Here is a 144,179-nt window from a genome sequence, read left to right on the forward strand (position 1 = left end):
GGGCAAAAATGGTAAAGATGGGAGTTGATACTAACAAATAATTTTCCAAAGAATAAATAATATCTGTTTGGTAGACTATGGTCTATTATTAGTCAAATCATAATGAAATTCAAGTCATATGTCATATTCTGGTCAATAGGTGACAATAATGACACAAAACATTGATGACATGACATCACTTAAGTCATGAATTCAGCCATGGCACGTCCCATTTGATTGAGTGAAAAAAAGTTCTCCTCCCGTTCCATGTGGAAGTGGTACGTTTATGGCTTCTTAAGTTTACAAGAAATAAATCTGAGGCTAACTGGTTAGCTTGATCGCTATAGTGGCCGTCGAAAAAGACATAATATTCCATTGATTATCTTGGAAATTAGTGTATCGACGTTGGGTCTGGAACTGATTAACCGCTATAAACGAGGGACGACTATATATGACAAAGCTGAGATGCAGTTTTTTTTTCTAATAAATATTTTACTTCTTTGCATATCCACGTGTTGCTATTTAAAATGTGGCCCTGCCCCCTGCTTTAACCATTATTATTATTATTATTATTATTATTATTATTATTATTATTATTATTATTATTATTATTATTATTATTATTATTATTATTATTATTATTATTATTATTATTAATATTACCATTATTATTATTGAAGGATGTAGTTTCTTTTAGCTTGCGTCTCTGGTTCTATGGTTATCATCATGTTTTTGCCATGGTAGCTTCCTGGTGTCGGGTATCACAAAAATGTTCTTTTGTCCATGAGATATTGCAATTCGGTCACCTGCCTCGTGATGTTCGCCAATGGAGAAAGGAAGGAGTGGAGGTCAACGTCGGGGCGACACGGAGATCCTGAGACGCGGCTCTCTGGGAAAATATTGGCAAGCAGGTCAGCGGAGACTCATCCAGCCCTAATCCGATTTTCCCGTTCCGATAATGGAGGCCCGGCTAAATAAAAAAAGATCCAGGCAAATTTGTGCAAATGAAAAAGGATTCCTCCTGACTTAATGGCTGCCTCTAATGAGCAATAATCTGTCTAAGAGCTTCTCTCTGGCACGCACACACACACACGCACACATGCACACATGCACACACACACACACACACACACACACACACAAGCTCACTGCGGTAGTGCGTATAAGAATAATGTATGCGATTTTAGTACATCATAGTACTATAATATTACAATAGCAGTATATTAGCACAAATGATCATATTTGTGGTAGAATGCCACTTTAAGGGCAGCATGTCGGCCATTTTTGTGGAATGTGATAAACCTGTTCTCCAATTAATGGCCCTAAAAAGCATTTTTTTAAGGTAACAATGTTAAGAAAATTTAAATGCTTGCCCAATTTTACTTTTACAGCATTGTCGGCCATATTTGTGGAATTTGAGGAACCTGAATTGAGCTGAAAGACATTTGCTAAGGTTTGCTAATCTAAGGTAGCGATATTCACAAAATTACTGCTCGGTTTTGTTGGTTTTTTTTGTGGCCAAATCCAGCGTTTTCAGTGCAAGCATGTCGGCCATATTTGAGGAGTGTGATCCTGAATGTGACATATTAGATTTACTTTGAAAATATCAACATTTTAAGGAAACTAATATGTCTTCATATAGCACAAATGATCATATTTGTGGTAGAATGCCACTTTAAGGGCAGCATGTCGGCCATTTTTGTGGAATGTCATGAACCTGTTCTCCAACAAATGGCCCTAAAAAACAATTTTTTTTAAAGGTAAGAATGTTAAGAAAATTTAAATGCTTGCCCAATTTTACTTTTACAGCATGTCGGCCATATTTGTGGAATTTGAGGAACCTGAATTGTTAAAATATGTGTTTTTTTTTAAGGTAGCGATATTGACAAAATTACTTGCTCGGTTTTGTGTTGTTTTTTTTTGTGGCCAAATCCAATGTTTTCAGTGCAAGCATGTCGGCCATATTTGAGGACATTTTAAGGAACCTAATATGTCTTCATATAGCACAAATGATCATATTTGTGGTAGAATGCCACTTTAAGAGCAGCATGTCGGCCAACTGACTATTTCTTTAAGGTATGGCCCCATTTTGCTTTTTTGTGGCAGAATAAATCCTTTTTAGTGCAGCTAAGTCGGCCATCTTTGAAGAGTGGGATACAAAAGTACTCAATAGAAAAGTGTCATATTCCGTAGACTTGGAAAAAGTATGTATTTTGAGAGAAACAACATGCATTTATGATCATATCCCATATTTGTAGTTAAATGCCATTTTCACAGCAGCGTGTCGGCCATATTTGTGGAAGGCGATTCAAAATTCTCAGTATAAAAGTGACATATTTGATGCTAAAGGACACCGGAAGTACTGATGCTGAGATAGTGATGGTGAATATGATATTATGTTATGATGATAAAGTCATCATTCACACAGCATCATCATCATCATCATCATCATCATCATCATAGAGACGAGAAGAACCTCCCTCGCTCTTCAATTCCATCTGCATTCATGCGGCGTGGCCGAGGTCCTGGCGGAAGTGAAGCGTCAGGGTGTCGGCGGTGTGAAGGCAGCGAATCGCCCGCCCCATCCCGACCCCCCCCCCCCACTCCTGAGCAACAGCAGCACTGCCACCGGCCCTGCTGGCCCCAGAGACCCTGGACTAATTCAATTGCTTCCTCTGATTAGATTATCCTTGCAGCAGCTTGCTGCCAATCTGAAGTATGGCTGCCTTCTATCCTACTTAACCCCTCTGGCCCCCACCCGCTGCTGCACACGCACACGCACACACACACACACACACACACACACACACACGCTCCATGCAGAGTGGCCAATATATTCAGCAGCCATCAAAGTTGGCCACTTTAGCTATTTTTCTTTTGCATTGTCTGTGTTGCTAAAAGCCACCATCTTTCAGCAGCAGGTGATGTTCGGCCATCTTTGTTGCTATGCTAACCATGCTAACCTTCACGTGAGGCAGCGGCTTAGAAATAATCGCATAATCACATTCAGAGTTCTGTCTTTGTCCGTACTGTAAACCAGGAGGTGTTCAAAGTGCGGCCTGCGGTGTCATTTTGGACCAGTAGCTTGTTTTTTTACCGTCCCTGGGAATATTACAAAGATATCTTTTATTAGCATTATTAGCATTTAGCATTTATTAGCATTAGTATGTATTGTGAGCTTCCATTAGAAGAATTTTAGCCACAAAATCTACTTTGAGTATCAATCAACCTCTCAACATGGACATGGTTGACTTCTTTTTACACTTGCATGACAACAAATCCTGTTATGCTACTTTCAAGTTCATAAAAACTTTTTTTCATGTGTGTAGTATTGAAGTAGAAATATTTGCGTGACTTTAAACATACTCTCACGTTTGCTACGTTTCAGGTTCATCCGCTCACAAGAACAAAAACACTGGAGTAGTAGCAGTAGTACGAATTGGAGTAGAATTGTAGTAAAAAGTAGTACAAGCTGTCAAAGTGGTAGTAAAAATAGGACAAGTAGTAGTAGAAGGTAGTAGAAGTAGTGTAAAAGGTAGGAGAATGGAGTAGAAGGTAGTAGAAGTAGTGTAAATGGTAGGAGAATGGAGTAGAAGGTAGTAGAAGTGGTAGGAGAATGGAGTAGAAGGTAGTAGAAGTAGTATAAGTGGTAGGAGAATGGAGTAGAAAGTAGCAGAAGTAGTACAAGTGGTAGGAGAATGCATTAGAAGGTAGTAGAAGTAGTACAAGTGGTAGGAGAATGGAGTAGAAGGTAGTAGAAGTAGTATAAGTGGTAGGAGAATGGAGTAGAAGGTAGTAGAGGTAGTATAAGTGGTAGCAGCATGCAGTAGAAGGTAGTAGAAGTAGTACAAGTGGTAGGAGAATGGAGTAGAAGGTAGTAGAAGTAGTACAAGTGGTAGGAGCATGCATTAGAAGGTAGTAGAAGTAGTACAAGTGGTAGGAGAATGGAGTAGAAGGTAGTAGAAGTAGTATAAGTGGTAGGAGAATGGAGTAGAAGGTAGTAGAAGTAGTATAAGTGGTAGCAGCATGCAGTAGAAGGTAGTAGAAGTAGTACAAGTGGTAGGAGAATGGAGTAGAAGGTAGTAGAAGTAGTACAAGTGGTAGGAGCATGCATTAGAAGGTAGTAGAAGTAGTACAAGTGGTAGGAGAATGGAGTAGAAGGTAGTAGTCGTAGTATAAGTGGTAGGAGAATGGAGTAGAAGGTAGTAGAAGTAGTATAAGTGGTAGCAGCATGCAGTAGAAGGTAGTAGAAGTAGTACAAGTGGTAGGAGAATGGAGTAGAAGGTAGTAGAAGTAGTACAAGTGGTAGGAGCATGCATTAGAAAGTAGTAGAAGTAGTACAAGTGGTAAGAGAATGGAGTAGAAGGTAGTAGTCGTAGTATAAGTGGTAGGAGAATGGAGTAGAAGGTAGTAGAAGTAGTATAAGTGGTAGCAGCATGCAGTAGAATGTAGTAGAAGTAGTACAAGTGGTAGGAGAACAGAGTAGAAGATAGTAGAAGTAGTACAAGTGATAGGAGAACGGAGTAGAAGGTAGTAGAAGTAGTACAAGTGGTAGGAGAACGGAGTAGAAGGTAGTAGAAGTAGTACAAGTGGTAGGAGAACGGAGTAGAAGGTAGTAGAAGTAGTACAAGTGGTATGAGCATGCATTAGAAGGTAGTAGAAGTAGTACAAGTGGTAGGAGAATGGAGTAGAAGGTAGTAGAAGTAGTACAAGTGGTAGGAGCATGCATTAAAAGGTAGTAGAAGTAGTACAAGTGGTAGGAGAACAGAGTAGAAGATAGTAGAAGTAGTACAAGTGATAGGAGAACGGAGTAGAAGGTAGTAGAAGTAGTATAAGTGGTAGGAGAATGGAGTAGAAGGTAGTAGAAGTAGTACAAGTGGTAGGAGAATGGAGTAGAAGGTAGTAGAAGTAGTAGAAGTGGTAGGAGCATGCATTAGAAGGTAGTAGAAGTAGTATAAATGGTAGGAGAATGGAGTAGAAGGTACTAGAAGTGGTAGCAGCATGCGGTAGAAGGTAGTAGAAGTAGTACAAGTGGTAGGAGAATGGAGTAGAAGATAGTAATAGTAGGAGTATAAGTGGTAGGAGAATGCAGTAGAAGGTAGTAGTAGTAGTACAAGTGGTAGGAGAATGGAGTAGAAGATAGTAATAGTAGGAGTATAAGTGGTAGGAGAATGCAGTAAAAGGTAGTAGTAGTAGTACAAGTGGTAGGAGAATGGAGTAGAAGGTAGTAGAAGTAGTAGTACAAGTGGTAGGATAATGGAGTAGAAGGTAGTAGTAGTATAAGTGGTAGGATAGTGGAGTAGCAGTAGCAGAGTTGGTAGTAAAAACTAGTAGTAGTAGAAAAAGTGGTAGAAGAAGTAGCAGACATTTGGACATCCCAAAGCCTTGGAGATGTTGCTACCTGTGGAATGGACGTGTGGAGGTCCGCCTGCCTGCTTGCTTTCGTCAGATGGGGAGGCCAAGGAGGTGAAGGAGGTGAAGGAGGTGGAGGTTCCTCACGCATGCGCCTCCCCGCTGTGGCCTCCACCCTTGAGTCCAGTGCGGCTCTCCTAGAGTCACTTTTCATAATTATTGAATTAGATTCCTGGCAGCCATTAAAGCGAGACATTCTCTTCTTAACCACCTGCTACCGCCCCCCCCCCCATCTCATTTGACGCCATCAATCTTTCGGCGTTACCGAAGCCCCTAAAAGCTTTCTGACTGCTTCATAATGGGGGACAGCGCGGGGTCAGGGGGTGCTACAGGACTCAGTATTGGGCCGGTGGCCAGTGGGGGCAAGGGGGCTGCTGGTGTTAGGGGCAGGGCGGGGGGGGTCACTGTGTTACATGGTTCTTAGTTGACCAGAATGCCTTTTACCAACTCACATTATTCATCAAGATTAAAGATTAATACGTCAATCATCTTCACCGAACTGTCATGTAAAGTATGGTCCAATCAAAGATCCTCAGGTTTCCTTGGGGCATTGAATGGATCACAACTGGTCTGGTTGCCTTTAAAAGACATTTTGCCGTCCCCCAAACTGGGTGGATGCCAGGATGGGGAACCGCCACCAGGAAATGTGGGCCCCTTTGGAAAATACAGTAATTTGGGACCCTGGATGGCTGTTGTCCCCACATCTCTATTTTTTGGGGCCCAAATTCCCCCGCCCCCATCCTGCCCCAGCAGACATCGGGAGTACCAAGAGAGCATTATTGAGAAAAGCCTTCCGATATGAATGTTATTGCTGGTATCTGCTGGAATCATCCACCCAGCTTGGGGGGCCCCCAGTGCCCTGATCACTACTGGCACCAATGTTGCCTTCACAGTCCAAGTTTTCTCGAGCTCTTTCTTTGGCTCTTATATTTCTCTAGCTTATCGTCTTCCTTCTTCTCGATGTTGCCACCCCCCCCCCCACCCCCACTGTGACATTCGAGTGTTTACCCACCACCACTAGTTCAGACTGCTTGGGCATCCTTACCTGGAGGCCCCACCGGGTCTTTGCTTGTCTCTGGACCATGGTTAGTTCTCCATGCTGGTTTCCAGTCCAGCTTAATGGTTTAGTTCTGGTTCGATTTATGGGTGGTACATGCCATGCGGTGACTCGTCTTTACATGCCGGCCCATCTGGCCCCTCCTCCCTTCTCCGGATTGGGCCTCTCAAAGGATTTGAAGATCCTACTGCAAAAACAATCGTCAAAGATCCTCTATGTAGAAGGTGTGCTCCTCTGTTCTACATTCAGTCATTCATTTTCTACCGCTTATCCTCACGAGGGTCGCGTGGGGGGTGCTGGAGCCTATCCCAGCTGTCTTCGGGCGAGAGGCGGGGTACACCCTAAAGACAAAAAATAGGAATATTGGATAATTTTTGCTGAGTCACAGAAATGAAATATCAGATCACCATGACAACACTTATTTTGGTCCTCAGCTGTCAGCATGATTACTAAACAATAATAAACATAACTTAACGCCTGTCCAAAATTAGCATTATTACTCATAAAAGGACATTTGAGCGTCATTAGATGAAATTATTAGATGAAATTATTAATAATAACAACCAAGAGTTATTTCTTTCTTATAAGCAAAGAGTAGAGATGGAGTGTGTGTCCTTGCTGCTCATTACCTAATGCTACTCGTATTTGTCATCATGACAGTTGGCTCACTCTGCAGAAAAGTAACGCACCCGCACACACACACACACACACACACACACACACACGCACACGCACGGTTCAGTAAGTAAACAGGCTGTCACGGGTGCAGATGTGCTGCAGAAGCAACATGATGCCAACCAAAGTGCTGCATGGACACACAGTGTGACCTTGCACACACACACACACACACACACACACACACACACACAGCATATGAGTAATGAACAACCTTAAATAACACCTCCAACTTTTGCCCATCTTCTCTCTGCTGGCTGTTTAAATTCACATCCCCCTTTAACGTCTTCTGTAATGTGATTAGAGGCCAGCTAATGGCTCTCCTTCTGCTCCGCCCAGACGCTCTGGCCCAGACCCCAGGATACACACACACACACACACACACACACACACACACATACACACACACTGCAGAGAAGCAGCAACATCTGCAAAGTGAGGAGGAGGAGGAGGAGGGAAAAGATCAGAGGGAGAACAGTGTTTGTGTGCATGTGGGGAGACGGGGAAAAGGGGGGTGCGGGGTGCGGGGGGGGGGGGGTCAGTGGACCGCCAGCCAACCCCTCCCTGCCTCTCTGCTCGGAGTAAATCTATAGGGAGGGAAGGCAGAGACAGGTGCATTTCTCCACAAATCGAGTTAGCCGAGACATGCCACATCCAATTGGGCTAAATTGATGTGAGAGTTTGTGATGTCTGCCGCGGGTTTTACAGCAAAGGTCAGCGTGACGAGACAATGACATCAATCTGCTCCACGTGGCCGCAAACACCCCGCCCTCCGCCACGCCGCCCCCGATTCTCATGCAAACCTGCAAGGAAGCAAGGAAGGAAGGAAAATAAGGAAGGACGGTTTTGCTTTTTTTCTATGTAATGTGATGTAAGACTTCCCTGAACAATGTTCTTATACAAAAACACCAGTGCAATTCAACCTGTGGCCCATGAGCTGCCTGAGTGACGTGTAATCATTCCTGGGAAGACACAACATTGTTGCATTCGCTAAAAACATTCTTTGACTATTTACTATAGGATGCTAAATCAGTTGCGGGTCCAACTTCCATCATAAAAAAATCCAAATATAAATGGTCATCAAACGACTTACTTACTCACGGTGCAACAAAATTAAAACAACGCAAGCGAACGCATCACATTCATCAACTGCTTCTGCTACGTCGGTAATAAACATCAGCTGAGCAGTAAACATAACACGTGCTGTATGTTGGACTGTTATTCACAAGTGCCGCAGAGCATGCTGGGTAGTCCAGCGGCAATAATGTGAGCTATGAACAATGAAGAGTGTTGTTAACATCCCTCCTTTTTTTTTACTTCCCTGATGACCTCCTCAACGTATTCTGCAATCAAGCAAAAATGTTGGGAGTACCACAAGCTACCCAGCATGCCTTGCGGCAGGACTAATCGGGTGTAATGTTTACATGGGTATTTTTCATAGTTGTTTATATGTATGCACACATGGTGCAGTCGTCGTGGGTCACTGTGTTGACGTGTTGTGTTGTTTGGATCTGACTATTTCCTGAACAACTCAACAAGTCAATGAGTCTCCTAAGGGAGGCCCCACCTTGTGATGGACTTTTTCCATAGTCAAAAGTTCCAATGGGTACCAATTAGGGATGTCCGATATTGGCTTTTTTGCCGGAAACCGATGAGCCAATATTGTCCAAATCCCGATTTCAGATACCGATATGAGCCGATACCGATATGTGTAACATCAGATTTCATGATGGGGAAATAATATGATACCAATATCAACTGATATCGCATTTCTATGCCGATACTAGGCTGATAATTATGGGTACCAATTAGGGATGTCCGATATTGGCTTTTTTGCCGGAAACCGATGAGCCAATATTGTCCAACTCCTGATTTTCAGATACCGATATGAGCCGATACCGATATGTGTAACATCAGTTTTCATGATGGGGAAATAATATGATACAGATATCAACCAATATCACATTTCTATGCCGATACCAGGCTGATAATTATGGGTACCAATTAGGGATGTCCGATATTGGCTTTTTTGCCGGAAACCGATGAGCCAATATTGTTCAACTCCTGATTTTCAGATACCGATATGAGCCGATACCGATATGGCATTTCTATGCCGATACCAGGCCGATAATTATGGGTACCAATTAGGGATGTCCGATATTTTTTGCCGGAAACCGATGAGCCAATATTGTCCAAATCCCGATTTCAGATACCGATATGAGCCGATACCAATATGAGCCGATACCGATATGAGCCAATACCGATACCGATATGTGTAACATCAGTTTTCATGATTGGGAAATAATATGATACCGATATCAACCGATATCACATTTCTATGCCGATACCAGGCCGATAATTATGGGTACCAATTAGGGATGTCCGATATTGGCTTTTTTACCGGAAACCGATGAGCCAATATTGTCCAACTCCTGATTTTCAGATACCGATATGAGCCGATACCGATATGTGTAACATCAGTTTTCATGATGGGGAAATGATATGATACCGATATGGCATTTCTATGCCGATACCAGGTCGATAATTATGGGTACCAATTAGGGATGTCCGATATTTTTTGCCGGAAACCGATGAGCCAATATTGTCCAAATCCCGATTTCAAATACCGATATGAGCCGATACCAATATGAGCCGATACCGATATGTGTAACATCAGTTTTCATGATTGGGAAATAATATGATACCGATATCAACCGATATCACATTTCTATGCTGATACCAGGCCGATAATTATGGGTACCAATTAGGGATGTCCGATATTGGCTTTTTTGCCGGAAACCGATGAGCCAATATTGTCCAACTCCTGATTTTCAGATACCGATATGAGCCGATACCGATATGTGTAACATCAGTTTTCATGATGGGGAAATGATATGATACAGATATGGCATTTCTATGCCGATACCAGGCCGATAATTATGGGTACCAATTAGGGATGTCCGATATTTTTTGCCGGAAACCGATGAGCCAATATTGTCCAAATCCCGATTTCAGATACCGATATGAGCCGATACCGATATGAGCCGATACCGATATGTGTAACATCAGTTTTCATGATTGGGAAATAATATGATACCGATATCAACCGATATCACATTTCTATGCCGATAATTATGGGTACCAATTAGGGATGTCCGATATTGGCTTTTTTGCCGGAAACCGATGAGCCAATATCGTCCAACTCCTGATTTTCAGATACCGATATGAGCCGATACCGATATGTGTAACATCAGTTTTCATGATGGGGAAATAATATGATACAGATATCAACCAATATCACATTTCTATGCCGATACCAGGCTGATAATTATGGGTACCAATTAGGGATGTCCGATATTGGCTTTTTTGCCGGAAACCGATGAGCCAATATTGTCCAACTCCTGATTTTCAGATACCGATATGAGCCGATACCGATATGTGTAACATCAGTTTTCATGATGGGGAAATAATATGATACAGATATCAACCAATATCACATTTCTATGCCGATACCAGGCTGATAATTATGGGTACCAATTAGGGATGTCCGATATTGGCTTTTTTGCCGAAAACCGATGAGCCAATATTGTCCAACTCCTGATTTTCAGATACCGATATGAGCCGATACCGATATGGCATTTCTATGCCGATACCAGGCCGATAATTATGGGTACCAATTAGGGATGTCCGATATTTTTTGCCGGAAACCGATGAGCCAATATTGTCCAAATCCCGATTTCAGATACCGATATGAGCCGATACCGATATGTGTAACATCAGTTTTCATGATTGGGAAATAATATGATACCGATATCAACCGATATCACATTTCTATGCCGATACCAGGCCGATAATTATGGGTACCAATTAGGGATGTCCGATATTTTTTGCCGGAAGCCGATGAGCCAATATTGTCCAAATCCCGATTTCAGATACCGATATGAGCCGATACCGATACTGATATGTGTAACATCAGTTTTCATGATTGGGAAATAATATGATACCGATATCAACCGATATCACATTTCTATGCCGATACCAGGCCAATAATTATGGGTACCAATTAGGGATGTCCGATATTGGCTTTTTGCCGGAAACCGATGAGCCAATATTGTCCAACTCCTGATTTTCAGATACCGATATGAGCCGATACCGATATGTGTAACATCAGTTTTCATGATGGGGAAATGATATGATACCGATATGGCATTTCTATGCCGATACCAGGCCGATAATTATGGGTACCAATTAGGGATGTCCGATATTTTTTGCCGGAAACCGATGAGCCAATATTGTCCAAATCCCGATTTCAGATACCGATATGAGCCGATACCGATATGTGTAACATCAGTTTTCATGATGGGGAAATAATATGAAACCGATACCAGGCCGATAATTATGGGCACCAATGTAACAGATGGTAACCATGGCCTTTTGGTACCCTTCTGTTGGAAAGAACCATATTCCCCTCAACAGCTACTTTTCCCAAACATCCCACCGCCGTCCTCCCTTCCTCCCGTGCGGCAGCTCGACGTGACAAATCGCTGCATCCGCACTCTTTGCCAAGCACGACCAACGCGCTCCTCATCATCGCCGGCTGCAAATTTGATCAGAAGACACAGAGGAGCCGCAGCACCCCTCCCGCCTCCCCACGCCGCCAAATGATGAATTGGCACATTAGGATTCATGTTTATGCATCACACGCCTTCCTGGTCCTGGTGTGGAGCTCCACTCGGAATCCTTGTCATCAGCTCCAGCAAACATCCTGCTGTTGTTTGATGACCACAAGTCCGACTTGAACTTTTCTAACTTGAAAGTCAGCCTTGGCTCGGCTGGGCCCGGTCCAGATGGAAGCGGCGGAATGAAAGCCAACAGCCTCCGGGCGATGTGGAGTATCGGCGAGGAGCAATAACGTTAATGTGATCAGCCAAGATGGCTCTCAGGATGGAGGTAGCGTCCTGAAATCAGGCGAGGTGACAGCGTGATGAAGTTTCTATTGGATTTCGGGGAGAGGAGAAGCAAAGAAGCAGCAGCACTCGCACGCTTGGATATGAAATTGATAGGCAATATGTGTTCATAAGAAATATTACATTGCTGGGGATCCTAAGATTGGATGTGGGAGCCAAAAATGGCTGGAAAAGCCTCAAATTGATGTCATTTGAGAACTTTATTGTCTCCGTACTGCCATGTTTTCATTTTTCCACATGACACACAATCATTGGCTCCATTTGTGGCAAATGGAAGCTAATTGGGACACGCCTGATCCCATTCAGGAATAAATTACGACTTGGATCGAGAGTCATGGCTTCCTCTTTGGTTTGAATGGAACTTGAATGCATCACACAGCAGTGTGTTGCAGGGGTGTCCAAAGTAAAGCCCAGTGGCCATTTGCCGCCCTTGGTGGTTTTTTATTGGCCCCTCTCATGTTCTAAAATCATGGTTTTTACACACAAAAAAGATAAAAATAGAAAACTCATCAATAATTTTGACAAGAATAAAGTACAATATATTATGAGAAAAAGTTGTCATTTTGCAAAAAATAATAGCATATTTTCAGGAAAATTTTTATTTTAATAATAAATTATTACATTATTTTATTATTTTAAAATATAATAATTGTAATAATTTCAATAATTGTAATAATTACAAAAATTCTAATAATTTCAAAAAATTCAATAAATTCAATAAACTTAATAATTTTAATAAATTCAATAAACTTAATAATTTCAATAATTTCAACAATTTCAATAATTTCAATAATTTCAATAATTTCAATAATTTCAATATTTTTAATATTTTTTATTTTTAATAATTTTAATAATTTTAATAATTTTAATAATTTTAATAATTTTAATAATTTTAATAATTTTAATATTTTTAATATTTTTAATATTTTTAATAATTTTAATAATGTTAATAATTTTAATAATTTTAATAATGTTAATAATTTTAATAATTTTAATTTTAATTAATAATTATTACATTATTTTAAAAAATAAAATAATTTTAGTAGCATCAAGTTGAAATATTAAAAAATATTAAAGAAAAAATATGTATTTTTTTTCTTAATATGAGAAACAAAAAACATTTAAAAAAATGATAAAGGCCAAATATTATGCAGATAAAATCAAAATTTACAAGAAGAAAGCCTGAATGGTAGGAACATTTAAAAAAACCATCAACCATAACAACAGAAATTTTACGAGGATAAAATAACAGCGGAAATGATGAATGAAAACATTAGCTCAATCGTTGATGCGTTGATGCGAGGTTAGCATGTTTTGGCGGTGCACGTCAAGCTTGGCCGGAGGGTTCGGAAAGGGGGAGGAGCCAAACCACGTTGTTTACGCCGCATATTGGACCCTTTACAGATCGCACATCTGTAATTAACTGACCAAAAGCTGTCAAAAAGGTATTTTAAGATGCGTAGTGAAGCCTGATTTTTAACAAAGGCGTACCGGGGGGGTGTCATGTCCATAAGGAGGTGACACAAAATGGAGGGTTTGAGAGCGAAAATTCAAAAAGGCGGCCATGTTTTGGTTGGGGTCACGCTAACGAGAAGTGAAGTGTGTAACTGACGAGCGCCTCGTTAAGGGGTAGGGACTAAATATGAAATCGGGGTGCAGATTTAGCAGGTGTTTGCACGTGGCCGCTTTGCATATGATAATGTACCACATGGGGGGGGGGTCATAAACATCACAATACACTGAATATGAATCAATGACTTTGATGTTTATGATGGATGATATAGAAGGGGCTACTGTAATTGCTTCCTCCTAGAGCCGCCCCCCCCCATGCCCCCGCCTGGTGGGGACATTAAAAAGCGCTCCATCATTCTTGTCGCCTGCCGCTCAGATGACCATTAATCGCTTAATTCCAGTAAAGCTACGCGTGGACAAAAGGCCGCTGTCTGCCGCTTAATGCATGTGTGATTAAGCTTTGAGGCAGACCACACGGCTTTATTAGCCAGCAGGTCCTTGTATGGGGGGGGGGGCCCAAATGCCTTCAGGGGGCCCGGGGCGAGAGGACGAGGGAGGGAGGGGGTGCAGTTAATGACACTGACCCTCACTTCCCCAACAGCTATTCAATTCAACAATAATAACGACTCACACAGCTGATTGATGACGCTCGTGTGGGGGAGGGTGAGGGGGGGCAGTCAAATACGCCTTGACCCCACCGGGGATGAGGCCCAAAAATGATGATGCTTCAAGATGCTTTAGGACACAGCTATTCAACGGGCGGCCTGTGGGCCTAATGTGGCCGAGGAATGACATCAGATTTTTTCCGCTAACATTTTTATAGCAGATTCCTAAAACGCAGCACGGCACTTCCTCTGTCACATAGAGGATCTTTGACTCACGGTCTTGCAGTAACAAGTCATCCTGGCATATAAAGGATCTTTGGCTAGCATCGCTGCAGCAGGTACTTAGCGGCTTCTTGGCAGCGTGTTCTTCAAACAAGTCATACAGAGGTTCGAATATTTACTTAGCTGTGGTCTAGTTCTGGTTTGGTTGTGGTTTAGTTTTGGGTTGGTCCTGATTTGGTCATGGTTTAGTACTGGTTTGGTCCTGATTTTGTGTGGTTTAGTTTAGTCCGGGTTTATTTGTGGTTTAGTTTGGGTTTAACTGTGGTTTAAGTTCTGATTTGATCATGGTTTGATTATGGCTTAGTCGTGGTTTTTTGTGTGTGGTTTAATCCTGGTTTAATTTGTTGTTTAGTTCTGGTTTAGCTGTGGTTTGAGTTCTGATTTGATCATGGTTTAATCCTGGCTTAGGTACTGTTTAGTTCTGGTTTGGTCTTGGTTTATTCCATGGTTTAGTCCTGGATTAGTCACGGTTTAGTCCTTGTTTGGTAGTTGTTCAGTTCTGGCTTCGTTGTGGTTTAGTCCTGGTTTGTTAATGGTTTAGTCCTGGTTTGTTAATGGTTTAGTCCTGGTTTGATCATGGTTTAGTCCTGGTTTGATCATGGTTTAGTTCTGGTTTGATCATGGTTTAGTTGTGTTTTTTTGTGTAGTTTAGTTCTGGTTTAAGTTCTGGTTTGATCACAGTTTAATCCTGGTTTAGTAATTGTTTAGTTCTGGTTTGGTCATGGTTTAGTTCAGGTTTGGTCGTGATTTAGTCCTGATTTGTTTGTGGTTTAGTTTTGATTGAGTTGTCTTTAAAGTTCTGATTTGGTCATAGTTTGATTGTGGTTTAGTACTGGTTTATTTCTGGTTTAGCTCTGTATTAGCTGTGTTTTAAATTCTGATTTGGTCATAGTTTGGTTGTGGAATAGTTCTGGCGTGAACATGTTTTAGTTCTGGTTAGGGCATGATTTAGTCCTGGTTTGTATCTGGTTTAGTTCTAGTTTTGTCGCGTTTTGATCCTGGTTTAGCTGTGTTCTGATTTGGTCGTAGTTTGATTGTGGTTTTGTACTGGTTTATTTCTGGTTTAGTTCTAGTTTTGTCGCGTTTTGATCCTGGTTTAGCTGTGTTCTGATTTGGTCGTAGTTTGATTGTGGTTTTGTACTGGTTTATTTCTGGTTTAGTTCTAGTTTTGTCGCGTTTTGATCCTGGTTTAGCTGTGTTCTGATTTGGTCGTAGTTTGATTGTGGTTTTGTACTGGTTTATTTCTGGTTTAGTTCTAGTTTTGTCGTGTTTTGATCCTGGTTTAGCTGTGTTTTGATTTGGTCGTAGTTTGATTGTGGTTTTGTACTGGTTTATTTCTGGTTTAGTTCTAGTTTTGTTGTGTTTTGGTCCTGGTTTAGCTGTGTTTTGATTTGGTCGTAGTTTGATTGTGGTTTAGTACTGGTTTATTTCTGGTTTAGTTCTAGTTTTGTTGTGTTTTGGTCCTGGTTTAGCTGTGTTTTAAATTCTGATTTGATAGTTTGGTTGTGGTTCAGTACTGGTTTATTTGTGGTTTTGTTCTGGTTTGGCTGCGGTATAGTTCTGGCTTGGATATGATTTAGTTCTGGTTAAGTCTGATTTGGTCCTGGTTTGTTTGTACTTTAGGCCTGTTTTATTTGTGGTTTAGTCCTGGTTTGGCCTGGTTTTACTTTCTCATTCAGTCACGGTTTAGTCCTGTTTTTTTTGTGGTTGAGGAGTGAATGAGTGTCAAAGGGAGGGGTAAAGCGGCCCCTCCCAAAAGAAGCGACGCGTGTTGGCTGAGCCCGATTGAATTGAAGTTTATTTCCAAATCTCATCAAGGCCATCCAGCAGCAGCGTTAAGCAGCGGCGGATGAAACGATGACAAGACCTCCGATAAGAATTTCATTCCGTCTCATTTCAGGGCGCATTTTATGAATCAAATTCTTGAGCACGGCCACCAGATTTAATGATCACATCTTTTGCCAAATCTTATTTGTCCCGCCGGTCGATGGCATTTCTCTGCGTTAATGTGGACTTACAGCTGGGAGTCATTTGGAGATTGATCCTCGCCTGGCTCACGTCCGTGCCAAGACCACGTTCATGTTTCCTAATCTCATCCCCGGCAATCAGATTTTTATGTTAATCCAGCGGCGGGGCTCCTGGTCACTTAGGGAGCACACACCTGATGGATGCCGAACGGCAGCCATCAACATCTGCAAGGATAGAAATAGTAGACTTAGTAACGGGACGGCATTCACAGGATTTATTATTATTATTTTTATTTTTATTATTAGTTCTGTGCTGTTTACTGTCGACACAAAAACAGAGAATCCTCTTCCTTAGTTGGCTAAAATATGAAATTGTGCAATGTTATTGATCATTTAAACATATGATGATGTTTTTAATGATCACAGTATATATAAAAATGGCAAATTAAATGATAAAATGATGATGAATCCTATTTTTTTTATTGAGCAAATCGTGGATACGGATGCGGGGTGTAATATTATATTTCTAATCTGCTGTCTAATTGAGACGTCAAGTTAAAACGTCCCCGAACTGCAGTGAAGGCATCATGGGCTCATTCACGACGACAATGAGATCCTCAGGCGGAGGAGTGACAGGGCGACCCTCCCATCGTCCCTCTTTATCCCCTGCACCATCCTCCATCCGTACGGCCATCCTTGCATCCCCTGCATCCTTCCATCCATCCTCTCCGTCTTCCCTCTGGCTTTTTTCAGAGACGGACGGACGAGGGGGGGTGGGGGGGGGGGGGTGGGAGTGGAGGTCATCCAATCCATCCCAACACAAAGACATTTTGTTTCTGGGTTTTGTGCCTCCTGTCGAGCAGCATTCCTTTATTGCTGAGCAACCAAAGTGCGCCCTAAATGGAGAGGAGGTGCCCGCGCTTTGTGCGACACTTGCCGAACGCATTTAGGAGGCGCGGCGGCATCGTGTTGCTGTGATTTATTGATGTGAAAACATATGCCGGCTATCTTTATTAATAGACACGCATGACACCCACTGCAATCAGGCAAGCCCAGTAACACAAATGGGGGGGCGTCCAGAATATTATGGCTACTTTGAGTCATATTAATAATTTCATCATCATCAAGGTGTACAAAAAGTTATACTTAAGTGAAAAAAACAAATAAATAAGATGAATATCTTATATAATTGGACCCAATTAATGCACTTCAGTGTTTTTTTTAATGTATTAATATACAGGTGCATCAAATATATATATCTATAGTCAATAATATACAGTATATCATCAGTGGCATTTTTTATATTTATATATTTCTATTTCTTTATATATTTTTTTTCCTATGTTTCATATTTTACTTTAAATTCTAAAGGTGTGATTGTGATCTCTATGTGCCCAGTCCAGGGTGTACCCCAGCATACCACGGCATAAAAAAATTGATGGATTTTACAATATTATATTGAATATTTTACAATATTAAATATTTTACAATATTTATTTTTTCATATAAAATGATATTTTTTCATTTGTATTTATTTAAAGGCTACATTTCATTTTATTATATATTATTTCTTATTATTTATTTGTATATCATATTTAAATGCTTGAATCCAGTCACCATTATTATTATTATTATTATTATTATTATTATTATTATTATTATTATTATTGGTGCAAGTGGTGCTCCAAGTGTGCCTAATGTTGTGACCCAGCAGGTGTGTGAAAGTCAAGATGATAAAGGAAAGAAAGAAAGAAAGAAAGAAAGAAAGAAAGAAAGAAAGAGAGAAAGAGGAGGAGGAAGATAAAGGGAAAATAAAAGGAAAGCTTTTAATTGGGTTTGCCTCGGCCAAATATCAGAAAAGGACTTCTGCCTCCTTTGAGCTTTATTAGATTCCCATTCTAGTTCTCGTTCTCGTTCTCATTCTCCGAGATCTTCCTTTGATTCCCCGCCAGACACGTGCAAGGCGCGCCATTTGGCTCTTTGGCTTTAATGGAATTAAACATTTGTTGTTAACTTCTGACCGGACACCAGCTTGGGTGCATAAGAAAAGAAAGAATAACGACTTCTGCCCCCCCCCCCCATTCCTCCTCTAACGCTACAAATACATTAAAACACGCCCACATTTAATTATAAAGATCATTATATTATATTTAGTTGTTACCAATAAATGCAAAAATGAGATGAGTATTTATGAAATCGAATTATTTGTTTTTAATATCATTTGTATCTCATACTGGCTTTAAAAACATCAAATATTAGCCTCACTATCCTCATCTTTCCTTGCAACTCATAAAAAAACAACAACAAAGGCCTCTTCTAATAAAATTGCAAACATTTTGTTTTTTTTTACACAAATATCCCATAAATAAATGTGCTAAATTCAATTTATGTTCTTATTTTTTGTTTCTTGCCAATCCTGGGGGAGAAAGTACAGACTTGAATTGGAAAATAAACGAATTGAATTGAATTAAAATAAAAAAGGAGGGGGGGGGGGCAAGTGTGTGATCACCTTATTAGAACAAACCGAATTAAACACTCAGCCAATATTGTCAATCTTATAAGAGGTCCACTTCCATAGTTTCATTAGAAAGATTACAATTTGTTTACGGGTGTAAATAAAAGGAATGGTGAATGCAATAAAGACAATTACAAAGCAATTTGGCTCCTTTCCGGAAGTTGATGGACACGCAAAAACATGAGGGCATTCTAATAATCATCATGACTATTTTTAACAGCTATAAAATGAGTAAATTGAACACGGTTGTAATGGTTGTTATTTATATTATATTTTTATATTGGATATGAATTGATTGTAATGTTTGTGTTTCTTAAAAAATACGGATCATTTAATGGGTTGGAACTTACCCTAAAGGTGAGGAATTATTCCTATTTGTTTCCAGGCAGACTACCAATGAAAATGTATTTTATATGTGTGTGTGTGTGTGTGTGTGTGTGTGTGTGTGACGTGTGTCGCATCCTAACTAACCCGCATCACCAGAAGAAGAAGAAGAAGAAGAAACGGAGAATTAGAAGCAGATGAGTGAGACTATGTTTCCCGTGAAAGCCCGTCAAGGTATAAAGGCCTTAAAAGCTTGGAGGGGGGGTGGGGGGGAGAGAAATTGGATCAGGGAGAATCGTCACCCAACTTTCATTATTTCCAAGTGCTGTGATTGAATTAAAGGGCAAGGCGGCGGTTGCGAGGGAGCGGGGAGGCTGCTGGAGGATGGAGGAGGGATGGATGGATGGATGCGGGATGGATGGATGCTGGTGGGTGGGTGGGTGGGTAGGGTAGCGGCGCGTAATGGCGAGGTATTAAATTGTAATTAGAGATGCAGGGGATCAATGATGGGGAAGGTTGGACAGGCCGGGCCCCCAGTGGCAGCCCAATAGACTGATGACTTATTGTCATGTAAAAAAGGCAGCAGCAATAAGAGCAAACTGCTATTGTCCAAGCGGAAAGAGCCAAGTTTATTATGAGGACTATATGCTCTAGAGACCTCGGGCTAGGCGGCTCTTGGGGGGCTTTTCATAAAACACGGCTCTGTTGCTATAAAGGAGGCCACTTTTGGAGCAGGCGCCGAGCAGTGAACATCTAAACATCCTCCCTCCCCCCCCCATAACACATCCTAAACTTCCATCTCGCATCCTCTGTGCTGGCTTTCCCTACACCCGATAAGCCGATTTTCTTTCCAAAAAAAGGGGGATTTGTGTCTTATTTTTTTTTTCGTCGGGAAGTTGCAGCTTTCGACCTCCACCTTTGCGTCTCCCAAATGTATAAAATGGAGTATTCTTACCTCAACTCCTCCGCCTACGAGTCATGTATGGCCGGGATGGACACATCGAGCTTGGCTTCGGCCTACGCGGACTTCAGCTCCTGCAGCCAGGCCAGCGGCTTCCAGTACAACCCGATCCGGACCACGTTCGGCGCCACCTCCGGATGCCCGTCTCTGACGCCGGGATCCTGCAGCCTGGGAACCCTGCGAGACCACCAGAGCAGCCCGTACGCGGCAGGTAAGGACGAGAAGCGGATGTCGTTGTTGGGAGTTGTTTAGTATTTACGCGGAACAGATTTGCTTACACAAATGAAAGAATTTATCGCGTTAGGAGCGATCGTCTAATTCGGTTACCGGGGAGGGGGGCAACACACCCCAAAAACCTCCAACAGAATTATCTTAAGCCGCCGTAATGTATTTACTGTGCGATGAGACAATAATTAGATAAGCAAAGAGCAAAAGTCATTATTGGTGCCAAATTGGAGTTCCATGCACGCAGCGACGCCGCGGATCACGCGCCGAGGACACATTTATGACAAGTTCGCTCCGACTTGAGCTGCAATTAGTTTAACGTTCCAATTAAGCTCAATATAAAGCAAAATATGAGTCGGGTTCCACCCCAGCCAACGGGACGTGTATCTCCTCCGCAGTGCCCTACAAGCTGTTCACCGACCACGGAGGACTGAACGAGAAGAGGAAGCAGAGGCGCATCAGGACCACCTTCACCAGCGCGCAGCTCAAGGAGCTGGAGAGGGTCTTTGCCGAGACGCACTACCCGGACATCTACACCCGGGAGGAGCTGGCACTCAAGATAGACCTGACTGAAGCCAGAGTTCAGGTAAGATTGATGGAAAGGAGGTTTTTGCTCTAATTACGCACCTTTTACGCATCGGTTACGCACTGGCTTGACCAAAGAATTTGGCACAAATTGGCAATTTTCAGCCATAATTACAGGTGGAAAATTAATCGTGCGTTATTTGGATGGTGATTAATGTCAACTAACTGTCTCTTTGGATTTCCTAGGTCTGGTTCCAGAACCGACGGGCCAAGTTCCGCAAACAGGAGCGAGCAGCCGCAGCTGCAGCAGCCGCGGCCAAGTCCTCCACGGGCAAGAAATCCGACCCCAGAGATGAAGACAGCAAAGACGTCAAATCCACAGACCCGGACAGCACCGGAGGACCCGGTCCGAACCCCGTACCCACCTCCAACTGCGGGGGTCCCAGCCCCACAGGGGTGCAGGTGGTCAACAGCAGCGGGAACGGACAGGTGGACCAAGGGAAGAGCTCCGTGTCCTCCGGCATGGGGGTGACGGCGCCCAGCCAAGGCTGGGCCACCGCCCCGGGGACCATCACCTCCATCCCGGACTCTCTGGGCGGGCCGTTCGCCAGCGTGCTGTCGTCCTTGCAAAGACAGAACGGAGCCAAAGCTTCGTTAGTAAAAGGCGGCATGTTCTAAAAAACACACACACACACACACACCAGGACAGTGAAATGATTGACAGATGGACTATGAAAGTGTTTTTTTCTGTTATGGCCTCTGCTGTACAAATCAATGATTGTCTCGTCCTTTTCTTTGTACTGCATCAGCTGCAGTTTTACTACAAAACTCCAGCATGTGACCAATGAATACTTGTCTCTGAACGCAAGCAGGACTTTATTATAGTTTCTTTAAATTGTCCATGTATTAAAAAAAAAACGGCACAAGGTACCCCTTTTCCCTTTCATGGACGTTTGTGTCTTTCTACTGCAGTTTTCGTGGCTCCAGTCGTGTAGTGTGAATACTTAGTAGTAATACATACTCGCCTTGTATAGTCTTCATTTTTTTTTGGATGTTGGGACTAGTTTTTTTTTTTTGTCTGACAGGAGGAAATGATGCAAGTGTCCATTTGCATGTTGTCTTTTTTCGATTCTTCCATTGTGTGAGTTTTTTGTCCTGGGTCTGAAACTTATTTATATGTCGGTACTGAATGCTTATATTTAAGAAGGGGGTATTTCTACATGTGCACATAGTTTTCCAGGTGTACCATTCAGATGGTTGTTGATGATAAAAAAAAAGAATTATAGTGCAAATGGGCTTTGTCGTTTGTTACGAGGATACGCTTCAATAGTCTAAATGATGCATTCAGGGTCACGTTTGACATTAAACTGCGATGCACTTGAAATAAACACAGCCTACAATACAAATATAATACTTCATGATGCAAGTTTTACCTTCAGTTTGATGCTGGACATGAAAAGGAAGAAGGATCTCCTGCAAAAATGACACATATATCTGCAGGATCACAGCAATGGTTTGCATTTCTTATCAATATTTATCATTTTCCCGCCAATACGAGGCCACGTGCTTCAAAAAATAAATGCTTACTTTTCCTCATTTAAGTGGAAATCCTGGTTCACACGTGAATAAAAATGTATAAAGCCAACTATAAATATATATATTGATATATCTGCTGGTAACATGTAATTATGTTGCAATTGCAACAAATACATAAAAAAAACTTACATGCACTACAACATATATATATTTATATATATGCATAGATTACATATTGATATAGTTTGTAATTATATAAAAACACACTTACCTGCACACACATTGATATAAAAAACACACGTACCTGCACAAATATTGATATAATAAACACTTATCTGTACACATATTGATATAAAAAACACATGCACACATACTGATATAAACAACACACTTACTTGCACAAATATTGACATAATAAACCTGCAAATATTGATATAATAAACACACTTACCTGCACAAATATTGATGTAACACACTTATCTGTACACATATTGATATAAAAAACAGATGCACAAATATTGATAAACAACACACTTACCTGCACAAATATTGATATAATAAACACACTTACCTGCACAAATATTGACATAATAACACACTTATCTGTACACATATTGATATAAAAACAGATGCACACATATTGATAAACACACTTACCTGCACAAATATTGACATAATAAACACACTTATCTGTACACATATTGATATAAAAACACATGCACACATATTGATAAACAACACACTTACCTGCACAAATATTGATATAAAAAACACACTTACCTGCACAATCTACCGTAATAACATCCTGTGTGTGTAATTCTGCCTTCATAATCGCCATAACATATATCAACATATATAACATATATAACATATAATCGCCATATAGTGTATGTATCGCGTCCACAGTGTGTATAAACCAAGAAAGACAAGGTGTGAGTTTGTAATGTTTTTATTTATAAACATCCAGTCCTGTTTTAAATGCACTGCCACGTGAAATGAATAAAATACATCTACATGTCGTATAGTTCAGTTGAGTATTGCAATAAAATTGCACATGAGACGCCGAGGCCGCCTCACAGGTCCACGGTTGAGTCTGCAGCTAAGAAGCAGCCTCCAAAAAGAAAAAGAGGAGAAGCAGAGGAACACCGGAAGAGGAAAGCTTGGCTCTATTGGGACCATGAAGGGCTATTGCTTTTTTTTTTTTTTTTTTTTTTTTAATTTTTTTTGGTTTGATTTGTGTACACGTCCACAACACTCTGGCCTAAAAAAAAAAAAAAAAAACGAAGCAACTCGTTAGAAATGTTGCACAACTGCTGCTGGTACGCGTTTGATATATGATCTCTGCTAATATCGATCAATGAGCCCTCATATAGGAAAGAACATAGAGATGGAATATGATCATAAAATATGGTGGAGTGAATATTATACCACAAATCAATCACTGCAAATCACTGAGGCATGAAGGGACACTTTTGCTCCCTTTCCTCCGTGCAACAACGTGAAATAACGCAACGTTCGTTGTCGTCCGTTTGGTTCCTAAGGCACATTACAGTTTTCCCAACCTCGCCTGTCCACTTATTGCCCTCATGACTCCACATTCATACTATTCCCTTCTTCCCACATTGAAAGGCATTTTTGTCAACAATGGGATCAGGGAATAACGTACATGTTAAGAAGAGAATGCCGGCCTATGCAGGACGTGTACAATCTGATGTGTGACATTCATAGTATTGCACTTTGCAATGGGTCATTTGCATAATCATATCCGTGAATTTGATGTCATTTCAAGGGTGTAAGTAAAATCAAATAAAGCCGTGATGCGGTGCACTTCCTGTCTACGGGAAATAGATTGTGCTTGGTAAAAATAATGAATATTATTCTTATGAATGTGGACTGTGTGTGAGCGACACACAAAGAAATCTATGGATACGTGATGAGGCGGAGGACGGGGCTTTGCAGGACATCGGGCTTCAAATCCCCCCGGCTTGGAGGAGGGGGGCAGGGCCTCTTGTGGCGGTGGCGGCGGCGGCGGCGGTGGAGGCGTCACAAGGTGGTGGGCTGTCCAGCCGCTTGAAAGGCAAACCAGAGAGCCGCAGCCGTTCAACAAGCATCAACACCGCAAAATGAAAATGATGGTGATGACTCCGTCGGGTTCGCAAGTCTCGGAAGTCGGTTTCGGTCTTAGTCATCGTTTTAGAGTTGTCCTATGATTCAGTATTCCTTGAAACTTTTTGCCACGCTTTTGTTTTGGTCGCAATATTTTCCATTCGTACCATGTGTCCTGTCCTCATCAAAGAAGATGCTACATTTTGTCATTCCAAGGCATATTCAGGCTTAGCAACATATATTTATGTTATATTTAATGTAGATTAAATGCTTGTTTATGGCGGTTCCAGACCCGATTATGGTAAGCACAGTCCCGCCAAGCAGGATCTTTGATTTATGATGGAATATTTTGGTAGTTAGAGCATTCAAAACCTGTTTAAAACTTAATAAAATATATATTAGAGCCCTCTAGTCATGAAATAGCACCCCTATAGTCACCTTGACACTCCAATTACCCAATATAATAGACATAATAAGAGAAAATAAGACATGACCTAGACCAGGGGTGGGCAAACTTTTTGACTCGCGGGCCGCATTGATATGACAAAATTTACGGGGGGGGGAGACTATATATTTTACACGTAACAGTCCACCTGGTATTATTGTATCTGTAAAATTGTTATGCAATCTGCTATTATTATTTATATTTTATATTTAAATATTTCAAAAATATATTATAATAATTACAATAAAATTAAAATAATAATTATTATATTATTATGTAAAATATGCAAATATAACAATAATATTATATATAATTAATATAATAATTAGCATTAATATAATAACCATAATAGTTCTAATAATAATTATAATAATCTAATAATCTAATAATAATAATAATAATTATTATTATTATTATGTGCTTGTGTCCCTTTTTTCAGGAGCACTTTGTAAACCATGTCAAAAAACGAAATTGATAAAACCATCAAAAGGTTGGCTCAGGCCATGATGCCAGGTTGTATGTTGAGTGTAAATGAAATACTTTGGAAAGATTGGGCGGGCCGTATTCAAACACTTGCCGGGCCGGATGAGGCCCCCGGGCCGTAGTTTGCCCACCCCTGACCTAGACTCACTTTAGTATTGTTGAGTTATTTAAACTTCCTGTTCTGTAAAGCACTACAATTAGAGTCGATATGCTGAATGGAAGGTGATGTGAAATGCAGCATCAAGACGGTCACTTACAGCGGGAGCGGATGTAGCAATGGTGGCAGTTGAGGAGGCCGTTTCTGATCCGGACGTCCGTGCCCGTGGACGTGTCTCCTAATTGTCCCTTACACACACCGCACTGATGAAGGACACACACACACACACATAAAGAAAGGACATATTTACATGCATGTATTAGCATGGAAGAGTGCAAATTTCCATGCCAAAAAAAGGCTTCCTCACGCACCTTAAAGCAGTCAATGTGGAAGTAGAGGCTGAGGGTCTCGATGATCATGGCCGCCCCCTTCCCTAAAGGCTGACTACAGCTGGAGCACAGCTTCTTCCCGCTGACGGACCTACAGGACATATAAACCATCAAAGTGATGTACTACAGTATCTGTTGGATGGAAAATGGCGGTGACGGGGTAAAAAAAAATGACTGGGATGAGGGTGAACGTCTTGGGGTTGGTACCTGTTGGATGGAGGCATTGTGTCGCCAGGCGGGGGACATGCGGCCGGGGACTTTGATGAGCCGTGACCCACGTTATTACCAGTGGGGACACTCCTGGAAAATGGATAGCACCATGCGACGTGATGACCATCACACACACAATCACAATGGGTGAGACTGTATAATGGCGTCAAATGTAAAACAACATAAACAGCATGTTTTACTGCAGAATGTGACGTCATGACAAAGCATGGTAGAGATACTGCTTTATGGAGAGGGGAAAAAAAAACAGCGACCCTTAGGCGCTACCTGCTGGTTAGACGAGGTAACCGAAGAATGGCTGCTTATGAGGTTGTTTATCATGAAGGCTTTTACTGTGGTTGCTGGCATTAAGCTGCACACAGTTGCCATGGCAACGCTTCACCCTCATCAATATCTGACATGATTACTGTTCTGGGTGGGAGCGGCCATGACAGTAAACAATAGACAGAAGGAAAACATGGACTGGAAGTACATACTATACAACTCAACACATTCCCATTCCCATTCCCATTCCCATTCCCATTTACCTGCGTTCTCCTGCAGGCCTGTTGGTGTCTACCGCCGAGCTTTTGGGTATTTGGGGAACTTTCTGACCATTCTGTAGACAGCTGCTGTGACTCTCTGAGCTGAAGATGTCAGACATAATCATAATTATCATATTTATTCCATATAAAACAGCTATTATCTACAACCGTGTTAGAATCTTCCATTATATGTTTACAGTAAAGTCTCGTTATATCGATATTGTCGGGAGTCGGAAAAAATATCGATATAACCGGACTGTCGATATATCCGATCCTGCGCCGAACTGCATTAAAAGTGGGCAATAATGCACTCGACATTGTTCTATACCAGGGGTGGGCAAACTACGGCCCGGGGGCCACATCCGGCCCGCCAAGTGTTTGAATACGGCCCGCCCAATCTTTCCAAAGTATTTCATTTAAACTCAACATACAACCTGGCATCATGGACTGAGCCAACCTTTTGATGGTTTTATCAATTTCGTTTTTTGAGATGGTCTGTTGTTTACAAAGTGTTCCTGAAAAAAGGGACACAAGCACATAATAATAATAATAATAGTTATTATTATTATTAGATTATTATTAGAACCATTATTATTAGTATAATTATTATATTAATGCAAATTATTATATTAATTATATATAATATTATTGTTATATTTGCTTATTTTACATAATAATAATATAATAATCATTATTTTAATTTTATTGTAATTATTATAATATTTTATTATTTTTCAAATATTTAAATATAAATATAAAATAATAAATAATAATAGCAGATTGCATGACAATTTTACAGATACAATAATACCAGGTGGACTGTTACGTGTAAAATATATAGTCTGCCCCCCCCCCCCGTAAATTTTGTCATATCAATGCGGCCCGCATTATTGCAAGCGATAAAAAGATATCTGAATACAACACAATTAAATACATGTATTTGTACGCTTGTGTCTTCGTTGGAATAGGTGTGTATGCTATGTCAGTTGGTTCTTCTGTTGCAGGCATGTGTTTGGCCAGCTATGCGGGGCGGGTTGAGCATGACCTGTGAACCAGGAAGTGCGGGAATCTGTGTGTGTGCTGCGCTCTGGTGGTGGAAGTGTGAAAAATAAAGTTGACTGGAAGCAGCCGTTCGCCGTGTTCTTTTTTGGTATTGAAATCCTTAAGCAAAGATTGATTTAAGCTGCTTTTGTATCGATATAAGCAGACCAAATTGGCTGGCGGGAGATGAAAAGGGCATCGTAGTAACCGGATTATCATAATAACCGGGTATCGTACTAACGGAACTAATTATATCATAAAAGACTAGAAATTTGCCGGGAAATGAAAATAGTATCGTAATAAGCAGTACTTCGATATAACCGATATCGATATAACGAGACTTTACTGTATTGCGGTCAATCGGTTCCTGACAAGACTGCAATTTCACAAACCTTCTGCCTGTCTTGAAACTGTCATCGGCGGTGCTGATGTCACTCGTCCTGTCGTTCTCCCGCCGTCGCCATTCGCCGCTCTCTGCGCTTCCCTTCTGTGTCAGCCAATCAGCATCATTCGGTCGTTTATTTATTTAAAGCTGACAGTCTGGATTGAAAGTTCATAAGAAGGAGTAGTTCACCGAATGCAGTCGCTCCTGCTTGCGTTCCCAGTCTGCCAGGGAACGCACAATGGTGTCCTGGGGTTCCTGGGAGTCTGGCGAGAGCTCGGTGCGGCCGGGCGAGGGAGTCAGAGGAGCGACCGTCTCTTCCAATATCCGACGCTCCTGTCGGAACGCCAGGATAACAACACCGTTACCATGTTGCTACTTTTTATTATTTGCCTAAATGAAGCTTTTATAAAAGTATAAAATATTTAGGCATTAAGAATACACATTCAAAGACATTGTGATGATATGTATTCTGCACTAATCACTGGGTATCAGTAACGTTAGTATAATGTTTGGTATGACACACAAGCACCAGACTTGATCACCGGAACAACATCATTTTGAATGACCTTACAATAATCCCAATGGCATACAGTTGCGGTCATAACCCATGGCCAACTAAAACTCAACGCTGACGTCACTTCCAGTCTGCCCCTGACTCAACTCCCCTAAGACTGGAACGCATTTACAGCAACATACATAAGCAGTCTTATTTATTAAATGTCCAAAATTGCTTATTTAATCGACTATATTGGGGAATAGGAGTGTAAATCTGACTATAGGGGTGTTATTTCATGCCTAGAGCGCTGTAATGTTATACTTCAATTAAAAAATATTCCATTCATAAATAATAATAACCTACTTCAGGAAATTCACCTATCACAGTTGGGTCTGGAACCAATGAACCAATGAATGAATGAGGGATTACTGGATCACATGTTTTATTACTACAGTAGTACTAACAATACTAGTACACCCACCTCCTCGTGGTACCTCCTCTCCTCCTCCGCCACCTCTCTTTGAGCTTTCTCCCACTCCTCCTTCAGTTTCGCCTGCTCCCGCTGGTACTTCTCCTGTTGCCACGGAAACACAAACACAAATAGTCACTGAACAGGAAAACTAAAGAAAATAATTCAACTAATAAATAAATGTCTTTAACCAAAATTCTATGATGCTGAAAATGCAAAAGGTACTCGGGTGAAATGTAAAGAAAAAGACGAAGGCAGCAAGCAAAAGCTGAACATGCAAACACATTTCCATTTTTAAACAAAGACCACAATGCTCAGAGGGTTAATGTCATATTTATCATACTTATTATTGTGTACTGTGATGCTTCTAATAATTTGCTGTACGGTCATCTCTCTTAACTATAAAAACTGAGCACAATAGTCTTGGTCAGGAGTTGCACAGGAAGCATGACGTTGCACATTCAGAGAGAGGAGACACGAACTATAGCGGGGCAAATCACGACAACGATGCGCCACACATCCGTCCATCCCGGCACATCATCAATGATGGCGGTCCTGCGACAGAGAGGAGGAAGCTGTTCTCACTGCCGACGTGAGATGCGCCTCCCTGCTGGCTGAGGAGGACAGAGATAGATAAGGGGATCTGGGAGGCAGCAAACAGCAGCATCACCCACAGGGTTATTCTGCACAATGCCGCCCTCTGGTGGTCATAGCGAGGAATGGACTTATGTTAAGCTGAATCAAGCTTTGGCAGCAGCAATGGTTAGTCATTTTTTTTAATTGTCACTGTTTTATTTATTTATTTTAAAAAATCAAATTTTTTTTACGTTTTTAAAGTCATAAATCTGATTATTTTTACTTTTAAATGGAAGCAGTTGCATTATTAAATAAAATAAAAATTTAAATTAAAAAATTAAAGTTTGAATCAAAATTTGGGAGTTAAACAATTTCCAATTTCATTTTTTTAAATGTTCATGGTTTAAAACTCCACACAGAGATGCCCAAGTGGGGAATCAAACCAAGCAATTATAATGTAATAATGTTGAGAATAGTTAAGTGCGTGTTTTCTTGTGTTGAAACTAAGATGTAAATGGAAAATGGCAAAAAAAAACAAACTTATCCTTAACTGGGTGGGGGGGTCGCCTTTGCGGTGCTGGTGGTGTGGGGGGGCGGCTTTTCTCCTTAAGGGGAAGCGTCATGCGCCATGCTCTGCCTTACTTAAACTATCCGTGTACCTGCAGCATACGCTCCTGCTCTTGCTGCCACCTTTCCTGACGCTTACGCTCCTCGTCCGGGTCCCAGGACCAGCGGTCAGCCCGCCGGGCCTGAGGTGACACCGGGATTGACACCTGATAGGATTCCCGACACATGCACAGATGCCATGCACACACACACACACACGCCATCCAACCAGGAAGCCAAAAGACAAACAGACACATCCAGCACAGGAAAACGGAGGGAAGAGAGGAGACTGAGATAGTTGGTCTACCACAACAGCACTACTCCAATGCTAGCCAATCCACTCCTACTAAAAAGAAGACAGAAGGGGAGATGTGAGCAACAATCATAAAGGGAGGGGGCGGGATCACAGACGCTTTCTGCTGCGTCCTCATCAGGCCTCGGGGATGACAAGCCGGATGAGAAGCAGGGAAAAAGCATCTTCATACACTTTGGAAGTGAAGGTAAAATTGCACTCACGTTGCTGCTGAGGTCCTTCTCCCCTTTTTCTGTCGAGTATAAGAACATAAGACGTTAGATACACCGTAACGCGAACAAGAACCTTCACTCTTACCTGCAAAGAACTCCCAGCGTAAATTTGGGTTGCTGCTTGTCAAAGGAGACTGGAGAGTGTTTGTAAATCCTATAAGGAAATAATATTCCATTTACTCCAAGTAAATCCTAGAAGAAGGTAACAGCAGCTAATGTAGTATTACTGGCCTGCTGTTGTACTCGGAGCAGATAAAGATGCTACTTCCTCTTTCTTCAGGTGGCTCCTCTCCAGGTGACTGTGCATGCTCGTCTGCAGGTATGACAGCGTTATTGGTAGGATACGAACAGTGGATCACCACATATTCACGATTCAGTGTTCAATAACCCTCAAATTTAGGCTTTTGGAAATCAAAACTGCACGGTGGTCTAGTGGTTAGCTCGCAGACCTCACAACTAGGAGACCCGAGTTCAATCCCACCCTCGGCGATCTCTGTGTGGAGTTTGCATGTTCTCCCCGTGCAAGCGTGGGTTTTCTTCTGGTATTCCGGTTTCCTCCCACATTCCAAAAACATGCTAGGTTAATTAGCGACTCCAAATCGTCCATAGGTATGAATATGAGTGTGAATGGTTGTTTGTCTATATGTGCCCTGTGATTGGCTGGCCACCAGTCCAGGGTGTACCCCGCATCTTGCCCGAAGACAGCTGGGATAGGCTCCAGCACCCCTGTGACCCTCGTGAGGAAAAGCGGTAGAAAATGAATGAATGTTTTTAAAACGGCGGTCGAGTGGTTAGCGCGCAGACCTTACATCTAGGAGACCAGGGTTCAATTCCACCCTCGGCGATCTCTGTGTGGAGTTTGCATGTTCTCCCCGTGCAAGCGTGGGTTTTCTTCTGGTACTCCGGTTTCCTCCCACATTCCAAAAACATGCTAGGTTAATTAGCGACTCCAAATTGTCCATAGGTATGAATGTGAGTGTGAATGGTTGTTTGTCTATATGTGCCCTGTGATTGGCTGGCCACCAGTCCAGCGTGTACCCCGTCTCTCGCCTGAAGACAGCTGGGATAGGCTCCAGCACCCCCGACCCTCGTGAGGATAAGTGGTAGAAAATGAATGAATGAATAAATCACCCCATAGTGCTTTCAATCACCATAATTGGGCCGTTATTTTGTAGAAAATCGATTCTGTTTACCCAAAATCCGGCTTCAGCGAGATGAGTTTGGTGGTATCAAACTTCCCTCGGTTGTGCGCCACCACGGGAAACTCGTGCATGACAAGTTTTGTACTCAGCTGCAACGTTGTTTTCGAACTTTAACTAAAAATATACACTCCTTGCTACACTCTGATGTTGCATTCACGTGGGCTCTTTCCGGCAGTGTGTTGGAATTGACTGCTGGTTTTCCACATGGTATGGGATGGTGCTGCAGTAGGCAATGCTCACCTGTGAGCTTGTTGACTGCGTGCCAACACCCGATTGGTCGCCGATAGAGATGCTTTGACACGATGGCACCGCTTCCTGTTTGGCCTCTGCACAAATGTTTAGGGTGTTACGGCAGAAATGTCACACTAAGTCGTATAAGCAGTTTAGATCTTAGATATAAGATTATAATAGCAGCCTGTGATTTAGACCTGCAGGTGTTTGATGGCGTTCTTCCTCCCACTTTTCCTCCACTGGGGCAGCTGCTGACTGGCTTCCACTTTTCCCAAAGCTTCCCTCCGGCTTCTGCAATTCCTACAAGGGCAGAGAAGCGCATGTAAATTATTAAATGTTGCAGGAAAATCAATAAATCATTCAAGTTTAGCTTCTGCTGCAGTGGTGAAGGGGCTCTTGAAGGAACATTACATAGAGAATCTACAATTAGACTGTGCGGGTAGACTTAATGGTATGGTCCGTTCATGCATTTGACCAACATGGCAAAGTTTCAACAATGAAATGATAATTAAATATTATAAATATTAGATTAGAATTATGACGTCATATGGATGGATCCAACAACATTATGAGTAGCTCTCCAATGTACTGTGCGGGGGGTGAGCAAATCAAGCGTCCCTTCTTTTCTTCATCCCGCCTGTGATGCTAACGGCCTGTTGTAACTTCCCCAAGTTCACTTGTAAACAAATGTTCACTTTTCCAGAGACATTTTGTGTGCTAGTTGGAGCAAAAATGCTCGGAGCGTGTGCCTGAATACAGTACACCTAGCTGGGCCGTGCCAAGTGGCTCCCCTGCTCTACACTCCGGTTCCCGACCTCCGTAGCGGCACACCGGCTGCTTGAAGCATGCGCCCGAATGTAGCGCACATGGCTGGGCCACAGCAGTTGGTTCCCTCCGCTCCATGATATTTGATTAGGATAAATCAACAAGCACAGTTGGTCAAATCCAAATTTGCGTCCTTCTTACGTCCAGTTGTACACAAACTACAAATAAATCTAATTATCGGTATGATATCGAAAGTTATGGATATCACTTTGAAAAAAGTCCATCTCTAATATCTATTTACCGTTGGCAGTGAAGTGGGTCGGCTCGGCGGCCTCGAGTGCCGAGTGACCTTGTCATACTGGACGTCCCGAAGAGAGACGTCAGCGTCGGACGACGACTTGGCACTGGCATGTGTGGACGCTGGGCTCCCAGTGGAGGCGCTGCTGCTGCCGTGGGCGGGCGAGGGAGCATCGCAGGTCTTGGGCTTGTCTGTTTTCAGGGAGGACGGTAGGAAGACCGGAGAGGATTCCCTTCCTGGGCTCTCGGGCGTAATGGGAGCATCGGGATCCCCTTCCGTGTTGCCGTTGACCCGGAGCAAACCATCAGGCTGCATAGGAAGAAGACGTTGAGACAAGCCCATGCTAGGCTGTACACTAATCTCTTTTGTGGCTTCACTTTTTTTTTTTTTTTTTACTATGGCCTATTATTAGTAACAAATATGCAAATTAGATCAAATTGTTTGCATGGTTTGCCAAAATTAAGCATAAATATGGCTTAAATGTAAAAAAACACAGATATAAGACATTCAGAAGATGCATTCAAAGACAATGTAGTATTTTATACTGGTCACTAGGTGTCAGTGTTGTTATATTGATGAGACAACAGCCACTGCAGGAAGTACTTCATAGATCAGACAGTCAAAAAGTGAACAAATGTTAACATGCGAGTCTATAATTTGTCTTATGTTCTGTTTTTTTATGTCTACAGGGCTCTAATGATGTAATTAGAAGGTTTAATTAGAAGGTTTTACTTTTCTTGTTAAATTCTATTTTTAGAATATTCAGTAGCTGGTGTAGGTCCAGTAGGTGGTGCTAATATGCCAAAACGTACTGGCCTTTGGTTCACACCCAAACACAAAGTTGAGTGGAAATCGGCGAGGGGTTTTGTGCATGAAAAAAAAAAAAAAAAGACCACAAGTGAGCAACACTTGGTGACGGAGGCAAGGAAACACTAGCTTGAACAGGCAATCAACAAATAGACTAACTTCTGCTACCTTGGTGGAGGTAATAAGAAATACAACTAAAACCCACTCATGACCTAATTTGTGCTGATTACAGGCCACGCCTCCCAGTGTGCCGTCGGCTATTCATGGCGCCCTCAGCACCAAGCGGGCCCCGGTGACAAAGCCGCACTAATATATGTGTGAGGAGCTCCTGGGGAGCGCTAACTTAAGACACGCCGGCGGAGCAGCATGAATGGCGCTTCTCAGTGGGCGCCCTCTGTACCTTCCACCTTCTCATGCGTCTCCGAACAGCCTGTGTGGGCCCTCTTTGTGCGCAAGGGAGCCCACTCCATGTGGAGAGGGTCCTTCTCCTCGGCTTCTTAAGTCAATAGGGAACACAAGGCTCCATTCAAAGCTGGACTCGGCTCGGACTCCTGACAAGACATTCCAGGGAAGCACTGGGCTCCTTTTAGCCTGGTAGCCTCGCTTCCGAGCTCGGAGAAACATCTCTTTCATGTACGCTTCCATTTTTTTCCACAGGGAAAGCTCACAGAGAAGCGTTTGCTCCTCACCGTGGATGTGGAGTGGAATCTGATGTCAAGGAATGAGGAACTGAGGGTCTTGATATGACTCACCTTGCTGGACCAGGGTTCCGGCGTGGAGGGCCAGGACTGGAAGTAAGGCTTGGGGCTCAGCAAAGGCACTGGCTTGGGCGGCAGCGCCCGATTGGACGGTGGCTCAGATGAGCGTGCGCGGATCTGCGGCCGGTGGGGCGTGTCTCTGGGGAACTCGTCAACCCGCGCCTCTAGCATAGACATGAACCTAGGGGCCGGGGCGGACTGCTGCCTCAGATACTTCATAGGGCCGTTGGGGTCCGTGTCCGAGGGGGTGGTCGGTGACGGCGAGAGGGAGATGGGTAAGCAAGGGATGGACGGGTCAGCGGAAATGCTGCGGTCCAGGAGCTTGGGCAGTTGCAGGCGCTCCAGCACGGCCTCGCTGATGGAGAAGCGCTGGGCGTAGCGCTGCAGGATGAAGGACGCCTCCTCTGGGGTTCTGGCTCTCCTGTAAGCTGCCCGCAGCTCCTCCTCACGACGTTCCCTGCGAGGAAGAGGAGTTGCTCTGTTGCTTTTTTTTTCGAGTTGGAAAACGACAGTACTCTTATGTCCCAGACACAAATATTCTCTGGCAAGTTTGACCTACTTGTCTTCTACAATCTCTCTGTAGGTCTTGATGCTTCTCCTCCTGTGGGAGATGCAGGTGTCTCCGGACATGAGCTGCTCCATCAGCTTCCTCTCCTCCTCCTTTTTGATCAGGTCCTGGGAGATGCTCCGCCTCCGACTTTTCCAGCGGGCCAGGTCCTACCAACAGAATGTTGTGCATGTTGAAAAATGCCAACTACTATTAAGTACCATGGAGAGTCCCACTACTACCATTATGTACCATGGAGGGTCCCCACTACTACTACTACTATTATGTACCATGGAGGGTCCCCACTACTACTATTATGTACCATGGAGGGTCCCCACTACTACTACTACTATTATGTACCATGGAGGGTCCCCACTACTACTACTACTATTATGTACCATGGAGGGTCCCCACTACTACCATTATGTACCATGGAGGGTCCCCGCTACAAGGGTCCCCACTACTACGATCATGTACCATGGAGGGTCCCCACTACTGCTACTACTACTACTACTACTATGTACCATGGAGGGTCCCCACTACTACTACTACTATGTACCATGGAGGGTCCCCATTACTGCTATTATGTACCATGGAGGGTCCGAACTACTACTGCTATTATGTACCATGGAGGGTCCCCACTACTACTACTACTAATAAGTACCATGGAGGGTCCCCACTACTACTACTACTATTATGTACCATGGAGGGTCCCCACTACTACTACTATTATGTACCATGGAGGGTCCCCGCTACTACGACTATTATGTACCATGGTGGGTCCCCGCTACTACGACTATTATGTACCATGGTGGGTCCCCGCTACTACGACTATTATGTACCATGGAGGGTCCCCGCTACTACGACTATTATGTACCATGGAGGGTCCCCGCTACTACGACTCTTATGTACCATGGTGGGTCCCCACTACTAATACTACTATGTACCATGGAGGGTCCCCACTACTACTACTATTATGTACCATGGAGGGTCCCCACCAACCGCCACAAGCTGTGAATGAATGAATGAATACATGAAGGAAAGGATAACCAATGAGCCGATGATACCCACGTCTTGCCAGTGACTGTCCTCTTCCTTCATCCTGTTGTACTGATTATGCATCAGCTCGTGGCGTGCTTGACTGTGCGGCTGCAGGACGGCGTCCTCCTCGGCACGCATGTCAATCATGCTCACACTCCTGCAGGGCACAGCGGGAGGGGAGGGAGAGACACAGACAAAAAAAAAATCAATGAAGTGCTTTTCATGACATATTTATCCTAGATTAGTTTTCTCCAAAGGAAGCACGACTACTTGTTTATGTTCCTAGTCAGGAGACACAAGGTAGTACCGTAGTGGTACAACGCCATTATTCATTCATTTATTTATTCAGTCTACAATAAGGGAAACTAAACAAACTACACAATATACGATATGCAGTAGCCTTAATTCAGGGGTGTCCAAAGTGCAGTCCGGGGTCCGGCCCATTTGAGGCCCGCAGCGCATTCTAAAAATATCATTCAATGAGAAATTACATTTAAAAATCAGTAATTTTACAGGAATTAAAGTCCAAATATTTAGACAAATTAAATGTTGTAATGTAACAAGGCAAAGTTGTAACAACATCGTAGCATTACGATGAAAAATGATTTCATTTTAGTGGCATATAGTTGAAATATTAAAGAAAATATGCTATATAAAAAGTCATAATAGTATGACAAACAAAACAAAATTAAGTATTATTATGGGGAAAATTAGATTGGAGAAAAGTTATAATATGAGAAAATGAAAGGATATTACAGAATATTATTTACAAAATTATTTTAGAGGAAAGTGAAGTATTCATAAAACAAAAAAGGGCAAAAATGGGACAACAAAAAGGCCAAGAGGTAAGTTGATACTAATTATAGGCTTTTCCACCTGTATCACACAGCTGAGATGCAGTTTTTTCTTGAAGTACAGTATATACTGTAGAAGTACTGTGCATACGCACCCTTCCAATTGTCAGTACTTGGCCTTCAGTGTTTGGACACCCCTGCTTTTGTGACGTACCGAGTACCTCTGACACAGATCCATGAAGTCTTTCTACAAAGTTTGTTTCATGTGGTAACATCTGTTTCATTATTGTCGCTGGGAGTACTTCTGGCTTCCCAGCATGCTTTGCGGCACTATTTGAGTAAAACGTTGCTAAAGTTAGGAGTTTAGAGTTAAGATAGAAATGTATTCTCCTCCAATGCTTGTAGTAGGAGCCCTGTGACTGAATACTTGATGCACCCAGACCCCCAAATTAGATTGAATGAGCACCCCTGGAATTAATATTTTGGAATGATCCTTTTCCACTTCATAGGAAATATGGAAATACATAGCACTTGAAAAAAAAAAATTCAAATGTCCCATCCTTGCCAAAACCACAGTACTGCACTGATATAATCACACGTTTCTACTCGGGAAGCCGACAAGGACACTACTTGGGTGCATTATTTTCATAAAAGAGCTGGCAGATGTTCCCACATGGTAAGCGGATGACATTCGGTGCACTGCAGCACAGGCCCTGCAGCAGTGGCGATGGGACGACTTACTGCGGGTCACCTGACACACTGTCAGGACGCGGCGAGCATGGAGAGACACACACACACAATCACAAAGACATGAACACAAGCACTAAGGCACGTTACTGTGGATTATTGCGAGTGGCCACGGTACACGGTGGTACTCGGTGGTACACTGGTGGTACACTGGTGGTACACAGTGGTATTAGATGAGGATGATGATGCATGCCAGATTTAAGGCTTTTTTGATGATGCTTGGAATAATCACAAGAGGGCAGCCTTATCCACACCCAGCCACAGCAGACAAGATGTTTTCACTGCAGCGCCCCCCCCCCCCCCCCATCCCCACCAACCAGAATGATAAATCTCAGCAGAAAGATTATTATTATTTGAATTTCCGACGACATGTAACGGTATAACGTGCGTCTCCAATTATGCTCTTCAGTCTCTTTCATGAGGCTGCCTCCAAAGGGTGTGAGATAAAGAGTGGCCTGCAGTCGATCGCCACAAGAGAGAAGCTAAATTTAGAGAGGGAGGGGGGCGGGGGGGGGGGCTCGCTGAAGCAAGACCAGATAGAAGTGGAAGATGACTATTTGAAGAAAGACTGCGCTCTGTGATTAAGTGCGGGGCCCGTTCACGTTGACATCGTTCCAGATGCATGCATGAGTGTGACAGGTGACGCACTCGTGTGACACTCGTGGGAAAGTGGCGTCCTCAAAACTGCCTGCCAGTCTCTCAATGGGGTCGTAGAAACAGATTTAGCATCAACAAGTGTGCGTTAGTACGCTTGTGCGACACCACAAGAGAAAATGAGATGTTCTTGTAAAAAGTGGAAAAGGACTGCAGTGGTAAAGCCAACATAAGGTTGCGTTCAGGTGCTGAATGAAATAAGAAAAGATACATGCAGATGGATCCGGGTGCTTCCTTGAGCAACGTGCTTGCAAGACCCGGTTAGGGGGGGGCGCCTCACGTTGCTGGAAAATCTCGATCCGAGAAAGCCTCGTTGTGAGCACTCCCTTTCCGTCGGCCAGTGATGGCAGCAGACACAGGAAGAAGGGGGCATGGGAAGCCGATGCCTCCGGTCGGGGTCAGGGGTGTGCCCGTGATTAAACGAGTGACGGCATCTCCCGTTGGCGAGGCGGCCTCCTCAGGAAGACTGCGGCCGCATGTGTCGACGGGACTTGTTGCCCGGTGAGAGAGTTCCTCCGAGCACGAGCGAGATGAAGAACTGCGGAGAGCAGAGCAAACTTAAACACCTCCGGAGGTGTTGTTTGTCGGACGGCGATGAACCTCTAACACGATTGCCGAGGAGGCAGAAAGTGTGCAGCTGTCAGATCACGGTCAGCGAAGGAAGCGGTGCTCATTTCCTGACATCCTGAGGGAGGGTCCCGTGTCCTCGTTCCTGAACTCTATCCGAGACAAGGTCTGACTTGTGCTGGTCCATGCCTGTTTTTGCTAGGATTACTTGCCACAGCCAAGGGAGGCTATGTTTACGGTCAATGCTGTTTGCCTGCGGTAGCAGGATTATGGAAAAAGGGCCCAAGATGAATGGCGTGGGGGCCCGGGACAAGAATCCACTGCATTGTGGTGCAAATTCAAATAAAAAGGTGTGGAATCTATAAAGTGGGTTAGCGGTTTCCTCCATGATAAACTGATAAATAACACAACATTTAACCTGCAAGACATGCTGGGTAACGTCTGGTTGAGGGAGTGTACGTGTGGGCTTCCCAGCATGCCTTAGTATAGGTGTAAGTGTCTAGTCTAAGTTACATGATGTGTTTCACATGGCTTTTTTATTGGCCCGTGGCTAGGATGGTGCACATTGGGGCATATTTAAAATCATAATTTAACAGGAAAAAGTTACATTATTATGGGAATAAAGTCAAAATATTATGAGGGAAAATAATGATAAAAATAGTATATTATATAATATAAATAATGAAAAATTCAACTATATTAATTAATAATTAAATAATATATTATTATAATAATTCGACAGTCTTATTAATAATAATAATTAAACATAAGTTTAAAATATATAATAATATAAAATAATAATATAAATATATAATAATTTTATAATAATAAAATATATATAAAAATAAATTAAAAAAAATAAGTAAACTTGAATAACAGTACAAAAAAAGTCTAAATCCGGACATGATCCAAGAATCCACTGTATACAAGTCACATGCAGATTATTATGATTATTATTATCATCATTATGTATTATATTTAAATAAAAATATTATATTATATAATATAAATAATGAAAAATTCAATTATATTAATTAATAATTAAATAATATATTATTATAATAATTGGACAGTCTTATTCATAATAATAATTAAAAATAAGTTAAAATATATAATAATATAAATATATAATAATTTTATAATAATAAAATATATATAAAAATAAGTAAATTTGAATAACAGTACAAAAAAAGCCAAATTCCGGACATGATCCAAGAATCCACTGTAGACAAGTCACATGCAGATTATTATGATTATTATTATTATCATTATATATTATATTTAAATAAAAATATTATATTATATAATATAAATAATTAAAAATTCAATTATATTAATTAATAATTACATAATATATTATTATAATAATTGGACAGTCTTATTAATAATAATACTTAAAAATAAGTTAAAAATATAGAATAATATAAATATATAATAATTTTATAATAATAAAATATATATAAAAATAAGTAAATTTGAATAACAGTACAAAAAAAGTCTAAATCCGGACATGATCCAAGAATCCGCTGTATACAAGTCACATGCAGATTATTATCATTATTATTATCACAATTATATATTATATTTATATAACAACATTTATATTTATTTATATATATATATATAATATATTATATATTAGAGTGCTTTTTCAATCTCCAAGCACATGTATCTCAAGGGAAGGTAATCAATTAATCAATTTGGCCATAAAGTACATGTACGCTTTAAAATATGCTAATAGACAAATTCCCTGCCAAAACATTTCTCGTCCTGGAAAGGCTTTAGTATGAAACAAAGAAATGAAATGTCGTGCAACATGCCCGAGGGTGAATATTTCACAAGATGCACGTACCGCAGAGGCCTTTCTCCTCCTACTGGCGAAGTGGCCGTACTCCAGCTCTTACGATCGCCCTCCTCCGTGTCGCTCTTCTTCTTCCGCAGAGGCAGCGGCAGATACCCGCTCTGGTTGCACTTGTTGGGCAGGTACTGGTTGAAGGGCATGGCGGTCCGCAGCTCGCTCACGGAGGTCCGCCGGGCCAGCATGTCATCCTTGTGGATGTCGGGGGTCTTCCTGTGGGGTGGGCCGTCCGACTCGGAGTCGCTGCCGCGGCCTGTTGGGTGCAGGAGAGATGTGAGTTGCCTTCTAAGAGAAGACATCAAATTGCGTAATCATAGTCCGCCATGTTGCAGCAGACCTCCGTATCTGGGATTCCCCTCATGCATTCCAATATAGACAAGTGAAGGAAAGCATAATTATAGTGGCGGGTGACTTTGTTTTGCACACTAAAAATATCTGCAGTGCATGACATCACTTAATAACACACAAAGCCACCCTTTTATCAGCATATAAAATCATCACCGTGTCTGTTTGTTACACACATAAATGACATTATAACATGCATCTCCTCAAAGAATATGATTATGATGCCGTGGTCGCATCCGATGTTTAATATGCGAGTCGACACCTGGATTGGCGGCTGAGTGCTCAAGGACTTTTCCCTGCCCGCAAAATTCTCCCCCCCCTTGAGATGAGGTTACATAATAATCCTCAAGGTAAACACGGAGCAGAGACGTGATGAGGACGTCGTGTTTACCATTCCTGTGGCGTGCGCTCACTGCTGCCTTCCATTTAGCGGGGTATTTAGCGCTGCGTGCCTGAATGCGCTCCAGCGCCAGGTCATAGATACCTTGCTTCAACTGATCCTTCTGCAAGATGTTCAGCACATGTACTGCTTTCCTTTGAATGTACGTGACGTACGGTATAGGAATCTAACACGCAACCACAAATAACCCCGTTTCCAGCAACTCATTGTCCAGTTCAGCTGTTACGGCAACACATGTTTTTTGACTTTATTCTCATACCATTAATTACAACTATATTCATTTTGTTTGCTATGCATGCGCAGGGTGTACCCCGCCTCTCGCCCGAAGACAGCTGGGATAGGCTCCAGCACCCCCTGCAACTCTCGTGAGGATAAGCGGTAGAAAATGAATGAATGACTGAATAATGGCATGTGCTTCCAACATGGATGAGGGGGAGTCCACACATGTTGCCAGGCAATACCGTCTCGCAGCACATATGGGAACACTGAAAGCTTCGGGGGCGTTTTCTTGGGTCAGAACCACAAGGCACCATGATGAAACATCCGTGATGGGATATTATGGATGGTGGTTACTGGATATGAAGAGACCAGCAGGAAAAGGAAAACGGGAATAGATGGCACCGTGGGTAATAATCATTTACTCCAAATTAGCTGACTTCATTTTCTAAAAAAAAAAAAAAAAGTGGTCTTTCCCAAAGAAACAAGTCCCCCCAAACACAAAGCGGGTCGTTTACCAACACTGTATCGACTGTCCATACTTGGCGCGGGCAGAGGCGTGTTGCCGAGATAGAATTTCGTTCCCAGATTGAATTAAACTCTTCTGTCTGTCCTCTAATTGCTGTCGGGGCGAGGTCGGTTTACAGAGCTCGATTGTCCCGAAGCTTTGTCAAAAAAGGTCAGGACAGGGGCAGAACCTGGTCTGAGCGAGGACTCCTGCCCGGGCACCGTCACGCTTGTTGCTGACTCCTGGGTCCGTGTCAACTTTGGACTAAGGTGGGAATGGTGAGGACGCAGGAACACACCCGGATATCCAACATTGTGGATACAGGAGCGATGGCTGCACACCAAAATAGATCTATGAACAGGATCCATGTGGTCTAACACGTACGTACGTTGTCTCCTGACTTTCTGATGCAATCCTTGGCCAGTTGAAGAACACAGCAGACGGCATCAAACCCAGTCAAGTAGCCATATCCTTTTTTTTTTCTGTTTTTCATCATCATCATCGATGTTCAAAAGCATTCCAGGAGTGACTGCTTCCATTCCGAAGCTTTTCCAACCTGGCTCTTCATTTAACATTTGGATTGCATGTGGGCACGCACAACAGAAGGCGTTTGGCAGTGTGTTGGTGCAGTGATGGGGGCACAAGAATGCAGGCACATTCTCTCATCTATCTAGATTATATGATGCAGGGGTGTCCAAAGTGAGTCCCGGGTCCGTTTGTGGCCGACTGTTTTTTTTTTTTTATTAGCCCGCAGCACATTCTAAAAATTCATTCATTCATTTTCTACTGCTTTTTCCTCACGAGGGTCGCGGGGGTGCTGGAGCCTATCCCAGCTGTCTTCGGGCAAGAGGTGGGGTACACCCTGGACTGGTGGCCAGCCAATCACAGGGCACATATAGACAAACAACCATTCACACTCACATTCATACCTATGGACAATTTGGAGTCGCTAATTAACCTAGCATGTTTTTGGAATGTGGGAGGAAACCGGAGTACCCGGAGAAAACCCACGCATGCACGAGGAGGACATGCAAACTCCACACAGAGATGGCAGAGGGTGGAATTGAACCCTGGTCTCCTAGCTGTGAGGTCTGCGTGCTAACCACTTGACCGCCGTTCTAAATATATTAATTAATTCATTTTCTACCGCTTATCCTCACGAGGTGCTGGAGCCTATCCCAGCTGTCTTCGGGCAAGAGGCGGGGTACACCCTGGACTGGTGGCCAGCCAATCACAGGGCACATATAGACAAACAACCATTCACACTCACATTCATACCTATGGACAATTTGGAGTCGCTAATTAACCTAGCCTGTTTTTGGAATGTGGGAGAAAACCGGAGTAAACCCACGCATGCACGGGGAGAACATGCAAACTCCACACAGAGATGGCCGACGGTGGAATTGAACCCTGGTCTCCTAGCTGTGAGGTCTGAGCGCGAACCACTCAACCACCGTGCAGCCCCATTCTAAAAATCTAATAAAAAAAATTATTAACTGCAAAAATGGAAAAGTCAAAATATTAAGAGAAAAAAGTTATAATAATGTCATAATAATATGAGGGAAAAAATCCTTTCATTTTCCATTATGTAGCCTTTGCTGGAAAAAGTTTGGACACCCCTGGTATAGTAAGAATTAGACAGGAACATGGGACTGCTTATGCTAATTTCTCACTTTTCTCACTAATTTCTCACCAAAAGCCAAAGCTGCAAGTTTCTGTTGTCATCACATCTCAGTCGGATTGAACTGTTCCTAAATAAAACAAACAAGTGCTCAACTCAAGTGACTTCATGGCTCTCTCGAGTCCCATCGCTCCTCTCAATCAACACGTGCAGAAAAGAAACACCTGCAGCGCGAACAAAAGGTTCCAAAAAAAGGCAGAAACACTTGAAGTTTGGATGTCAGGGGCCGGGGCGGATTATCCCCCCGCTGATAGAGAGGTGCCAGGGAACGCTGCAACACGCAAGCCTCGACACGACGCACGTCTGATTCTTCTTGTTGACGTTTGTGCTGTACGGTGTGACAATGCAACACCCAGGTAGCACATGAAGATGCAGAAATGAAATAATTCATCCCTCTGTCGGGTGTGAGAGGTGGCTGAGTAGCTTTTTCATCCTTTAAACTATACCACAATAACAATAACTACTACTGAGTGAATGATGAAGTGAAGATCTTAAATCTGCATGGATAAAAAAAAGCCTTTAAAATGATTGAAAAGGCCTTTTAACTGCGACTGGGCGTTGCCTTGCAATAACACACAATGCTCAACACAGGGCCTCACAACAGTAGCAAGGCTGTACAAACACAATGGGCCTCATTTTTCTCTGTGCGCCTATCAAAAAGTGCTTGCTTACTAAAATGACATCAATCAGAGCACAACAGTGCACCTTTATGGAGCTGCATGTGTGTGTGTGTGTGTGTGTGGCGTGCTTCCTACCATCGCTGCTGCCGCGGGCCACCAGGACGTCCGGCGACGGGGTTTGTTGCGAGCGTGAGCCGAAGGAGTCCAGGCTGTCGAAAGAGTCCTCGCGGCCGTGGCGTGGCGGGGAAAGAGAGTCGCTGCGTTCGGAGTCCCAGCAGTCGATGTAGCCGCTGTCCCGGATGCTGCGTTGGGGGCTCTCTGCCACCTCCGCCTCCTTGATGTCAACACACGTCAAGACACCGTCAATCACACTCTAATGTATTCATATCACATGTAAAAAGACTGAAAGGTTTACCTGGCCAAGCATACTTTGAGGAATATTTCTATCTCCTGACATCTATAAACATCCTTCTATTTAAAGCACCTCTGCTCTAACTTTCTCTGCTCCTCATCCACATGCGATCACGCTCCCTAGACTGGCTCCTCCCTCCCACTGTTTATGCTTGAAAAATATCTGAGCTGCTAATGGAAGGTGGGGAAAGGCCTTTCCTGTCTAGCAAAAAAAAAAAAAAAGGCGTCTCGTTTCCTTTTGTTGTGCAACAACAATTCTGTGATTTGTCTTTGACGTGTTGCACGTCCAAGTAGACACAATAACACCTTATTAAAGTTGCTGATACCTTTCGCATCTGTGACAGCAGGCCCTCAAACTCCCTCAGGTCCAACGTGGGCCCGTTGTAGGAGGTGCAGCCGTTGGCAGCCCGACCCAGCCAGTAAATGGTGATTAGAACCTGCACACATGGCGACAAAGGGGGCTGCACATTACTGCCGCAGATGCTCCCTGCTTTGGTGTGTGTTATCATTGCTAAGTAAAGCATCTGCAGTGTTTACAATAAAAGGACGATCCCATTCAGAAACACCAGCGTAATTTCAAATATCACCTGCAGAAAGTTTTGATCCATGAGACACATCTGTGCTTTTATATTGTCACTTTGTTGTTGTCAGCAAACGTGGCCAAAATAGGTCAGTTATGAGAATATCAGCAAATGTAGCCAAAACGTAGCCAAAAGAGTGTCAACAAACAGCCCAAAAAGTATCAGCACACATATTAGAAGAATATCAGCAAATGTAGCCAAAACGTAGCCAAAAGTCAGCAAACCTAGCATGACGAGTATCAACAAATGCAGCTGCAGCTAGAAGAATATCAGCAAATGTAGCTAAAACGTAGCCAAAAGAGTGTCAACAGACATAGCCCAAAAAGTATCAACACATATATTTAGAAGAATATGAGCAAATGTAGCCAAAACGTAGCCAAAAGTCAGCAAACCTAGCATGACGAGTATCAACAAATGCAGCTACAGCTAGAAGAATATCAGCAAATGTAGCTAAAACGTAGCCAAAAGAGTGTCAACAAACATAGCCCAAAAGTATCAACACACATATTTAGAAGAATACCAACAAATGTAGCCAAAACGTAGCCAAAAGTCAGCAAACTTAGCATGACGATTATCAACAAATGTAGCTACAGCTAGAAGAATACCAGCAAATGTAGCTAAAACGTAGCCAAAAGAGTGTCAACAAACATAGCCCAAAAAGTATCAACACACATATTTAGAAGAATATCAGCAAATGTAGCCAAAACATTTGCCAAAAGTCAGCAAACCTAGCATGACGAGTATCAACAAATGCAGCTACAGCTAAAAGAATATCAGCAAATGTAGCCAAAACGTAGCCAAAAGAGTGTCAACAAACATAGCCCAAAAAGTATCAGCACACATATTTAGAAGAATACCAACAAATGTAGCTAAAATGTAGCCAAAAAGTGTCAACAAACATAGCCCAAAAAGTATCAGCACACATATTTAGAAGAATATCAGCAAATGTAGCCAAAAGTCAGCAAACCTAGCATAACGAGTATCAACAAATGCAGCTACAGCTAGAAGAATATCAGCAAATGTAGCTAAAACGTAGCCAAAAGAGTGTCAACAAACATAGCCCAAAAAGTATCAACACATATATTTAGAAGAATATGAGCAAATGTAGCCAAAACGTAGCCAAAAGTCAGCATACCTAGCATGACGAGTATCAACAAATGCAGCTGCAGCTAGAAGAATATCAGCAAATGTAGCTAAAACGTAGCCAAAAGAGTGTCAACAAACATAGCCCAAAAAGTATCAGCATACATATTTAGAAGAATATCAGCAAATGTAGCCAAAAGTCAGCAAACCTAGCATGACGAGTATCAACAAATGCAACTTGAGCTAGAAGAATATTAGCAAATGTAGCTAAAACATAGCCAAAACAGTGTCAGCAAACATAGCCCAAAAAGTATCAGCACACATATTTAGAAGAAAACTGCAGGGTCTTGAGACACATGCTAACTCGCAAACTAAAGAGCTAGCGACCTAAACGGTAGCCTTCAAGTTATTTCCTTTAAACTTAAATAGCCAAAAACTTACCACTTCCACATGGATAGGGAGGATAACTATTAACAGTTATTTAACCTTTAACATGAACATTAATCAAACGCAATCATTTTTTCTGGGTACATGATACCATACAGCATCCGTATCAAACTTGCGCGGGCCGCACTAACATTAAACTTTCATATCAAGGCGGGGGCCTCAAACTAGTGTCCTGCGGGCCACATTTGGCCCACGGGCCGCGTGTTTGAGACCCCTGCTGTAAAGTCTGCCAAAGTACAAAATGAATAAACGGTTTCCTTCCACTATTCCACTAAACAGCCCGATGCCGGATTAAAGGAAGGCCTTTCGCTTTTTGCAACACAAAGCAACCCAAGGTGGCTTCCTCCCGTGTTTACTATGGCTGCCTGCACAAACACGACAAAGGCCCAGACATTATTCGCCCAGGAAAGCTCCCCTCTTCACTGTGACAAGCTCCAAGACCCGAATTGGTTAACACGATTGAGCAAGCCATTCATCATATCCACTGACCGTGTGTGGAAGCAGAACACAATGCACAAAGCAACAGTGACTGAGCTTCCTAGAGTTAAAAATGCAAAATGGATAAAAATCCCGAATGGGCGATGACACAAAGCTGCGGCTTCAGCACTGTCAGCAAAGATGCCGGCTATATTGGACGACCTACGTGTCAACACCTCGCTCCGCTGGGATGGCTTCCATAGCAGAGCCCAGTGTGGATTAATGAGCTTATTTCACTCACGCACACGACAATGAATGCTGACCGCATTCGGAGAAACGGCAACATGCATGACTGACTCATACCAGGAAGCCATCATTATAATACAATACTGATTCATGCACTTACAGTCAAACGGCACTCTTTGTACGGCTCGGTTTTAGTATGATTCAGTTTTCTGCAAAGATTTGAGTCAACATCACGGTCTTTGAACTACATTGTAAACCCGAATGTTCAAAGTACTTCAATAAATTAAGTTATGCATACTCAAAGTTCTTAAAAAAGTTCTAATAACTTAATTATGTCAAGTTCATTTTGAGTACTTTTAACTAATATGTTTTGATTAAATTGAACTATGGCTATATTAAGTCAGATTAACTTAAAAACATAGTTTACATACAACTTAAGACACTGTAAATCCGAATAATTAATTGGTATAAGTATAGTTAACTTAAAATTTTCTTAAAAGTTCTACTTGCCAGTTGCATTATCTGTCTTTTCAGTTTATTTAACTTGTCATTTTTGATGAATATGAACTTTTGCAGATTTGTGTAACCTACTTAAAATAATGAACTCGTAGTTAATTAAAAAGTAATAAAAGTACCTATTAAACATGAATAAATCAAACCAAGAATCAATTCAGAATAAATCCATTGTATCAGATAGATTTGTTTCCTATGGAAAGAATTGAAATGAGAGATGAAGATTAAAGAAAAATGACAATCCACGGCAGAAAGAATGCGAAAAAGAAAGCTATATCTCTTTTCACCAATAAAAATTTTTAAAAAAAAGTATATCTAATATCAACTCCAAATATTAAAGCTCTGTTATACTCAAATGTTTGAGTTTATGAACTCAAAAATTGCCTCACTTTTTTTGAGTTCTACTAACATATTCGGGTTTACAGTGTATAGTGCACGTTTTATCAAGTAGGCTAGCTAAATAACCCCCCACAGGGCCGAAGAAAGTTCCAAGTGCCAGGATGTGTGCGAGGTGTCCAATGACAGATCACATATACACAAACAATCATTCACACTCACATTCATACCTATGGACGATTAGGAGGTGTCCCACATGTTCATGCAAATTCATGTGTAGCACTAAAAGCGGTAAAATCAGCACAGGTCTCCTTGAAATGCATAAGAAGAAGAAAAAAAACATGCAGACATCAGAGCAGCAACTGGAAGTGGGCCAGGAGCTGCGTGGTTTCTGCGGCTTCAGTGCTATTTTGACAGACAAGTAGTATAAACAAACAGGTTGATGTGTATCGTTGTACTGGTTTTGTCTCATCGGTGTCAGCGGGTGTCTCACGCTATTATGACACACACATATACACATACATCCACCCCCGTGAAATCTCTTAATGCCACTGAATCCATATATACTGCAGTAGAACAGCACGTGCTGGCTGAGTGTGGGTGTATTGTGGAGGATCTGCTGCCGGATCGTCCCTGTGCGTATCCCATTGAGCTTGCCATATATACGCCGGTACTGCACATTGGGGGGCGGGGGGGGGGGGGGGGGGGAGTGATTCGAGGAGGATCGAGGAGTCACTTACATTCTTGAGCTTTCGGCTGCAGTCGCCCCCCCTGCGGATAATCACACAAAGAGGGGAAAACAGTGAGAAACTTCACATTCAACGTATTACATAAGAAGAGTTGAAAGTCTGAAAATGCACACCCGCCCACATGGAGCTACAATAAAAGAATTGAAGAAACATCATGTTCTGTTCATCTTCTTGAGTGTGATAACTACCCAAACAGCATCATGGATCCCACCTGCTGTTCCTATGACAGCTCAGTCATAGTACACTGATTATACTGCTTCAAACGTATGCATTTATTTATACTATACGTCTTGGTCCCATAACCAAGCAGAAGCATGATTGCATTACTAGTCGTATACGTTATATTAATATTCAGTGTAACCACAATCCATTCTCCACAAAGACCCCAACACAAGGATGCTTTGTTTGACTAGTTTGTTAGACACATTGTTGGCCGTATGATAACAAAGACAGTGTACAAAAAAAGACATATTTGCTGCAATAAAAACCGAGATTCCACCGTACGGCGAAAGACTGTGCAGGGAGAACAATAAGATCACTAATTTGTCATAATCTGATATAGACACACTCAACAGGGGCCCAAGAAGCACCCAAAAATGGCATAAAATGCCAGATTTTGAGGGCGGTGATTTTTGACAAAAAACGTAAGGGGTTAGTATGTCGTTTTTTTCAGTTTTTTTTCAAGTTGCTTCACTTTGCACTTTTCTGGTAAAAAAAAAAAAAAACGGGAAACCTCACACACACTCAACAGGGACCCCAGAAGCATCCAAAAATGGCATAATTTGCCAGTGTTTGAATTTCTCAATTTTTGAAAAAAAACGTAAGAGGTTAGTATGTCGTTTTTTTCATTCTTTTCAACTTGCTTCAAATGCACTTTTCTGGTCAAAAAAACAGAGGAAACCTCACACACACTCAAAGGGGACCCCAGAAGCACCCAAAAACGGCATAAAATGCCAGTGTTTGAATTTTGTGATTTTTGACAAAAAACGTATTCCTATAGAATGTGCAGGGAGAACAATAAGATCATTAATTTGTCATAATCTGATATAGACACACTCAAAAAGGGCCCCAGAAGCACCCAAAAATGGCATAAAATGCCAGATTTTGAGGGCGGTGATTTTTGCCAAAAAACGTAAGGGGTTAGTATGTCATTTTTTTCAGTTTTTTTCAACTTGCTTCTAATGTATTTTTCTGGTCAAAAAACCAGGGGAAACCTCACACACACTCAACAGGGGCCCAAAAAGCACTCAAAAACGGCATAAAATGCCAGTGTTTGAATTTGGTGATTTTTGACAAAAAACGTAAGGGGTATGTCGTTTTTTTCAGTTTTTTTCAACTTGCTTCAAATGCACTTTTCTGGTCAAAAAAACAGAGGAAACCTCACACACACTCAAAGGGGCCCCCAGAAGCACCCAAAAACGGCATAAAATGCCAGTGTTTGAATTTTGTGATTTTTGACAAAAAACGTACGCCTATAGAATGTGCAGGGAGATCAATAAGATCATTAATTTGTCATAATCTGATATAGAAGCCTCACAGCATCCTGGTTTGATGCTCCATTTCAACAAAGCCCAACCAACAGCAACATTAACAGGGGATCAATCATCTTATTACAGTCCACTGTATCGAATGAGGGTATAGGTGGGGGATGTGGTTTCACGCTCTGGATCCCAATCCTCAATCTGAGAAGTAGACTTTTGTTAGGAATTTTCTTTGATAAATCAGGCAGAGGAAACTTATCACTACAATCTCTACAAACAGCGTCCCTCAGCCAGCAAACACACAAAAACATGGCGTCTTCCGGGCAGGACAACTATTGCATAAGCAGAGGAAATAGCAGCACAACAATGACATCAATGTCCTATTCTCAGGTTTTTGACAAACATCAGGTGATATCAGGTGTTCTAATCTTACACAGCGTGTGATTAAAGCTGAGCTGAAACAAAAAAGCCAGTGTTGACGTTAGTGTACAAAAGGCAGAAGAACTCGTGTCAGTGTCACCAAAGAATTCCATGTCTTGACAGAACAAGTCAGGTCGCTCTTCTGATGGGTTCCTCTTAAAGATCCCGTTGTGAAAGACACCTTGCCGGCGGGCGCGATGACAACACGCATGCACATATGCATCTGCTAACGTTTGGATGAGTTACCAAGCGACGCAGTCAGGAGGAGACACGGTTAAGCGAGCGGCGCGTGCAGACTAAAACTAGCTGTCAGCCATTGTTTTTCCATCCATGGCAGGTTTGCACAATATTCCATTTAAGGGTCGGCAACCTGTGGCTCCGGAGCTCCATGCGGCTCTTTGTTGTGACTTCCTTGGCAATGCTACAATATTTTTTTAACACCCGAGTGTGGAAAATGTACATATTTAAATGCGTCTTTTTAATGCATCCTGACTTATTTGATGTTGTAGATCAAGCACCCGGCACCTGCAACAGACGTCTCCGTCAATTAATTGGAGTTCCCGTACAATTTCCTGGAGGACTTGGCCATGACATAACCCTGTGGATCAGTAATGCAGATCTTTGAGACTCACTTGGCAGTGGGCCGTATGGAGGTATCCTGGAGGTCTCCGGGGTCGAATAGCTGGGAGCCCTTCAGTCCCAACTCCTCACATCCACGCAGAAACACACTCAGGTTGTCCTGCACAGTACACACACAAACCATGGGGATAAAAAGGAGTCAATGTGAGCATGCTCAGTAAGTAAGATACATACTGAAACCCGACACCAGCAGGTTTTGTGAACCTGTCCAATCAGACGACTTCCAAATTCCCATCAAACACTTTGAGCTTTTCCTCCGTCACCTGCTGCCTCTCCAGCGACACCAAGTCTTCTCCGCCTTTCACACCCTGTGTCCACCGTCTCCTCCTCGCTCCCTCAACTTCCTGTCTACGTTTAAATCTTTACAGGTCGCAATCTGAGCCGTGTTCTCCCTCCCGCTCCCAGGTTCTCGCTCTCTTTGTTTCCTGCTTTCTGTCATTCAAAGCCCTCCGCACGCTCTCTCTCTCTCTCTCTCTCTCTCTCTCCATCACGGGGTGTCACCGTTTCCTCTCTCCACCCTCGTTTCTTGCAGACCCAAACACAAATACAATGAGATTATACCGTATTTATTATTTCATTCAAGTATCAAAGTCCAATTTCAATCCTTTAGTAATACTATGTACGCATTAGCTGGTGTATAAATGATCCTGATTGGATGTAAACAAACCCTGCAACATTCTTACGGTGCTTTTATTTGGAGCAAAAAGTGACCGCTTCCGGTACTGGTAAGGCAACACCAGCCACACATTAACACCCGCATCATTTTCATGACAATATACTAGATATTTTCTCTCTTTTCCCTCTATTTTCCCTCTACCAGCTGGCACTGCAAATTTGTAGGCCAGCGCCACAGGAAACTGGGCGTCGACTGCAAAGCCGTGACTGACAGTTGAAAGTGTTTGGAGTGACGATCCCCCCCCCCCATCTGCTCAGTCGATTCATGTGTATTGATCAATTCTTAATTGTTTATGAAGTTTTGTTATGTCCGTTTCCTGTTGGTAATAAAGGTTCCATGACAGCAAGAGTCTGGAGCCTTGGTCGACTGATTTTCTAGAGTTTTCTAGAGTTCTTCTTAATCATCTAAAGGACGACCACGAGCAGAGAAAGGGGTATTTGCCCCGGTATGCTTACACGCCATAAAACGAGCGACTTGTTAGTTGCCAGAGCGCTGAGGTAGCCGTTGTAATTACAAAACAGCCCCAATTCCTCAGAGGCTCATTTTCCCATTAGTCCCAAACAGGAAGAGGAAGGGGGAGTAGTCCGGGTTTTACTATGACGGGCCAGATAGCAGCAGAACTCTTGTTTGTTTGTTTCTCACCTCTCTAATTACAGCCAACTGGAGAAAAAAACAAAAACAAAACCTTATGTAAAGCCACAGGAAGTTCAATATTATAATAAAGTTCTATTATTTCTATTCTTTAAACATGAATCCAACAGGAAGAATGACATATTTCCTTCACGTGTATTCCATTGAATATTGATGTTGTCCCGGCGACAAATTGGAAATGTTAAGTACTGAAATGACGTTTCAGCAAAATGGAGTGTAACAGGATAATTACTTGTTATTGTTGCGGTGGGAACCATGCCTGTGGGGAACGTGGCTGGGTGTTTACCTCACTTCCAAACATGGGAAGGCTCATTGGCGGCTATTAGTGACGCCATGATGGTTGTGCCCAACCCAAATTTGTTTATCTATGGTGTCATGCAATGATCCAAATATCCGGTGCCCGTCATCACTTTCTGTAAATAAAGTTCGGCCATTATTCACCTGCACCTCTATTACATTCTCACCTTACTGAACATTGCTGGATGTTCAATGAAGCCAATCTTGTGACTAGATGTTAACCATGTTAGCGATGTACTCCCCTTTACATGATATGATGGTGTTACAAATGTTGCACTAACATTTTGATCATATACTGCCAGAAAAACTTCCTTCTGCTGGATATCATCTACATGGCTGATAAACAGCTCACCAGGCCAGCGATGGGTGTCGGAAGTCTGTTGATTTTCTTCACCGAGCCGGGTTTAATGGAGCTCAATAACCTGGCAAAAAGCAGGAAAGCTGAATTACAAAAAAAATAATAATAATCACAACATGATTCATTTTACATTGATTTCATGAGGTTCACCTGTGTTGCATCAGCCATAAAAGCTGATAACAGAATTCTGATTTTACCAAAAAGAAGGCCTCAGTTTTGATTGACGGCATCAGAGAACATCTTCCTTCGCAATATCGATTATCGCTCCTTCACTCTATCACGATTTTTCAGAAATTAATTAATTAATGACTAACTGTTTGGTGGTGGACTATGGTCTATTATTAAACAAAACATAAAATACATGATAATAATGATATGCAGTATGGTCAATAGGCAGCCACATTACCTTACATGACATTACCTTAACACTGCATGATTGGCATATCAGATATGAGTGAAAAAAACAGTTCTCCTCCCATCCCATGTGGAAGTGGTAGGTTTGTGGCTTCTTAAGTTTCAAGTAAATAAATAAATAAATGTGAGAGTAACTGGTTAGCTCATACGGTGGTCGAGTGGTTAGCATGTTGGAAGACCTGTGTTGGAATCTGAGTGAAATACACCTAATTATATTAATTATACCTTTTTTAGTGTAAAAAGACCTTTCCAGTATTGAGGCCATTTTGATGAAGTCTAACTGTATGACTGATATGAATGACATGTTATTAATTTATGGAGTCTCCCGTCTCATCTCGTCTCTGCGTTTTCATCGGAGGAAGAGGCCACCCATGGGATACCCTTGTGGTATTTGATACGAGCGGCCCGCTGCATTCCGGCAGTTATTTTGTGATGAAAAGATGTAATTTCCCCATTAGCAAAGTCCTCTTTCCCACAGCATAACTTCAATCCACTTCAATCACAGAAATCCCGCTCTCCGTTCGACTCCCCCAGAATAGCTTTCAACAGCCCGGGCAGGAAGAGCCTAGGTGTGCGTAGACACGACGTGGACAGCAACCGCACTCTTTCTGGAAGTTTTTTCATCGTACTAAAGTCTGTCTATGGTGACTTTGAAATTAAATACAAGCTTCTATAGGAAGTCATCTGTCAAGCAAGTGCCAAACATCTCAATAATTCTTACAAACATAGAGAAACATCATAAACAGTCCAGTCATAAAGAAAAATAAATCAGTACTTACTCGCATAGCAGGATTCCATTCTCCAAACCGCCTCTGAAATTCTTGTCACCAAAGCATCTTCCCGTCACAGCCTACGGGACAGGAAACACAGAGAATGAGTAATTAGTCTATAAATCGACATAAACAACATAAACATCACAACCTTAATTCAGCGCTCTTCAAAATCTTTTCTTGACAATAAATGGCCTGGACGGTGGCACAAAAAAAGCAGCGGACCATCCATCAAGTCCATCTCTGGTTAACAGCGCTAAACGCTAACAAGCTTGGCCTAAGCTGCCATCATCCTGAGCAAATGGCCCCCGGCAAGCTAATTTGTTGTGACAGGGGATTTATCAGGTTTGAGGAAGAGGAGGAGTCGATTCTTTGCATGCATTTGCATCACAAGGAGACACTTGCAAAATTTAATGTAACATTTTTATCTTGCGAGACATTCAATTTGTCACCCCTCCATCAGTTGGAGGGGGGGTCCAATCTGAGAGTTCTACTTTCCAACCGACTGTGAGACCATAAATGTGTCTTGACTGTTGATGGGATGAGCACTACGCTGTGTATTGTGCAGCAGAGCAAAACAATGAATATGAATGGCTAATCCAGGGGTGTCCAAAGTGTGGCCCAAGGTCCATTTTGGGGCATATTCGCAGGGTTTACAGTATGACATGAGTAAAAATAACAAGTATTGTAGCATAAAGTTGAAATATTTCAAGTCATATTATTAGGAAAACGAATAAAACAATAAACAACAAAAAATTAGGTTGCGGAAAAATTAATTTTACGAGAATTAAGCCATTATTACATGAAAAAAATTGACAAGAAGAAAATAACTGAAAACAGCATACATGAAAAAAAAACAACTGTACTTGTAAAAGCATAAAGTCAAAATATTGAGAAAAAAGTCAGATCTCTGAGGAGAAAAAAAGTTGCATTTTTTTGCACTTGTAATATTCTGAAAAAAAATGTCATCTTAGGAGCATAAAGTTGAAATATTGATATATGAGAAACAAACAACACCAAATAAAGTTTACATTTTGGGAAAATTAAGTTGGGGAAAAAAATTATAGCTTTACAAGAATTTACAAAAATTAATCATGAAGAAAGAGTTTTGGAAATTCAAAAATTTAAAAAAATAAAATAATGGCAATAATGGGGAAAAATGAGCCAAAATTGAGATTTATCCTAATAATACGCTTTTTCACCTATATGACAAAGCTGATATGCAGTTGAGAAGTCGGGCAATTTCCGCAGAATCCGTAATAGTTGGCAGCCCTGGAATGCTCACATACTGTACTGGATTTCAATACCAGTACAAAGCAGTTTCTCAACGCCCTGTCCCAAACGAACAACCAATAACTCAAGCTATGAAGGCAGCAGGCGGGTTTCAGGGAAACCTCCAGCGCTTCTCAGTCGAGGCCTGCAGGCCACGGATGTATGACACGCTTTGTTTAAAGAGTTGACAGTTGGTCGTCAAGGACGGAGAACACAAACAAAAGACCCACGTGGATGCTTTTGTAGTGCATTTTTGTTTTAGGCGATGTTGTCTCAAGTAGGTTACGTAACCATCAAGTTCAAAAACACATGTAATCACGGCTCGCGGCCAATAATCTGGTTAATTCAACTTGGCAAGAGAGCGTAATCTGCAGATGCCTTTGGCTCCGACTGCTGGTAGGAAAATAATAGAAAACCATGCTGTTCAACAAATACTCATATGATGACATACTTTAGCTCTGGTCCGTGCTGCCCGAGCGCGGCACATTGCGGGTCTGAGACCGAAAGTTCAAGCTAAGGTCAGCTGTGGTATCTGCTGACAATACATCATGCAGATCTTTTCATGAGCTGCCATGGCTGGCATCACCACAGGGGGCCTCTATTGTGTAGATAGAAATTGTTGCTTCGGCGCCGGGGTGCTTGGATGTTGGGAGGGTGGACTGAGGAGATACAGCAGCAGTTCCGAAATACCACCCACACAGACAAACCCCGATGTCACAACTAACATTTGATTTTGAGCAGCTTGTTCCCGCTGAGATTTGGTCCAAAGTAAAAAAAGTACAAACTTTTAGGGATTGTAAAATGAGAAAGTGAGATACTAGGTTTTGGATCCCAACACGCCAAATTTACTATATATTTTTATATATAAATTTACTATACATATATTACTATATAATTATTTATTTTCTACAATAAAAGCTCTGATAAAACATTCCACTGTTCTCAAATATCTTAATTTTTATTTTTCTGCACAAAATAAGATGAAAAATAAATAAAAAATCAAGAATAAAGAAAATCAATCCGTAATAAATAAATATAATAATAATAATAAAACGGCAAATAATAAAAACTTAAGAAACCACATATAGTCGGTGGGTGGACAAATTATTTTTTTCAAATTAAAATGAACAAAGCATTATTAGAGCCCTGTAGACATGACAAAACACGACTATAGTCACATTTATACTTTTTTTTTTATTTACAACATATTGCGCAACTGCAGGGTCTTGAGACACATGCTAACTCGCAAACTAGAGAGCTAGCGACCTAAACGATAGCTTTCAAGTTAATGTCCTTTAAACTTAAATAGCCAAAAACTTACCACTTCCACACAGATAGGGAGGATAACTATTAACAGTTATTTAACCTTTAACATGAACATTAATCAAACGTAATCATTTTTTCTGGGTACATGATACCATACAGCATCCATATCAAACTTGCGTGGGCCGCACTAACATTAAACTTCCATATCAAGGCGGGGGGCCTCAAACTAGTGTCCTGCGGGCCACATTTGGCCCGCGGGCCACGTGTTTGACACCCCTGTTCGAAAGCCTTCAGCGCCAGATCACCATCCCTAAATCACTACAATCTCTTGCAGCTTCACTCATCATGTGAACCTAATCTGGAAAAACTGGTTCTGGCAGAACTCGGTCCAGAAAATACCAACAATTCACGCATTTCTACGATGAATGGTACAGGCTTAACCAAAGCACTGAATTCTGTCCTGATCAAAGATAAGGAAGAAACGGGTTGTAGATCATAACTCATAAAGACGGATGATGGTACACAATCGTCTAGAAGTTTCAGAGATGGATCAACATCTCCAAAAGGGACGGTAAATTATGCCCCATGTTGTTAAAACTATTGACAGAAGACTTAATAGACTTAAAACTGTATAAGCAAATCCCATAGGAAAAGCCAACATGAGATCATTGGGCATGTGATTGAGTCTTACACAATGTCTTTATACTTTTTACCCACTAACCCACTTGGTCTCAAACTCATGTCACGGACATGAAATATGTCCATCCAAATATTTTCTTCAGCGTGTGATTTCATTGATCAGTTCCTTCCCTCAAACGGCTTTACAGACCGGCTACAAAGAACACCAGCATCGGTTCAGACCTCCATAGATGGAATTTGACAACCATGCTCTAACCTAAGCCTTAAAGGAGAAAACATTTCTTCTTAGCGTCTAATGACTTCAAATGTTAACAGATCACAAGAGTCATCTGGCGTAGGATATCTTACACAACGAGTTTAGTCATCCATCCAACCCACTCAGCAACACACACCAACTTCATTTGGGCAAACAATACCGGAACACTGCATTTGTAGCTTCTTCTTAGAGTTGATAATTCAGGGAATTAATAAATCATATCCACGGATTTACAGAGCAGTGCAGCCAAGATTAAGTCCAAGATTGACCTTGATCTTTTGACTTTCTGGAAAAAAAATGTAGTCAAAATTTAGAACGGGTTAAAATGCAGAAAACAACATTAATAATAGAATTCTACTAATTGTTACACTGACTATAAAATCCTTTGTCCAATCCATTTTCTATGCCGCTTATCCTCACTAGAGTCATGGATATGTTGGAGCCTATCCCAGCTGTCTTTGGGTCGCCAGCCAATCATTTCCACTCCCATTCATACCAATGGACAACTTGGAGTCGCCAATTAAGCTAACATGTTTTTGGATTGTGTGAGGAAACCGGTTTTATATGATTAAATAACAAAAGTTAGTAAACATAAAATACTGATTTTACAATGTAGAATTTATGTTGTTTTACAAAATAACATTTTATTCAGTGCGGTCGCTGCTCCCATGGGTTCTTGCCGGAAGTTATTGATAATAATTACCAGCAGCTGACAGATGAGATATATACGTACGTACCCTCTAATTAAGTTTTGACACACTATTAGGCTGTTTGGCGTGGATCACATTTACCTGCCGTGCCAACGTCTCGCATCAACCACTGTTGCACGGTCACATTGAGAGCAGCATAACATGAATAGCTTTGGCATGTTTCTAAATAGAATTAGTAGCATGCTTAGAACCTTGGGGCCTCTTACTCGATAGCACTCTTTGACCAGCGCATAGAAACAAACCGTGGCATTCAGTGGCTGGATACCGCTCTCGTTTTCCTAAGAGCTTACGCTCTGAATTCCAACACTGGTTCCGTTTTTCTGTCTCCACCAATGCCAAAGTCTTTCTGATTAAGTAAGTCAATTTTCCGCTAAAGTGCCCTAACCCCTGAGCTAAATGTTAGCATTCCACGCAGGCCCTCCCACTCCCACCCAGATTTGATGATGGAACAATGTTTGGGGTGTGGATTAACTCCTCTACGGCCTGTCTAGTTCTGCTCACTTCCTCCCAATTCTCTTCCAAGTCTGACAGTCCTCTATGCCCTACAAAACAGTACTTGGCTTGACTGTTGCATCGGATTAAGTCGAGGAAGGGACCCAGAGACAGAAGTGGTCAAAGGGTTTTAAAAATGGGGTGTAGAATAAGCAGGGATGCAGATTTTAAACCTCCGCCCAAAACCCACTTCAGCGCCGCTTCGGTCTCTGCAACACAAATGACGCCTGTCTCGATATAGCTTAGCGTGGTATGGCATCGCAAATCCCCATCCTACTAACCTACATCGCCTAACACCCATTTTTCATCAAATTAGACTGAGCTAGTCAGTCTAACGGATAGAAATATGTTGTAAAAATGACGGACATGTGAAAATATCCTGGAGTTTTAAGAAGCGCACGCGTGTAAAGCCATTTTTGGGCCATGCGATTTTTGGTGTTCCCCAAATCCTTGCGTTTCTTTTGTTGTTGTTGTTCTGAACGACCATTTCCCGTACTACTTACATATGTGATGACGTACCGAGATGTACTAAGCGTCTAAGTTTGTCTTGCAACCGGAAACAAACCTAAATCCCCGTTTGACATCACCAGGAACGTCTGTGACACGTGAAAATATCCTGGCGTTTTAGGAAGTGCACACGTGTAAAGCTGAGGCCAAAACCGGACGTACCATTTTTGGGCTGTGCGATTTTTGGTGTTCCCCAAATCCTTGCGTTTCTTTTGTTGTTGTTGTTCTGAACGACCATTGCCTGCACTACTTACGTATGTGATGACGTACCGACATGTACTAAGCGTCTTAAGTTAGCGTTGCAACCGGAAACAAACCGAAGTCCCCATTTGACATGACCAGGAACGTCTGTGGCTCGTACTTCATCACGTCACACGCCTTAGGAGTCTGTACTAGCGGCTATGATATAGGCTTAAGGCTCTACTTCTCAAATAGTGGGGCGTGCCCCACTGGTTTCTCAATAGTATTCCAAAACAAAACATTGGAGGTTTAATAGAAAATAACTGAGAACCACTGGCTTATAGGTTAAGGCACAAAAATGGCACAAGAATGATAATCAGGTACCAATTATTCTGGCCATCATTTTTAATCGTACTTAAAGCAAATCTCAGCTGAAAAAAAAAAATTAAATAAAATTAAAATAAAGCAAAGCTCAGCTGCATAATACCCTATCATAAACCGCATACGATTTATCGTGTCAACACCCCACAGCCTCGCTAGAGCAGCAACAAAGACCCTCGGTGTTGACAGCAGCTTAGCTTCATAAGCAGAAGGGCTTTTGCAGGGGCCTCCGCAAGTCTCCGATATCCCGCTTTGTACATTCTCCTGGAGGCCGAGGAGAAACCTCATTTAACAACACCAGTTCCTGATCAGTTCCTGATCATCCATGTTTGTTTACTGTACCAAACAGGTGTCAACAGCCTCATTCATTTACAGTACACGCTGTGTGGCGCCCGAAGGCAACAAAGACCATTCTGAACATACAAAGCCATCGGATTCTCTTCTCCTTTTCGCACGCTCAGACTTGCCCCGCTGCTCTATCGTGGTTCCAAAGATCTGTACTCTAATCAGGAGCTTCAATGACATACTGTGTCAACACTGACGCACAATGGGGGTTAATCTGCCTGTTTATGCTTTCTGCTTCTCTCTTGAAATGCTAATTTCATCACCATCAACAAATACATCACGGAAACGTGAGGTGGAAATGCAGGACTTCTATCCTCACGTGATACCACCGCTGTTTGCCGACACTTTCCCTGACACTAAATCCAACTGTCATTCCTGGGAACGCAAACGTCTGTCAGTCCGTGTTAGCAATGAGCTCCCATTAGGAGAAGGAAGCAGTGCAGCCAGGCCTTCCTTGCCCCCAAATGCACAGAAATCCTGCCATTGTGCCTCTGCCTAGGGGGGCTTTGGGATTTTGGGAGAAAACAATCCAAGGTCCTATATGGTACCGTAGATACAGCATCACATTCCTCAGGAGGTTCAGTAAGGGTCAGTGCTTGTTGCTAATAGTTCCTAATAAAATGGATTAAGTTCAATGCATTTTAAAGGACTGCGATATATGTGTGGCGGTCGACTGAGCTGAAACTGAGAGTTTTTTTTTTAATTTTATCAAGTAATGGCTTTGGCCTTGAATTTGGTACAGCATGGAATCAGTCTGTACCAAACAGGTACATAAAAGATGGAAAACGGCCATCTCTGTTGCTGAAGGGTGTGAATATCTTGTTTAATAGGTCATCATTCATGGATGAAATCAGATGAAATGTACATTTATCCAATCAAAACAATTAATTGAATACCACGATAGTTCATCAATGAGACCATATCTGCTTATAGCCACGCCCATATAAGGAAGTCCGCTCCTCTGTGACATCACACAGGGGCATATTTACCACGCCTTCTAAAACTGAGTGTTTTGAGCCATCAAAAACTTCTTTCAGGGCTCACTTCCAAATGCGCAAACCTCATTATCTGAAACTTTGGCATCGTTCAACACGACAATACAACATTCTAACTCCACCATTTTGTGGAAATAGGCTAAGTAGTTTTTTTTTTTGCGTAATCCTGCTTACTAACCAAACCAAAGAAAATGAAAATGGTAATAATACTATGTATAATAATAATAATAATACAATGAAATCAAGCTGAACAAAGCCGGAAAAGTTTAAAGGTTCTAATGTCTAATATGCGTGAAAGTTCATTAAGTAAGGCTTAGGCTTTGCTTGCGTTACATAAGTTGCTTGGCGGCCATTGGAATAATGAATTATAATAGCATCATAATGCTGGTGGAGCTGCAGAGACTAAGTACATGGAAGTGTGAGGAAAACCTGGGTTTCCGCAACAAGTGTTGCAATGTCGGTAAGAAAAAAAAATAGCACGGACTGAACCATGGAGAATGAAAACTGAAGACATTCCTTTTGTCGAATGCACCATCGTAAGACTTTATAGCGGTCAAGGTCAGAGAGGCGCTGCAATTCGTGTGGCTCGATGGTGTCCGAGTCGGATACAAGCCACCGAGGGGGAGCTGTCATGCACGCCCACCCCAAAAGAGGGAGGTGCAGCTGGCTAGATTAGTCAGGATTAGACTTTATCCCCTGCCACTAGCAAGAGGATGGCGATAACTGCGCTCAAGAGGCCCGCTGCTTTAAACTAAGCTATTCCACTCTAGGTATTATTTGACACTCTCCATCGGAGTGAAGGCGTAAGCAGACGGTCGGAATGGTGCAAACAAGTTAAAAAGGATGCGTGTCACCATTGCTAGGAGACTGACCTACAATCCAGATAATGCAGTTTAATGGTGTGGATTATTCCTACAGTATTGGTAACATATGCTAGTTGGTGGTGGTCTTACGTTTTTGGGTTAAAAATAATTTGGAACACAATATCTGGCTCACATTGTTGCTACAGCCTCCTGAGAGACAGCCATTACCCCACAAAGAAACATGTTTTGGGGTACAAATGTAGTTGCACAGCAAAAACCTGCAGGCTGATAAGATACTTTGCTAGCAGCCGACCTCCATCATCCTCATGCAGACATTAGCTCCCAAAATATAAAAAAAATCGACCACAAACGAATGTCCACTACTGAGGATACAAATGCACATGCTGGCATTCAGGAGGCTACCGCTGGCATTGTGCCCTCCTCCAGTGTGAGCTGCACAAGCTCCCTTGGCAGCCAAAATAGTCCAGCTCCCCGGTGTCCCAGCTCAAAAGTAGGAAACCAGCTCAGCCTGCGTGACCCAATTAGAAACATCCCCTGGAAGGACAGGGTGGGGACATCATCGTCAGTCTCTCTGTCCTAGCTAGCACACATGAAGAGCAACTCCAAATAAAGCAGGTCAAATGCTAATATTTGTAAACTGATGGGCTCTGGATATGCTTTTAGGAAAAAAAAATCTGTTATTTTAATTTTACTCTCACCCCTGCCCTGGTTTTATCCAAGGCTTGCTGGCCGTCACTCAAAAGCTCACAGGCAGGAGGAGCGATCGCATTAATTAATTAATTGACTTAATTAATGCCCCAAATCAGCTGGGATAGGCTCCAGCATACCCCCACGATCCTACTCAGAATCAGCGACATGGAAAATATATGAAGTCATGATACAATGGCACATTTGTAGGTTAAATAAAAGGCAAAAATTATTTTTTTCAGATTAAAATGAACAAAGCATTATTAGAGCCCTGTAGACATGACAAAACACGACTATAGTCACATTTATACTCTTTTTATTTACAACATATTGCGCAACTGCAGGGTCTTGAGACACATGCCAACTCGCAAACTAGAGAGCTAGCGACCTAAACGGTAGCCTTCAAGTTATTTCCTTTAAAGTTAAATAGCCAAAAACTTACCACTTCCACACGGATAGGGAGGATAACTATTAACAGTTATTTAACCTTTAACATGAACATTAATCAAACGTAATCATTTTCGCGGGGGTGCTGGAGCCTATCCCAGCTGTCTTCAGGCGAGAGGCGGGCCAGCCAATCACAGGGCACATATAGACAAACAACCATTCACACTCACATTCATACCTATGGACAATTTGGAGTCGCTAATTAACCTAGCATGTTTTTGGAATGTTGGAGGAAACTGGAGTAACCGGAGAAAACCCGAAGAACATGCAAACTCCACACAGAGATGGCCGAGGGTGGAATTGAACCCTGGGCTCCTAGCTGTGAGGTCTGCGCGCTAACCACTCGACCGCCATGCATTCCAATAGCAGACAAGATCATAAATGTAATCAAAAGCCCAAAAAACAGATATTCCGCTCATTTTTAACCTTCCAGTTGACTCATCTCAAGCCTACAGAGGTATCAACGAAATGGGAGTTTGATTTCGGCGTCGTGCAAAGCGACCCACTTTACCCGTGAACGAGGGCGATCAATAGAGTAGAGGCAGAGGCTGTGATAGGGGAAGCATGGCAGAAAAAGGATCAAAAGTAATCACCCAACAATCAAGTGAAAGGCATTTATACGTCACCACTCTTTTGCTCCACTGTGGGATGGAACCGGAGTACCCGGATGAAACCCACGCACACACGGGGGGAACATGCAAACTCCACACAGATATGCCCAAAACGGAGAATCCAACCCAGGTATGTTTTGCTTTTTATGCGTATCACACACTCTTTGTCTCTCCCACATCCACTACAATTGCATGCACATATGGCGTGGTCAATTATGCAAATTAGATGATGTCATCTACCCCTCTGTGGGTAAACACATTCCAGCATCAAGGCTAGAATTTGGACCATACTTCCAATACCTTATGGCGCCCCCTCTGTAACTTATTTAGGATTGGTGACAGATTGTCCAATACGACCTTGGTGAAGGAGACATCCTCACTTTGTCCCTCTTCCTTTACTTCCAATTAGACGTCCATTTGGGAGGAAAAGTGACAACACATCCATCCATCATCACGTGGAAAAGAACAACAATGCCTTCAAACTGGGAATGACATCATGGAAGGATTGTGGGGTGTTTCCAAAATAACCCGAGGGCCCAAGAAAGGAAAATGTGCGTGATTTAGCTGTCATGAACGACATCCAAGAAGACAGCCATTTTACCTGGGTGAGGTCAGCTGTCACTGTTACCCACTCGGGTGACTCGGGGGGGGGGGGGGGGGGGGGTTCTGACAAGATGATGGGAAGCAGCATACTTTGGGTCCTGTCATAACGACCTTTTGTTCTTTCTGGGAGCCTCTTTTACTGAGTGAGAGGCAGCCATTGACGTTGTCACTGGTTATTAAAGGTCATGGTTTTTTTTTTTTAGCAAAATAAATGAACAGATTTACAAAATCAGTGCAATGCAAGAAGTCATGTGACACACAAAGGCCAGTCTGGAAGTTAATGACGTGCTCACTGACAGGACGCTACCTGCAGAAGACGGATAGATGCTTTTCATCACAGTTTTCATCTTAAACATAAACTAAGATTACATGACAAAGATTACGGTAACGATGCCTCACTCTGATTTTTTTTGGAAACAATCAGCTTGAAATGAGGGACGGTTGGATTGTGTGGAATTGAATGACGATTCATGGTGACTGAAGCAAATGAGACAAAATAGAGTGGGGGGGTCAACTATTTGCTGTGTAAAAAAAGCACAACATGACATCATGGGAAGTTAAGCTACATCCATACTTCCTCATATCGTGCGGCCCTATAAAAGGTTAATATTGCACCCCTTGTTTTTATAACGTCAGCACCTAAATCCACTCCACAATGCACAAAAAGATACCGTGACGAGATCCCGAGACCCATTGTTGTACCATCCATCCACAAGCATCACCTCAGGTTGCAGCGTGATAATGCACGGCCCCTCCCAGTACTGTAAAACAACACATATTGGAGTGGCCTTTTATTGTGGCCAGCCTATATTGTGCCGTTTAATCTGGATCTTCCTGTGAGGTGAATGAATTATGAAGTATGGATATTTATTTACACAAATTAATAGCTTTGTCAACAACTTTGCCAACAAAGTGTTTATACTTTGGTCGTACGACTCAACATTCAAAGCTGTTCCCTTCAACACACCGACTCCCTCCGTTTATTGGGGTTGGGCGATTCTAGGACAAAATATCAACATTTCCCGAGCCGAAGCCTCAGGTCCTGTTGGGATCCGCGACACAGCAGCAGGAGGGGAAAAAGACGCCGCGGATGAGGCTCGGTTGCATCCATTCATTGACTCTGATTCTGATTCTCTCAGGTGGCCGACTGAGCGTTACCAGGTTGTTCTACGATACCGCCGCCCTCGCCCCCCCAGGGGGAAGAACAACAACGCGATTGCGCTATCAGTTACCTATTCATTCAGCTCTGTGCGCTGATCCCAATCTAGGTCAACACAAGCATTTCAACGGACTCCGACGCGGATAAATGAACTTCCAAGTAGTGCAGAAAACCTTCGGGAGGACTTTTATTTGACGTGTTGACATGAAAAACTGTATTATAAACACAGGAAGTAGATAAAGGACTGGATTAAGTTGGTAAATTCTTAAAGATTCAAGTGTTGACAGCCTTTAATGCTAACCGGTTAGTTAGTCAGAGCATATATGCTAACTTTGTTTTAAGATCAGCGGCAAAAATTAAACATGAATGTTAAAAACCAAAAAATAGCCCACTTAAGCTAACCTAATAAGCTAATTCAGTTGCTAAATGCTTTTTGCTAAGGTTATCTTCTGAATGGTAAATATCCACAAGTAATTGATAATTTTGGACATATGGCTCCCTACCGCTCCAGCTAGCTTAATGTTGACATTCTCCCCAAGATTTCTGGTCAACATTTGCAATAAAAGTACATTACATTCAGGTCCAGATAATTTTGAACATATGGCTCCCTACCGCTCCAGCTAGCTTAATGTTGACATTCTCCCCAAGATTTCTGGTCAACATTTTCAATAAAAGTACATTGCATTCAGGTCCAGATAATTTTGGACATATGGCTCCCTACCGCTCCAGCTAGCTTAATGTTGACATTCTCCCCAAGATTTCTGGTCAACATTTGCAATAAAAGTACATTACATTCAGGTCCAGATAATTTTGGACATATGGCTCCCTACCGCTCCAGCTAGCTTAATGTTGACATTCTCCCCAAGATTTCTGGTCAACATTTGCAATAAAAGTACATTGCATTCAGGTCCAGATAATTTTGGACATATGGCTCCCTACCGCTCCAGCTAGCTTAATGTTGACATTCTCCCCAAGATTTCTGGTCAACATTTGCAATAAAAGTACATTACATTCAGGTCCAGATAATTTTGGACATATGGCTCCCTACCGCTCCAGCTAGCTTAATGTTGACATTCTCCCCAAGATTTCTGGTCAACATTTGCAATAAAAGTACATTACATTCAGGTCCAGATAATTTTGGACATATGGCTCTCTACCGCTCCAGCTAGCTTAATGTTGACATTCTCCCCAAGATTTCTGGTCAACATTTGCAATAAAAGTACATTACATTCAGGTCCAGATAATTTTGGACATATGGCTCCCTACCGCTCCAGCTAGCTTAATGTTGACATTCTCCCCAAGATTTCTGGTCAACATTTGCAATAAAAGTACATTACATTCAGGTCCAGAACCTTCAATTTGCCTCACACACTTATTAAACACATTTAAAGTATAATAAATGCTAATATATAGATGGAATAGTTGCCACTCAAGGCAACTGCTGTGTTCAATACCACCGTACAGTACAAAACAATCAGTGTTTGCAGCAACGCAATGACTAGCCGGACCTCAAATCAGGTATTTATCAGCTATGTCAGCCTTTTGTGTCATCTCCCAAAAGCCGCATTCCCCCCCGACGACATCAACAACAACAACAAATAATCAGCCATTCATGCCAGCTTTCATTCCCGGGACAGACGAGCGTCCGCTGGCCGGCTGCAGGATGACAAAGTCAAAAGCAATGAGGGCAGGCGAGTGCTGTCACTGAAATTCTCCCCGGGAACAAAACCATGATTGTTGGGGAGGCAAAAAAAAAAATCCATTCCACATGATGCATTCATTGTTTAGCAGCCAAACACGCACTGCAGGCCCCCGGAGCTCAAACACAGCCTCCTGGCACACTTCAAATATAGACCATAACTAGGTAATAGGCATTTCTGGAGCACTTGGGGGTGACTTACATATACTCTGTTAACATATATACAGTTTATACACAAATGACACTCACAAAGCATCCTGCACTTTGGTGAGTTATGACGAGTGGACCTGTTGCAGTGGACGTCACCTTTCAACAGGTGACGACGTAATGATGCTAAGGTAAGACGGTGCAAAAAATTACATTATATACTACATTAAAAAAAGTACTACATAAGAAGACACCTGCAAAGATCTGCATTACGGTAAATGATGTTATTGAGTCACCTCGATCCATTTCTGAGCCTCCTGGAAAGCGGACGCTGTCGCTGGGTGATGCTGATGAGACTGTCCGATTTCCGCAACCGGGCTCGCCATCCCAAGTGTTTTCGTCTGGTCCTTCGGAAAAAAAGAAAAAAAAAACAACAACAAGCTTAGCCGCTACAGTTGTTATTCCAAAATGACGTGCCAATAGAGCAGTTATGGCGCAGCAGCAACCGGCGAGACAGTCGAGCCACGGTGGCTCCCCTCCGGTGTAGCTCCACTTCTCCGCTTGTCAGTGCACTGCGGAGGAGGGGGGGAGGGAGCTAGCATAAAGCTACCTTCGCGCACATGTACATTTGGCTTCCGGTGTGGACGCTCAAAGTAAGCGTTTTTTAAAATAAAACGTCGCACAGGTGTTTTTTTTTTAAATAGAAAAATGCACCTAAATGTACTTTTGTCATTTTTTGTACAAAAGGGTTTAAAAACATCCGTCTGAGAAGGTACAGAATCGCGTAGTTCTCTCCTAAAAAGTGACTTAGCTAGCTAAAGAGTACACCTAAGTACACTTGCAAGTTTGCAGTGTAACCAAATTTCTCGTAGGTTATTCAATTAAACTTAAAGAATTAAAGAAAACGAAACGAAACGCAGCAAACTGTTCTGTATCAACAACGCTTCAAAGCTAGCATAACTTTATGACACCACTGAGTGACATGTTTATTTTCTCTCAGCAACTACAGCAGCCGGAAGTAGGCTCGGAAAGGCTCCAGCATACCCCAGCACCACTATTATATGAATGGATGGAAAAATAGCGACTTCCACCAAGCTTGTTTGCTCGCTACCGCCCCCTAGTGTCTCGGGGTGTATAACGCAGAGCCATTACAGATGCTGCCGTGCCTGTGCATTGTTAAATTATCACAATTGAACTTAATGTCAACATGGAGTCAAGTCAAGCTCTTATTTTGAAAGCACAACCGCTCTGTTGGAGTATTTATGCTACTTGATGCAATTTCAAGGCTGTAGACACCGCAGTGTGAGTCCCCTGACGGCCAAAAGTATTGTAAACATTATAGCATCATCAATTTCCCTTGCTGCTCCACGAGCCGGCTCCTTTGGTTCGGCTCCCAAAAAAGAGTCGGTTCTTTTGGCTCGGCTTCCATTGATGTATTACTTCAGGGTTGTCAAACTTAATTGCAAAGGGGGCCAAAACTCAAAACTTGACCGAACTGGACATTAGCTCCGAAGTATACCAATACGAGTTAAAAAAAACAATAAAAAAAACTAACGGCTTCCAAGTGTCGGGGCGCTGCAGTAATTCATTCAGCTGCCTCTGTCCACTAGAGGGAGCCAAAGGAGCCCATGAGGCTGGTCCTCTGGTGTAGATCACTATATGCACTGTTTCATAGAGTCTATGAGGTGGGTTTGTTTTTATTTTGCTTTATATGGTTTGCTGCGTTTATTTCCACTTGGTTGAATGACTATCAGCCATTGTTAAAAATGATGTCCCACTTTGTTTGGCGTCAGTGAATGCACCCAAGTTATGTGCTGGTTTCGTTCTGTGCAAGTTTGCATATTTTTTTGGATGATATCTGTACTGTATGTGCTTTTGTTTTCATGAATATGTTTATGCAGTGCAAAAGACAGTGTAACACAACAAAACAAAAGAGCATAAAGATCACAATTTGTATAAATAAGTCCGCTAAATAGAAGACAAAGATGCTGTAATCTTTAACTTGGACACACCCACTTGTACCTTTGGCCTCTCTAAAACAGGAAATCCCAGAGACTCTCAGACTGTCCATTTCTTATATAGGCCTTTAGCATTTAGCATACTGTGATCAAATAAAACTGTAGTATTTGGTGTCTAGACCTGAATTTACCATGACACGTATTTGTACGCTCTCCACGCGGCCACTTCCTGGATACCAACCAAGGGTCAAGTGGTTGACTTTCCCACCTTGCTGATTTATTTACAGTATTGCAGCGTCCAAGCGGTGACAGGTGCATCTGTGCATGACAGGACACACACACACACACACACACTTACATACGCACACTGACATACGCACACTTACATACGCACACACGCTGCAGCCGGTAAGTACTGCATCTCTACTTTTGTCTAAATGTCTTTGCTTTTTTTTCCCTTATGTTTTCCAAGAGTAGTATTATTTAATGCTGTTTTGGGCGGCACGGTGGTCTAGTGGTTAGCGCGCAGACCTCACAGCTAGGAGACTAGGGTTCAATTCCACCCTCGAGCATCTCTGTGTGGAGTTTGCATGTTCTCCCCATGAATGCGTGGGTTTTCTCTGGGTACTCCGGTTTCCTCCCACATTCCAAAAACATGCTAGGTTAATTAGCGACTCCAAATTGTCCATAGGTATGAATGTGAGTGTGAATGGTTGTTTGTCTATATGTGGCCTGTGATTGGCTGGCCACCAGTCCAGGGTGTACCCCGCCTCTCGCCTGAAGACAGCTGGGATAGGCTCCAGCACCCACCGCGAGAATGAATGAATGAATAATTGACTGTTTTGTGCAAAAATATGACTATATAATATATAACATGACTTGGCATATAATAATAATAATAATAATAATAATAATAATAATAATAATACCAAAAAGTCTTGAGGACTGACCATAGTGTCTTCCATCGGTCTGCAGGATTTGGTCCCGCCATCATGAACTTCTGGGTCGTCGCGGTCACATCCGGCACGCTGCTCTCCGCCATTGTGCTGGCGTTCACCCACCATCGTCACACGCTGGCCAAGCGGTGCCGGGACACTCTGGCCTGGATGCTGCGTCTGCTGTGGAGGGGAAGCGTGTGCCCCCGCAGCGTGCACGCCTTCGTCTTCTCCGAGTGCACCCACGGCAAGGCCGAGAGCGTGCTGGAGACCTTTGACCTCTACGCCGACGCGCACCCCTCCGCCTCCATCGGACCCCAGCTGGGTTAGTGTGCACTGGTCCCTGTCTTCCAACGTGAACTGCAAATGGCATATTATAGTATGAATACAGTATGAATACAGTATGAATACAGTATGGATACAGTATGGATACAGTATGGATACAGTATGAATACAGTAGGAATACAGTATGAATACAGTATGAATACAGTAGGAATACAGTATGAATACAGTATGAATACAGTAGGAATACAGTAGGAATACAGTATGAATACAGTATGGATACAGTATGGATACAGTAGGAATACAGTAGGAATACAGTAGGAATACAGTAGGAATACAGTATGTGACTTAGTCATTAGTTCCTCAGTAACTACTCTAAATGTGCTTTTGTTCATTGGTTTCTCGGTAACCACTCTAAATGTAGGTGCTTTAATAATTTGTTCCTTGGTCACTACTCTCTATATATGTACCTTAATCATTAGTTCATCTGTAACTTCTCTAAATGTACATTCGTTCATTGGTGTCTCAGTAACCACTCTAAGTGTATGTGCTCCAATCATTAGTTCATCAGTAACTACTCTAAATGTATGTGACTTAGTCATTAGTTTGTCAGTAACTACTCTAAATGTATAAGCATTGTCATTAATTAGTCAGTAACTACTCTAAATGTATGTGCCTTAGTCATTGGTTTGTCAGTAACTACTCTAAATGTATGTGCCGTAGTCATTGGTTCGTCAGTAACTACTCTAAATGTATGTGCCTTAGTCATTAGTTTGTCAGTAACTACTCTAAATGTTTGTGCCCTAGTCATTAGTTTGTCAGTAACTACTCTAAATATATGTGCCTAGTCATTAGTTCGTCAGTAACTACTCTAAATATATGTGCCTTAGTCATTAGTTTGTCAGTAACTACTCTAAATGTATGTGTCTTGGCCATTAGTTTGTCAGTAACTACTCTAAATGTATGTGCCTTGGCCAGTAGTTCGTCTGTAACTACTCTAAATATATGTGCCTTGGTCATTAGTTTGTCAGTAACTACTCTAAATATATGTGCCTTAGTCATTAGTTCGTCAGTAACTACTCTAAATGTATGTGTCTTGGCCATTAGTTTGTCAGTAACTACTCTAAATGTGCCTTGGCCAGTAGTTTGTCTGTAACTACTCTAAATATATGTGCCTTGGTCATTAGTTTGTCAGTAACTACTCTAAATATATGTGCCTTAGTCATTAGTTCCTCAGTTACTATTCTAAATGTTAGTGTTTCAGTAACTACTCTAAATGTATGTGCCTTAGTCATTAGTTTGTCAGTAACTACTCTAAATGTATGTGCCTTAGTCATTGGTTTGTCAGTAACTACTCTAAATGTATGTGCCGTAGTCATTGGCTCATCAGTAACTACTCTAAATGTATGTGTCTTGGCCATTAGTTTGTCAGTAACTACTCTAAATGTATGTGCCTTGGCCAGTAGTTCGTCTGTAACTACTCTAAATATATGTGCCTTGGTCATTAGTTTGTCAGTAACTACTCTAAATATATGTGCCTTAGTCATTAGTTCCTCAGTTACTATTCTAAATGTTAGTGTTTCAGTAACTACTCTAAATGTATGTGCCCTAGTCATTAGTTTGTCAGTAACTACTCTAAATATATGTGCCTAGTCATTAGTTCGTCAGTATCTACTCTAAATATATGTGCCTTAGTCATTAGTTCGTCAGTAACTACTCTAAATGTATGTGTCTTGGCCATTAGTTTGTCAGTAACTACTCTAAATGTATGTGCCTTGGCCAGTAGTTTGTCTGTAACTACTCTAAATATATGTGCCTTGGTCATTAGTTTGTCAGTAACTACTCTAAATATATGTGCTTTAGTCATTAGTTCCTCAGTTACTATTCTAAATGTTAGTGTTTCAGTAACTACTCAATATGTATGTGCTTGGTCAGTAGTTCATCAGTAACTACTCTAAATGTAGTATGTGTCTTGTCAGTTATTCAGTAATTCTAAATGTGTATGCTTCGTCATTAGTTCAATAACTACTCTAAATTCATGCGCTTAGCCAAGAGTTCTTCAGTAACTCTAAATGTGCTTTGTCATTAGTTCTTCAGTAACTACTCTAAATGAATTGTGCCTGAATTGAATGAGTTGTGTATGTATTTCTATTTTTGGCGCCTTGACTTGTTGGTAGAAAAACAATAAAAATGCTGGTAATCAAAGGTGTCACCAATCCCCAAGAACATGGTTTCCAAGTTGCAGGGCCAGCCCAGTGAGGGGGAACCACAGTTACGGTGAAAACCAGTTTGACGCCCCTGCACTATAATATTCATAATATGGGACCTTTAAGAGTAAGCGGTGCGAATGTTTCCTTCTTGTGTCTCGTCAGGTGAGGCCTTGGACGCCATCGTCTGGCGTGTCCGCCCCACTCGTGTCCTGGAACTGGGCATGCACTGCGGCTACGGCTCCGTGAGCCTGCTGCGTCTGCTGCCCCCTGCTGGCAGGCTGATCACAGTGGAGCAGGACCCTGAGGTGGCCGACCTCGGGGAGGAGATCATCCTGGTGGCCGGATTCAAACACGCTCAGGTAGGCTCTGACGAGGGAAGCAGATTAAATAAGGAAACTGTGACCTCAAATTGCGTTCCCTCAGTTCCAGGTGTTGACAGGTAAGTCCAGCAAGGTCATCCCCAAGCTGCACTCCTACCTGGAACCCACACAAGGAAGTGGAGGCTTCCACCTGGTTCTGATGGACCACGACACCAGACTCTATCTCCTGGACCTTCTGGCTCTGGAGAGAGAGGAGCTGCTCCGCCCGTCCGGCTGCTCCGTGGTCATGATCTTCAGGAACCACATGGACAGAAGTCTGGATGACCTGAAAGAGATGGTTCGCAGCAGACCAGATTGTTACCGCATCAGGTCGCAGCTTGACGGGATGCTGGAGATCTTCTTTGAGGAACAAAGCACCGAGGCAGGCTCCAGTAAAATGACAGATTGATGATAGACATCAGGGGTGTCCACAGTGCGGCTCCAGTGCCATTTATGGCCCACGGCTGTTTTTTTTTTTTTTTTATTGGCCCATGGATAATTGTAAAAATGAAATTCAAGAAAAAAAACCAAAAAAACAGCAGAAGTGGAAATTTTTTTTGCAGCACTTATACAAGAATAGTATAGTAAAAAAAACAACTTTTTTTAGTCATAACGAAATAATCAGGCTGTAAAAAAAATGGATTTTAGTACTGTAGAGTTCAAATATCAGAATACCTTTTTAATACCTGCAAGAATTAAAAACTTTTTTTAAACCCAGCAAAAAAAAAAAAAAAAAAAAAAAAAAAAAGAATAACTGATGACTTTTTTTAGTCATAAAATAATCAGGCTGTAAAAAAAAATGGGGGGGATACCGAGTTGAAGTAATTAGAAATTAACTTAATTGAAATAAAAAAATAGAAATTATTTAATTGGATTTTAGTACTGTAAAATTTTTGTTGAAATATCAGAATACCTTTTTAAGCTGCAAGAATAAAAAAATAAAAAATGTTAAACCCAGCAAAAAAAAAAAAAAAAATAAATAACTGATTACTTTTAAGTCATAATAAAATAATCAGGCTGTAAAAAAAAAAATGGGGGGGGGGGGGTACCGAGTTGAAATATTTAGAAATTAACTTAATTTAAATTAAAACATAGAAAAAAAATTGAAATTATTTAATTGGATTTTAGTACTGCAGTACTGTAAAATTTTAGTCCTGTAGAGTTGAAATATCAGAATACCTTTTTAATACCTGCAAGAATTAAAAATATATTTATTTAAACCCAGCAAAAAAAAATAAAAAAAATAACTGATGACTTTTTTTTTTTAGTCATAAAATAATCAGGCTGTAAAAAAAATGGGGGTGAGAGGATACCGAGTTGAAATATTTTGAAATGAACTTAATTGAAATTAAATAGAAAAAAAATTGAAATTATTTAATTGGATTTTAGTACTGTAGAGTTGAAATATCAGAATACCTTTTTAATACCTGCAAGAATTAAAAACATATTTTTTAAACCCAGCAAACCCCCCCCCCAAAAAACTGATTACTTTTTTTTAGTCATAATAAAATAATCAGGCTGTAAAAAAAAAAATGGGGGGGGATACCGAGTTGAAATAATTAGAAATTAACTTAATTGAAATTAAAAAATAGAAATTATTTAATTGGATTTTAGTACTGTAGAGTTGAATTAAAAAAAATTTTTTTAAACCCAGCAAAAAACAAACAAAAAAAAAACAGATGACTTTTTATATAATAAAAAAATAAAATAATCATAAAATAGTCAATAAAATAATCAGGCTGTAAAAAAAATTGAGGGGTATCGAGTTGAAATATTTCAAAATTAACTTAATTGAAATTAAAAAATAGAAAATAAAGAAATTATTTAATTAGATTTTAGTACTGTAGAGTTGAAATATCAGAATACCCTTTTAATCTGCAAGAATTAAAAAAAAAAAAAAATTTAAACCCAGAAAAAAAAAAGCAAAGCTGCTGTAGTAATATCCTTGCATTGCTCACTATGCCCCCCCCCCCCCCCCCCGGAGGTTTAGTGTATAGCTGCATTAGAGGCCATGTTACCTTCAAATAAGACAACATGAACATAATCATGTCCTTTATTGCTCACCAAGAACCAAGTGCATGTGATCTATGGGTACCGTCTTGGTACCAGAACATCTCCATACATGCAGTCGTCCTCCACCGCCAGATTGTAGCGAGATCCACTTCCTCCTTTGTAGGCGCTCGTCACGATCCTCAGCCAGCCCTTCTCACCCTGACAAAGACATCCCAGTCGGAAAAAAAACCCAAACAAACCCGACCATGTTTGCAGGTGGACTCACCCACGGTTCCCCCCAGGAGTTCCTCACGATCCAGTACTCGGTGCCGTTTTCAACCCCCCAGCCGGCCACTGACACGACATGGTTGACCTCCGGATTGTCCACGTACTCCATGTACAGTCCACCCCTGTACGCGTCCAGTTTCTCCGTGGCCATGATTCCACAGCTGCAGCATGAACAAAATAAAGAACATTTCATAACGGACCCCAACCTCATGTCAACAAAGCAGCCAACCTGATTGGTCCTTTGGAGTGGATTTCCGCCATAATGTTCTCCCGCCCGCTGATGGTGCCAAAGTCGCCCACCCGCCACAAAGTGTAGTTCTGCACGTTGCTGCACTCGCCAAAAGTCACACACGTCCCGCACGCGTTGAAAGGGTGGCATTCTGGGGGTGGGGGTGAAGTGGGGGGGGGGGTAAGATGGGGGGGGTACACTAGAATAGAAAGCGAAAGACGGAGCTGTGCTCTGGTTACTCTGATCGATGGCCTGGTAGTTGTTGCAGGTCTCGTCGGGGATGCCGTGCTTGTGGGCGTACTCCCACACGCCGCCGTGGTCCCCGCCGTGACAGGTGCCCGAGGCGGCACAGTCCAGCACGTGCTGCACGGACAGGTAGGCTGAAGGCCACGCCGCTTGGCGCTTGATGTTGATGCGATCTACGTGGCGTGGAAGGTACAGGGTACGAAACCATCAGCGGTATCAGACATCTTTACCTACAATCTGCTTGGGGAAACACGTTTTTCGAGGTAGTATTACATTTTTGAAACCCAATTTTTTTTTTTTTTTAAATACTTTGTACTATACCAGCCCCCCCCTCCCCCCACACTACTTAAATGGTATTAAACCTGTATTTTTTTTTAAAGCATTTTCTAAAAAGGTCATTACATTTTTTTTTGAATTTATATTTACTTAAAAAAAAAAAACCCACAAAAACAGTATTAAATCTGTGATTTTTTTTGCCATTAAAAAACTAAAAATAAGCCTTTGTTTTTCTTGGTAGGATTATTTTTATAGGTTGTATTAAAATTTATTGTAACTGTTCTCTGGTTAAAATTTTTTTTGTATTTACTATTTTTACTGTTAAATTAATTAAACCTGTGGGTGCTTTTAAGGTTGTTTTAAAACAGTTTTTAAATAAGGTTGGATTAAATGGCTTTAAAATTAGAACTCGTTTAATTTTAGCAATATTTTTTTCTAAAAAAAACAAACATGTTTTTGCCTCCCCATCATAAAATAAAAATACATTTTGTTTTTATTGGCAGTATTAAACCTGTTTAAATACTCATTTTTGTAAGTAGTATTAAAAATTTTAATGTAATTTTCTGACTGTTTAATTAAACCTGTGGGGGCTTTTAAGGTTGTTTTAAAAATATATTTTTAAAAAAAGGTTGGATTAAATGGCTTTAAAATTACAACTCATTTAATTTTAACAGTATTTTTTTAAACAATATTAAACATGTTTTAAAATTAGAAGTCATTTAATTTTAGCAGTATTTTTTTTTAAACATAATATTAAACATGTTTTTGCCTCCCCATCATAAAATAAAAATACATTAAACCTGTTTAAATACTCATTTTTGTTAGTATTAAAAATATTTTAATGTAATTTTCTGACTGTAATTAAACCCTTTTAAGGTTGTTTTAAAATATATTTTAAAAAAGGTTGGATTAAATGGCTTTAAAATTAGAACTCATTTAATTTTAGCAGTATTCTTAAAAAAAAAAACCCATAATATTAAACATGTTTTTGCCTCCCCATCATAAAATAAAAATACATTCTGTATTTTGTTTAATTAAACCTGTGGAGGCTTTTAAGGTTGTTTTAAACCAGTTTTAAAATATCTTAAAAAAAAAAGGTTGGATTAAATGGCTTTAAAATTAGAACTCTTAATTTTTTTTAATATATTAAACATGTTTTTGCCTCCCCATCATAAAATAAAAATACATTCTGTATTTTGTTTTATTGGCAGTATTAAACCTGTTTAAATACTCATTTTTGTAAGTAGTATTAAAAATATTTTAATGTAATTTTCTGACTAATTAAACCCACGGGGGCTTTTAAGGTTGTTTTATTTTTTATATTTTAAAAAAAGGTTGGATTAAATGGCTTTAAAATTAGAATATTTAATTTTAGCAGTATTTTAAAAAAAATACATTTGTATTTTGTTTTATTGGCAGTATTAAACCTGTTTAAATACTCATTTTTGTAAGTAGTATTAAAAATATTTTAATGTAATTTTCTGACAGTTTTTTTTTTGGTTATAGTTATAGTTTATTTTTTGGTTTGCCCTCCCCCCAAAAGGTAGTATTGAACCCTTATTTGGTAGCAGTATACAAGTTTTCCCCAAGTAGTACTAAAAGTGTTCTAATGCTGAATGTTGTACCCTGATGTAGTGTAACAAAAAGACGGCACGGACGCCTTCAGGACGTCGTGGACCCACCTGCCATGGCGCTGGTGCTGCCGTGGGCCCAGCAGGACCCGCAGTACTGAGGGATGTGTTGGTTCCGAGTGGCGCTCACGTAGTTGACCCCGTTCACGTTCCTCCAGTCCCAGGACTTGGGCAGCACAACCAGGTTCAGGATCTCATGGGCCCTGGGCGCCGTTCTGGGAGAGGGGGGGGGGCAACAGAACACAATGAATGAATGAATGAATGCCAGCAGACAACCACAATGTATCCCAGTGGGCATATGAGAGTCCACTTTGAAACCCACTTGACTCCAAAGTGCTTGCGTGGCGACGGCAGGTAACAAGGAGGCTTCTTGCTTAAAAAGCTTCCTGCTAAAACGACGCACGCCAGCAACGCCAGGAGGGACAAAAGCGGAGACATGCTGACGCAGACGCAACCGACACGCCACTGAGGAATAAAAGTCAGGCTGAGGTGCCAATCAGGCTTGATTGACAGCACCTGGGAGTCCCTTCCACTTAGTTATAGCTTTCTCTTCTGCAATGTGATTAAAAAAAGTTATGTCAGTCATATTTAAATAGACAACATGAATGAATAAACTAAAGTGGGGGAATTGAACATCCTGATATTATTTTTAGGATCGCCATTTTTATGAATTCATATCCATTTTTGGTGTTTAGACGGTAGCAGGCTATTGAGTAGTGACAAAACACTATATGTCATTTTACTACCGTATTTTATTTATTGATTTACAGTACAGTAGCTTATTTTGATTGACTGGAATATGAATGGGAATTTCCAAGGCGATGACGCAGACTGTCCACTCGATGGCGCTATTTGCCTTGACAAGACTACACTCTTTTTTTAGATGACACTTTTCCATTTTGGCTGCACGGCGGTCTAGTGGTTAGCGCGCAGACCTCACAGCTAGGAGACCAGGGTTCAATTCCACCCTCGGTCGTCTCTGTGTGGAGTTTGCATGTTCTCCCCGTGCATGCGTGGGTTTTCTCCCACATTCCAAAAACATGCTAGGTTAATTAGCGACTCCAAATCGTCCATAGGAATGAATGTGAGTGTGAATGGTTGTTTGTCTATATGTGCCCTGTGATTGGCTGGTGACCAGTCCAGGGTGTACCCCGCCTCTCGCCCAAAGACAGCTGGGATAGGCTCCAGCACCCCCCGTGAGGAAAAAGCGGTAGAAAATGAATGAATGGATGACTTTTCCATTTTAAAGCATGAAAGCTAAAATATATTCTAAAAGTGTAAAACACTTTTACAATACACGTGTTTTGCCATTTGTGGGTAATAGCTCTCGCTGTGGCTGGCTGGAGTCCCAAATAATAATATCATGTTTTCACACAGGGTTTCAATTTTTTTTTTCTCCCTTAATCATGAAAATGTCATTAAATAAATGCATTTTGTGTTCAGTTGTGTTGTCCATGACCGGGACTTTTTACTGTACGGTAGCTTTTTTGTGTCCTTGTTAGAACACAGAAGATTAATTTACAAGCGAGCGACAATGACAATGTGACAATGATCTACAGCCAATCAGGACTTTTTACTGTACGGTAGCTTTTTTGTGTCCTTGTTAGAACACAGAAGATTAATTTACAAGCGAGCGATAATGACAATGTGACAATGATCTACAGCCAATCAGGACCCAGAAAACAATGGCCAGTACAGACACTCTACTTGGAACTCTGCCATGCAGGCCGTTTTTGCCCAGTGTCTTCTTATGGTGGAGTCATGAACACCGACCTTAACTGAGGCCTGTAGTTCTTTGGATGTTGGTGTGGGGTCTTTTGTGACCTCTTGGATGAGTCGTGGCTGCGCCCTTGGGGTCATTTTGTTCAGCTGGTCACTCCTGGGAAGGTTTACCACTCTTTCGTGTTTTTGCCATTTGTGGGTAATGGCTCTAAGGTCGGTGTTCATGACCTTAACCTTGGTGTGGGGTCTTTTGTGACCTCTTGGATGAGTCGTGGCTGCACCCTTGGTTCAGCCGGTCACTCCTGGGAAGGTTTACCACTCTTTTGTGTTTTTGCCATTTGTGGGTAATAGCTCTCGCTGTGGCTGGCTGGAGTCCCAAATAATAATGTTTTCACATAGGGTTTAGATTTTTTTTCTCCCTTAATAATAAAAATGTCATTAAATAAATGCATTTTGTGTTCAGTTGCGTTGTCCATGACCTGGGACCGGGACTTTTCGTTGTACGGTAGCGTTTTTGTGTCCTTGTTAAAACACAGAAGATTAATTTACAAGCGAGCGATCATACATGACGCTCGGCAGGGTGACAAAGATTGAGTGACAATGATCTACAGCCAATCAGGACACAGAAAACAACAGCCAGTGCAGACACTCAACTTCCCACAATGCAATACTTCTTAAAGGGCCAGGCTCGGCCTGTAACAAGTTCATACCCTGAAATAAAAAAAAATAAGCTAAAAAAACTGCAAAAGGTGTCCGAGTGAACAATGTATTCTATAATTTTCCCGCTCCAACGCATTTAGGACGAGGTAGCGACCCAGAAGGTCCAGCAGATGGAGCTTGAGTGAGAAAAATAGGCCCATCAACACCATCCATGAGTTTTTATGAAATGAAATACATCTACGTTTAGCGGCTGGTGGGCTGCATCCCCTGTCCCAACCCCCTCAAATGGCCGAAACATGAAGTCCAAAAACTGTTTGTTGCATCTGCAAAGTCAGCCTTGAAACGCAGCTCCTCTGTGACCTACTTGCAGGTTCTCCTTTTTAATCGTGTGCAGAGATCTTGCAGTGTGAAGCAACTCTGCCACCCACCTCTGATCCTGGCTTAAACCTGCACACACACACACACACACACACACACACACAAAACACACAAAACGCACCCTCCCTGTGGAGTGAGAGAAGATGGAGAGAAAATAGACCTCCCACTACGTCGCATTTAAAGACGGCTGAATGTTCTCTCGGGGTTAAGGAGACCTCCTCCGCTTGAATATTTTTGATTTTAGCGGGATTTTTTTTGGCCTTTAAAAAAAGAAAACAGTGACAGTTTTTAAATACAACACATAAAAGTTCAAATATCTGACATAGAAAAATAGATTTTTAAACCTTCAATAAATGAACACAAAGACGCCATTTTAGTATCACTGACCTTTTGTGCGTCATTCAAACATGTGTGTGTGTGTGTGTGTGTGTGCGTTTTGCTCACCAAGGATCCGACTCTTTTCATGATGGATCAATTGTGTTTCAAAGACCGCCGAGGGTCCTATTGATTTTAGCGTAAAATGCACACTCTGCAACGTGAAAGCATGGATCTATAAGTTAGGAGGGAAACAAGGAAGGAATAAAAAAAACAAAAAAACATTTGATTGGGAAATGTTGGTGTTGCTAACCGTGGAAGAATAAACAAATAGAATGCATTGCTTTATTTGGTATTTGTGTCAATGCAAGATCTCTATTGATTTTGAATGGTGAATGTGGCCAAAAATCAAGCCAACATCTCAATCATAAAAAAAATCCAAAAAAAAGGTTGGATTAAATGGCTTTAAAATTAGAACTCATTTCATTTTAACAGTATTTAAAAAAAAAACAACCAATAATACTAAACATGTTTTTGCCTCCCCATCATAAAATAAAAATACATTCTGTATTTTGTTTTATTATCAGTATTAAACCTGTTTAAATACTCATTTTTGTAAGTAGTATTAAAAATATTTTAATGTAATTTTCTGACTAATTAAACCCACGGGGGCTTTTAAGGTTGTTTTAAACCAGTTTTAAAATATATTTAAAAAAAGGTTGGATTAAATGGCTTTAAAATTAGAACTCATTTAATTTTAACAGTATTTTTTTAAAAACATAATATTAAACATGTTTTTGCCCCCCCCATCATAAAATAAAAATACATTAAATCTGTATTTTGTTTTATTGGCAGTATTAAACCTGTTTAAATACTCATTTTTGTAAGTAGTATTAAAAATTTTTATGTAATTTTCTGACTAATTAAACCCACGGGGGCTTTTAAGGTTGTTTTAAACTAGTTTTAAAATATATTAAAAAAACAAAAAGGTTGGATTAAACGGTTTTAAAATTAGAACTCATTTAATTTTAACAGTATTTTTTTAAAAACATAATATTAAACATGTTTTTGCCCCCCTCCATCATAAAATAAAAATACATTAAATCTGTATTTTGTTTTATTGGCAGTATTAAACCTGTTTAAATACTCATTTTTGTAAATAGTATTAAAAATATTTTTATGTAATTTTCTGACTAATTAAACCCACGCAGGCTTTTAAGGTTGTTTTAAACCAGTTTTAAAATATATTTAAAAAAAAAAAGGTTGGATTAAATGGCTTTAAAATTAGAACTCATTTAATTTTAACAGTATTTTTTTTAAAGCATAATATTAAAAACATAATATTAAAATATTAAAATATATTTAAAAAAAAGGTTGGATTAAACGTTTAATTTTAACAGTATTTTTTCTTAAATATAATGGTCTCAATATCTCAATCATGTGTGACATTTTCTGTGTGAAAGGATTTCCAAGACTTCTATTGAGTTTGACAGAAGGTAGTCATGGATTTTGAGGGGAATTTTTCTGACAGGGAAAATGTGAAAGCGGGATAAAATGATATACTGTAATATATACAGTAGCAATAAAAAAAAGTCTATACGGTGTCAACACGACATCTGGGACCCGGCAAAGCAAGCTAACCCTTTGTGCTAGCTTGTCTTCCTGCAAACAGCATCAGCACCACATGACCTCTGACATAGGTGGCGTGTTTGTCCTATTCTAGAAATAACACGTCGGGACCACTGCGGCGCTCTGCTTAATTGAGACACGCCACGGATGACCCGCTGTCGGTCCGAGCCCTCGCCACCGCCACCTGTCACTCATGCTGACTAATTGGTGGTGTAGCGGACAACCCCCCCGGCACCCAAAAGTGAAAAGTGACTGACCTTCTCTGGGTGTTTATTTTGGACAAGATGGTGCACTTTGTCGGCAGTGATCTATTTGCTCACATGAAGATGTCTGATCGTTTATTGATATTATTGATAACGAAATATCAGCCGTACATGGTATCGGTCATAAGTATGGAGACACCGTCTCATTCAAAAGCATGAACAGGCGGCTCTAAACTTTTGACTGGTAGCAAATAAAGCACACAGTCCACACACATGCTTACTCTCATTTGTTGACTTTTTTTTACCAGAGGAACAACGCAATGTATTCCATTACTTGTTGACTTTTTTCTATAGGGACAACACAATCCACATGAACTTGTTGACTTTTTTTCCTGAGAACACAATCCCTCATTTGTTTACTTTTTTTTTTTTTTACCAGAGGAACAACGTAATCCACATGCATTCCCTTATTTGTTGACTTTTTTCCCAGAGGAACCAAACTGTCCACACACATTCACTAATTTGTTGACTTTTTTCCTGAGAACAACACTGTCCACACACATTCACTCATTTGTTGACTTTTTACCAGAGGAACAACGCAATCTACATGCATTCCCTCATTTGTTGACTTTTTTCTATAGAAACAATTTTTCACAATTTCACATGAATTTGTTGACTTTTTTCCTGAGAACAACACAATCCACGCGCTTACACTCATTTGTTGACTTTTTTTTGTTTGTTTTTACCAGAGGAACAACGCAATCCACATGCATTCCCTCATTTGTTGACTTTTTTCTATAGAGACAACACAATGCACAAGCTTACTCTCATTTGTTGACTTTTTTCTATAGGGACAACACAATACACGCGCTTACTCTCATTTGTTGACTTTTTTTTACCAGAGGAACAACGCAATGTATTCCCTTACTTGTGGACTTTTTTCTATAGGGACAACACAATGTATTCCCTTACTTGTTGACTTTTTTCTATAGGGACAACACAATCCACATGAATTTGTTGACTTTTTTTCCTGAGAACAACACAATCCCTCATTTGTTGACTTTTTTTTTTACCAGAGGAACAACGCAATCCACATGCATTCCCTCATTTGTTGACTTTTTTCTATAGAGACAACACAATGCACAAGCTTACTCTCATTTGTTGACTTTTTTCTATAGGGACAACACAATACACACGCTTACTCTCATTTGTTGACTTTTTTTTTACCAGAGGAACAACGCAATGTATTCCCTTACTTGTTGACTTTTTTCTATAGGGACAACACAATCCACATGAATTTGTTGACTTTTTTTCCTGAGAACAACACAATCCCTCATTTGTTGACTTTTTTTTTTACCAGAGGAACAACGCAATCCACATGCATTCCCTTATTTGTTGACTTTTTTCCCAGAGGAACCAAACTGTCCACACACATTCACTAATTTGTTGACTTTTTTTCCTGAGAACAACACTGTCCACACACATTCACTCATTTGTTGACTTTTTTTTTTTTACCAGAGGAACAACGCAATCTACATGCATTCCCTCATTTGTTGACTTTTTTCTATAGAAACAACACAATTCACATGAATTTGTTGACTTTTTTTCCTAAGAACAACACAATCCACGCGCTTACACTCATTTGTTGACTTTTTTTTGTTTGTTTTTACCAGAGGAACAACGCAATCCACATGCATTCCCTCATTTGTTGACTTTTTTCTATAGAGACAACACAATGCACAAGCTTACTCTCATTTGTTGACTTTTTTCTATAGGGACAACACAATACACGCGCTTACTCTCATTTGTTGACTTTTTTTTACCAGAGGAACAACGCAATGTATTCCCTTACTTGTGGACTTTTTTCTATAGGGACAACACAATGTATTCCCTTACTTGTTGACTTTTTTCTATAGGGACAACACAATCCACATGAATTTGTTGACTTTTTTTCCTGAGAACAACACAATCCCTCATTTGTTGACTTTTTTTTACCAGAGGAACAACGCAATGTATTCCCTTACTTGTTGACTTTTTTCTATAGGGACAACACAATCCACATGAATTTGTTGACTTTTTTTCCTGAGAACAACACAATCCCTCATTTGTTGACTTTTTTTTTTACCAGAGGAACAACGCAATCCACATGCATTCCCTTATTTGTTGACTTTTTTCCCAGAGGAACCAAACTGTCCACACACATTCACTAATTTGTTGACTTTTTTTCCTGAGAACAACACTGTCCACACACATTCACTCATTTGTTGACTTTTTTTTTTTTACCAGAGGAACAACGCAATCTACATGCATTCCCTCATTTGTTGACTTTTTTCTATAGAAACAACACAATTCACATGAATTTGTTGACTTTTTTTCCTAAGAACAACACAATCCACGCGCTTACACTCATTTGTTGACTTTTTTTGTTTGTTTTTACCAGAGGAACAACGCAATCCACATGCATTCCCTCATTTGTTGACTTTTTTCTATAGAGACAACACAATGCACAAGCTTACTCTCATTTGTTGACTTTTTTCTATAGGGACAACACAATACACGCGCTTACTCTCATTTGTTGACTTTTTTTTTACCAGAGGAACAACGCAATGTATTCCCTTACTTGTGGACTTTTTTCTATAGGGACAACACAATGTATTCCCTTACTTGTTGACTTTTTTCTATAGGGACAACACAATCCACATGAATTTGTTGACTTTTTTTCCTGAGAACAACACAATCCCTCATTTGTTGACTTTTTTTTTTACCAGAGGAACAACGCAATCCACATGCATTCCCTTATTTGTTGACTTTTTTCCCAGAGGAACCAAACTGTCCACACACATTCACTAATTTGTTGACTTTTTTTCCTGAGAACAACACTGTCCACACACATTCACTCATTTGTTGACGTTTTTTGTTTGTTTTTACCAGAGGAACAACACAATCCACATGTATTCCCTCATTTGTTGACTTTTTTCTATAGAAACAACACAATCCACATGAATTTGTTGACTTTTTTCCTGAGAACAACACAATCCACGCGCTTACACTCATTTGTTTACTTTTTGTTTTACCAGAGGAACAGCGCAATCCACATGCATTCCCTCATTTGTTGACTTTTTTCTATAGGGACAACACAATCCACATGAATTTGTTGACTTTTTTCCTGAGAACAACACAATCCACGCGCTTACACACATTTGTTGACTTTTTTTTTTTTTTTTTACCAGAGGAACAACACAATCCACAGGCATTCCCTCATTTGTTGACTTATTTTGTATAGGAACCACACAATTCACATGTATTCCCTCATTTGTTGACTTTTTTTTCCTGAGAATAACACAATCCACATGCATTCCCTCATTTGTTGACATTTTTTTTTTACCAGAGGAGCAACGCAATCCACATGCATTCCCTCATTTGTTGACTTTTTTCTATTGGGACAACACAATCCACATGAATTTGTTGACTTTTTTCTAAAGAATAACACAATCCACGCGCTTACACTCATTTGTTGACTTTTTTTTGTTTGTTTTTACCAGAGGAACAACGCAATCCACATGCATTCCCTCATTTGTTGACTTTTTTCTATAGAGACAACACAATGCACAAGCTTACTCTCATTTGTTGACTTTTTTCTATAGGGACAACACAATACACACGCTTACTCTCATTTGTTGACTTTTTTTTACCAGAGGAACAACGCAATGTATTCCCTTACTTGTGGACTTTTTTCTATAGGGACAACACAATGTATTCCCTTACTTGTTGACTTTTTTCTATAGGGACAACACAATCCACATGAACTTGTTGACTTTTTTTCCTGAAAACAACACAATCCCTCATTTGTTGACTTTTTTTTTTACCAGAGGAACAACGCAATCCACATGCATTCCCTTATTTGTTGACTTTTTTCCCAGAGGAACCAAACTGTCCACACATTCACTAATTTGTTGACTTTTTTTCCTGAGAACAACACTGTCCACACACATTCACTCATTTGTTGACGTTTTTTGTTTGTTTTTACCAGAGGAACAACACAATCCACATGTATTCCCTCATTTGTTGACTTTTTTCTATAGAAACAACACAATCCACATGAATTTGTTGACTTTTTTCCTGAGAACAACACAATCCACGCGCTTACACTCATTTGTTTACTTTTTGTTTTACCAGAGGAACAGCGCAATCCACATGCATTCCCTCATTTGTTGACTTTTTTCTATAGGGACAACACAATCCACATGAATTTGTTGACTTTTTTCCTGAGAACAACACAATCCATGCGCTTACACACATTTGTTGACTTTTTTTTTTTTTTTTACCAGAGGAACAACACAATCCACAGGCATTCCCTCATTTGTTGACTTATTTTGTATAGGAACCACACAATTCACATGTATTCCCTCATTTGTTGACTTTTTTTTCCTGAGAATAACACAATCCACATGCATTCCCTCATTTGTTGACATTTTTTTTTTACCAGAGGAGCAACGCAATCCACATGCATTCCCTCATTTGTTGACTTTTTTCTATTGGGACAACACAATCCACATGAATTTGTTGACTTTTTTCTAAAGAATAACACAATCCACGCGCTTACACTCATTTGTTGACTTTTTTTTGTTTGTTTTTACCAGAGGAACAACGCAATCCACATGCATTCCCTCATTTGTTGACTTTTTTCTATAGAGACAACACAATGCACAAGCTTACTCTCATTTGTTGACTTTTTTCTATAGGGACAACACAATACACACGCTTACTCTCATTTGTTGACTTTTTTTTACCAGAGGAACAACGCAATGTATTCCCTTACTTGTGGACTTTTTTCTATAGGGACAACACAATGTATTCCCTTACTTGTTGACTTTTTTCTATAGGGACAACACAATCCACATGAACTTGTTGACTTTTTTTCCTGAAAACAACACAATCCCTCATTTGTTGACTTTTTTTTTTACCAGAGGAACAACGCAATCCACATGCATTCCCTTATTTGTTGACTTTTTTCCCAGAGGAACCAAACTGTCCACACATTCACTAATTTATTGACTTTTTTTCCTGAGAACAACACTGTCCACACACATTCACTCATTTGTTGACTTTTTTTGTTTGTTTTTACCAGAGGAACAACACAATCCACATGTATTCCCTCATTTGTTGACTTTTTTCTATAGAAACAACACAATCCACATGAATTTGTTGACTTTTTTCCTGAGAACAACACAATCCACGTGCTTACACTCATTTGTTGACTTTTTGTTTTACCAGAGGAACAGCGCAATCCACATGCATTCCCTCATTTGTTGACTTTTTTCTATAGGGACAACACAATCCACATGAATTTGTTGACTTTTTTCCTGAGAACAACACAATCCACGCGCTTACACACATTTGTTGACTTTTTTTTTTTTTTTTTACCAGAGGAACAACACAATCCACAGGCATTCCCTCATTTGTTGACTTTTTTTGTATAGGAACCACACAATTCACATGTATTCCCTCATTTGTTGACTTTTTTTTTCCTGAGAATAACACAATCCACATGCATTCCCTCATTTGTTGACATTTTTTTTTTACCAGAGGAGCAACGCAATCCACATGCATTCCCTCATTTGTTGACTTTTTTCTATTGGGACAACACAATCCACATGAATTTGTTGACTTTTTTCTAAAGAATAACACAATCCACGTGCTTACACTCATTTGTTGACTTTTTTTTTTTACCAGAGGAACAACGCAATCCACATGCATTCCCTTATTTGTTGACTTTTTTCCCAGAAGAACAACACTGTCCACACATATTCACTCAGTTGTTGACTTTTTTCCTGAGAACAACACTGTCCACATACGTTCACTCATTTGTTGACTTTTTTTTTTTACCAGAGGAACAACGCAATCCACATGCATTCCCTTATTTGTTGACTTTTTTCCCAGAGGAACAACACTGTCCACACATATTCACTCATTTGTTGACTTTTTTCCTGAGAACAACACTGTCCACATACGTTCACTCATTTGTTGACTTTTTCTTTACCAGAGGAACAACGCAATCCACATGTATTCCCTTATTTGTTTACTTTTTTCGATAGGAACCACACCATCCACATGCATTCACTCATTTGTTGACTTTTTTTCTATAGGAACAACACAATCCACATGAATTTGTTGACTTTTTTCCTGAGAACAACACAATCCACATGCATTCCCTTATTTGTTGACTTTTTTTCCATAGGAACAACACAATCTACACGCATCCCGGCATTTGTTGACTTTTTTCCCCCAGAGAAACAACACAATCCATATGTATCCCATCACTTTTTTGCTGAGAACAACACTGTCCACATACATTCACTCATTTGTTGACTTTCTTTCTATAGGAACAACACAATTCCCATGAATTCCCTCATTTGTTGACTTTTTTTTCCCCAGAGGAACAACACAAGCCACATGCATTCCCTCATTTGTTGACTTGTGACTTTTTTTTTTTTTCCTGAGAACAACACTATCCACACACTCACTCACTCATTTGTTGACTTTTTCCATAGGAGCAACACAATCCAGTTTATATTTGTTATCCATAGGAACGACACAATCCACACACATCCACATTATGAGTCATAAATCAATAATAAGCCATAAATCAATAGTAAATAAGCTGTCTTTACGTATTGATAGAACACACACAATGTCTTTGCATTCAGTATGGAATGGACCAGGTGACACAATGATGTGGGGGGGGGGGGGACGGGGTTGCAGCATCCCCCCTGGGGGGAGACCTCCACAAATCCAGTGAAACCCAAAGGCATCCATATTTGGCAGGGCTTTTGTCTGCCATGGCAGCAAGCAGGAGCCAAGAAGACGAACCCCCTCCCAACCCCCTCCCAACCCCCTCCAATTATCAACTGAATTAGTGTGCGAGTACGAAAACACCGAAGATGGACGGGGGTGGCGGTCGGGAAGGGGGGGGGGGGGTTAGGATGGAATAGAAGGTAGACTAATGTGTGGCAGCTTTAAAAGCTTATTACTGGCCACCCTGGACTGGTGGCCAGCCAGCCAATCACAGGGCACATATAGACAAACAACCATTCACACTCACATTCATACCTATGGACATTCATTCATTCATTTTCTACCGCTTTTTCCTCATGAGGGTCGCGAGGGGTGCTGGAGCCTATCCCAGCTGTCTTCAGGCGAGAGGCGGGGTACACCCTGGACTGGTTGCCAGCCAGCCAATCACAGGGCACATATAGACAAACAACCATTCACACTCACATTCATACCTATGGACAATTTGGAGTCGCTAATTAACCTAGCATGTTTTTGGAATGTGGGAGGAAACCGGAGTACCTGGAGAAAAACATGCAAACTACACACAGAGATGGCCGAGGGTGGAATTGAACCCTGGTCTTCTAGCTGTGAGGTCTGTGTGCTAACCACTTTACCACCGTGCCGCCCGTTTTGATGTATATATATTCACATATATTCACACTCAGAGTCGCTAATTAACCTAGCATGTTTTTGGAATGTGGGAGGAAACCGGAGAACCCGGAGAAAACGGGGAGAAAATGAGAACTGAGCATGATTGGTGGAATTGAGGGTGGAATTGAACCCTGGTTTTCTAGTGTGTGCGCTAACCACTGCACCGCCGTGCCACCCGTTGTAATGTATATATATATACTACCAAATGGTATTCATAAATGTGAGTTATAATGCACCAAATGTGTCGCTGTTCTGTATGAAAGGCACCAACAAGGTTACAAAGGCTCCCCCTACTGTTGTGGAATGGAATTGATTTTGAAGTGTTAAAATGCATCATTAGAAGCGATGCTAGTGTGTAAAGAAATATAAAAACAAGGCAGCCGGAGTGGGCATGTGCGGTGGCCATGACAACAAGAGCAGAGATGCTAGTTTCCTCATTATCGGCGTGTTTCTCATCGAAAAGCCCCCCCCCCATTAGGAGCTATTTTCCATGTTGTTGCTATAAACGAGCTTCTTGGATGATGATTGCTTAGTAAATCTGCTCCGTTGTGTCTTTTTTATGTGAAAAAAAAAAAAAGCCAGAGGAAATCCCAGCGGCTAATGAGAAAAGATGAGCATAGCGCTGTAGTAAATCACACACACACACACACACACACACACACACGGCGAGTGTGTAAAGGTGATTAAAAGACGTGATAGCGGCATGCAGTTGTTGGAATCATCCTTTATTCCGTAACTGTGTGGTACCACGAACTTTGACCTCAGCACGCTCCTTTGATGCTTGAGATGGCGTGTGTTTATGATGACACGTGCGGGGGCGGCGTTGGATGTTACACGCTAAGATGACTTCCACGACAAAATGACTTCCACTAACGCACGACGCAAAAGTCTAAACACGCACCTTTTAAGACTTTAGAAAAATACTTTTATCTCTTTATGAAGCCATTTGGTTGCCATTTTAATACGCTTTAATACTTTTATGAGCTAATTGGCTAATTCCCTAATATTTGGCTAATTGGCTAATAATTAAGGTTCCCTCCTCCAACACCTCAATGCTTCATTGTTAGCACGTCAGACAGGAAGTAAGTACGAAAAAAAGCCACAAGTACGTTCTTTTCAAGGAAGGATACAATTGGTAAAGTAGTATGGTGTACCGTCGTGTACTCTACTGCAGTTTCATGTAGTGTAATCCAGTGTAGTGATGTGTAGTTCAGTGTATTTTATGCAGCATTTGTGTAATGGTGTATTTTGTAGTATAATGTGTAGTGTAGTGTTGTATTTTGTGATGTACTCTAGTGATGTTTAGTGTACTGTATTACAGTGTAGTGTAATGTCGTGTTTTGTTGTGTCATTTTGTGTAGTGTACTATACTATAGTGTGGTGTAGTGTACTGTAGTATAGCATAGTGTATTGTATTACAGTGTAGTGTAATGTCGTGTTTTGTAGTGTTGTTTCATGTAGTGTACTATACTATAGTGTGGTGTAGTGTACTGTAGTATAGCATAGTGTATTATGTTGTATTGAAACATAGTGTTGTGTAATGTTGTGTTTTGTAGTGTTGTTTCATGTACATACTGTACTATACTATAGTGTGGTGTAGTGTACTGTAGTATAGCATAGTGGATGAGAATACAGTGTATTGTGTTGTATTGTAATATTGTGTAGTGTAATATTGTGTTTTCTAGTGTCGTTTCGTGTAGTGTACTATACTATAGTGTGTTGTAGTGTACTGTAGTATAGCATAGTGTATTGTATTACAGTGTAGTGTAATGTCGTGTTTTGTAGTGTCGTTTTGTGTAGTGTACTATACTATAGTGTGGTGTAGTGTACTATAGTATAGCGTAGTGTATCATAATACAGTGTATTGTGTTGTATTGTACTGTATTACAGTGTAGTGTAATGTTGTGTTTTGTAGTGTATAATAATGCAGTGTATTGTGTTGTATTGTAATATTGTGTAGTGTAATGTCGTGTTTTGTAGTGTCGTTTCATGTAGTGTACTATACTATAGTGCGGTCTAGTGTACTGTAGTATAGCGTAGTGTATCATAATGCAGTGTATTGTGATGTATTAGATTACAGTGTAGTGTAATGTCGCGTTTCGTGTAGTGTACTATACAGTAGTGCAGTGTAGTGTACTGTAGTATAGCGTAGTGTATTATAATGCAGTGTATTGTAATATTGTATAGTGTAATGTCGTGTTTTGTAGTGTCGTTTCATGTAGTGTACTATACTATAGTGTGGTGTAGTGTACTGTAGTATAGCGTAGTGTATTATAATGCAGTGTATTGTAATATTGTATAGTGTAATGTCGTGTTTTGTAGTGTCGTTTTGTGTAGTGTACTATACTACAGCGCGGTCTAGTGTACTGTAGTATAGCGTAGTGTATTATAATGCAGTGTATTGTGATGTATTGCAATATTGTGTAGTGTAATGGTGTGTGTCGTGTTGTGTATTGTAGTGTAGTGTGGTGTAGTATGCGTATGAAGTGTACTGTAGTACTATAGTGTAGTGTAGTGTACTATAATGTAGTGTATTGTTGTGCAGTATACGATAATGTATGTAGGGGGGGGGGTCAAAGTAGTTTCTGCAGTCCTCCCTTGAAAGAGATGCTGATACGATGATGCGGCGATGGCCCATTGACAGGATTGTTTTGTCAGTGTGACTTCCTGTTGAGCTTCTGTAGCCAGCCTTGCCAGTGCAGCGAGAGGCGCGTCCCAGCGGGTGGGGTGGGGGGGGGGGGGCAAAACACACAAAACACTCCACCGATGCCCTCAGCGCCTCTCAATATGCACACCATAGATAAGTGCATTCAGCACACCAAAGATGATTGCATTCAGGACACAGTTGGCGCTGACTTCCTGCCTGGTCTTTGTGCCGCGTCTCGGTAAACAAGACGGACAAGGAATCACAACTCAGTGGGATCAATCCGCCACGGAGGGAGCTACTCTGGGGGCAACGAGCTGCTCTCCACCCAGCGGGTGAATATCACATATCTTCCCCTTTTATCGCCAGTCAGGTGCTTATTGGCGACGTGTTCCCCATCGGGCTGCGTTGCCATGGGGACGTATTCCTCTTTTTTCAACCTCCGGTCAAAAACAGCAGCACAAAAAACCCAAACCTTCTCAATCCTTAACTCCATTTCGCTTTAAACAGTCACAACTGCAACACAGCAAAAATGGGACATTTTTCCACTTGTGCCTTTCACACAGCGTGATTTTTCACACAGAAATATGCCACCACGTCATTGTCAGCCAACAACAACAACAACAACAACAACAACAGTGTACATAAGTCGGTCTCAGGTGTTAAACTTCCAAATATCCTTTCACACAGGCATTGTCCCGCCTCTATTACTGCTTGGATACAACCTCATAATATTGCTGCTTGTTTTGTAGCCTTGTCGGTGCCTTTTATACAGAACAGCGACACGGCAAAAAAGTGACATTTGGTGCATTATAACTCATATTTATGTATAACATTTGGTAATATATATATATATATTAAAACGGGCGGCACGGTGGTCGAGTGGTTAGCGCGCAGACCTCACAGCTAGAAGACCGGGGTTCAATTCCACACTCAATTCCACCAATCATGCGGTCTCCGGTTTCCTCCCACATTCCAAAAACATGCTAGGTTAATTAGCGACTCCAAATTGTCCATAGGTATGAATGTGAGTGTGAATGGTTGTTTGTCTATATGTGCCCTGTGATTGGCTGGCCACCATTTCAGCAGGGTGTACCCCGCCTCTCGCCCAAAAGACAGCTGGGATAGGCTCCAGCACCCCCCGCAACCCTCGTGAGGAAAAAGCGGTAGAAAATGAATGAATGTTCCATTTCGAGAGGCTGCACGGCGCTCTAGTGGTTAGCGCGCAGACCCCACAGTTAGAAGACCAGGGTTCAATTCCACCCTCGGCCATCTCTGTGTGGAGTTTGCATGTTCTCCCCGTGCATGCATGGGTTTTCTCCTGGTATTCCGGTTCCAAAATTCCAAAAACATGCTAGGTTAATTAGCGACTCCAAATTGTCCATAGGTATGAATGTGAGTGTGAATGGTTGTTTGTCTATATGTGCCCTGTGATTGGCTGGCCACCATTCCAGGGTGTACCCCGCCTCTCGCCCGAAGATAGCTGGGATAGGCTCCAGCACCCCCTGCGACCCTCGTGAGGATAAGCGGTAGAAAATGAATGAATGAATATACATTAAAACAGACATATTTAATAACAATAATTCATAAATATTCTAGCTCTATTGTCAAATATTATGAAGAAAAATGCAGAGAAGCCGTGACGGAAATATGAAGGAATATATGCTAATGGAGCATGAATATGAATATGCACGCCGACACTTTCCACGCTCATCCAAGGTGACCTTTGCTTGCAGGTAAATCAATAAAATCACATCCATTGGAGCGTTTGACTATTTTGTTGTTGTACATTTGTCTAAATCACTAACCCCGCCCCCACCCGCTTTTTTCATTTCTATGTTTATCATATGCTTATTGGAGCCTGGGGGGGGAGCATTTGGAATTACCACAGTCGCTCGCTTAATTGCCAAAAGTCTTTTATAAACACACACACACACACGCACACACACACACACACACACACACACACACACTTTGGGTTAGGAGATGTTGGTATTTTTATTATTAATGAGGCAGCCAGACTTGTCTGACATTTTGTGTTTGGCCTGCACATGCAAATGAGAGTGCAGGCCAACAATGAACGAAAAACACCAGCACCGACTTATGCACATCACCTTGTTTTTTTTTTTATTTTAATATTTAGAAATCCATATTTCCAATACCATAATTATACTATCACAATACACTGTATTATGATACACTATGCTACACTACAGTACACTAGACCGCACTATAGTATAGTACAATGCATGAAACAACACTACAAAACATGACACTACACTACACAATATTACAACACAGCACAATACACTGTATTATAATACACTAGTAGTTATGGTTTCATATCATTCATTCATTCATCCATTCATTCATTTTTTACCGCTTTTTCCTCACGAGGGTCGCGGGGGTGCTGGAGCCTATCCCAGCTGTCTTCGGGCGAGAGGCGGGGTACACCCTGGACTGGTGGCCAGCCAATCACAGGGCACATATAGACAAACAACCATTCACACTCACATTCATACCTATGGACAATTTGGAGTCTGCAATTAATTAACCCAGCATGCATGTTGTTGGAATTTTACTTTATTTTAGTTTTATTGCGTGCAAGATTCATTGTCGTACGCGCCCCCCCCCACCCGTGCACATTCATTCATTCATTTTCTACCGCTTATCCTCATGAGAGTCATGAGTATGCTGGAGCCTATCCCAGCTGTATGTCATGTGAGGTCATGTGATGTTATAAATAAAAAATAAAAGGTCATAAGGTCATGCAGACTCCAGGTCAGTGTGCACGGGCAGCTCGTCCATATGCTGCATCTAAACATCTACACATGTTAAGAATTCCTTCCACCAAGCTAGCTTAGCGTCTTCCAGAAACATCTGCCGTAGGAGTTGAGGGTCTCCCGACAAGATAACCTGGCAGCAAGGAGGAAGGAAGGAAGGGTTCAAAGGTGACAAATGAAAGAAAGATGTTTCCCCCCTGCGTTACCTCTGAACCCAGCCAAAGGAGGAAGAACAATGGCTGACTTCCTGACACTGAAGGAATTGGAATACCGTGAGATTGATGATGTGCTTCAACCAGGAACCAGGCAGATGATTTCTGCTGTTTTCTTTTAATTTTCCAGCTTATTCAACTTTCTTTTAAATTTTCTTTGTGTAATATTATGACTTTATTCCCATAATATTATAACTTTTGCCCCAACTTAATTTTACATAAATTCCGTTCCTGTATTTGTTGGTTTCCATATATTATTATGAGTTTATTCCTGTTCTCATTAGAATACACATTTTTTCTCTTAATATTTTGATATTATTCTTGTAAAATTATAGCTGTTTTTTCTATTTCTGCTGTTTTGTTTTAATTTTCCAGCTTATTCAACTTTCTTTTAAATTTTCTTTGTGTAATATTATGACTTTATTCCCATAATATTATAACTTTTACCCCAACCTAATTTTACAAAAATTATGTTCCTGTATTTGTTTCCATATATTATTATGAGTTTATCCCTGTTCTCATTAGAATACACATTTTTTCTCTTAAATATTTTGACATTATTCTTGTAAAATTAAACCTGTTTTTTCTATTTCTGCTGTTTTATTTTAATTTTTTAACTTTCTTCTTTAAAATTTTCTCTGTGTAATATTATGACTTTATTCCCATAATATTATAACTTTTGACCCAACCTAATTTTACAAAAACTCTGTTCCTGTATTTGTTTGTTTCCATATATTTTTATGAGTTTATCCCTGTTTTCATTAGAATACACATTTTTTCTCATAATATTTTGACATTATTCTTGTAAAATTATAACTGTTTTTTCAATTTCTGCTGTTTTGTTTTAAATTTCCAGCTTATTAAAATTTTAAAAATTTTCTTTGTGTAATATTATGACTTTATTCCCATAATATTATAACTTTTGCCCCAAACTAATTTGAAAAAAAATCTGTTCCTGTATTTGTTTGTTTCCATATATTATTATGAGTTTATTCCTGTTCTCATTAGAATACACATTTTTTCTCTTAATATTTTGACATTATTCTTGTAAAATTAAACCAGTTTTTTCTATTTCTGCTGTTTTGTTTTAATTTTCCAACTTTTTCAACTTTCTTCTTTTAAATTTTCTTTGTGTAATATTATGACTTTATTCCCATAATATTATAACTTTTGCCCCAAACTAATTTTACAAAAATTCTGTTCCTGTATTTGTTTGTTTCCATATATTTTTTTATGAGTTTATCCCTGTTCTCATTAGAATACACATTTTTTCTCTTAATATTTTGACATTATTCTTGTAAAATTAAACCTGTTTTTCCTATTTCTGCTGTTTTGTTTTAATTTTCCAACTTTTTCAACTTTCTTCTTTTAAATTTTCTTTGTGTAATATTATGACTTTATTCCCATAATATTATAACTTTTGCCCCAACCTAATTTGAAAAAATCTGTTCCTGAATTTGTTTGTTTCCATATATTATTATGAATTTATCCCTGTTCTCATTAAAATAAAAAAAAAATCTCTTAAATATTTTGACATTATTCTTGTAAAATTATACCCGTTTTTTCTATTTCTGCTGTTTTATTTGAATGTTCTTTTTCTCCTGACAAAATCGCTCGTCGCGATAGACGAGTTTTCCCGAGCAAGACAAGGTACAACTGTCGCGTCTCAGTAGGTCATCGCACCACTGGAGACACGCTAGTGCTGATAAGCCTAATTGCCACCCGATGCTGCGCCTGCCCGGATCATCCATTTGTCTTTTGTGTAATGAAATCCCCGGAGCCCCGCAAGCTGCGAACCCAACCCCCCCCACCACCACAGCAGCAGCTCTTGAAGACACAGACACAGGTCAGTGTTTCTTATCACCGGCTTTGTTAATCCCGGACCTTTTTCCACTCTGCCGCCTGTCGTTGTTAACCATAAATCAATGAGGCCCACAGCGGGATATCACTGCCATTTTAACAATTTAACGTTGCTGTACCTTTAAGAGTCGTGTTTCATAACCACCATTACTTTACTCGGATAATTACTTCATGCAATAGCAAGCCGGACCTAATTGGATTTATATCCTCTCTCCTTGCACTTTTCAACTTTTCCAGCACTGAAAAGACAGAACGCCCTTCGCCGAGTCAGACGTGTTGCCTCAGCACAAACAAGATGATGTAACAACGAAGGATTAGCATCTTAGCTGCTTAATCCTCCGCAAACCAAAGAGAAATGTAAGAAAAAGACAAGATGCAGGCATGGTGGAGTTTCTAGTCTGTTGCGGTTTTCTAACATATGGATGAGCTCCACGACCGAGGTATCCTCCCACGTGATCACCATGATGAACGATTGGTGCCATCTGCACATAAAAACTTCTTTTTTTGAGGACAGGGTTCTGTCTTATCTCGTACTGGATGTGATGCATCCCATCTGGTTCTCACTAAACAAATATGGATGACAACCAGGTACTGGATAGTACATCTAGAAGATACTTAGAGCATAAAACTTGCTGAATGACAGGATGCTGACTTCAATTAAACAGCAATCATGCAAGAGAGGACAATAAGATCAATCAATAAGGCAAGCGGCCATTTGCAATAGTGGTGTGTCGGTCATGAACGAACGGGTCAAAAGAACTAGCTCTTTTTTGTCAACTGAATGAACCAAGTCACCACCCCTAAAATACCCGTTCAGTCCGTTCAATGTTTTTTTTTTTGATTGGCTGGAGAGTCTGGAGGCGGGACTATCTGCGTGCATGCCTGTCTTATCCTATCAATGCGCCCCACGTTGTGGGTGGGTGGGGTTACCTGACTGAAAGACCAATGCCGAGAGATTGACCGACACTGTCTGTGACCACGGAATGAACCAAGTCACCACCCCTAAAATAACCGTTCAGTCCGTTCAGTTGCAAATGCTTTTTTTTTTAATTGGCTGGAGAGTCTGGAGGCGGGACTATCTGCGTGCTTGCCTGTCTTACCCTATCATGGTGCCTTGCTCTGTGGGTGGGTGGGGTTAGCTGACTGAAAGACCGATGCCGAGAGATTGACCGACGCTGTCGGTGACCACGTTCATTCCGTTCACAAAAAAGAACTTAATATTTTGACATTATTCTTGTAAAATTATAACTGTTTTTTCAATTTCTGCTGTTTTGTTTGAATTTTCCAACTTTTTCAACTTTCTTCTTTTAATTTTTCTTTGTGTAATATTATGACTTTATTCCCATAATATTATAACTTTTGCCCCAACCTAATTTTACAAAAATTCTGTTACTGTATTTGTTTGTTTCCATATATTATTATGAGTTTATCCCTGTTCTCATTAGAATACAATTTTTTTTCTCTTAATATTTTGACATTATTCTTGTAAAATTATATCTGTTTTTTCTATTTTTTGCTGTTTTGTTTTAATTTTCCAACTTTTTCAACTTTCTTCTTTTAAATTTTCTGGGTGTAATATTATGACTTTATTCCCATAATATTATAACTTTTGCCCCAACCTAATTTGAAAAAAATTCTGTTCCTGTATTTGTTTGTTTCCATATATTATTATGAGTTTATCCCTGTTCTCATTAGAATACACATTTTTTCTCTTAATATTTTGACATTATTCTTGTAAAATTATAGCTGTTTTTTCTATTTCTGCTGTTTTGTTTTAATTTTCCAACTTTTTCAACTTTCTTCTTTTAAATTATCTTTGTGTAATATTATGACTTTATTCTCATAATATTATAACTTTTGCCCCAACCTAATTTGACAAAAATTCTGTTCCTGTATTTGTTTGTTTCCATATATTTTTATGAGTTTATCCCTGTTCTCATTAGAATACAAATTTTTTTCTCTTAATATTTTGACATTATTCTTGTAAAATTATATCTGTTTTTTGTATTTCTGCTGTTTTGTTTTAATTTTCCAGCTTCTTCAACTTTCATTCAATTTTCTCTGTGAAATATTATGACTTTATTCCCATAATATTATAACTTTTGCCCCAACCTAATTTGAAAAAAATTCTGTTTCTGTATTTGTTTGTTTCCATATATTATTATGAGTTTATCCCTGTTCTCATTAGAATACACATTTTTTCTCTTAATATTTTGACATTATTCTTGTAAAATTATAGCTGTTTTTTCTATTTCTGCTGTTTTGTTTTAATTTTCCAACTTTTTCAACTTTCTTCTTTTAAATTATCTTTGTGTAATATTATGACTTTATTCTCATAATATTATAACTTTTGCCCCAACCTAATTTGACAAAAATTCTGTTCCTGTATTTGTTTGTCTCCATATATTTTTATGAGTTTATCCCTGTTCTCATTAGAATACAAATTTTTTTCTCTTAATATTTTGACATTATTCTTGTAAAATTATATCTGTTTTTTGTATTTCTGCTGTTTTGTTTTAATTTTCCAGCTTCTTCAACTTTCATTCAATTTTCTCTGTGTAATATTATGACTTTATTCCCTTAATATTATAACTTTTGCCCCAACCTAATTTTACAAAAATTCTGTTCCTGTATTTGTTTGTTTCTCATATTACAACTTAAAAAAACGTCTTCTTTCTAACTTCTAAAGAAGTTATTATTGACAAATTGTGACAAAAAAAACAACAACATAGAAGCATGAACCCACTGAATATGAAACAACACTAAACTTGACTGTAAGAAAAGGAGACAAAGAAGAATTGTTAACATCTCTTCGGCCCAACATTACAATGCGGCGTTGCAATAATTGAACCGCAAACAATAATGCCGCATGCCTGCACTCAAGAAAATACCAAATTATGAAAATTTTCCCTGGCTCGACATTCTTGTAATCTAATATCCATCCCTGCATGGAAATGAGCAGTAATCAGATTAGGAAACAATTTCTGTGAGTTGTGTAGCGTTCTTTCCCATCCTGTTTACACTTTCTCACCGGGGACGGGAGGAAAGGGTGGTCTCCATGGAAACAGCGGGCGGCCAACGATGGCCGTCTCCCGCCTCACTGTATGATGAGTACTCGAATTGGCAGCTGCTTATATACAAAGACGGTACACAGTGGACTCTGTACTGCATGGACACAAGTACTGGGACGCATGGAATCCATCTTTTCTTTGCCGCCCTAAAAGTGAACTAAATATGAAAATGTTTCTCATGTCTTATAAATAAAGGAAAATATTAATTTCCTGGCTTGGCCCTATCATGTTTTTTTGTAAAGATATATATATATTTCCTGATTGAATACAGTCAATCAATCAATCAAATTAAAAATGTATTTAAAATTATTTTTTTTTAATTTATTTTTTTTTAATAAAATAAAATTTATTTTTTTAAATAAATTAAAATGTATTTATTTAAATTTATTTAATCAAATTTGACCTATTTTATGCTTAATTAAGCATTTCTAAACATAAAAAATGTTATGTTACTACTTTCTTACTTTACTGTCGCAATGTGAGACGTCATTTGGTCATGTGACACATCCGCGGGTTCGAACGCCTGGCCTTTGTCAACCGATTAGGCCACTTGCCTATGCACGGTCCGTGTCTTATTTACGTCTTAATGTCTTATTATGGCTACTATATTGAGTTAATAGGAGTGTAAAGGTGACTATAGGGGTGCTATTTCATGTCTTAAAGGCTCTAGTCATGGAGGGTGTAAACAGGTCTTCTATGCTCTAAATATAATATTTGATTTATAAAAAACAAACCCTTAACTTAAGGGTTACTGTATTCAAATATTATAGTATATAGAATATGATATCATAATAATATATATTTAACATGATATAAATGTAATAATATAATAGAAATATACAGTAAGAAAGTAAGAAAGAAAGTAAGAAAGCTCTGTGTTGATAATGAGATGCGTCAAAATATCGCTGTCAATCATCGTCAATGGTGGACCACTGGCAGGGGCCCCCATCGCAGGGAGGGGGGCCCCTATAGGGGCTGACTGAGGAGGCGCCAGCTGGTCGTGACTGCACTGTAATCTCTTATAGGGGGGGGGGTTGTGATGTCAGAGGAGGGAGATGACCTGCTGGGACACTTCTATAGAACCGGGGAGGGGTCGTATGAAAAGTGGCATGAAGGAATAACAATAAGCATGATGGAATGATTCTATTCCATTCCAAGTGTGAAAGCATTCCATGGCGGAACAATGAAGGTTGGTAGAGAGGTGACGTGGAATATTGTTTAAAAGCAGCAGGCTTCTGGCTTTGACATCCCTGACGTTAATCCCTGAAGCTGTGAAGAACGGCTTTCAGTAGGATGCGGCGTACAAGACCGCAATGAGAAACATGGATTCTTCTAAATAATAGATACGGTATCATACGCAGCGCCACCTCACAACAGGAACTTACAAAAGACACGGAAATATTCCCTGAGGAAATCATGGAAATCCAATAAGCCGTTACCAGCAGTTATTTTTTTTTTACAAGGACAACTATGTCATATTAAAATATGTAATATGATATAAAATAACATCATTTTAATAAGATAATGTTGAAATATTATTGAATATTTTTTCATTCATTCATTCATTTTCTACCGCTTTTCCTCACGAGGTGCTGGAGCCTATCCCAGCTGTCTTCGGGCGAGAACCGAGGAACCGAGGAAGCTAATGAAGGTGTTGTAGGCTTGGGAAGAATTCAATGATGTGGAATTAGATTGAGAGCTTGGTGAACTTGCTTGCCACAACATTCATTCATTCATTCGTTCATTTTCTACCGCTTTTTCCTCACGAGGTGCTGGAGCCTATCTCAGCTGTCTTTGGGCGAGAGGCGGGGTACACCCTGGACTGGTCGCCAGCCAATCACAGTGCACATATAGGCAAACAACCATTCACACTCACATTCATGCGCGCTAACCACTCGACTGCCATGCCGCCATTGAATATTTTTATTATTATTAATATTATCGATCTATAGGTCTTTAGTGTTTTTTTTAGTGCTAGAGGCAAAATGATGTGATGATGAAACTCCACAATAGAAGAGAGCATGTGTGGTGCAGTTTTAATTTATTGCATTTATAAGAACTCTGCCGCATCTGCCGCTTTTTCCTCACGAGGGTTGCGGGGGGTGCTGGAGCCTATCCCAGCTGTCTTCGGGCGAGAGGCGGGGTACACCCTGGACTGGTCTCCAGCCAATCACAGTGCACATATAGGCAAACAACCATTCACACTTACATTCATACCTATGGACAATTTGGAGTCGCTAATTAACCTAGCATGTTTTTGGAATGTAGGAGGAAACCGGAGTACCCGGAGAGAACATGCAAACTCCACACAGAGATGGCCGAGGGTGGAATTGAACCCTGGTCCTCCTAGCTGTGAGGTCTGCGTGCTAACCACTCGACCGCCGTGCCGCCATTGAATATTTTTATTATTATTAATATTATCGATCTATAGGTCTTTAGTGTTTTTTAGTGCTAGAGGCAAAATGATGTGATGATGAAACTCCACAATAGAAGAGAGCATGTGTGGTGCAGTTTTAATTTATTGCATTTATAAGAACTCTGCCGCATCTGCCGCTTTTTCCTCACGAGGGTTGCGGGGGGTGCTGGAGCCTATCCCAGCTGTCTTCGGGCGAGAGGCGGGGTACACCCTGGACTGGTCGCCAGCCAATCACAGTGCACATATAGGCAAACAACCATTCACACTCACATTCATACCTATGGACAATTTGGAGTCGCTAATTAACCTAGCATGTTTTTGGAATGTAGGAGGAAACCGGAGTACCCGGAGAGAACATGCAAACTCCACACAGAGATGGCCGAGGGTGGAATTGAACCCTGGTCCTCCTAGCTGTGAGGTCTGCGCGCTAACCACTCGACCGCCATTGAATATTTTTATTATTATTAATATTATCGATCTATAGGTCTTTAGTGTTTTTTTTTAGTGCTAGAGGCAAAATGATGCGATGATGAAACTCCACAATAGAAGAGAGCATGTCTGGTGCAGTTTTAATTTATTGCATTTATAAGAACTCTGCCGCAACTTGCACAACAACCAGGAAGTGAAAACTAACATCCTGCGGGCCACATTTGGCCCGCGGGCCGCATGTTTGAGACCCCTGATTTAAATTATTTGTACAAATGACTGTTTACGCTGTATTACATACAACATACAACACAACCCCAGCACCCTTCAATTGTGTTGCTATCAAGCAAGAAAATCCCAACTACTAAACAAGGACAGAGTATGTTGTCATTTAGTGATGGTGCTGCACTGTGCAGAAACGATCCATCACATCTTGAAATTGGAGCCATGGCAAAGGCTGATGAGGATGAGAGTGGCGGGTGGGGCGTAGGGTGTGGGGGTGGGGTATGGGGTTGGTTAACCTGGGCTGTCAGAGGCAGCGGACAGGCTTCTCCATCAAACAGCCTCTTGCTCTAATAACTGGGAGAAAGCCCACAGCGTGACTGATGGATGTGGACAGGTAGTTTGGAGGCCACCGCAATGGGGAACGTCGGCAAAAACACTTTTTGTCCCTCTTAGGCCACCATACTCAGACGCATACAAAGCTATCAGCTAAGAAAAGCTTGCAACAGCATATAGAAGTATGATTATAAGCAGCGTTCAGTATATTTTATGACAAGTTTTACGACTGAACATCAACGTCTTAAAAATACTCGATGGCCTTTAATCTTGTGCAAGAATAGCTAATGTCACTCTTTACATATCCCGACACCGCATATCAATGCTACATAAATATGTCACCAGGGAAATTGCTCGGAGTCATAAATACTTCACGGGAATGCAGGCCGTGCCTCATAAAAGACAGCGTTTAACCTTGACCGCCGTTTATCACGCCGTACCAGCGAGAGCCGTGTCCCAATACTTTTGTCCATGCAAATAAGCGAGTGAAGCATTGCTGTGTTTATTCACCATATCTGCCATAAATGCATTATTTACACCTCCCTTTCTTCCTTTTATGACGCCCAGTGATTGATGGCTCCGCTGGTGCTGGATGGATACACTGGAAATGGGCCAGGGGCTGGTGGACACAGCCTGGTAATACAATGTTGAATATATTTCATATGTAATATGGGAAAATATACAATAAAATGACATGATGCCTGCTCAGGTCTAGTTTACATCTCTTCTACCATATTTTCTATTGTTTCACAAGAATGTTATGGTATGGTATGGTATGGTGGTAGGGTATGGTATGGCATGGCATGGCATGGCATGGCATGGTATGGTGGTAGGGTATGGCAGGGTAGGGTATGGTATGGTGGTAGGGTATGGTCTGGTAGGGCATGGTAGGGTGGTAGAGTATGGTATGCTATAGTGGTAGGGTATGGTATGGTACTGTATGGTATGGTGGTAGGGTATGGTATGGTACTGTATGGTATGGTGGTAGGGTATGGTGGTATGGTATGGTGGTGAGGGTATGGTATGCTATGGTGGTAGGGTATGGTATGGTAGGGTATGGTATGGTGGTAGGGTATGGTATGGTGGTAGGGTATGGTATGGTATGGTAGGGTATGGTTGTAGGGTATGGTGGTAGGGTATGGTATGGTGGTGAGGGTATGGTATGGTGGTGAGGGTATGGTATGCTATGGTGGTAGGGTATGGTATGGTAGGGTATGGTATGGTGGTAGGGTATGGTATGGTGGTAGGGTATGGTATGGTATGGTTGTAGGGTATGGTATGGTAGGGTATGGTGGTAGGGTATGGTATGGTGGTAGGGTATGGTAGGGTATGGTAGGGTATGGTGTTAAGGTATGGTGGTAGGATATGGTATGGTAGGGTATGGTATGGTAGGGTATGGTATGGTGGTAGGGTATGTTATGGTTGTAAGGTATGGTATGGTAGGGTATGGTGGTAGGGTATGGTATGGTATGGTAGGGTATGGTGGTAGGGTATGGTATGGTGGTAGGGTATGTTATGGTTGTAAGGTATGGTATGGTAGGGTATGGTGGTAGGGTATGGTATGGTGTTAGGGTATGGTATGGTGGTAGGGTATGGTGGTAGGGTATGGTATGGTATGGTGGTAGGGTATGGTATGGTTTGGTAGTCTTTGGTATGGTGGGTTAGGTTTGGGTATGGTATGGAATATTACGGCATGGTAGGGTTGGTTTAGGTATGGTATTGTTTGGTATAGCATGGTTTGGTAGGGCAATGGATGGTATGGTAGGTTTGGGTATGGTAGGGTAGGGTATGGTAGAGTAAGACTACATATATTGCTGTACCTCTAACATTACACTTCAGTCACGTTGTCGTATTATTACATGTTCTGTTAGCATTTAGCATGATGATACCTTAGCCTAGCTTAGTTATACAAGTCATGCAAGTAAAGTATAAAAATGTGGACATCCCTGGTATACAGTAACTGAAATTAACATATAGAACAACATATGTATTTTGATCCCTGTGGACTATTTAGACATTTCAAGGCATCCCGCCCACCCACTTGTTCCCTACTGCTGCTTTAAATCATCTTATTCCCGAGTACGGCGTCTACAAATGCATATTAAAGCAATCAGGGTGAGTTGAGAGGTGATCTACATGACTCATTGTGTGTGTCTCCGCGATAATGTGATTGACACACACACACACACACACACACACACACTCACACAGTAAATGTGAATGAATTGAGGGAAGCTGGCCTCCATAATACATATTTATGTGTGCTGCTGTTGAAATGCTCACCAAATAAATCTGACCTGGCTTCAGCTGGGGAACAAACATGAATTATATATAACCTATACAGACTTCACTCGGCAAATAAGGGAGGAATAATGCGCACGGCGAAGCGCCGAGGATGCACTTTTCAAGCCGCTAAGCCAGGGGGACATCCACGGTGGTGAAATGTCAAAGCCTGAAAGCCACAGGAGATACATTCCTGGATTTGTAAAGGGATTTTCCTGCAAGCAGATGCTGGTGAATATTAATGCCGAGAGGAAGTGAGCTCCTCCGCCTTTGTGCCGCCCCAAACAGTCATGACAGCATGGAGGGGAGCCCGTGCAGGTTGCATTCAGGAAATTAATAGCAAAAAAAAAAATCACCTCCAGGTCACATTTTGCTTGGCTGCTTTGAATATTATTCAGGAAGCAACAAAACATTTCCTCGGCGATATTAACCTTTCAGGCCTGAGGAGCAACCGAGGCGTCACAGTGGAGCCTGAACTGCTTCTTCACCGGCATCCACAAGGAAGCATAAAAGCGCTGGCAGATGACACAAAAACACCTTGTGAAATATAAAAACATCTTCAACATCACCACGACCTGTTTGGACGTGGATGGATGGATGAAATGGATGGATAGATAGATGCTGATGTTGATGGATGCTAGCCAGACAGATAAATAGCTAGACAGAGAAAAAGATAGACAGCTACTTTGTTAATCTCCAAGAAGAACCCATGGGCAAGAAACTTGGGTGAGAGCCAGAAGGAAGCATTTGATGTGATTGCCTCCACATGATGGCTTCCCCTACTTCCATAAACTTCCATCAGCGACGTGCGGGTTTCTGCGGAGCAACATCATTGCTGCCACGGGGTAATAATAACCCCAAACATGTGGATGTGGTTCAGGGAAATAAAAACACTTCCACATGTTGTTCAAGCTGTACAACGGAAGGCAAGACGTCCAAGCGGACCTGAACTGCTCGTGTTTTGGATTTGTGGTTCCACTCAGATCCACGACATTCAGTACACCTGCACACTTATCTTAAATCAGGGGTCTCAAACATGCGTCCCGCGGGCCAAGTGTGGCCCGCAGGATGCTAGTTTAGGCCCCCCGCCTTGATTTTGTTTAATGGCGCAAGTTTGATATGGATGCTGTATGGTATCATGTACCCAGAAAAAATTATTACGTTTGATTAATGTTTATGTTAAAGGTTAAATAACAGTTAATAGTTGTCCTCCCTATCCGTGTGGAAGTGGTAAGTTTTTGGCTTTTTATGTTTAAAGGAAATAACTTGGAGGCTACCGTTTAGGTCGCTAGCTCTCTAGTTTGCGAGTTAGCATGTGTCTCAAGACCCTGCAGTTGCGAAATATGTTGTATTATATACGTTTTATTATTATTATTATATTTATTTATTACTGATTGATTGATTTTCTTTATTCTTGATTTGTTTATTTATTTTTCATCTTATTTTGTGTAGAAAAATAAAAAGTAAGATATTTGAGAACAGTGGAATGGAGCTTTTATTGTAGAAAAATTGGAACCAAAGCAAAGTTTTTTTAATTTTTCTGTTTTTAATAAATGCGTTTTTTTTGTTTTTTTTTGGAAAACCTGATGCAGCCCAGTCTCACCCAGACCCTAGCTCCAGTGGCCCCCAAGTAAATTGAGTTTAAGACCCCTGTCTTAAATCCTTGTCCCATTTCACCATTAAGTCCAAATACTACATACTCATATACAGGCCTTTTGGCCTGTTGGGGGCAGCGGACACCATAGACAGATACAATAGGACACCATAAACACCAAGCAATACACAATGGACACCAGTTTTTCGGCACAAAGTGGATGAGCTTCTCCAAGGAGTGGACGTGTGAAACATCAGGCTTGGAGCAACCTTTTGGCCTCTCAAGAAGCATTTAGCACAGGAAGTTAGCGTGCTAATGAGACTCGAGCGGGTGGCCGGGTCGCCAATCTTCTGTCTGAACTTTTCTCCTGCGGCGTTCCCTAAAAAGTGGGGTCATTGCCGCCTCTGATCTTGAAAATTGAATTCCGGTGAGTGCCGTGTCCCCCCCCCCCCCCCCCCAGGGCGTCCCACCCACGGGAAACCTAACCTCACCTCACCAGCCATCAAACACCTCATGACGCAGCAGTGAGACAAATGACATCTTTGTGTCACGTTGCATCCTATCATCCTATCTTCCTGTGTCTAGCCCCGCCTTCAAACCCCCTATCCCGGGGGCTCCGAGGCCCGCCCATGCTATCCCGATCCAGGATCAAGTATGCTCACTGTCAGCACTTTCTCCCGCAGCCTGGCACTCTGTTTATTTTTGCAAGACTCACACGCTGAATAGACTTTCATAAATAGCGAGAGAGCCACCCCGGCTTGTCACAACTCGTAAGGGAGCTGCCGCGCCGCTTCACAGCCGCCGTCCGTGCTCACTGAACGCATGAGTGCGCAGCTCGGCTCAGCTGTCTTTTGGAAAGAGCAGCGGTCAGGGCGCCGATATGCCGCTTTGTGCTTAGCTCAAAAGGTACAAGGAACAGAACGGGATGAGGGTTTGGCGGTGATGTAGCATGGCGGCGCTAGCGTCAGGTGCTACTGTGGATCAACTGGGGATCGTTTACATTCTGCTGGCATTGTACTCACAACCCCACTAATTATATGACATAAAGCAAGAGTTACATGCCACAACTGCGAATACAGACATACTGTACTATATATAAGGGTGGTATGATACTATACAATGTTATAATCGATGGTTGGCTAAATATGATACCATAAATCTTGGATGTCATACAATCCTATACAATAATGCAACATTACAATATATGGACTCCATAGGTAGATACCATGATACAAAAGATGGATACAATATCATACACAAGATGGATATGATATCATATGACTATCTAGTAGCTATAGACATGACAATCCTATACAATATTGCAACATTACACAATATGGACTCCATATGTAGATACCATGATACAAAAGATACAATATCATACACAAGATGGATATGATATTATATGACTATCCAGTAGCTATAGACATGACAATCCTATACAATATTGCAACATTACACAATATGGACTCCATAGGTAGATACCATGATACAAAAGATACAATATCATACACAAGATGGATATGATATTATATGACTATCCAGTAGCTATAGACATGACAATCCTATACAATATTGCAACATTACACAATATGGACTCCATAGGTAGATACCATGATACAAAAGATACAATATCATACACAAGATGGATATGATATTATATGACTATCCAGTAGCTATAGACATGACAATCCTATACAATATTGCAACATTACACAATATGGACTCCATAGGTAGATACCATGATACAAAAGATACAATATCATACACAAGATGGATATGATATTATATGACTATCCAGTAGCTATAGACATGACAATCCTATACAATATTGCAACATTACACAATATGGACTCCATAGGTAGATACCATGATACAAAAGATACAATATCATACACAAGATGGATATGATATTATATGACTATCCAGTAGCTATAGACATGACAATCCTATACAATATTGCAACATTACACAATATGGACTCCATAGGTAGATACCATGATACAAAAGATGGATACAATATCATACACAAGATGGATATGATATCATATGACTATCCAGTAGCTATAGACATGACAATCCTATACAATATTGCAACATTACACAATATGGACTCCATAGGTAGATACCATGATACAAAAGATACAATGTCATACACAAGATGGATATGATATTATATGACTATCCAGTAGCTATAAACATGACAATCCTATACAATATTGCAACATTACACAATATGGACTCCATAGGTAGATACCATGATACAAAAGATGGATACAATATCATACACAAGATGGATATGATATCATATGACTATCTAGTAGCTATAGACATGACAATCCTATACAATATTGCAACATTACACAATATGGACTCCATAGGTAGATACCATGATACAAAAGATGGATACAATATCATACACAAGATGGATATGATATCATAGGACTATCCAGTAGCTATACACATGACAATCCTATACAATATTGCAACATTACACAATATGGACTCCATAGGTAGATACCATGATACAAAAGATACAATATCATACACAAGATGGATATGATATTATATGACTACCCAGTAGCTATAGACATGACAATCCTATACAATATTGCAACATTACACAATATGGACGGAGACAATATTGTACACAAGATGGATATGATATTATATGACTATCCAGTAGCTATAGATATGGTACCATGTGATATCATACAATACTATGGATACAGTATGATACAACACACAGATAGATAACATAGAAAGATGATATGATAGGTAGATATGATCCATAGATACCGTGGATATGATGCAATAGATGAGAGGGATATGATAGAATGAGACATCAATGGACACCATAGACAGATACAGTATCGCACCATAAATACTATATATAATAAATAGATAGGGTGGCACGGCGGTCGAGTGGTTCCCCACTCGATCCCCCCTCGGCCATCTCTATGTGGAGTTAGCATGTTTTTCCCCGTGCATGCATGGGTTTTCTCCGGGTACTCCGGTTTCCTCCCACATTCCAAAAACATGCTAGGTTAATTAATTAGCGACTCCAAATTGTCCATAGGTATGAATGTGAGTGTGAATGGTTGTTTGTCTATATGTGCCCTGTGATTGGCTGGCTGGCGACCAGTCCAGGGTGTACCCCGCCTCTCGCCTAAAGAAAGCTGGAATGGACGTGAGGAAAAGCGGTAAAAAATTAATGAATAAATAGATATTATACCAGGTAAAAGGATACCATAGATAGATCCCAACTACAGGATGTATTAGGTCATGGTTGCTAGTGGTATTATTTTCATGAAAGTTAAAATAGAGAGGATACTGTATTAGAGAAAATTATGAAAAGGGGAGGTCGTCCGGACAAAAGGGTAAAAGGTAGTACGCAGGCTTTGTGGGGAAAACAGGAAGGTTGACAGGTACTATATGTACTGACATGACTATATGGGTATGATGCGTACCATGCGTACAATATACATGCTAACATGGTAGTAGAATATGATACATAATACGATACAGAAGATTAATTGTGTATGGATATTGATACCACAGATGTCAAATGCAGTGTTGTACTGTGTATAGATCACCAAAAACACGGATCAACCCTTCCTTTCCCCCAGATCACCTACGTAAGTGAATATAGGATTGACATAAAATGGCGATTAAACGCATGAGAATGCTCATCCTGATATGCGGTTTCTTCCTTTGTTTCCATGTCAGAGCATGCCAGGCTTTAAGAGAAAATTCCACAGTGGTTTCATCCGCTGTTAATCTGCATTAGTGTCCACACACACCTTTGATCTCCTGCAAGACTCTGATTGGATGTGTGGAGGCGGGGCTCACTTTCCCATCACTAGCAGCCAGGCCAGGGAGGAGGCTTATTTCTTGAAAAAAAAAAAAAAGTTGTTTTCAGGTCAGTGGCAGCGTTCAGGACCAATCAGACAAACACCTTTCAGAGGAGGAGTAGGAGAAAGAGGAGGAGGAGGAGGAGGAGTGCTGCAAACCCGATGAACTTGTGACGACAGCACTGGCTCTTTCACGGCTTTGACTCTCTAAATGTTGGCTGCCGTGCTGAAGGCTGGATGAGTGGAGGGATCAACTGGCAGGAGAGGGAAGGGGGTGCCTGGGGGGGGGTGGGGCAGGGGGGCACGACGTTGTTGTTTTTCCAAAAAGAAAGCTTTCGGAATCCAGCTTTAAAAGCAGGAACATTTGAATGGATGCTGGCAGGCAACCAGTGAACAATCTTTGTTTCTAATGATGACATCAGTCACGTATAAAAAGCCCAATCATTTCCCGTACTTCTCACTGGGAAGCTGGAGCCTACCCCAGCTACACTTTAAACTACACTACGTGGACCACTACACAACCAATTACTAAAAAGAGGAATAAATAATATCTATTCTCCATTCAACCAATTACAGTCACCAATACTTGCTAGTAGTGAAGTCTACAACAACAAACAAAATGGGGTCTCTTATGCTACTTTTTTCACCCGTCTACAACAACTCCAGTCGCCATGATGCTTGGAGTGCTGAAAAGACAGTGACGCATTTCCACAAAAAACCCACAAAATATCCCGTTTTGAAGTCTTATGTGGCAATCATGTTTTGATCTGACAAATCTTTAGTAAGTTTGATCAAGTGAATAATCCCAACAGTAACATACCGAATGACTGATGATATAACATGTATTAAAATGTTAATTCATAGTGACTGACATGCTAATTGCTGCTAAATGACTCCAAACCATCACTGTGATAAGTGAATTTCCACAAAGTAGGATTCCTTATTTATAAATACAATATTTCCATAGTAACAGCACAAAAAAACATATTTACAAACCTCTAAATGCAGTTTTTAAGAACATTAATACCCTCTAGACACCCATATCCACACATATTACTCAATATAGTAGACATAATAAGACCAAATAAGACATCCAAGACATAAATAATGTGGACAGGAAGTGATGTTGGGCAATAGAAATGAAATGGAACTACACTAATCCCTCGTTTATCACGGTTAATTGATTCCAGACTCTAACAGTGGTAAGTGAATTTAAGCCAAGTAGCATTTCTTATTAGTAAATAGAATATTTTTGTAGTTACAGCATAAAGATGTGTTTATGCTTTTTAACATTATTAGAGCCCTCTAGACATGAAATAACACCCCTATAGTTTCTTTTACACATGTTGATTCATAGTGACTGACATGAACCGAGGAAGCTAATGAAGGTGTTGTAGGCTTGGGAAGAATTCAATGATGTGGGATGAGATCGAGAGCTTGGTGAACTTGCTTGCCACAATATTCATTCATTCATTCGTTCATTTTCTACCGCTTTTTCCTCACGAGGGTCGCGGGGGGTGCTGGAGCTGTCTTCGGCCGAGAGGCGGGGTACGCCCTGGACTGGTCGACAGCCAATCACAGGGCACATATAGACAAACAACCATTCACACTCACATTCATACCTATGGACAATTTGGAGTCGCTAATTAACCTAGCATGTTTTTGGAATGTGGGAGGAAATCGGAGTACCCGGAGAAAACCCACGCATGCACAGGGAGAACATGCAAACTCCACACAGAGATGGAAGGTGGAATCGAACCCTGGTCCTCCTAGCTGTGAGGTCTGCGCGCTAACCACTCGACCGCCGTGCCGCCCTGCCACAACATTGTTATGTTAAATTAGCCTCTTCAGCCTCCCAGGTATGATCTTCATGCATTTTTGGTCACCTATTGAGCCTGATGCTCCGTTATGTTATTGATCTTCAATTTTGGGTAATTAATATCTCAAAAAATGCAACTTATGTATGTTTTTTGGGGCGGTTTTTGATGCTGCAACTTATACACTGAAGCAACTTATACTCTAGTAAATAAGGTTTTTTTTTAAATTCCATAAAACTGTATGGATAAGTAGCACAAATGGACTCTGCATGCGGTTTAAATGTTAGCTGGGAGAAGGAATTTGGGCTGCTGGCCCCGCAACCCGACCTCAGACAAGCGGAAGAAGATGGATGTATAAATAGTCTAATGATGATAAGACGCTGAAAAGCTGAATCATGTGCGGAATTCCCTTAAACGCAGTAGTTTGCGACTTGGAAAAGTAGCTCCGTAGCTTCCAGCGCCGTGTTGTCACATCGTGCTGCCATGCTGTGAAGTGTGAAAGCGTTCCAGAGAGCGATGATTAGCGGCACAGTACTGACTCAAAAGCCGAGGGCTTCGGTTGACAGCTGCTCTCTACTCCCGCTACAACCACGTGTCACCTTTTCAGAAAAAAATCACAAAAAACATCTTCTCGCTGACGCCCCGAAACAACTTTTCATGCCACATGAATGCGTGTCCTCGTCCGACAGCTGGCGCCGCGGCCTGCCTGGCAGCGGCGCCGCGCTTACAATTTCCCATCAATTTGTCGCACCTGACAGCCCGCTCCGTCGGGTGCCCTCCTTCGTCACCACTTGGAGGGACACGTCTTACCCCGGTGAGAATAGACTGGGATGTTTCAGGGAAGGAGTGGTACCAAATAGGAGCTGCAGGCTGTTATATTTCATGTCAAAACTAGGCCGGGACACGAGTGGGGAAAACTAGCTTGAACCCGGGCCAACTCGAGACCACAACCAAGCTGGAACCCGATAGAAACACACGTTGAAATCCACTATTCAATAAGTGAACTGATGCATTCAAACACTGTCATCCATTTCTAATATTTCCACCATGACGGAAGGCAGCAACATCAGCTTACATTATCATTCACTAGTGGTGAGGGTGAATCAGGGGGCTTTCTGTGGAGGAAAATAAAGCACATTTTTGGAAATAAACATAATTTTTTTTTACCAAAAATATGTATATTAGAGAGGTTGTGAATCCTAAATCCACTCTAATTCTTTCATTCATTCTCTTCGGGCAAGAGGCGGGGTACACCCTGGGTTGGTGGCCAGCCAGCCAATCACAGGGCACATATTGACAAACAACCATTCACACTCACATTCATACCTATGGACAATTTGGAGTCGCCAATTAATTAACCTAGCATGTTTTTGGAATGTGGGAGGAAACCAGGGAGAACATGCAAACTCCACACAGAGATGGCCGAGGGTGGAATTGAACCCTGGTCTCCTAGCTGTGAGGTCTGCGTGCTAACCACTCGACCGCCAACTGTAATTGTTTTTTTTTTTTAAAACATTTTTGGAATGTACTAAATGATAACACCACAAGTTTACTAATTGCTACTAATTGACTCCAAACCATCACTGTGATAAGTGAATTTCCACAAAGTAGGATTCCTAGAAATGAAATGGAACTACACAAATCCCTCGTTTATCACGGTTAATTGGTTCCAGACCCTAACAGTGGTAAGTGAATTTAAGCCAAATAGGATTTCTTATTGGTAAATAGAATATTTTTGTAGTTAGAGCATAAAGATGTGTTTACCACCTTCTAAATATGCTTTTTAACATTATTAGAGCCCTCTAGACATGAAATAACACCCCTATAGTTTCTTTTACACACCCATTACCCAATATAGTAGACATAAAATAATGAAATAAGACCAAATAACACATCCAACACATAAATAGGACTCATGTTATTGCTGTAAATGTGGACAGGAAGTGATGTTGGGAAATAGAAATTAAATGAAACTACACTAATTCCTCGTTTATCACGGTTAATTGGTTCCAGACCCTAACAGTGGTAAGTGAATTTAAGCCAAGTAGGATTTCTTATTGGTAAATAGAATATTTTTGTAGTTACAGCATAAAGATGTGTTTACCACCTTCTAAATATGCTTTTTAACATTATTAGAGCCCTCTAGACATGAAATAACACCCCTATAGTTTCTTTTACACACCCATTACCCAATATAGTAGACATAAAATAATAAAATAAGACCAAATAACACATCCAAGACATAAATAGGATTCACATTGTTGCTGCAAATGTGGACAGGAAGTGATGTTGGGCAATAGAAATGAAATGGAACTACACTAATCCCTCGTTTATCACGGTTAATTGGTTCCAGACCCTAACAGTGGTAAGTGAATTTAAGCCAAGTAGGATTTCTTATTAGTAAATAGAATATTTTTGTAATTAGAGCATAAAGATGTGTTTACCACCTTCTAAATATGCTTTTTAACATTATTAGAGCCCTCTAGACATGAAATAACACCCCTATAGTTTCTTTTACACACCCATTACTTAATATAGTAGACATAAAATAAGAAAATAAGACATAAATAAGGCATATTATCACTATGACTGTGACTGTGTCATCAACGTAGCATTACTGACTTGTGACTAGACTAGAATATATATAATCACGTCTTTGAATGCATCTTCTGAGTGACAATCCAACCACAAACCTGAGACGATTAATGTATTTTTTAAAACCGTGCTAAAGCGAAGCTACAAAACGATTGCGATGTTAGCGTATTGTGAGCGTGTGCCAGCAAAGGCAAATAAAAAAATAATCTCCAAAGAAAACATATCCCAGTTTTTCTTCACTAATGGACTCTGTGGTGAGTTTGCAAACGTCGGGAGAAAGGATGCTTGACACTGAGACAATCAATAGCGTTGTAGCATCAAGTGCAGCACTTAACCCCATTCTAGCCTTGTTGTCGTCATGCGCTACCACTTTCAGGGCTTCCTGAGACTTCCTTCTCCGCTCCGCTGCGGACAATAATGGGACAAAGAGCAGCGCTAAATGAGCCCTGAAGCTCCGTCAACTTGCCCCACTTAGAAAGTGTCATTTGTGACAATGCATATTTTGATAAATATGCTCATTATAATTATGCTAGTTTTTAATATAAATATAAACACAAAAACCATATTTATATTTAAATTTATATTAATTATTAATTCATAATAAATAGATAATTAACACAAAGAAAATGCAAATATTAATATTAATTTACAATTTATTTATTATAAAGTTATTAATATTATTTACAGGAATAAAGTAGAAAACTACTTCTAAGTTCCTACTACTAATAATAATAATATTTCACTTTTAAGCACATCTACCTGTGTTGAAATAAAAAAGAAAAAAAAGTGTCATTTGTGACAATGCATATTTTTTATAAATATGCTCATTATAATTATGCTAGTTTTTAATATAAATATAAACACAAACACAATATTATATTTAAATTTATATGTATATTAATAATTAATTCATAATGAATAGATCATTAATGAACCCAAAGAAAATGCAAATATTAATATTAATTTACAATTTATTTATTATAAATTTATTAATATTATTTACAGGAATAAAATAGAAAACTACTTCTAAGTTCCTACTAATACTAATAATAATATTTCACTTTTAAGCACATCTACCTGTGTTGAAATAAAAAAGAAAAAAAAGTGTCATTTGTGACAATGTATATTTTTTATAAATATGCTCATTATAATTATGCTAGTTTTTAATATAAATATAAACACAAACACAATATTATATTTAAATTTATATGTATATTAATAATTAATTAATAATGAATAGATAATTAATGAACCCAAAAAAAATGCAAATATTAATATTCATTTATAATTTATTTATTATAAATTTATTAATATTATTTACAGGAATAAAATAGAAAACTACTTCTAAGTTCCTACTAATACTAATAATAATATTTCACTTTTAAGCACATCGACCTGTGTTGAAATAAAAAAAAGAAAAAAAAGTGTCATTTGTGACAATGCATATTTTTTACAAAGATGCTCATTATAATTATGCTAGTTTTTAATATAAATATAAACACAAATATATTATATTTATACAATATTATATTTATATTTAAATTTATATTTATATTAATAATTAAATAATAATAAATAGATAATTAGTTAACACAAATAAAATGCAAATATTAATATTAATTTACAATTTATTTATTATACATTTATTAATTATAAAAGTTAACTTACAATTTATTTATTATAAAGTTATTAATATTATTTACAGGAATAAAGTAGAAAACTACTACTAAGTTCCTACTACTAATAATAATACTATTTAACTTTTAAGCACATCTACCTGTGTTGAAATTAAAAAAAAAAACAGAAAAAAAAGAAAAAAAAAGAAAAAAAAGAAAAGAAAAAAAGAAAAAAAAAAGAAGAAAAAAAATCATTTGTTCCCCTGCAGGCTTTTGTAGATCATTCCACTATCTCCTCCACTCCAGACAGAAAAAAAACATTTCACGCAGACCAAAGCCTAGTTCGATGCCCCGTGCTTATTTTCCACTGAAACAACAGCCCGTCCTCCAAACAGGCGTCCCTTTGTGGTCCGTGAATGTCAACATCAGTGATCCCGACTGAAACCTTAAACTGCAACACACCTGTTCTTTTGTCTCTTGTGCTCCTCGGCTGACATTTGACTTTTTCTTTCTTTCCACAGTCTGTCACCTCGTTTTGCTTTTCAACTTCTTTTTGCTCTTTTTCCCCGCCTTACCACACCTTATCATGTCACCTTTTCTTTCTTTGGCTCCCCCCCCCCAAATCCCTGTTTCCCTGCCTTTACGCGACATCGCTGCTGTGATATTATGCTGTCACAAGTCAATCAGGCAATGCCTGTTTTGTTTATGTCGACTTGCTGTGTCAATAAAAAGCAGGTATTTACCTCCTTTTATTTGGTAATGGTAATGGTTTTATTTCATTTTATTTCATTTATTTCACCCCTCCATCAGGTACTTTTGCAATCAGTAACTGTTACACTTGTTCACTTCCTGCTTTCCTAATATAATTATTTTTTTTCATTTTATAATTTTTTTTTTATTTTATTTTTTTATTTACACTTCCTGCTTTGCTAATATTTTTCTAAAATATTTTTTTCCTAATATTGTTTTTTTTATTTTATTATTTTTTTTCATTCATTTTATACATTTTTAATTTTTTTTAATTTTTTTAAAATTTTTATGATTGGTGCAAATCCGGAGAACGATTTTTCTAGCGATGTTTGATAATATTGACTGACTGATATTGTGGGCCGATATTGATATAAAAATGAGATGCTAGACGCTAGCTCAGTATTATGTCCAAGTTTCCTCTTTCAACTGTAACTACACTTTTTTTTTTTAAAAAAAGAAAGTAAAACAGGAACAACAAGGAACTCTCCTAATGTCTGAGTCTTTTTTTTTTACATCTTATTATGTCTACTATATTGGGTAATAGGAAGGCAGAGATGATTATAGGGGTGTTATTTCATGTCTAGAGGGCTCTAATAATGGTAAAAATCACATTTAGAAGATTGCAAAAAGGTTCTTTATGCCCTAACTAAGAAAATATTCCATTTATTAATTCGTAATCCTACTTTGCCGTGAAAACAATGAACTTTTGTATATAGTTTTTTTTTACTTTGTGTACATAGTTACTGCAAATGTGGCTTTTGTATGGAGTTATAATACTGCAGGTACTGCAGTGGTACATGAGGAAGGGGCTGTAAAAATGTCCTCCCTTCCATCATAATTACTATGACCACGAGAGGGTTTCCGCGTGGTATGGTATGGGGGGGTCGGGGGGGTGGGGGCAGTTGAATGTGCAGTAGAATGCATAGTAGCGTATCCTTGAAGGACAGGCCGGAGAGGAGAAAAGACGTCCATCATTTGAAATGACATCCAAACTCCCTCTTGTGCGCCTCCACACAAGCCGAGGCCTGGCAGCGCATGAATAGGCTCAGTTCGATTCCAAAGTCTTTTCCCCCCATGAAAAGGCTGCGTCCGGAGACACTGGAGCTGCTCCCGGGCCGTTCCACAAAGGCTGGCTTTCAAAAAAAACTCAAAGAAGATGAGGGAAGGCTTGTTTTTCTTTCTTTGGCCTCGTCCTCCGTGCGGGCGGAGCTGCGGCCGTGCCGGAGCGGAGCGCATTGAGAGGCGGGATGTGAGGCACAAAGAAAAGTGAAGATCAGCAAAATGAAAGGTGAAGGTTGGAGATACGTAGATATACCGCTTGGCCATTAGCGCATCAAAGACTTTTCATTTCATTATTAAAACCTGAGATTGAAATGTGAATCAATCTGAGAGATGATACCAGCACACTTTCATTTCTTAGGATATCATCGTTTAGTAGTCGGGGTCCAACCGTACTCCCGTTCATCGTATTTCCATACGGAACACGACAGACGCGGACCAGGTCCGATGTTATGTACACATTAAGTACGAGACATAACATTACCAATTTATTCTCGTCAAATTGCGCCCTTTTCCTGTTAGATTATGAATTTATCCTCTTAAGATTTTTTATGTTTTTCTCGTAAAATTACTGCTGCTGGCCAACTCATTCAAATTTTGTCTTGGAATTTTTTTTTTTCGTAATTTTTTTTTATTTTATTCTTTCAATATTGTAATATTTATGCTCCACCAACATGACATTATTTTTCCTATAATAATAATTATTATTATATATATATATATAATTTTAATTTTCCGATAATTATTTTTCCTAATATTATGATTGTAATATTGTAAAATTGTTTATGAAAAATGACTTTTTCTTGTTTAGATTACAAAATTTTTCTCTTCATATTCTCATGAAATTACAGCTGTTGTTGTTGGGTTTTTACATTTTTTTCCAACTATTTCAGCTTTCATTTTGTAAATGTCTTTCTTGTAATATTACGACTTTATACCCACAATATTTGGTGTTTTACCACAATTTTTTTTTACAAAATTACAACTTAATTGAAAAATTATTTTTCTTTAATATTTCATCTCTATATTGCCCTCATAATATAACAAATGTATTCTTGTAAAATTGGTCCTTTTCCCTGTTAAATTATGACTTTTTTCTCTTAATATTTTGACTTTATTCTCCGTTTTTTCATTTCTGTTGTTGTGGGGTTTTAACTATTTATATACTATTTCAGCTTTCATCTTGTATAAATGTCTTTCTTATAATATTACGACTTTATACCCACAATATTTGGTCTTTTACTTAATTTTGTTTTTTTCATACAAATATGACCACTTGAAAATAAATATTTCATCTCTATATTTTCCTCATAGTATAACAAATGTATTCTTGTAAAATTGGTCCTTTTCCCTGTTAAATTATGACTTTTTCTCTTAATATTTTGACTTTATTCTGTTTTTTCATTTCTGTTATTGTTGGGTTTTTACATTCTTTTCCGACTATTTCAGCTTTCATCTTGTATAAATGTCTTTCTTGTAATATTACGGCTTTACACCCACAATATTTGGTCTTTTACCCCAATTTCCCCAAAATTACAACTTAATTTTGTTTTTTTCATACAAATATGACCACTTGAAAATAAATATTTCATCTCTATATTTTCCTCATAGTATAACAAATGTATTCTTGTAAAATTGGTCATTTTCCCTGTTAAATTATGACTTTTTCTCTTAATATTTTGACTTTATTCTGTTTTTTCATTTCTGTTGTTGTTGGGTTTTTACATTCTTTTCCGACTATTTCAGCTTTCATCTTGTATAAATGTCTTTCTTGTAATATTACAACTTAATACCCAAAATATTTGGTCTTTTACCACAATTTCCCCCCTAAATTACAACTTTTTAAATAAAAAAAAATTACCACTCAAAAATATTTTTTCTTTAATATTTAATCTCTATTTTTCAACAAATGTATTCCTGTAAAATTGGTCCTTTTCCCTGTTAAATTATGACTTTTTTCTCTTAATATTTTGACTTTATTCTCTGTTTTTTCATTTCTGTTGTTGTTGGGTTTTTACATTCTTTTCCGACTATTTCAGCTTTCATCTTGTATAAATGTCTTTCTTGTAATATTACAATTTAATACCCAAAATATTTGGTCTTTTACCACAATTTTCCCCCAAATTACAACTTTTTAAATTAAAAAAAAATTACCACTCAAAAATATTTTTTCTTTAATATTTAATCTCTATTTTTCAACAAATGTATTCCTGTAAAATTGGTCCTTTTCTCTGTTAAATTACTAAATTTTTCTCCTAATATTTTGACTTTATTCTCATTCTTTTTTCATTTGTGTTGTTGTTGGGTTTTTACATTTTTTCCCCAACTATTTCAGCTTTCATCTTGTACATTTCCCTCTCGTAATTATGACTTTATTGCCATAATTTGGACCCCCTACATGCCCCAGCAGTTTCCCAAATAGGTACTATAGTGCTGTAGGTACTGCTGGTACTGTGGATAGAAGCTGGTGTGCAGCACCTCTTAGGAGGATGAAAGCTGAGCTGATTTGTGGCCGCCGAGCGTCGATGTACAAAACCCTCTTGTGTCAATACAGACGAGGGCCAATGGCTTATGTGTTTAAAGCGTCCAATGGGACGACTGCGGGGCCCTGGCAGGCCGTAATGGGAACAGCAGCGTGTGAAATATGTTATGCAAAGGAAGCAGGCCGCTGCCGTGGCCCACATTCACAGCGACTGGCAACCCATCCTCAGCGTCAGCACTCCCGACAAGTACCAAAGAAGAACGGGCGGCTGACATTCAAGCTTGGCTCGCCGCAGTGCAAGCAAGGGGCGCCTAGCGGGGGTTGACTCTGGGGGAGTCACGCCTCTGGTAAATAACTGCTGACGACTAAACAAAAAAGCTACGGGCAGTTTTAATTTGATTCTTTTTTAGCGTTTAAAATACAATTTTCACATGTTTATGTTATTTAGTTGTTACCGACTAAGACTTAGATGGGAGTCTTTGCGTTTGATCTCAGCCTCGCATCCCAGGTGGGTGGAGTGGAGGGGAGAAACCCTCATCCGGAAGCACTGGGCCACAGCGGGTCACGCTCGGATTGGTGCTCGGTCATGGCTAGTTGAGCACAAAGTGAGATTTTTGGGTGGTTCGGTACGAGCTGGACAGAAATAGCAAATGGTCGTCATAAGAGGAAGTTGGATGGTGTCGGTGACAGACTGCACCGTTTTTCTTCCATACTAGTACAAATAGTACGAATACAAAGTAGCGATAAAATGTATTTGATAGGGTGTCGCTCCCCAAAACCCATGGAATCTTTTACTGAGTTGAGGTTTTTTGGGCCATTTTTTTAACATAATTTTTTTTTTATTTTGTCTTAGTAACACTGTCACTTCACACATATTGTTATACACTGGGAATGCCCCCATATGCATATTTAGACTGTTTTTTTTTTTTTTTTGCCAAAAATAGGCCATTTTGTCCAGCGGAAACACAAGTCCTTCACCATAAATCAATCATTATTAATAGGTGACAAAACAGGTCAAATATATGTATGTAATGTCAAATGTAAACATAAGTACATTTTATGGGTGTATCAATAATGATTTTTTTAACATTTCTTCTCAAATAGTCTTTATAATTTTTTTTCTCATAGTATAATAACTTTATTTCCATAATATTTTGACTTTATTCTCATAAAATTAAGTCTAATTTTCGAGTTCTTGTTTTTTTTTTAATAAAAATTTTCCAGCTATTTCAACCTTTGTCTTGTCAGATTTTCTTGTCATAATAATGAATTTATTCCCATAATATTTGGGGAATATTATTTCACAGCTTTATTTGTTGTTTTCTTTGTTTATCATATTATAACAAAAACAAAAAAAATATTTAATATTTCAACTGTTGAAATATAAAATGTTAATCTTGTAAAATTGCATTTCTTTTTTCTCTTAATATTCTTACTTATTTTTAGAATTATTGTTTTTTATTCATAAGCTATATCTTTAGAATGTGTTGCGGTCCAATAAAAAAACAGCAGCAGCCCACAAATGGCCCCCAAGCCGCACTTTGGATACCCTTTGTTTACTAGCCTTTCCTCTCAATACTTTTCTACGGGTTATGTGTGAGTGTTTGCAACTCTAGTTGTGCTACGTGAGAAAGCATTCCTATGGGAAGTTATTAGACTGAAATACACTGAAAAGTATGATAGTAATGTAGTATTTACAACTATGCAGTATTACTAAATACAGCAGACAGTGAGGGAACAAAGAGGAAGTTGTTTAAAAAGAGAATGCCTCCCAGGTAAAGGATGACCATGACCGTGCTCGTCCATTTGGAGTCAGGAGAGCTTCTCATCCACAAAAGCAAACAATCCCAGCCGGGAATAGCGGCGCCATTGTTACATCTCCACATTTCTCATAGGAGTTTCATTCCTCAACCTGAATGAGGTTGAGACAAAGCTGGATTAAGGGGCGAGATGAAGACCTGTCGGGAAGTGTGTGTGTGTGCGTGTGGGGGGGTTCAGCCAAATAGACTCCGGGCGGTGGCAGGCGGCCACATTTCTTTCACGCGGCCTTTTAATGAGCTCTAATGAAATATCCCAGGACTCAGCCTTGGTCCGAGGCTCGATCACTAAATCACAGAGGAGCACCAGGAACCATACCAGCAACATACTTTCATTTCTTAGGATACCATCGTTTAGTAGTCGGGGTCCAACCGTACATGCGTTCATCGTATTTCCATACGGAATACTACAGACTACAGACCAGGTCCCACGTTACGTACACATTAAGTACGAGACATAGCATTATGAATTTATTCTTGTCTAATTGCACCTTTTTCCTGTTAGATTACGACTTTTATCCTCTTAATGTTATTCTCGTAAAATTACTGCTGCTGTCCAACTCTTTCAAATTTTGTATTGGAAATTTTTTTTTTTGGGGGGAATTTTGACAAAAAATTTTGACTTTATCCTACCTACATTATTGACATAAAATTAGTGTCTTTTTAAAATATTTATTTATTATAATATTTATGCTCCACTAACATGATGTTATTTTTCCTCCTAATATTAATTGTTAAAAATTGTGAAAAATGATGATTTTTTCTTGTTTAGATTACAAAATTTTTCTCGTCGTATTCTCATGAAATTACAGCTGTTGTTGTTGGGTTTTTACATTTTTTATTTATATTTATATTTTCTCTATATTTCCCTCATAGTATAACCAATGTATTCTCGTAAAATTACTTTTTTTATTATTTTTGGGGGGGGAATTTTGACAAAAAAAATTGACTTTATCCTACCCACATTATTGATATAAAATTAGTGTCTTTTTAAAATATTTTATTTATTTATTTATTTATTATAATATTTATGCTCCACCAACATGACGTTATTTTTCCTCCTAATATTACGAACTTAATTGTTAGTGAAAAATGACGACTTTTTCTTGTTTAGATTACAACATTTTTCTCTTCATATTCTCATGAAATTACAGCTGTTATTGTCAGGTTTTTACATTTTTTCCAACTATTTCAGCTTCCATCTTGTATAAATGTCTTTCTTGTAATATTATGACTTAATACCCACAATATTTGGTCTTTTGCCCCATTTTTCCCAAAATTACAACTTTTTAAAATGTATTTTTCAAAAATATAACCACTTAAAATATTTATATTTATATTTATATTTATATTTATATTTATATTTATATTTATATTTATATTTATATTTATATTTATATTTATATTTATATTTATATTTATATTTATATTTATATATTTATTTATATTATATTTATGTTTTCTCTATATTTCCCTCATAGTATAACAAATGTACTCACTGCTGCTGTCCAACTCTTTCAAATTGGAAATTATTTCTTTTTTTAATTTTGACAAAAAAATTTGACTTTATCCTACCCACATTATTGACATAAAATTAGTGTCTTTTTAAAAATATTTATTTTATAAATTTATTTATTTATTATAATATTTATGCTCCACTAACATGACGTTATTTTTCCTCCTAATATTACAAACTTAATTGTTAGTGAAAAATGACGACTTTTCTTGTTCAGATTACAACATTTTTCTCTTCTCATTTTTTCTCTTCATATTCTCATTCTCATTATATTTATATTTATATTTATATTTATATTTATATTTATATTTATATTTATATTTATATTTATATTTATATTTATATTTATATTTATATTTATATTTATATTTATATTTATATTTATATTTTCTCTATATTTCCCTCATAGTATAACAAATGTATTGGTCCTTTTCCTGTTAAATTACGAAGAAGGACGAACAACACTCCGACTGCTTTCATTGAAGCCCAACAACACAAAACCCAAAAACCCTAACCCAACAACACAAAGCCCAAAAACCCACAAAACCCTAACCCTAACCCAACTCAAAAACTGCTCCGAAACACAAGAAAAGCATGTCCTTAAAAGCCAACCTTCATTATAAAGCCGAGTCATCGATTTATCTTGAAATGATGCAGCTCATATACTAGCTGCCTCCACGACTTCACATCCCTTTTAGAACCTCTTAATTGTTATCATCCAATTATTGTACTCGCCCGTATCACTTTACTACCCCTCAGTCAGAGGAGGATTTACACGTTGGGATATTTCAATTAACGGCAGATGAAGCGGCGTCTCGTGAAAGCTAACAGTTCGTTAAGATGAGGACTCATTCTCACAATGAGTTCCTAGCCTAATTAAACACTATTTCTTCACTATTTGTACGCAACTTGCTTTTTAATAACATTGCAAGCACGGGACCGATGTGATTTTATTCTTCCTCTCACTGCACACGAGAGGAAGAGGAACCCCACTCCTCCTGCACCTCATTATTTCCCCTCACATTCCTGTGCACAATGCTGTGAACACCTTGCAGCACTTGTGATTCCTTCCGCCTGGCTGTGCTTTCATTCATGCGCACTCCATTAGGCAGCACGTAGCGGTGTGAGGAAATACGACGCTATACGATGGGGCGCTCCTCTTTTGTGTGGCGATACATCAAGGCGCTAACAACTGGAAGAAGACGGGATCGCATGAATATCCACCGTGTTGCATTCATGGTGCTGGGGATACTTACAATGTATTATTGTTCTTATATAATAATAATAGAACATGATGGTAGACATTCATTCGTTCATTCATTCATTTATTGATTTTCTACCGCTTTTTCCTCAAGAGGGTCGCGTGGGTGCTGGAACCTATCCCAGCTGTCTTCGGGCGAGAGGCGGGGTACACCCTGGACTGGTGGCCAGCCAATCACAGGGCACATATAGACAAACAACCATTCACACTCACATTCATACCTATGGACAATTTGGAGTAATGCTAATTAACCTAGCATGTTTTTGGAATGTGGGAGGAAACCGGAGTACCCGGAGAAAACCCACGCATGCACGGGGAGAACATGCAAACTCCACACAGAGATGCCCGAGGGTGGAATTGAACCCTGGTCTCCTAGCTGTGAGGTCTGAGCGCTAACCACTAGAACGCCGTTCTAAAAATATTCATTCATTCATTTTCTACCGCTTTTTCCTCACAAGGGTCGCGGGGGTGCTGGAGCCTATCCCAGCTGTCTTCGGGCGAGAGGCAGGGTACACCCTGGACTGGTGGCCAGCCAATCACAGGGCACATATAGACAAACAACCATTCACACTCACATTCATACCTATGGACAATTTGGAGTAATGCTAATTAACCTAGCATGTTTTTGGAATGTGGGAGGAAACCGGAAAACCCACGCATGCACAGGGAGAACATGCAAACTCCACACAGAGATGGCCGAGGGTGGAATTGAACCCTGGTCCTCCTAGCTGTGAGGTCTGAGCGCTAACCACTCGTCCGCCATTCTAAAAATATTCATTAATTCATTTTCTACCGCTTTTTCCTCACGAGGGTCGCGGGGGTGCTGGAGCCTATCCCAGTTGTCTTCAGGCGAGAGGCGGGGTACACCCTGGACCGGTCGCCAGCCAATCACAGAGCACATATAGACAAACAACCATTCACACTCACATTCATACCTATGGACAATTTGGAGTAATGCTAATTAAACTAGCATGTTTTTGGAATGTGGGAGGAAACCGGAAAACGCACGCATACACAGGGAGAACATGCAAACTCCACACAGAGATGCCCGAGGGTGGAATTGAACCCTGGTCCTCCTCGCTGTGAGGTCTGCACGCTAACCACTAGACCACCGTGCCGCCCATGATGGTAGACATACTGTATAAAATAATGTATATGTCGTTACACTTCTAATATCTCACAGTATTGTAACAAGAGTGCCCAGCATGCCTTGCGGGCACTTGTGTTATGTGTTTATTGTTAGCGCCTAGTCATGTTACCCGCATAGAATGGTGGGTCAAGCTTGTTGTGTGTTACGTTACTTGCTACATGCTGTGTTTATTTTGATTTGAAGACTATGTTGGTTCTGTTGTCTGGTGAGTCCAGACCACCGTGGGTCCACATCACCTGTGAAACCGGATTCATATATCATGTAGAAACATTTTTATTGAGTATTGTTACCAACACACTTACACTGAAAGACGTCATTTATTTCATTTAATTGATTCTAATTTCAATTAAAAATCAAAATTAACAAATTTAGCTTGAAAGATTTATTATTTAATTATTTAAAAATAATTTTATTTTGTAAATAATTTTCTAATTAATATATTTAATTATGTAAAAAAAAATGTAAACATATATAAATAGGTACGGTAAATCAAATGTTAAAACACTATTAGAAAAATTTAATTAAGAATAATAAACCAAAATACACACAATATTTTCTAAATATTAAAAGTGTCTTTTTGACGTTCAGTATTTATAGTGCTTCCACAGGCCACGGTAAACAATACAGGGGCCGAATAAAGCCCCCGGGTCTTGAGTTTGACACCTGTGCTATAGTGAATTAGGACGCCATCTCCTGGATGGAATTGTAATGACGAGACTGCCCTATTGTATGTAATGTGTTTCTAATGTACTTACTGTTTCTTAAACTACCTCATATTGGGTTATATTTAGTAAGGTTATGCAGTATTTATACTTTCTTGTACTACACGGTTTGTTTAGCCTGTTTCAAAGTGTACAAGATCAGTCAATTCCAGTATTTGTCATATTAGGAACAAAGGCTTTGTGTGTCCGCTGTTACGTCGTATCATAACCGCCTGTGATAATATGGTTACCATGGCAACAGCAGACCTCCTACCCCTGTAACTGTTTGACAATTTTAACATGTGCAGTATGCATTTCACCTTACTGCATGTAAATATGCACGAGAAAAAGGAAAAACAAACATGGCACTATGACTTGTGAAGCCTTGAACGCATCGTTAAGTAAGGACCCTCCACTTCTTACATAACTCCGGCTTCATGGTGCCTCGTAATCATTTCTAAAGACCTTTGATTCTTTTCTTTGGGCTAAAATGTGGAAGAGGAGGAAGAATGTAGCGAGAGGCTGCACTGAGGACCCGTCTCATGACTTAAACATTCACGGGGATCCAACGTGCCCACAGTGCAGATTCTTCCGTCCATTTGCAGCTTCAGCACATCAGGAGGGCATTGTTACGCTGTGCTGTCATCACATTATTATTATTATTATTGTGCTCACATTTTTATTAGAAACCACTAGAACAGGGGTCTCAAACTCAATTTACTTGGGGGCCACTGGAGCTAGGGTCTGGGTGAGACTGAGACGCATCAGGTTTTCCAAAAAAACAAAAAAAACGCATTTATTAAAAACAAAAAAAAATTAAAAACTTCGCTTTGGTTTCAATTTTCTACAAGAAAAGCTCTGATAAAACATTCCACTGTTCTCAAATATCTTACTTTTTATTTTTCTACACAAAATAAGATGAAAAATAAATAAATCAAGAATAAAGAAAATCAATCAGTAATAAATAAATATAATAATAATAATAAAACGGCAAATAATAAAAACTTAAGAAACCACATATAGTTGGTGGGTAGACAAATTATAATTTTTTCAGATTAAAATGAACAAAGCATTATTAGAGCCCTGTAAACATTTTTTATTTACAACATATTTTTTTTTATTTACAACATATTGCGCAACTGCAGGGTCTTGAGACACATGCTAACTCGCAAACTAGAGAGCTAGCGACCTAAACGGTAGCCTTCAAGTTATTTCCTTTAAACTTAAATCGCCAAAAACGTACCACTTCCACACGGATAGGGAGGATAACTATTAACAGTTATTTAACCTTTAATATGAACATTAATCAAACGTAATCATTTTTTTCTGGGTACATGATACCATACAGCATCCGTATCAAACTTGCGCGGGCCGCACTAACATTAAACTTTCATATCAAGGCGGGGGCCTCAAACTAGTGTCCTGCGGACCACATTTGGCCCGCGGGCCGCGTGTTTGAGACCCCTGCACTAGAATCTGCCATGAAGCACCCTGAGAACTTTACTTGAGAATAGTCAGTATGGTGCTGCATGAGTGCTGCCGGTGCGAGGGAGCTGCGGTTCGTTGAGGGTAATATGATGTCCCTTGACAAGATATAGAATGAAATGCTAGAATAAAATGCTAACTGACTCCTTTTACTGACTCAAGTTCAGAGTCAAGTTCTGAGTCCCCCCATCACAAAGCAGTCTTGGTCCTGGGCCCTCTTTGAGGCTTTAAAATCTATAGGATTGTTGTGGACCCTACAGGATCATGTAGCAAGACTTGCTATAAACGCTATATCACTTGGCTTGTTACTTGTACGTCCGCGGCTGTTGCTAATACTCCAAGTGGAATGTGGTGAAGGTCAGATTCCACCGGGGGAAGCGTTACACAAGCCGGCCCGGGTGGGAGTCGCTCATACAGAGGAGGGCTTTCACTCGCTCGCTTGCCTGGCCGACTTCAGAGGCAGCTCGAATTCCTCGGGGGTATTTTCATGTAGCCAGGTGATTTCCAAGCTGGCCTATCCTCCCAGGCAAAGAGACGTGTTTATCTTGCTCGCCGTTTAAACAGGATAAGGAGAGGATTTACAGGCTGCAATTGCCCTTCTGGCTTGCAAAGGATTGGAAAATAAATGTATATATGTCATGTGTAAGGCCACATAAGACAAGTAATACTATATATGTTTACTATATCCGTGCTGACGGCGATGATAAAGAAGACTGAGTGGCTCTGATATGAAGTGTAATTGCATCCTGTGAAATGATTTGCAGTGGAAGTCATTATTGATGTGTTGCTTGGAAAACACGCACGCGGTTTCTGCTGCGCACATAATATTGACTAAGTACAGGAACTTTGGAAATCCAATAATCATTAGCGTTCGCCTCTGCCGCTGTCATTCTCGTGATAAGCGCCCTGAACGCCTCCTGTTGCAAAACAAGAAGCTCAGCTGTACCATAGTTATGGGGCCAACTTATTAAGTTAATTATGTGCTGATATCTAAAGTGGTGTCCAAACATCACAACTGTTATCACGGATAGAAATGTCTTCTGTGTGACAGTGGCTCAAACTGGTTCTAACTAGATCTACAAGAGCCCAGAATGAAAGTGCACAGAGTCTATATAGCAATAATCGCACCCCTCTAGAAAGTGAAACCTAAGCTTGTGTGCCTAGAAAGTGAAAAGTAAAGTTTGTGTGAGGGTGGCTCAAACTGGTTCTAACTCGATCTACAAGAGCCCAGAATGGAAGTACAGAGTCTATATAGCAATAGTTGCACCCTTCTAGAAAGTGAAACCTAAGCTTGTGTGATTGGAAAGTGAAAAGTTAAGTTTGTGTGAGAGTGGCTCAAACTGGTTCTAACTCGATCTACAAGAGCCCAGAATAGAAGTATCGAATCTATATAGCAATAGTCGCACCCCTCTAGAAAGTGAAACCTAAGCTTGTGTGACCGGAAAGTGAAAAGTTAAGTTTGTGTGACAGTGGCACAAACTCGTTCTAACTCGATCTACAAGAGCCCAGAATGGAAGTACAGAGTCTATATCGCAATAGTCGCACCCCTCTAGGAGGTGAAACCTAAGTTTGTGTGACTGGAAAGTGAAAAGTTAAGTTTGTGTGGGAGTGGCTCAAACTGGTTCTAACTCAATCTACAAGAGGCCAGAATGGAAGTACAGAGTCTATATAGCAATAGTCGTACCCCTCTAGAAAGCGAAACCTAAGCTTGTGTGATTGGAAAGTGAAAAGTTAAGTTTGTGCGACAGTGGCTCAAACTGGTTTTGACCAGATCTACAAGAATGAAAGTGCACAGAGTCTATATAGCAAAAGTCACACCCCTCTAGAAAGTGAAACTTACGCTTGTGTGCCTGGAAAGTGAAAAGTTAAGTTTGTGTGAGAGTGGCTCAAACTGGTTCTAAGTTGATCTCCAAGAGCCCAGAATAGGTAAGTACAGAGTCTATACAGCAATAGTCGTACCCCTCTAGAAAGTGAAACTTAAGCTTGTGTGCCTGGAGAGTGAACTGGTTCTAATTATTCTGATAGCGTATCTGTGTCTGTATCTCATAGTACTCATAGTACTTTTCTATGGGCTAGCATTGAGTGTAGTGCAACTGTAGTTGTGCTGTGTGAGAGCTGCCTATGAGAAGCTACTATTAGACCGAAGATGCACTGAGCTAACAGACTGAATCTGAAGACGTAATACCGAGATGTTAAAGAACTCATGCTGTGAAGTTATTAAAGGCTTTGTGAGGGCAAGAGCTTGACCCAGGGACCAGGTTTTCCTATTTCCATTGTTTCCAGAGGGAATAATTCATTGAAAATGAAAGAAGAATGTGTTAAGACAAGGCAGGAGATGCGGATAAATACGTATTCTTGACATTTCAAATGCACCCACGACAAGATCTTTACACAGGCACCTGATTTAAGCACCGCATTACACATGAGTGAATGAAACGGAATTACCTCGTAATGTTTGATGCTATACGTGTCACATCAGCGACTGAGGCTACAGCGCTATCTCTGAGAGCGGGCGGGGTGGTGGTGGGGGCGTTCTCGTGATACAAATTGAACACTTGAGTGCGAGCACAGGCTGACCCGATCCCAAATCTAAGTGACACATCCTTTGTGTCACATCCAGTGCACCTTCAGCAAATGGGCTTGGGGGGGTGATTGTGCAGGGGGAGACTTCCATTTTATGCTCCCAACCCCCCCATACACACATCACACACTGTATGTGACAACAAGGAAACAGCATCTCTTGGTTTGATACGTAGCGACATTAGCATTTAGATAACCCCTGTGAATATTGGACGCCACGGAAGTGGAAGCAGCAGCAGAGTAAAGGCTGCAAATCATCAAAAGTTACATTTGGAATTAACAGATGTGTGTGGATGAATGTTTTAGTCACGTAAAAACATTTTATTTAATTGCTTTCCCGGATATAACGCATAGCGATAACTCATTAAAACACAAGTGAATATGTTGATGTTATTTTTCAATTATCCTAATCACAAACGGACTGTGTTGTTTGTTCCTTGCAGGAAACCCCGAAAGCAATCAGCATTACAGTCGCTTCACATAGGCAACCTCAAACACACGCTTCACAAGAAATAAATGGAAGCCCGAAACGCCACTCAAGTCTCCCGCAAAGGTTAGCAAGCACGACAACATTCCTGCGAGTCAATCAGCAGGGCACGATATGAGCACCTTGTCCACATTCCAGGTAATAGAGATGATGGCGAGCACAGTAGACATGTAGGGGTGAGTGACGAGGAGGGGGTGGGTTGGGGGGGCATTATTTGAGTGACGTGTACGCAGGGTGATCACCTTTCCAGGGGAATCACCCGCCCTTTGAAAAACGAAAAACACGTTTTTTTGAGGGCTGGCCAACGCTGGTGATTAAATTGTGTTAGTGGCGTTTGCACCCTCAAGTTAAATTATGCGGCTGTAATGAAAAAAAAGCCTCTGGCAGGTGCTAGTTAGCATTTTAAAGAGTAAACCGTTGGACGGTGTTGCCCTTAAGGCACGTTACATGTACTGAAAAATGAAAGGATAAAAATGGTCTTTGTGATATATTGAAAGTCTAGTAGTATAAACTTGGGTCTTTGCTTTTTTTCCCCCATTTTTGCTGTTGATTTCCCCCTCCTTATACTTCAACTTTTTAAAAATTAATCTTTGAAATATTTTGACTTTATTTGGTACATAATATTATAACTTTTTAGTAATCAACTATTTTTGTTTTGCTTGTTTCGCATTAATTAGACTTCCAAAGAAATACCGTGGAATAGGTGCAGATTATGGAAGAACGAGAAAGCTGTTACATGTACTGAAAAATGAAATGATAAAAATGGTCTTTGTGATATATAGAAAGTCTAGTAGTATAAACTTGGGTCTTTGCTTTTTTCCCCCATTTTTGCTGCTGATTTTCCCCTCCTAATACTTCAACTTTTTAAAAAATTAATCTTCATACATTGTTCGAAATATTTTGACTTTATTTAGTACATAATATTATAACTTTTTAGTAATCAACTATTTGGTTTTGCTTGTTTGGCATAATAATTTGACTTCCAAAGAAATACAGATGAATAGGTGCAGATTGTGGAAGAACTAGAAAGCTTTCTGTGCTGGTTACATGTACTGAAAAATGAAAGGGTAAAAATGGTCTTTGTGATATATTGAAAGTCTAGTAGTATAAACTTGGTTCTTTGCTTTTTTCCCCCACATTTTTGCTGCTGATTTTCCCCTCCGAATACTTCAACTTTTTAAAAAATTAATCTTCATACATTTTTCAAAATATTTTGACTTTATTTAGTACATAGTAATGTAACTTTTTAGTAATCAACTATTTTGTTTTGCTTGTTTGGCATAATAATTTGACTTCCAAAGAAATACAGATGAATAGGTGCAGATTGTGGAAGAACTAGAAAGCTTTCTGTGCTGGTTACATGTACTGAAAAATGAAAGGAGAAAAATGGTCTTTATAGAAAGTCTAGTAGTATAAACTTGGGTCTTTCCCCTCATTTTTGCCGTTGATTTTCCCCTCCTAATACTTCAATTTTTTAAAAATTACTCTTTCGGAATATTTTGACTTCATTTAGTACATACTTTTTAGTAATCAACTATTTTGTTTTGCTTGTTTGGCATAATAATTTGACTTCCAAAAAAATACAGCTGAATAGGTGCAGATTATGGAAGAACTAGAAAGCTTTCTGTGCTGGTTACCGCATGTAGGAGTCTACAACGCAATACAAAAGGGACCAAAAATGAGCATAATAGGTCCTCCTTAACATCAAAACTGTATCTGGCAACATAATACATGATACAAATGGTCTGGCAGTGGTATTTTTTGTCGTTTTTTTTCCACACAGAAAACACATCTCATTCAGTAACTATCTATAAATATGTAATAACGAAATAATGCAATTTTTTTTATGGACGAACCGAATTGATCTCTCACAAATTTTCGCTAATAATGTGTGTGTCCCGTTTATGCAAGCGTCGTCCTGACTCTGTTACGGATTTGCCACTAGCTCCGAAAGAAGAATGAATTTCGGCATGACGACTTCCAGCGCCATTTATTCAGGGAAAAAGTCAAATCAATCAGCAGCTTGAATGGGGAATAAAAGGAGGGTACTGTATCATGAGTCTCATTGACGTTCTTTTGTCCAATCGTGGGTGAACAAAATCAGGGGGGGGGGGGGGGGTTGACAGGATGATCCAAGGAGGTGGAAAATGACAATTTCTGTTGCATGTGTGGGTGCACAAGCAGCTGCTTGTTATCACAAGGACGTTGTGACACCAAATGCTAGATTGATGGCGGATGAGTTGGAAGCAGGCCATTACCTTTGATAATTGATGGCCTGTGTGTGTGTTTGTGTGTGTGTGTGCCCCCCCCCCCAACTCCCCCTCCAATATCCCCGCGCTCAGTTGCCACGGAAACTGCAGCAAAGCAAACAAAGGGGTGGAAGTGAGCCGAGGGAATACGGTGACACAAAAGAGGGGGGTGGGGGGGTCGCCTCGCTTGGCTTCAGGAGAGACGTGCACAAAGCTTGAAAAAAAGTAAGACTGCTCGTTTTTTTTTTTTTTTTTTTCTTCCTTGCTAACAAAGCCGCTCGAGATTGACGTCGGTTATTAAAGACGCTTTTGTCACTTTGGAAAATCATCCACTTATGGAAACGTTAAATCCGGCTCACCTCTGCTTATCTCTACATGGTGTCAATCAAAATGTAAAGGCCACCCCTTTTAAGAACCCCGACAATCAACAGCCCTCCACCGAGGCCGTGGAGGCTAAGCAGCGGAAATATCATCTTCAGCGTTCATGAAGGTTTCCACAGTACATCTCCATCTCACTTCCATGCTGATGGCTTTCCTTTTCTTTGGCACACTGTCACTTGAGACATAATTCATTCATTCATTTTCTATACCGCTTTATCCTCACGAGGGTCGCGGGGGTGCTGGAGCCTATCCCAGCTGTCTATGGGCGAGAGGCGGGGTACACCCTGAACTGGTCGCCAGCCAATCACAGGGCACATATAGACAAACAACCATTCACACTCACATTCATACCTATGGACAATTTGGAGTCGCTAATTAACCTAGCATGTTTTTGGAATGTGGGAGGAAACCGGAGTACCCGGAGAAAACCCACGCATGCACGGGGAGAACATGCAAACTCCACACAGACATGGCCGAGGGTGGACTTGAACCCTGGTCCTCCTAGCTGTGAGGTCTGCGCGCTAACCACTCGACCGCCGTGCTGCCCGGGAGCAATGTCATCCCTCCGTTTTCTTCCGCTTATCCAAGCTCGAGGATAGCAGGGATTCCCAGACTTCCCTCTCCCAGGCTACTTGGTCCAGGTCCTCCCAGCGGATCTTTGGGAGACCAGGCCAATTCAGAGACATATGTGTCCACATGTCCTGGGTCTTTCCTGGGTCCTGGGTCTGTCCCAGGGCCTTCTATCGGTCAGATGTGCCCGATCAGATGCCCGAGTCACCTCAAGTGGTTCCTCTCAACGTGAAGGTGCAGCCTTTGTACTACGTCTTCTTCCCGGTTGATGGTACTCCTCACTTTATCTCTAAGGGAGAGCCCAGACATCCTACAGGGGGAACTAGTTTCTGCCGCTCGTCCCGGCAGTTTACCCTTTCTGTCCCTCCCCAAAGGTAAGAACGTAGATCAAAACATCGAGCTTTGACTTTTGGCTTTGGCTTCTTCTTCACCACAATGGACGGATGCAGAGTCAGAGTCAGCATCACTGCAATGTGCTTGTCAATCTTGCGTACAATATTAATCTTCCTAATTAGTACTTAAATAAAACTAAAAAAATAAAAAATAAAACTAAAAAAATTGTTTTTAATGAATCTAAGGAAGCCCATTGCATATTTTTGGAGTCGCTCCGTAGAAACCTTGTAATGGATGATTTCTCCTTGGTTGTCATGGTTGAGATGTTGAGATGTTTTCAATGTTCTGTATTGTTGCCTGTTCCACATAGAAGGCCAAACAGGAAGGATTATATGTTCTTAGGCCTGTGGTTGGTCCTCATTAAGCTAGGCTTCAACATGAAGGACCCTCACTCTCTCTTCCAGGCTGTTGGTGATCAAACGGGAGTGTGATAGGTGATGGCATGCTCAATAGCCTAAAGCTGCTCATTCATCCTTTTTATAAAAAAAAAAAAAACAACAACAGGAAATCAGTCTAAATGACGACTTGGATCCTCCCTCCGCCTGCCAAAGAGGCTTCAGAAGCTTCAACTTCAGTTTTGAAGAGGAGAATTTCAAGTGGGGCTTTTGAGAGCGGCGGCAATTAAAGGCCCGGCTCACTAAAGAGACACACCTGTGTTTCGCTCAACGTGGGGGAGCTTTTCCCGATCACATGACAAGCCAAGACGAACCGCCTTCTTTTGCAGATACGGTATCAATTTCGGTTTGTTTATTTCGGCTTTTTTCACTACTGAGCGTAAAAAACATAAATAATAATCAAACAATAATAATAATGGGCGGCATGGTGGTCTAGTGGTTAGCGCGCAGACCTCACAGCTAGGAGACCAGGGTTCAATTCCACCCTCGGCCATCTCTGTGTGGAGTTTGCATGTTCTCCGGGTACTCCGGTTTCCTCCCACATTCCAAAAAAAACATGCTAGGTTAATTAGCGACTCCAAATTGTCCATAGGTATGAATGTGAGTGTGAATGGTTGTTTGTCTCTATGTGCCCTGTGATTGGCTGGCTGGCTACCAGTCCAGGGTGTACCCCGCCTCTCGCCCGAAGACAGCTGGGATAGGCTCCAGCACCGCCTGCGACCCTTGTGAGGAAAAGCAGTAGAAAATGAATGAATATTTTTAGAACGGTGGTCGAGTGGTTAGCGCTCAGACCTCACAGCTAGGAGACCAGGGTTCAATTCCACCCTCGGCCATCTCTGTGTGGAGTTTTCATGTTCTCCCCGTGCATGCGTGGGTTTTCTCCGGGTACTCCGGTTTCCTCCCACATTCCAAAAACATGCTAGGTTAATTAGCGACTCCAAATTGTCCATAGGTATGAATGTGAGTGTGAATGGTTGTTTGTCTATATGTGCCCTGTGATTGGCTGGCCACCAGTCCAGGGTGTCCCCCGCCTCTCGCCCGAAGCCAGCTGGGATAGGCTCCAGCACCCCCGGAAAAAGCGGAGGAAAATGAATGAATGAATAATAATAATAATATTCTCCTCCACAACACAATCCAGCATCTGCAGCCCTTTTTTGCTCACGCGTCTATTCTCCTCGACGCCCCGCTCTCTTCTGTCACCCTGTGATTGATACCTCCGCTAGTGGCCTGATATGCTGTTCCTAATTTTAGCCCGGCTGGCTCGCTGGGGGTGGCAACAGGTACGGTGGCAGGCGGTGGAGCGTGAGGCCATCTGTACTGTAAATAGGCAGTGATGGATGGCCTCTCTCACAAGCTATTGAAGGTATTTGAAGTACTTCCACTCGCTCGTGTGGTTCTTATGTGGAGCTCCGCATTCAAATATTATTCCATGTTCCTGCTGGTGTAATAAGCCTGGTACGTGTGGGCATGGACTACGTCACGTCTTCATCTCCTTAACTTGAAAACTGGAACTACGTAAGCTTGCACTCCAGCTCGCGCTGTGCCTTGCATGTCGTTCAGCATCAATTGGCTGAAAATAACAGAAATAATATTACATTTCAAAAAATAAAAATTAATCTAAAATATGCATGTTTGACATCCTATTTTGTGGGACTCCTAAATAAATGACTTAATATATTAAGTATTCTTATTAAGTATTTGATCATTTATTTGAATTGATCATTTTAGTTTTATTTAATAATTACTTTAGTTTGAATTTAATGCAGGGGTCTCAAACACGCGACCCGCGGGCCAAATGTGGTCCGCAGGACACTAGTTTGAGGCCCCCCTCTTGATATGAAAGTTTAATGTTAGTGCGGCCCGCGCAAGTTTGATATGGATGCTGTATGGTATCATGTACCCAGAAAAAATGATTACGTTTGATTTGGTAAGTTTTTGGCTATTTAAGTTTAAAGGAAATAACTTGAAGGCTACCGTTTAGGTCGCTAGCTCTCTAGTTAGCATGTGTCTCAAGACCCTGCAGTTGCGCAATATTTTGTAAATAAAAGAGTATAAATGTGACTATAGTCGTGTTTTGTCATGTCTACAGGGCTCTAATAATGCTTTGTTCATTTTAGTCTGAAAAAAATAATTTGTCTACCCACCAACTATATGTGGTTTCTTAAGTTTTTATTATTTGCCGTTTTATTATTATTATTATATTCATTTATTACTGATTGATTGATTTTCTTTATTCTTGATTTATTTATTTATTTTTCATCTAATTTTGTGCAGAAAAATAAAAATTAAGATATTTGAGAACAGTGGAATGTTTTATCAGAGCTTTTATTGTAGAAAATCGGAACCAAAGCACTGAAAAAGTTTGCATATTTTTCTGTTTTTAATAAATGCATTTTTGGGGGGGGGAAACTGATGCAAATTGAGTTTGAGACCGCTGATTTAATGGTATTACTACTTTAAATTTATTTAACAAATAATACTTCATTCATTAGAAAACAAATTAATTAATAATTATATACATATTTATAATAATACGTATTTATAATAATATATAATAATATGAAAATTAATATGTTTATTATTGTTTTTATTTATTATATTTTTTAAATTGGAAATTTACAAGCAGTCTGAATGTGAGCTCAGGTGAAAACTACATTAATATTTTATGTGTTAAATTCAATACATTCATTTTCTTAAATGCATATTAAACATTAAAATAACCATTCAATGAAGAAATGTTTCTTTAAATATATTTCTGAAAAATGTTAGTACACAGCAATGCCCCCCCCCCCCCCCCACCCGCCCAGTGTATGACCTCATGTTGTAACAATGTGCATTTATCAGATTCTCATTAGGAGGAAAGTGGGTCACTTTAATCACATGAACGTCATCAAGGAACGAGGCCAACTCGCTACCTGGCCCATGTAGGTCAAGGGTCACCTGGACTCCCATGTGGCTTTCTTCAATCGCGATTAATCCGCTAATGTCCGCGTGTAAATTCTCCAAATGGGGCGAGCCACATCATGCATATGTATGAGTGCATTTATATTTAGCTACTTTACATCAGGAGCGTGTTGGGGGGTGAATGGTGCCTCGGAGCTGTCATGTGACCGACCACCCTTCTCGCTTCCAATAACAGATGGACCAACCACCCTGCAAGGCTGGAACCAATATGCAAAGTAGGTGGTGGTGGGGGGCTTTTCAGTGACTGTTGATGCACCATTAGACAGAAAGATGCTGATTAGACATGATTATTATAGTGCCTTAGACTGGCCACAATAAAAGGCCACTGTAAAATGTGCAGTTGTGCTGTGCTGAGGGGTAAGAAAACCAGTATCTGGTGTGATCAGCATTTGCATGGCGGTCTAGTGGTTAGTGCGTAGACCTCACTGCTAGGAGACCAGGGTTCAATTCCACCCTCAGCCATCTCTGTGTGGAGTTTGCATGTTCTCCCCGTGCATGCGTGGGTTTTCTCTGGGTATTCCGGTTTCCGACCACATTCCAAAAACATGCTAGGTTAATTAGCGACTCCAAATTGTCCATAGGTATGAATGTGAGTGTGAATGGTTGTTTGTCTATATGTGCCCTGTGATTGGCTGGCTGGCGACCAGTCCAGGGTGTACCCCGCCTCTCGCCTAAAGAAAGCTGGAATGGACCCTCGTGAGGAAAAGCGGTAGAAAATGAATGAATGAATAAATAGATATTATACCAGGTAAAAGGACACCATAGATAGATCCCAACTACAGGATGTATTAGGTCATTGTTGCTAGCGGTATTATTTTCATGAAAGTTAAAATGAATGGTTGTTTGTCTATATGTTCCCTGTGATTGGCTGGCGACCAGTCCAGGGTGTACCCCGCCTCTCGCCTGAAGACAGCTGGGATAGGCTCCAGCACCCCTGTGACCCTCGTGAGGAAAAAGCAGTAGAAAATGAATGAATGAATATTCATGGCTATTGACATAATATTTGCAAATTATGATTAATCAATATATCACTATAAAAAGTGATATTGGATAATTCCTCACGGCACACCTGACGGTTTCTCAAGGTACACTAGTGTGCCGCGGCACAGTGGTTGAAAATAACTGTGCTGGTGTAACTCGCCTGGTTCCACCCAGGGAGTTGTGAGTACTAGCCATCGAGCTAAAAGCCCGAGCAGTCTACTCGATGCCCGCCGTGACTCTGAACACGTCAGGTTTACCAACATACTGCATGTTCTTCTGACAAGCGGCGAGACATAAACGATGAACTAAAACCACCTTGCCGGTCGCCATCCCAGCTCGTCACACCAAGACGCATCTGCTGCGTCTCGATGTCCACTATGATATTCCATGGACGGTCGCCATGAAGCAATCTTTCCGTTTCAAGTTGGAAATTGCTTCTGTCAAGACTGCTCACTGGGGGAAGGAAAAAGGGGGGGCGCTGATAGCTCTTGCCTGAATTGCGTCTCAATTTGAGAAAAAACGGCTAATCTAACGTGACATCTTGATAACGTGGAGGAGAAAAAAAGGGAGTTTTCCTGAGCTGCTTTCTGTTTTCCAGTCGGGAAATACCACCTTGCACAAGTTCCAATTATGGCTTTGGTTTAATAAGCAATGTGCAGAAAAAGGGGCTGCCACATGGGGCCGAACACTCCCTGGGTCACCTTTTACCTTATGGTGGGGGAGCGAGGGATTGTGTGGGGGGGGGGTGCTTTTGTTAAGGACTCAGGCATTCCGTTTGTAACCGTTTTAATGGCCACTACCTCCTGGTCAAGAGTACTAATCTACAGGATTAGACACTGTCGGCCAAACAAACGTGACCTCACTGTGAAGAATCTGTGCATGTGCAAGTATACACTGACTCCATAGGAGAGAACCTGGAAGTTGGTTGGTTGGAACGGGGGGGGGGGGGGGTCACGTCCGTCAAAGGATTAGCGGGAATCAAGCATCGGGGCGTGCATTTAGACGTTTGAAAGACTCTCCAAATAAGAATCAGGCCTCACAAGGGGGGGGGGGATTGATAGCAGCCAAGGATGAAAAGACAGGAGATTTGGAAGGAGGATGAAAGCCCCCCCCCCCCCGGACTCGGATAAACCAACCAGAAACAACAAGGGTGGAGGAGGAGTCTCAGTGTTTGTGGAGTACACGGTGGTATGTTAGTTGCAACTGACAACTCCCTGGAACAGGGGTCTCAAACACGCGTCCCGCGGGCCAAATGTGGCCCGCAGGACACTAGTTTGAGGCCCCCGCCTTGATATGAAAGTTTATTGTTAGTGCGGCCCGCTCAAGTTTGATATGGATGCTGTATGGTATCATGTACCCAGAAAAAAATGATTAAGTTTGATTAATGTTCATGTTAAAGGTTAAATAACTGTTAATAGTTATCCTCGCTATCCGTGTGGAAGTGGTAAAAGTTTTTGGCTATTTAAGTTTAAAGGAAATAACTTGAAGGCTACCGTTTAGGTCGCTAGCTCTCTAGTTTGCGAGTTAGCATGTGTCTCAAGACCCTGCAGTTTCGCAATATGTTGTAAATAAAAAAAGTATAAATGTGACTATAGTCGTGTTTTGTCATGTCTACAGGGCTCTAATAATGCTTTGTTCATTTTAATCTGAAAAAAATAATTTGTCTACCCACCAACTATATGTGGTTTCTTATATGTGGTTTTTATTATTTGCCGTTTTATTATTATTATTATATTTATTTATTACTGATTGATTGATTTTCTTTATTCTT

General features: G+C 40.4%; 4 protein-coding genes and 1 long non-coding RNA gene across 7 annotated transcripts; 2 read left to right on the forward strand and 3 right to left on the reverse strand.

Annotated features, from left to right (window-relative positions):
* Window positions 1-6,574: 6,574 nt before the first annotated feature.
* On the reverse strand, window positions 6,575-7,449 carry LOC144894898 (uncharacterized). Its single transcript, XR_013625436.1, has 3 exons — window positions 7,078-7,449; window positions 6,713-6,789; window positions 6,575-6,635 (listed from the first exon to the last, which is right to left on the reverse strand). It is a non-coding gene; the product is annotated as an uncharacterized LOC144894898 (long non-coding RNA).
* Window positions 7,450-20,226: 12,777 nt separating this feature from the next.
* phox2bb (paired like homeobox 2Bb) lies at window positions 20,227-21,707 on the forward strand. Its single transcript, XM_058064208.2, has 3 exons — window positions 20,227-20,467; window positions 20,880-21,067; window positions 21,253-21,707. Exons 1-3 carry the CDS (start codon window positions 20,227-20,229, stop codon window positions 21,682-21,684), a joined length of 861 nt encoding a protein of 286 aa, XP_057920191.2. The 3' UTR covers window positions 21,685-21,707.
* A 1,768-nt stretch (window positions 21,708-23,475) lies between these two features.
* LOC131109289 (LIM and calponin homology domains-containing protein 1) lies at window positions 23,476-69,255 on the reverse strand. Of its 3 annotated transcripts, XM_078788505.1 has the most exons (26): window positions 68,957-69,252; window positions 55,450-55,520; window positions 54,251-54,320; window positions 52,268-52,374; window positions 49,726-49,756; window positions 45,689-45,799; window positions 45,087-45,285; window positions 41,176-41,434; window positions 38,097-38,114; window positions 36,592-36,718; window positions 35,533-35,690; window positions 34,968-35,430; window positions 33,412-33,717; window positions 32,543-32,645; window positions 32,355-32,440; window positions 31,144-31,225; window positions 30,998-31,066; window positions 30,904-30,932; window positions 29,218-29,310; window positions 28,430-28,573; window positions 28,248-28,342; window positions 26,818-26,916; window positions 26,270-26,362; window positions 26,045-26,153; window positions 25,834-25,936; window positions 23,476-24,611 (listed from the first exon to the last, which is right to left on the reverse strand). In XM_078788505.1, exons 1-26 carry the CDS (start codon window positions 69,044-69,046, stop codon window positions 24,586-24,588), a joined length of 3,141 nt encoding a protein of 1,046 aa, XP_078644631.1. In that variant the 5' UTR covers window positions 69,047-69,252; the 3' UTR covers window positions 23,476-24,585. The 3 variants fall into 3 exon arrangements, with proteins under 3 accessions (XP_078644631.1, XP_078644632.1, XP_057917130.2); XM_078788506.1 differs by lacking the exon at window positions 26,270-26,362 and having other exon boundaries at window positions 68,957-69,255; XM_058061147.2 differs by lacking the exon at window positions 38,097-38,114 and having other exon boundaries at window positions 68,957-69,251.
* A 1,764-nt stretch (window positions 69,256-71,019) lies between these two features.
* Window positions 71,020-74,813, forward strand: LOC131105051 (catechol O-methyltransferase-like). Its single transcript, XM_058052764.2, has 4 exons — window positions 71,020-71,026; window positions 71,594-71,878; window positions 74,208-74,404; window positions 74,469-74,813. Exons 2-4 carry the CDS (start codon window positions 71,611-71,613, stop codon window positions 74,811-74,813), a joined length of 810 nt encoding a protein of 269 aa, XP_057908747.2. The 5' UTR covers window positions 71,020-71,026; window positions 71,594-71,610.
* A 1,630-nt stretch (window positions 74,814-76,443) lies between these two features.
* LOC131110544 (cathepsin Z-like) lies at window positions 76,444-94,598 on the reverse strand. Its single transcript, XM_078788628.1, has 7 exons — window positions 94,405-94,598; window positions 79,389-79,598; window positions 79,118-79,281; window positions 77,153-77,332; window positions 76,914-77,064; window positions 76,683-76,845; window positions 76,444-76,615 (listed from the first exon to the last, which is right to left on the reverse strand). Exons 1-7 carry the CDS (start codon window positions 94,596-94,598, stop codon window positions 76,490-76,492), a joined length of 1,188 nt encoding a protein of 395 aa, XP_078644754.1. The 3' UTR covers window positions 76,444-76,489.
* Window positions 94,599-144,179: the final 49,581 nt, after the last annotated feature.

This window comes from Doryrhamphus excisus, linkage group LG23 (assembly GCF_037039965.1).
Source record: "Doryrhamphus excisus strain RoL-2023G ecotype Guam linkage group LG23, RoL_Dexc_Guam_v1.1, whole genome shotgun sequence".
In the NCBI taxonomy this organism is placed as follows: domain Eukaryota; kingdom Metazoa; phylum Chordata; class Actinopteri; order Syngnathiformes; family Syngnathidae; genus Doryrhamphus; species Doryrhamphus excisus.

What these genes read in the sequence shown, in the direction of transcription:
- phox2bb (XM_058064208.2), top strand. Translation starts at nt 20,227, where the DNA reads ATGTATAAAATGGAGTATTCTTACCTCAACTCCTCCGCCTACGAGTCA. An exon ending in GAGCAGCCCGTACGCGGCAG is followed by an intron (nt 20,468 to 20,879) that starts GTAAGGACGAGA and finishes TCTCCTCCGCAG; the next exon opens with TGCCCTACAAGCTGTTCACC. An exon ending in TGACTGAAGCCAGAGTTCAG is followed by an intron (nt 21,068 to 21,252) that starts GTAAGATTGATG and finishes TGGATTTCCTAG; the next exon opens with GTCTGGTTCCAGAACCGACG.
- LOC131109289 (XM_078788505.1), bottom strand. Translation starts at nt 69,046, where the DNA reads ATGGCGAGCCCGGTTGCGGAAATCGGACAGTCTCATCAGCATCACCCA. An exon ending in CGCAGTCAACAAGCTCACAG is followed by an intron (nt 31,226 to 32,354) that starts GTGAGCATTGCC and finishes TCATACCTGCAG; the next exon opens with ACGAGCATGCACAGTCACCT. An exon ending in TCCACATTGACTGCTTTAAG is followed by an intron (nt 25,937 to 26,044) that starts GTGCGTGAGGAA and finishes GTCCTTCATCAG; the next exon opens with TGCGGTGTGTGTAAGGGACA.
- LOC131105051 (XM_058052764.2), top strand. Translation starts at nt 71,611, where the DNA reads ATGAACTTCTGGGTCGTCGCGGTCACATCCGGCACGCTGCTCTCCGCC. An exon ending in CTCCATCGGACCCCAGCTGG is followed by an intron (nt 71,879 to 74,207) that starts GTTAGTGTGCAC and finishes GTGTCTCGTCAG; the next exon opens with GTGAGGCCTTGGACGCCATC. An exon ending in CCGGATTCAAACACGCTCAG is followed by an intron (nt 74,405 to 74,468) that starts GTAGGCTCTGAC and finishes GCGTTCCCTCAG; the next exon opens with TTCCAGGTGTTGACAGGTAA.
- LOC131110544 (XM_078788628.1), bottom strand. Translation starts at nt 94,598, where the DNA reads ATGGAGTTAAGGATTGAGAAGGTTTGGGTTTTTTGTGCTGCTGTTTTT. An exon ending in CACTCCAAAGGACCAATCAG is followed by an intron (nt 76,846 to 76,913) that starts GTTGGCTGCTTT and finishes TTCATGCTGCAG; the next exon opens with CTGTGGAATCATGGCCACGG. An exon ending in ACTCCTGGGGGGAACCGTGG is followed by an intron (nt 76,616 to 76,682) that starts GTGAGTCCACCT and finishes TGTCTTTGTCAG; the next exon opens with GGTGAGAAGGGCTGGCTGAG.